The sequence below is a fragment of the Sciurus vulgaris genome (genome assembly GCF_902686455.1).
Source record: "Sciurus vulgaris genome assembly, chromosome: 8".
Classification (NCBI taxonomy): domain Eukaryota; kingdom Metazoa; phylum Chordata; class Mammalia; order Rodentia; family Sciuridae; genus Sciurus; species Sciurus vulgaris.
Genome location: NC_136468.1, coordinates 117,650,930 through 117,794,450, shown reverse-complemented (window position 1 = coordinate 117,794,450; position 143,521 = coordinate 117,650,930). Strand labels below are relative to the sequence as shown.

Sequence of the window (143,521 nt, the reverse complement as noted above, 5' to 3'; positions counted from 1 at the left end):
AAGTTGAACAAGAGGCTTTGGCTTCAGAGCCCACTTCTTCACCATGGTGATAGACCATCCCAGGTCAGTTATTTTATAATTTGCCTCCTCCCAAACTGTCTTTCTCAGCTGTGAGTAAGCTCCTTGCTAAACTGAAGGAGCCCAGAGTTAATATGTATGAAGAGCCCTGATGCAACATAGGAGCACCATGGTTTTCAGGGCAGTGACTTGGCTCTAAGGTGATCAACCCAGTGCTGATATCTTGGGCTGGCCTGGGTTGAGTACTGAGGCGCTTCAAAGAAAGGAAAAGGAATTCCTTAATATAATCTTTTGCCTTGCTTTTTCTTTTTCTTTTCTTTTTTTTTTTTTTTTTTTTAATAACCAGGGATTGAACCCAGCAGAGCTAACTACCAAGCCACATCTCTAGCCTTTTTTTTATTTTGAAACACGATTCTCACTAGGTTGTTTCTAATCTCACTGAGTTGCTGAGGCTGGCTTTGAACTTGCAATTTTCCTGCCTCAGCCTCCCAAGCCACTGATATTACAGGTACAGGCATGTGCCACACGCCCAGCCTTAATATAATCTTCAGTGAGTGAGACTTGTCTTCTTTGTAAGATGAAGGACAGTGCTTGCCATATCTGTAAGTGTTGCTTTTAGCTCTGAAGATCAACTTTTGCACATCAGAGCTCAGTCTCTAATGGGCACTTATTCAGTAAGTTTTAATACTAATTTTTTTTTTTTTAAATAAATGGATAAGCAAAGTACAGACTCTTTTCTGACTCTTACCCTGAAAGTGGAAAATACAGCTGCAGCAAAATGTTGTTTGTCCTGAAGTTGGCAGACAAGTTCTGGTGGATAAAATGTGCCAAGGAGAAGCACTGGTACAGTGGGAAAAGCACACACTGATTAGGCTATGAGTTTATTTTTTAGTAGGGCTTGGTTGGTTGCTTCTTCCTTACTTTCTTTCCTTTTTTTTTTTTTTTTTGTCTTCCATTACTAGGAATTCAACAGTCCAGGGCCTATGCATGCTAGGCAAACACTCTACCAATGAGTTGTAGTCCTCAGCCTCTTTTATTTTTAGACAGGTTCTTGCTATGTTGCCAGGCTGTTGAGATCCTCTAGCCTCAGACTCCGAAGTAGCTGGAATTATTGATGTGAATCACCATGCCCAGCTTAAGGCTCAGTTTCTTTGTAAAATGGGGATGATTCTTCCACTAAAGCACTATTTAACTGTCAGTCTTTAAAGACCCACTGGAGAAATTGCCCATTGCTTTGTATGTGGTTTTTAAAGGTGTCTAACTCATTACCTTGGGACCCTTGAAGGCCTAGGATTCTTAGACAGTAGGCATCCCCTTGAAGGAGCCATGTAGCCTAACACACAGCGTTACATGGAAGAGTTTGGGTTGCTATGCTAGGCTTGCTAGTATTAAGCAATGAACATTATCTTTTGTGCTATTGTATTCCCCTGCTTTGCCATCTAGCTTCTTAGAGCATTATTGGAATTAAAGTAGATGTTAGCATTTAGTTTCTATTAAGCTAGAATATTCAGGCTGATTAATAACAAGACTACAGTATTTGTTGAGGAATTTTGAGATGAGATAGGTCCAAGCTCTGTTCTGTCTTTTTGTTGTTGTTGTTGTGTTTTTTCCCCTCACTCTTGGGAGGATCCATGTCTGCCATGATCTTGAAACTATAGACAGCTTTTTTTTAGCTGTTTTTGCAGGATGGGATTTTGGGAATTTTGTTCTTAAAAATGTTTAATGCCTGGTATCTCTCATTGTACTTGTTCAGAGTTTGGTGGTGTTTTTTAAAGCACTTCCAAATGACAGCTTTTTTTTTTGTTGTTTTGCTTTTTGCCTGTACTTTGGCAAAAATTAAGAAGTTAGATGAATCTGATATTAGCACCTAGTAGCTTCCCTTACCCATGTATTCCCACCCTAAAAAAATAAAAGATTACTCTGTAGTAATGGCACCGTAGAGTAAGACAGAACTGATTAGAGCAGGTTACCTGTCCTCAGGGATTTCAGTTTCATCAGAGTTGCTATAATACAGTGTGGTAAACTGGGCACGGTGGCACATGCCCATAATCCCAGCAGCTCAGGAGACTGAGGCAGGAGAATAGTGAGGCCCTGTCTCTAAATAAAATACAAAAAAGGGCTGGGGATGTGACTCAATGGTTAAGTGCCCCTGAGTTCAATCCCTGATTACCTCCCCCCCCCCAAAAAAAAAAACCCACACATACAGTGTGTGTAAGTGCTCTGAGAGAGAATGCAAGGATTATAGAGAAGGCAACATTTAATTTACTGCATAGAACCAAAAAAAAGAGAAGTAGGTAGAGCAGGCTTCCCAGAGGAGGTAACATTTAAACTTTGCCTTGAAGGATGGCTACCGCCAACCTGTAGACAAAAGAATTACCATAGCTGGGTACAGTGGCACACATCTGTAATCTCAAACTCGGGAGGCTGAGGCAGAAAGATCACAAGTTTGTGGCCAGCCTCAGCGACTTAGTGAGTCCCTAGGCAATTTAGCAAGACACTGTCTCAAAACAAAACGAAAAGGGCTGGGGATGTAGCTTGTGGTAAAACACCCCTGAGTTTAATTCACAGTACCAAAAAAAAAATTGCCCTTGTACATGTTTTACATAAATACCTTAGGTTGTTCAATCCTGACTTTAGTGATAGTATAGATGCATGAGTAAAGGCGGAGCAAAAACAATTTGGTTCCACTTACCAATCAATAAAAGACTTGCAAAGAATATCTTTTAAAAAAAAAAAAAAAAAAGGCCTATTAGAAGAAGAACCCACAACAGTATCAGAAACTTGAAGTACTTAATAGGGAGACCATAATCTTTCCCCTATCGTGTTGGAGTTCTGGCATTTTTCCTCTTCTGTCTCCCAGAGGAGTGGTAGTTTTTATTGTTGAAAGTGCAGTACTTGCACAAGAAATCTGCTTTTAAACTTACTTGTAGCTTAACAGGCATGATGGCAAACACCTGTAATTCCAGTGAGTCAGGAAGCTGAGACAGGAGGATCACAAATTTGAGGACAGCCTCAGCAGTTTATCAAGGCCCTAAGTAAGACCTTGGTGAGACACTGTCTCAAAATAAAAAAATAAAAAGAGCTGGGGACATGCCTCAGTGGTAAAGTACTCTGGGTTCTGTCCCTAGCACCAAAAAAAAAAAAAGTTACATGTGGCTCTTCTATATGTGTGATAATGACCAAGACCACAAAGAAAGAATGGAGTGGTTCAGACTGTTTTTGTCTGGTTTTACTTTCAGGCATAGTTGAGTGCAATGGAGGAGTAACCGAGGAGGATGAGGTGGAAGTCATCCTCACCCAGGAGCCTACTGCTGATCAGGAAGTGCCAAGAGATGCCGTCTTGCCTGAGCAGTCCCCAGGAGAATTTGACTTTAATGAATTCTTTAACCTTGATAAGGTGCCATGCTTGGCTTCGGTGAGTGTAGCAGTGCACTTGTAAATATGAATGAAGCAACAAATGGTATTTAAGATATTTATTTATTTGTTTGTTTATTTTTGAGACTAGGTCTCAATGCACTGCCCAAGCAGGCTCAAACTCCTGGACTCAGGTGATTCTCCTGCTAAAATGTTTTGCTAGGTGCCATTGAGGTTTTTAGCTTTTATTCTCAAATATTTGAATTTTTATTAGGTTTTTTATTTTGTTTTGTTTTTGAGAGGCTTAATGGAAATGATTAGATGATGGTTGTATATCAGTTAACTTTTTCTAGGCTGTTAGCATTGTAGTAAAAACCCTTCACATGTTTAAGAATATTGTATCTAACTTTTTTGGGGTTTTGTTTTTGTTTTTTGGGCCAGGGTCTCACTATGTTGACCCTGAACTCCAGAGTTCAAGTGATCCTCCTGCCTTAGCCTCTCAAGCAACTGGGAATACAGGCACATGCCACCATGTCTGATTATCTTCTTTTTTTTTTTTTTTTGTATCATGGTTTGAACCCAGGGTTACTTTTACCACTGAGCCACATCCCCAGCCCTTCTTTATATTTTATCTAGAGACTGGGTCTCAATGAGTTGCTTAGGGCCTCACTAAATTATTGAGGCTGACTTTGAATTCCTGTGATCCTCCTGCCTCAGCCTCCTGAGCTGCTGGATTACAGGCATGTGCCACTACACCTGGCTTTTTCTGTGATTCTTAAGAGTGCATAGACGCATGATAAAGTAAAATTTTAAAAACAAAAAAATCTATGTTCTTGATGTCCTGTTTACAACACTAAATACATAAGTTGACCACTCCTTTAGAATTAGTCATTCATGGAATTTAGCTTAAAATGACTCTACTCCTTAACCATTGCTCCTCATTTGATTACTACATGCACAGAAAAATTTGGGCACAACAGAGCAGACAAAATTGACCTGCCTCCTTTGTCACTTGCTTGCTTCCCTACACTGAAAAGATGGCTACCCAAAATAAGCAAACTGGCAGTTAGATACAGGGCCACAAGTAAGTTCTAGGACAGTACTTCTTAAATTCTCTGTGGTAAAGAGCCAGGTTTTATTTCTGGAATTAGTTAGTATAAAGTACGTGTCACAGCAAACAAATTCCTGTAAGAGTTTCTAAACATTTACTTTCACTTTCTGAACATAAGTTAATGTAGACCAGTATGAGTCAAGAATACATTTGTCAAAAAAAAAAAAAAAAAAAAAAATACATTTGTCTGTGGCACTGTTCAGGAATATGTGGAATGTGCCTCCAAATCAACTGTGGCAACTGTTTACTCAGTTTTGTTCCTGAAGTTCTAACAGCAATTTTAATTGTACATTTCCTACCCAGATACCTCATATAAAGTCTCCTAAACAATTCTTCTTTAGTTCACTCCAAACACAAGGGTCATATCCAGAGTGAACTTAATTATTTGATGTAAAACTGAGTGGTCTTCTTAAATTCTTAACTTCTAAGGGTACGGTGTTGTTTTATTTTTACCTCAACTGTTTAGTGACTTTTTTTTTTTTTTTGCATTCTCATAGAAGACAGTTGGAAATCTTGTTGTCGAATGTTTTCATAGCAGAAGGTCAAATTTTAGACACCTGTACTTGACTCCAAATGTGAGCACCTGCAAAACTCGTGTGCATAGGCAGAGGAAGGATTTGCTCTTTGATTTAAACAAAGTGCTAAACCTAAGTTTTAATAACAACAGGTAACATGCATGCAGTGCTGATTGCTTAAGGCTTTACACATACTAAGTCATTTAATCTTCACAAATCCCTTGTAAATTAGTTAATTGTTTCCATTTTACAGATGAAGAAAACAAAGTTTAGATAACTTACCCAGGGTCACCCAGCTAATGAAATGCTGGAAACTGAACCCCAATTTAAACAGTTTCATTTAAGAATTTCTACTCTTAACTCTCCACAGTTGTACTGTCTCTGAAGCATAAAAGGGAGGAATAGGAATTTGGCATCATCTTATCCTATTGCACTCACCCCCAGACAAAACCTGGCTAATGGTGAGAAAGTTGGTACTAGGCCAGATGTCTCCATATTTTTCATGGAGTCAGGGCTCATTAACCCACTTTGTCCCATTATCCCAGATATGGAACACACATAAAACCTTAAATATGGTATAATATGTAGCATAAGTAATGATAATACAGTTGTGTAATGTTAATATACATATGATGTAGATTATGATTTCCAGCCTATTTTAATGAACCTGTGTCAATTTTTTTTTTTTTAAATATTTGCAGAATTGAAAACTTGGGACTTAATGGTTTTGGGTATATATTTTATAAAGATTTACTTTAAAGCAAAACTGGGATTAATAAAAAATATTCTCTGTGCTACATAACCAGCTGAACCCTAATTATATACAATACTCAGAAAATGACTAATTTGGGAAAGTACGAAAGAAAGGGTATAAAGGATTCAAATGTCAATTGGCAAATGTGGAAAGTGCTTAAAACAGTGACACACAGTAAGCTCCTCAAATATTGGATATTAATAGAAACAGTGGGCTGGGATTGTGACTCAGTGGTAGAGCACTTGCCTAGCATGTATGAGACACTGGGTTCGATTCTCAGCACTGCACATTAATAATAAAGGTCCATCAGCAACTAAATATATATATACAATTTTTTTTAAATAGAAATAGAACTCAGTGACAAAACTGAGAATACAGTTCTTTATAACTTGCCTACATATTAAGCCACAAGAAAAATCTTAATGCATTAATTCAGAAATATTTATCAAGCAACTCTAGAATCAGTACTGTTCAAGAAACTAAGATTATAGTAGGAAACAAAATAAAGATTCTTTCCTCATAGAACTTTCTAGAAGAGAAAACAGGTGAGAAATCAAAATAATATACACACACATATACATGTGTATATATTTATATGCTGTGTTCACTGGCATTGCATTGCCTTAGAAATTGACTAGTTGGCAGCTACAGAAATGTACACAAACTGAAAATGTGGATCACGTGCAAATAATTTGTTAAATAAGTAATTAAAAAGTTTAAAATACAGCACTTGCCTGGCATGGTGGTGCACACCTGCAATCCCAGCGACTCAGGAAGCTAAGATGAGAGGATCACAAGTCCAAGGCCAGCCTCACAATTTGGTAAGGCCCTAAGCAACTTAAGACTCTGTCTCAAAAAATATAAAGGGCTGGGAATGTGGCTAAGTGGTTAAATGCCCGTGGATTTGATTGTAGTACCAAAAACTAAAGTAGATGCAACTCTTAACTAATAATATCTAATACCTAACAGGACTTAAATATGTTCAGTGAAGTAAAAGAGGCATAGAAACACCTCCGTGATGTAATCAAAAATAGCGCAGAAGAAAATGTAGCTTTAAATACATTCATTTGAAATCCAAGTAAATCAATAGAGTAAAACACAAAAATGTAGTAATTTCCTTAAAGTGGAAAGCAGAAAAAGAAACCAAACATCAATCAGTAAAACCAAGTAATTATCAAAGAACAAAAATATTTCATGATATGTTTGCTTATCAAAATGATATTATGAATCCAGGGATATGACTTGTCTAAATGACTTTGTTTGAAGGACCAGATTAATAGTCACAACAGTCATATTAAAAATGCTATTGAAGCTGGGCACAGTGGTGCAAGTCTATAATCCCAGCAGCTCAGGACGCTGAGGCAGGAGGATCAAAAGTTCAAAGTCAGCCTCAGCAATTTAGCAAGGCTCTAAGCAGCTCAATGAGACCCTGTCCCTAAACAAAATACAAAAAAGGACTGGGGATGTGGCTCAGTATTGAGTGCCCATGGTTTCAATCCCCAGTACCCCCACCAAAAAAAAAACTATTGAGAATTTACTAACAGCTGAAACAACTAGAATACAGAGTTCTCAGACTCCTTGATCCACTGGTGGCTGATAAGGACATAGCAGAGGATGCCCTGACGTAGGTGTTGGAGCTGTGTGTCCATGACTCCATTCCCTGTGCCAACATGTAGGAGGGAGGTTCTTCCATCAGTGTCCCAGCTTGCTCTATAATGAAAATGACTACATAAACTCTTTAGTTTAAAATGCTTTAGTTTCTTAGTATTTCCACAAAATGTTTCTAAAAGTTAAGTTTCTACTCTTTAAAGTTTGCTTATCCACTGAAGCAAATTTGGCAACTGATCAAAATATAGAAATGACTTTCTTAATACTTCAGTATCTTTAGAAAGTGTCTAGATACTTCTTGTCTTTTGCTTTTTTGTATTCTTTTGGTTTATCTTCTTTTTTCTTGTGTGATGTGATTGGAAGAAATAAAGAAGTTAAAATGCAAAGCTACCATTTTTATTATTTGTAAAATTTCAGAATTTCTTCAACACTGAAACCATTTTGGATAATCCTAGCTTTTAATTACTTCTTTTACAGTTCCTGTTATTTTAGTTACAATCCTTAATTTTTCCACTATGAGGCATCATTTATAATACCTATCTTTTATACTTTAATGCAAATTAGTGCACTCAAAAGTCCTATTTAAGGTATGAGAGTCTACAAGTGGAATGTGATTGAATCTGTTAATTTCTCTGAAAATATAAGTTCCAGAAACAGTCAAATTAGGGTCTTCAATTAAAATCCCTACAAAAGAAATATTTTGTGACTTAGTTTGGATATAGATTATGAAAACATTCTTCCAGATAAGAACAAAAAGTTAAATCTAACCATACCCTGCTGAATATTGGCTGGAAAACAATGAGTTTCAGACTTCAGGTAAAATAAAATCAACTAATTCCGTCAATGCATAAAGACCAGTTTGGATGTTTAACTGAATTTATAATAGGGTAGACTTGAAAATCAAAAATTTAAAAAAAAAAAACTTACATCTAGCTTTTAAAAGATTAGTAATAGAAATGACTTATGAAATTATTTCTGATCATAGTTATCACTTAATTGCCCATATTAAACCAAATCTATGGAGATTGGATTTGAAAGAAAACAAATAACTGTTAATTTCCCATTCAGCTTAAACTAAAACTAGCTATCAGTTAAAGCACCATCTTTCACGTTGTGACATCTAGTAAAGTTTGACTTGGAATAATGATCTTTGATCTCTGCTTTTTCCTACAATCCTGAATTTTTCAGGATTGAATTTCATGATGTTCCTTGAAACTTAAAAGACCACCAAGTTTGAACCTAAGCTTTTCACTTCTCCATGGAGTCTTAATGTTTAGTTGAAGGCTACTTACCATCCTGGCAGTGGAATGCTTCATTCTGGTGCTGACGTTTATTTATAAATTAAGTCCTCTGAGAACATTTGGTAGTACATAGGTTTTCTAATAAGGTAAAGACTAGAAAACCAAAACACTACGTGTGGCATAGAGACTTCATTATGTATGCTTAGTAAGTATACAGTTGGTTGTGCCCAAATTTGCTTTACTCAGAAATAACCAGAAAGGGGAAGAAAAATTAAAGATTCAAAAATCCTAAGTTTAAGGGGTCAACAGCATCAAAGGAAGTTTCAAAGTAAGTGACCCTTTCTTAAAATCTGAACTTTCCTGTCTTTTATTTTCCTACAAACTGTTACCTTAGCATCTTTTGTCTTTTTCTTTAGATGATAGAAGATGTTTTAGGAGAAGGGTCAGTCTCTGCCAGTCGCTTCAGTAGGTGGTTCTCTAACCCAAGCCGATCAGGAAGTCGATCCAGCAGCCTTGGGTCAACACCACATGAAGAGTTGGAGAGACTTGCTGGTAAAATGACTTTATATTCTGACTTTGTGTATGAACTTTAGCTTTCTCTGACTTGGTTCATTCTGTCTTCATTAGTTAGGGGTTCCTTAGGGTTAGAGGGTCTCTGTATGAAAAGCCTTTAATTTGTGTCCTTTGAATACTATTCATGATATTTCCATCCTATTGGGACCAATTATGAATATGTTAATTTGCAATATCAGGTCTGGAGCAAGCCATCCTCTCTCCTGGACAGAACTCGGGGAATTATTTTGCTCCTATACCATTGGAGGACCATGCTGAAAATAAAGTGGATATTTTAGAAATGCTACAGAAAGCCAAAGTGGATTTAAAACCTCTTCTTTCCAGCCTTTCTGCAAATAAGGAAAAACTTAAAGAAAGCTGTAAGTGTTTGAGAAGCTGCTTTAGATATCTGAAAAAGTTTGGTTAGTCTTAAGGCAATTGGTTTTAACATACTGCTATTTCATCAAGTCAAATATATGGTGGGTTTGTTTTTTGGGTTTTTTTTAATGTTCTTGAAAAGGATTTATTTTATCAAACAATATCTCACTTTTGAAAATAGAAGTCAGTGGTTCTTGGCCCCATAAAATTTTAATACCTCAGTGAATGTATTAATCCTCCCAAGGCAGTTCCTCACAACTTGACTGAGTTTGCCTTGTTCATACTTAGGCTAAAAGCCCTTGACATCACAATTTGGTGCTGTAATAACCACAATGCAGGTAGCGATCTTGCTGATGTTAGGTTATCTGAATTCCTATCCCTCCAAAAGACTAATATTCCTCTGCAGGACACATACAAGTGTTGTGTCAGGTTTTAAAGCCTAGTACCTCGTGGTTATAGTCCCCCAATTTCTATTATCTAAACATTTTAGGTTAGTTTATATGCCATCTTTTATGAAGTACACAGTTTTAACTTTATTCCCTCCCACTAAGCAACTATGAGTTTAAGTGTTTTCAGTTTGTCTATTTTCAGTGTAAACCTTTTCTGACAACTTCACTTCAGTTATGAAATAAATTATCTTCATCTTAACCATTATGATAGCCAAAGAGAATTCCTCCCAAATATCCCTTTTCTTGGTTTAACGTGGACTTTCTTAACTTTCAGCACATTCAGGGGTTGTGCTTTCAGTGGAAGAGGTAGAAGCAGGGCTCAAAGGCTTAAAGGTGGACCAACAAGTAAAGAATTCAACTCCCTTCATGGCAGAACACTTAGAGGAAACCCTGAATGCTGTAACCAGCAATCGACAACTCAAGAAAGATGGAGATATGACTGCATTCAACAAACTAGTGAGCACTATGAAGGCAAGTGGGACTTTGCCTTCGCAGCCCAAAGTCAGTGTAAGTATTTGGCACAAACCTCACCAAGCCTTTTTTCCTTTTCCATCTTTGTTTTATTTCCCACAACAATAAATGGAATTTAAGAAGGTATTCCAAGTAAACTGGAAATTCTTTAGTAGTCTTTTGGTCCTTGATGCTTTTGTGCATTAATTAATTATCAATATGTTATTTGTTACTACAAAAGCAGACTTGTGGCTAATACTTACGTATTGTGAGTGATAGTAGAAAGAGTGAAAGATTGACTCTTATGTAGTACCTGCATAACTTATATTAAAAAAAGGTATAAAACTATTTTTGGATGAACTCCAGAGGTTTTCTGATTATTCGGCTACTTAAATTCACATAACATCATATTTTTGTAATAAAAATTTTTTACACTAATTACTTGCAGATACCTGGAATTACCTACTTTCTTGATTAGGAGTTGGCAGTCATACAAATTATTAAAGCAATAAGATGGATTTTTCAAGGCAGTTTTGCATTCTGTTAATTTACTAGTATGGGAACTCCAGATTTTTTTTTTTTTTTTTTTTTTTTTTTTTTTTTTTTTTTTTCACTTTTAGATATTAGGGTAGGTTACAAGGTGGGTGCATTTTGGTAAAAGTGTGCATACATTGGTCTTTGTTGTAAAAATGTTTACAGAGTGGTTCTCAGCCATGGCCTATATGTTAATATCACTATCCCTTCATGTGATACAAAGGGGAAGCTGAGTAGAACCAAATAATAAAAAGACTTGTTCTAGTTGCTAGTTTATAGCAAATTTTTTCAAAATTTGAGTTTTGTCTCTTTTTCTCCTGACCCTATCTGGGAACTACAAGTAGCCAAGGTATGAACAGCAATAGCTATTTGATTCACTATGCCTTGTACCAAGGGAGGACAACTGGTCTTTAGATTTCCATATCTAACCAGCAGTTAATGGTAGAGGCTTTAACCTGCTCAAACAGAGGCACCATTATTCTTGGCCTTAGTAGACTTATTTGTATCAGACTACTGTACAATTACAGGGGAATGATCTTGCAGATTGCTTCAGTTGTGTGGTATGGGTTTTTTTTGTTTTTGTTTTTGTTTTGTTTTTGTTTTTTTGGTTTTTTTTTTTTTTTTTGCAGTACTGGGGATTGAACCCAGGGCCTTGTGCTTGCGAGGCAAACACTCTACCAACTGAGCTATATCCCCAACCACTTCAGTTGTTTTCATACAAAGAAGTCATAGATGGAAATGCTTTTATGTAAGGACCTGATTGAAAAACTGAAAACTATTCTCCACCTTTGTGTCTTAGTGATTGGGTGCTGACTACAGTTCTGTTGGTCAAATGTTATAATTGGATTTTTTTCTTTTAGTGTGACTAAAGAAATGGAGGCAGGGAAAGTCAGCAGGTTGTTTTAATCCTGTGATTCTAGGTTACTGACACAACTAACCCAGAGTTGTGAGAGTACTTGATTTAATGTTGAAATTTCAGTGCCCTGAAGTGTGTCTCGAATCAACTGGAGGAATGAACTTGAAATACTTGCTGAAGGGATAGGTGATGTAATTCAGGTGGTTAGGCAAAAACAAATTCAAATTCAGCCTAACCTAAGAAAAAAAGCAAGGAAAGTAATGAAATAAGCATACCAGGTGTTATCCTTTTTTAAAAATATTTTTAGTCATCATTGGACCTTTATTTATATGCAGTGGTGAGAATCAAACCCAGTGACTCACACATGCTAAGCAAGTGCTCTACCACTGCGCTACAACTCCAGCCCCCAGGTGTTACCTTTATTGCTTGATTCACACATGTTGTAAGGTCCTGGTCTACTTCTAAAATCAATGTCTTTAAAACTGCTATTTGTTATGTATACTATTTCTTATCTGCCTTTATCCACTTAGGTTCAGTAATATTGTTCATCCCCATAGTAAGGCATATTGATTCAATCTAAACTCTATTTTAAATAGAATTGTAGACTCTATTCTCTAAATGTAGTAAGACATACAGTCTAAGGTTGCCTCTTCGATTTAGTTAGATGTAATTAAATAACTCTTGAGGATATTGCTTATTATAATCATGTGCATTTAGTCCCAATTCCAAAACCAACAGTAAAACACTTGAATAGCTAGGCTATTTGTTGTACCCTAGGACACTACTGTGGGTTTTGACAGATACATCTAGTGGCAAGAAAACTATTCAGAGAAAGCATTTTAGGTTGAATGAATATTGTGATGTACTGAAGTGCAGGATGGAAAGCAAGTTGAATGTGTAAAAAAAACTGCTGCTCCATTAAAGAGCAAAGAATGGAGGATTTGAACTTGGCCCTGTGCATGTGACTCCTTTTGAACAGTTTATTTAGAAGTAATAAAGTTTAGAGCTGGGGACATGGCTCAGTAGTAGAGTGCTTGCCTAGCATGCATGAGGCCTTGGGTTCCATCCCCACAAAAATACTAATGTTGAAACTTCCTGAAACACGAAATTGTGAAATATAAGTTGCAACAAAATTTTCATGTTACTTACTATGATTTAAATACCATCTGTGGTCAGTAAATCTTGTTAAAGCTAATGGGTAGCAAGGATTGCCTCAAATTTAAATCTATAAACTATCAAAATTTCCTGTGGCTCCTTACTAAGAGATGAATAATGGCAATCCTCAATGCCTTCATTTTCTTTTCCCCTTTTGATTAGAAATGGTGAAATAGCACCAAAAGGATCTCAGAGTGGATTGTGTATGTGTATGTAAAGAGTTTTTCCATTCCCAGATCTTTGAGAGTTTTGAGATGAGAAGAATAAGTTGTCTTAAGTTTTCTGTGGCTTAAACATCTTTCTGCTATTGAGTGTCAACTCCCTTGGGATTGTCTAATATTTTCTTATGATCTTCAATCTCTAAGTGTGTTAAGACACTTAAAACCAACACCCCTGTAATCATAGCTACTCAGAAGAGAAGACTGAGGCAGGAAGATCACAAGTTCAAGCCAGCCTGGGCAACTTAGCAAGACCCTGTCTCAAAAAATAAAGGGGGGCGGGGGGCAGGGGTGAGCGGGGATGGGAATGTAGCTCAGTAAAGCACTTACCTAGCATGCATGAAGTTTGGTCCTCCGTACCTTAAAAAAAAAAAAAAAAAAAAAAATTAACACCAGTTTTCCTTTGACATTTTTAGCGAAACCTTGAAAGCCATTTGATATCCCCTGCTGAGATTCCAGGCCAGCCTGTCCCTAAGAACATCCTGCAGGTATGTTACAATCTTATACTGAGGACTCAGAGTCCTGAACAGTAGTTCTCTGAACTGGTTTTGTGTAGTGATCATCTATCTTTGGGCTTTAGAGAATGATATATGTTGCCTGACAATCAAGGATGTGATGTTGCTGCCTTTGGTAGTTCTGTTACTGCTGATCTCGAGAGGGGTTGGGGAGATGAGAGTAGCTTTAAAAGATAACAAAGTAAGCCCTTGTTTTCTGGCTTGCGAGTTTGTAATTTCTGTAGAAAAGAGTACCTAACCTGTAGTTGTAACTTAAATATTGCTAGCTGAACATTCAGAGTTATGTATTGCATGTATATGTGCCAAGTCCTTCCATGGAAGATTGAGGAGATTCATCATCTGGCTTCCAAAAATTAATTCATAATCCACAGCTTTTCACTAGAAGGAAGAACTAGGTTTATTCGCATGGATTTGTTTTTGGTTTTTCTTTGTTTTCCTATAGGAACTTCTGGGTCAACCAGTTCAGAGACCTGCTTCTTCCAATCTTCTGAGTGGCCTTATGGGGAGCTTAGAGCCTTCTGCATCTTTACTGGGCCAAAGAGCACCCTCTCCTCCCATATCACAAGTGTTCCAAACTCGAGCAGCCTCAGCAGACTACCTTCGCCCAAGAATACCATCACCAATTGGTAAGTGGTTTTTTGTTTTTGTTTTTGTGGTACTGGGGATTAAACCTTATACATGCTAGGCAAGTGTGCTACCACTGAGCTGCATCTCTAGTAACTACTATTAAACATAGACATCTCTCTCCCACTTACAAAAATGCAGATTATGCTTGTCCCTCGAGCTGGCAATTTTTCTTTCTTCCTTTTTCCCCCCCCCCCCCCCCAGTACTGGGGCTTGAACCCAGGGGTGCTTTACCACCCCTATCACTAGCTATAGCCCTTCTTAAATTTCTTATTTTGAAATAGAGTCTCACTAAATTGTCCAGGCTGACCTCAAATTTACAAACCTCCTTCCTAACCCTCCTGAGTCACTGGGAGTATAAGCATGTTCCACTGTGCCCAGTGTGGTAGTCTTTTTCATGTGTATTCTTTCTTTTTTTTTTTTTTTTTTTTTTTTTTTGTTGTAGATGGACACAATACCTTTATTTATTTTTATATGGTGCTGAGGATCAAACCCAGTACCTCACACATGTGAGGCAAGCGACAAGCACTCTATCACCAAGCTACAACCACAGCCATTCATGGGCATTCTTAGAGTTTTTCAAAAATTATGTAAATGTATTACATTTTTTGGAGGGAGGTGTAAGGATAAAGGTGGAAGACAGTTTGTTATCCAGCTGCCTTTCTAGATGACTATATTCATGTTGCTGGTTTTGTTTTTTTCTCAAAATTTAATTGTCCTTGATAAAGAAGTCAGTAGTGACTCCCTACCAAGTTATTGAAGTTAATAGGTATAATTCAACTGTGAAGTCTAGTGCCTAATTCAGAATGTGACTGAAAGAAGCTCTTCCAGAAAGCAGTCCTAGAAAAACATCCTAGGTTCCTGTAGTTCTGGAACCAGTGTAGGCTGCTGGCTAATCAAACCTTACGAGGCAAGTTTTGAAAACATCTATCTAATCTATCTATAGTCAGGGAGATAAAATTCTATGGAAAGAGTGTGACCCAAAGAGCAGTGGACTCTACTTTAGGTACCAGTTGACTTTGTGAGCATTGCCAAATTGCTGGTCGTGCTGGCTAAGTTTTTTGCCTTTGAGATATTGGCTCTGAAAGGAACAGTGGTAACTTATCAATGGGAAAGATGAATATACCAGCAGTTTGAGCGATGAAGAGCTCTGATTGAGGTTCCCATAGCCTACTCTTGTAGGATAGAGGAAGAAAGATAACTGTCAGGCTAGGGAAGTCAGTACTTCCCAAAAGAGATGGTACTCAGTAAGGCGCAGCTTGCTTTAGTGATTATACAGCCCTGATGTGTGAACACTTGCTTGACACTCATTGATTCTATAACTTTTCTCAACAGGTTTCACACCAGGACCACAGCAGCTACTTGGAGATCCATTCCAAGGCATGCGCAAGCCCATGAGCCCTGTCACAGCCCAGGTCAGACTGAGCTATTTCTCAAACCCAATCTGTTGCTTTCTTTTTCAACCCTATTGATTGTGGGGCGGAAAATTGAATTGCTTCTCTGAAGTGGTTTGGCAGCAATGAACTTTATTGTGAGTTTCATAGTGGTGCTATGTATTTTCAAATTCCATGAAGGCTAGAAAATTACTGAGTAATTAAACTAATACTTAAATTTGGAAGCATAATTTAGTCAAGTTTGCAATATCTACTTTTTCTCAATTGTTACTTAAATGTACCTTTCTAAGAGGAAAGAGAGAGACCCCTGTAGAATGTGCATTGATATATATATATATTTTTTTTTTATTTTGCTGATCCTTCACTGCCATTTCTGTTCAGCAGATGAGCCAGCTTGAATTGCAACAAGCAGCTTTGGAGGGGCTGGCCCTACCACATGACCTTGCAGTGCAGGCAGCAAACTTCTACCAGCCTGGTTTTAGCAAGCAACAGGTGGACAGAACCAGAGATGGATTCAGAAACAGGTAAATTACTAATCCAACCTGTAAGGATTTGGGTAATAATTTGTGATATAGTTTTCCTGTGATTAGTAAATTAGTTATCCATAGTACAGTTCTGTTGCACATGCTGATATGTTATACAACAAATAATAGGAATTCCATTCCACTCAAATGTTATCAGTATAAGAAATATGATTGAATTCTATCAAAGGGACATCTTGTTTTTATCCTGTATTGTTTTATTTATATTCTTGTTTTAGAAATTACCTTTTATGATTTCATTTTGCTAATAAGTTATATGGAAGAGATACCGAGACTGGGGATGTAGCTCAGTTGGCATAGTGCTTGCCTCACAAGCACAAAGTCCTGGTTCAATCCCCAGCACCACAAAAAAAAAGGGGGGGAGGTGGAGATACTGCCTGCCTGATTTACCTTACAATTTTGTTGAGTAAATACATTTAAAATCTTAAGGATGTTTCTGCCAGTTAAAGGATTTATTTTTATAGATGTAAGTAGCATAGGTCCTTATTTGAAGTCATACTTTTGAGATGGTAAAAAGCAAAAGTCTGCCTAACTTCCTTTCCCCACAGATCCCATGTTGTGTTATCACACTCTATCAATACAGGATCATTATATCAAGAGTTTTATTGGATAGAGCTGATGGGTTTGTTGATGAGAGCTGTTCATAAGTAATCACTGACTTCACTGTCCTTTTTGCTAGTTGCAACAAGTGGTAAAATGAAATGAACCATAAGTTTGGAAGAAATGGGAATAGAATAGCAATATTCTTTTTTATTGCAAAATACAAGAGATACAGAAAATTGCATAAAACAAATGTGCAGCTTATGATAAGTTAAACCCCCTGTTAATCACCGAGAAACCTTCCATGTGCCTATGCTTATTATACCTCTTTTCTCCCTCAGAAGTGACAGCTGTTTAGCCTTTAAAAGTAATCACTACTTTGCCAGGTGTGGTGACACCTTCCTGTAATCCCTGTGACTTGATAGGCTGAAGGATGATTGCAAATTCAAAGCCAGCCTGTTAGCAAGGTCCTTTCTCAATAAGGGTTGGGATGTAGGGTAAAATACCTCTGGGTTCAGAGTGGTGGGGGTTGGGGAGGAGTAACCACTACCTTAATATTTTGAATTTTGTCACCAAAATTTGCATCCTTGAACATCACAGTTTAGTCCTGTCCATACGATTATTGATTATTTAAAAGTATTTTTTGCCAGACATGGTGACACACTCCTGTAATCCCAGCGGCTCAGGAGGCTGAGGCAGGAGGACCGCAAGTTCAAAGCCAACCTCAGCAACTTAGTGAGGCCCTAAGCAATTGAGTCCAATCCCTGGAACAACAACAAAAAAAAGTATTTGTTCTGATATGATCTTGTTTATTTATTTATTGGTATTAGGGATTGAACCAGGGGCACTTAACCACTGAGCAACACATCCCCACCCTTTTTTTATATTTTATTTAGAGACGGTCTCACTGAGTTGCTTAGGGCTTCACTAAGTTGCTGAGACTGGCTTTGAACTCAAAATCCTCCTGCCTCAACCTCCCAAGCCACTTGAATTACAGGCAAGCACCACCTTGCCTGGCTTTCATGTGATTCTTAGTTACCTTATCAGTGCTTCAGTGTCTTACTTCAGCTGGTTTTTTCTGTCTTTATCAGAAGACATTACAACCCAGGAAAGTACCCTGGCATAAGTGTACTGAATCTACAGTGCTTGTCAGCCTAAACACAGAGCCCAGGATCTGTGTGCTAAACATGCATTCACCTGCTTTCTGTCTTTAGCATAATGTGGTTCCTTAGCATTCACTGACATGATTTGTGATTTTCAAAGTGCTTTTAACAAAGTTTTATTTGATCTTTGAATCACCCCTGAGATTTAGATGAGGGTGAATAACTGCATTTTATAGATACTGAAACTTAGTTGAAACAGTTGTAGGAAGTCATTTTGTTTTTGTCTATCTCCCTGCTCTTTCTACTTCGCAGTACAAGGTGACCTCCATGAGACTAGACTTTTTGTCTGTTTTGTTTACTACTGTATTACCAGCACTTTTAACAGGGTCTAGTGCTCAAATCTGTTTACCAGAATAAATAACTGATGATTGTGTAGAACCCCCAGATTTAGATTCCCCTGTAGTCACTTGGAATACCACTGCTGTGTGCCCAAATTGTCAGACAGCCTCAGTGTGGCAGCAGTGGGGCTTACCTGGTACTAATTGGAAAGAAGCCACAAGTTTAGGATTCCATCTGCTTATGAGTCCAAACTTCCAAAATGATTGATTATACTTGGGCTTTTAACTTCATGGCACAAGGTTTGACATGGCTAAAATGCAGTGAAGCAGCCAATGAGTTCACATAATTTTCTCTTCTCAACCTGCTTCTGTCTGTATCAACACCATTTCCAATTTTCTTCAAAGAAACAACGAATGGAATAACTGGGATAAGAGGCAAATCTGTTCTTTTTTCTTTATTTGGAAGGCCTGAGACTAATCTTAAGAGACAATGAATAGAATAACTGGGATAAGAGGCAAATCTGTTCTTTTTTCTTTATTTGGAAGGCCTGAGACTAATCTTAGTGTAAAACAGGAATAGTGGGGCATGCAGTATGTAACTGGGTCCTAAAATACTTGGAACTCTTATTTGATTTGAATCAGTGTCACAGCATCAGTTGTATGCCAGCTACTGTGCTAATGTTGCTCCCTGCCCTCTAGAGCACACCCAACACATAGAGTGAAAGCCTCCCTAGCCACACACTGGTAGCAAACTCTGCCCTGGCTTGGATAACCCTACCATGCCCAAGGACTTCCCAAATCCCTGTACCTGTTCTAACTACCTGAACTACTATACTGTTCTCTCTCTCTAGATTCTCATGGTTTATACCTAGTTTAAGATGAAGTTTTTGTTGTTGTTCTTATTGTTTTGTGGTTTTGGGGGTTTTTGTTTTGTTTGTACTAGGGATTGAACCTATTGGGTTTGGGGTTTTGTTGTTGTTGTTGTTGTGTTTTTGTTCTTGTTTTGCGGTGCTGGGGATTGAACCCAGGACCTTGTGCTTGTAAGGCAAGCACTCTACCAACTGAGCTATATCCCCAGCCCGAGCTTTTTATTTTTTGAGACAGGGTCTCTTAAGTTGCTTAGGGTCTTATTAAGTTGCTGAGGCTGGCTTCAAACTTGCAATCCTCCTTTCCCAGGTCACTTGGATTACAGGTGTGTGCCACCATACCTGGCTTAATATGCCAGTTTTTTCCCCCAAGAAGCAGAGTCCTCAGAGTTTTCTGTCATTTTGTTTTCCAGCTATACTTCGTTGGCATCTAATAATTTGTCCTAGGTTATTGACTCTTGCACTAGACGGTTCTTGCGAGGACCAGGCCATGTTTCGTTAAGTTTTTGTCTTTCCTTAGAACTTGGCATGTGCTTTTGCATACGTTAGGTACAAATTGAATGCTTAGGAAATTCACTTGAATTAAGGAAAGTGATGTTAAATTCCTGGGCTGGTCTTGAGTGTTAAATGGTTTTAGAACTTAAGAGTTTGAGCAGCTAAGAGCTTACACTGAAAATTGGTTTGTTCACAGGCAACAGCGAGTGACCAAGTCACCAGCACCCATGCACCGAGGGAATTCCTCTTCCCCAGCCCCTGCTGCTTCCATCACAAGCATGGTCAGTAACTACTGACTGTGAATGACTTTTTAGACTTCTCTGGTTGTGCCTATGTTGTAAATGTATGCCCCAAAGTGTCCTTGAATGCTTTTCCACAAGAATACTGATCTAATAGTCTTTCATACCTGTCTCTCTGTGTGTAGAACAGTAGGATTTATTCAAGTGATAGGAGACAGAGTTCCCGCAGGGTGAGAAAGGACCCAATGGGGGTTTCCCTCATACTTGCCTTTTTATTAGATCTTCCCCTAGTCAGGCACAGTCTAACTCAGGTTTCTAGTGAAGCCCCTATATTGGGGAAAGTATATTCCAGCAGATAGATGAGCATGAGCCAAAGGACACAGATGACATAGTATGTTCAAACGAATATCTCATATGGGGAGGCAAGAGGAAAAGGTGAGGTGAGGTGGGCAGAGGTAACAAGTCAGATCATGGTGAATACATTGTATGTGCTGGGAGTTTGCAAACCATTCAGGCCTCAATGATAGGAACTAAGGCTGGGACAGAATGGTTTGTTTATTTGTAGTGGCAAATATAGTTTTACAACTGACTGGCATTTCATTCCCCATAAACTTTTATCACCTAGTCAAAGTTGATAGATAAGGGTTAAGAAGAACTATCACTGTGTCCTTTAGGATTTCACATGGGTCTTTTTTTTTTTTTTTTTTTTTCTTTTTTTAATATTTTTTATACCTTTATTTATTTAGTAGGGTTTTGTTTTGTTTTGTTTATGTAGTGCTGGGGCTCTGACCCAGTGTCTCACACTTGCTAGGCAAGCGCTCTACCACTGAACCACAACCCCAGCCCTCCACACGGGTCTTTGCACCAAACACCTTGAAGGCAAGGTCTAGAAGAAGTTTTTCTATTTATAAGTTATGCACTGTCTCCTCACATCAATGATTTGGGGTTGTTTAATAAGAAAAGACATATGCATAATAAAATAGCGAAGAGATTGGAAAAAATGACCCCAAGTAATGAATCCTAGTGACTGAAGACACTATTTAAATAATTGTGAATTCTCTGGTAGCCAAGTGAAGAAGAGAAACATTAGGAGCATGGATTATTTGGATTTTAACATTGTCATTGAAATGTCCTTTCCCAAATGGAAGAGTAAGCTACTGCTTTTTTTTAACTTCTGCCCATGCTTTTCCCATCTTCCCAGGCCTAATCCTGGGCTGGGGAAATGTGTGAAGCAGAGGCAGGTGCCCATCATCACGGAATTGTGAGCAAGTGTGATGAAGATCTTAGGACACCACCTATTTGCCTCTTTTGTTTTTTTTCCTCCAGTAGCTACAGATGAATATTGGAGTTGGTCTCTGCCACCATGTGGGCAATATAGGGTCTCTTTCTTGTTGATTAAGTTGGCCAATTAAGCCTGCCTTTATTAGAGAGGGGAACTTAAAGCATGCTGATGCCAACTGCTTTTCTCTGCAGCTTTCTCCTTCCTTCACCCCTACCTCAGTAATCCGGAAGATGTACGAGAGCAAAGAGAAAAGCAAGGAGGAGCTAGCATCTGGAAAAGCTGTTCCCGTTGACAGTAAAGAGGATACTCAGAAGGCTACTGAAGGTACTATAGAGTTGTTGGGTTTACTACTCAAGAAAGAATGTGTCAGAAAGAACATGGGCCTGAGTGCTGAACAACCTGACCTGTGCCTCTGTAAAGCCCTGGGCTCAACCCCTTGCTACTCTGGACTATAGTTTTATGTCTGTGAGAAGGGTTGGACCGATTCACAGTTGCTTGCTTACTCATAATTCCAGCCAACATAAGAGTGGTGTATGGGTTTGTTTTTGTTTTTGTTTTTGTTTTTTTTGCGGTGCTAGGGATTGAACCCGGGCCTTGGGCTTGCGAGGCAAGCACTCTACCAACTGAGGTTACATCCCCAGCCCAAGAGTGTGTGAACGCTGATTTAAACAATGACTAATGCTAGGAATATAGCTCAGTTGGTAGAATGCGTGCCTCCCATGCACAAGGCCCTGGGTTTCAATCCCAAAAAGAATGACTAAAACTGCGCGCTCCATGGTGTGTTCCTATAATCCCAGTGACTTGGGAGGATGAGGGAGGAGGATTGTAGGTTCGAGGCCAGCCTCAGCAACTTAGTGAGGCCCTAAGCAACTTAGCAAGGACCCTGTCTCAAAGTAGAAAATAAAAGGGGTTAGGGATGTGGCTCAGTAGTTGAGTACCCCTGGGTTCAATCCCTGGTACCAAAAAAAATTAGTCTTCAAATTTGAATGAATAATTCATTTGGCATATTACTCTAGTTCTAGTTCTGCTTCTGAAAGTTTTTCTCCAGTGTGTGGATACCAAAGTATCTAATAAAATCTGTGAGATGGGTGCAGCATATAGACAAGAGAGCCTTTCAGAAGCATATAGAAAATGTGCAAGAGGCTGGGATCATGGAGGACATGGTGGTAGATATGACAGATTCAAATGATAAGAGTTTACAAAGGTATTAAGTATTGGTCTGAGAACTTTTTGCTTATTTGAGAAGGCTTCTTGTGGGGGAGGTGGGAATATAATGGAAGTCCTATTGGTCCTATTAGGATAATTTAGATTCTTCGAGCAGACTGTAATTGTTTAACTTTCTGCTATGGATTTGGATAATATTATACTTGATTTTATCCTCAGGCTATAAAAAGCATGTTAATCACAAGCATCTGACAATGATGAGACTAGCCTCCATAAAGGTCCAAGCCACAGCCATGAGGGTAGAAGAGGATGGGATGCCCAATTAAGTTGAACCACCAGGCCTAATATACCAGTCATTTGCCAATAGCTGTCTTGGATTGGGAGGAGTATAAGAATACAGCTATGGGCTCCCTGTCCCCACTACTGGGAATTAAACCAAGGTGTTACTCTAACCACTAAGCTATATCCCCTTTTTTTTTTTTTTTTTTTTTAAGTATTTTTTTTCTATTGTTGATAGACCTTCATTTATTTATATGTGGTGCTGAGAATTGTAACCCAGTGCCTCACATGTACTTGGCAAGTGCTCTCCCACTGAGCCACAACCCTAGCCCCCCCCACTCATTTTTTAAGACACTGGTCTTGCCAAGTTGCTAATGCTGACCTTGGATTTGCAATCCTGCTTCAGCCTTCCAAGTATCTGGAACTGTAGGCATGTACCACCATGCCAGGCAAGACACAGACTTAAGAGACATTTATAACTTCAGAGATTTTGGTTTGGGGAGTTTATCAAAACTTTGTAGGCTGACAGATATAGCTCAGTGGTACAGAGCTTTCCTAAAATACACAATACCCTGGATTTGAATCCCAACACCAACAAAACAAAAGCACAGTAACAATGACAAAGCTTTGTTCCAGCAAGAAGTTGAAAAACTTGGGGTCTAGTCCTGGCTCTTTCCGTAACTACTCCTATGGCATTGACTCACGGTTCCTCTTCTGGGCCTATTTATAAGGCAAATGATAGCCCCTACCATGCAGTCTTCTACATTTGTCAAGGAATCAAATAAGAATTGAGATTTACTGGACTTTTGGGAGGCCAAAATATTTGGAAAAGGTTTGCCAGTACCAAAATATTCTCTTTTGAATCCTTACAGAGAACTTGCTGTCATCTAACTCCATTCCCAGTGCTGATCGAGACTCTTCTATGACAAATCCTAAATTGTCAACGTTACAGCCATCTTCATGTTCCACCCCACTATCCCAGACAAACCGATACACCAAAGAACAAGATTACCGACCTAAAGCAACTGGAAGAAAAACACCCACCTTGGCATCCCCAGTTCCAGGAACACCTTTTCTCCGCCCTGTCCACCAAGTTCCCCTTGTTCCCCATGTCCCTATTGTTCGGCCTGCTCATCAGCTTCACCCAGGATTGGTCCAGAGGATGCTGGCCCAGGGAGTACATCCACAGCATCTTCCAAGTTTGTTGCAAGCTGGTGAGTTTCTAATTTGGTTTGGGTATTTGCTGACCTGGCATGACATTTGCTAATACTGAATGAACTATGGGAGATTTTCATCCCTAGAAAGATGTTACTAAAGTCTTCAATGTAACTGGTGGGCAGTGGGAGCAATCCAATCCATCTCTGTCCTTTAAACAACCAAGCATCGTCCTTTTTTTAGGTATCAAGGAATTGAATCCAAGAGCATTTGGCCACATCCCCAGCACTCACTCCCCACTCTCCCTCCGCCCCTCCCCCCCCCTTTATTTTTTTGAGACAGTCTCACTAAGTTACTTAAGAGCCTTGCTGAGTTGTTGAGTCTGGCTTTGAGCCTGTGGTTTTCCTCCCTCAGCCTCCCAAGTTCACCAGGATTAGGGTGCACCACCACCACCATGCCCAGCCTTTTAAAAAAAATTTTTTTCTTAAGTTATAGATGGACAGAATACTTTTATTTTTTAAGTGGTGCTGAACATCAAACCCAGTGCCTCACATGTGCTAGACGTACTAGGCAAGCACTCTAGCACTAAGCCACAACCACAGCCCCTAAAAATTATCTTTTATAGACAGTGAATGACAAAGAATGCTGATAGCTTAAGCATTCTTCATTCTTTGTTTTTAAAAAAACTTACAAATCAGCCGAACTATACAAACTTGAAATTTCTAGGTACATTAAGACTGCTTTTCTAAAGTTTCTTCTTTCTGCCCAACAGGTGTGCTTCCTCCTGGGATAGATCTGTCTCATTTACAGGGAATATCTGGCCCAATCCTGGGTCAGCCTTTTTACCCTTTACCAGCTGCTAGTCACCCTCTCCTAAACCCTCGTCCTGGGACACCTTTGCATCTGGCAATGATGCAGCAGCAGCTACAGCGCTCAGGTAGGTTCAGTAGTGGGGCCACTTGATGAGCTGATCGGGATTGAAGCTTTTAAAACCAGTTTCCAGTGAAGGAGATGAATTAACATGACACCATTCCTTAACTTGACCTAGCAAGATTGCATCAGTAAGGTATAACTAGCGAAGGTGAAGTAAACCAAACCAATCTCTGTGGGCTTTGGGATTACTGCTCCTGCCCAGGACAGTGGGAGAACAAAGTGTGCCCAGGTTTTCTTTGTCCACTACCTCTTAGAAGGATAAGACTCTTTTCAATAATTGTTCCGCATATGACCTGCCCAAGGTACTCTCACCAGGTAATGTTAGTCCTTATGTGATGCAGCTGCTTGCCTTGGAAGTAGTCTTACCATCCAGGGTGGTTTTTCAATATTTATGGCTTCAGTATAACTTAGCTCTCCAAGGTACCATCTTCTAATACTGTTGCCATCTTGAATAGTTTTCTGAAGAAACTCTAGAATTCTCTGGTATACTTTTATTTGAAGTTTTATGGATAGGGTTTGAGCAAAACAGCCTAACAAAGAACTACTTTCCCCACTTCTTATCTTCATAGTTCTGCATCCTCCAGGCTCTGGTTCCCAGGCAGCAGCAGTCAGCGTTCAGACGACCCCTCAGAACATGCCCAGCAGGTCAGGCCTGCCCCAAATGCACTCTCAGCTGGAGCATCGCCCCAGCCAAAGGAGCAGCTCTCCTGTGGGTCTTGCCAAATGGTTTGGCTCAGATGTGCTACAGCAGCCCCTGCCCTCCATGCCTGCCAAAGTCATCAGTGTAGATGAACTGGAATACCGACAATGAGCAGGACAGGCAGGCTTACCTATGCCTGGACTTTTGGTGGCACCCTGCTCAGGACTTTTGCTTCCTCATCTCGGTTGGTTTATTGGCTTTTACTTTGGAGCACTCTGGGTGAAGCTGTTTAGGGGACCCACGCACCTGGTGTGGTATGCATTATGAGAGAAGGATCTTAACCAATCGAGTGGAGTCTACGTAGTCTGAATACAGGATGCACAGTGTCGTCAATCCTGGAAACAGTCTTTTTTTGTAAGATATGTGAATGAAGTGTTGGTGTCTTCACCAAGAGGTGGCACCTAAGGGTTCTGAGGAAATAAATGTATAGGCCCTTATGTACAGACCTGTGTATAAACAACTTTTGTACATACATATAGAATAGCTTTTTTGAACTTATACAGCTGTACATAAAAGTAGCTGGTATTAGTTAAACCTGTGTCAACATTTGGATTTTTTTTTTTTTCACTTGTACATTTGGGACTTTTTTTTTTTTTTTGGTTGATTAAAGTTGCATATACTATGTGTGTGAATGAAGTGAATGACATTGTTGTATTTATTTCCTCCCTGAATTCTTTGTTTCTAACAGCTGAGCCAAGAGGCTCAGGTTCTTTGAAGGACCTAGTTTTTTCTTTTAAACTCATGGAATGAAACTCTTATCTCAATTTAGGAGGAAAGAAGCTTAAATCTTCTTGAGTCTTGACCCTGTAATAGCAGTAGCCTTATGGCTAATATCAGGATATTAATATTGGGTGATTTTCAAAATTAAGTTCACCTAAAATAATTTGTTTATTGGGGAATCATGTATATATGGTAGTTTATCCCAGACATTTGCTGGGCCATCCTGTTTATTCAACTCAGCTCTGATTTAATCCATTGAAGTCTAATTTCTCCATACTGAACTTTCCTCAAGGCCTGGGGATGTAACCCAGTGGTAAAGTGCTTGCCTAGCAGGTGTGAGGCCCTGGGTTCCATCCCTAGTACCACCAAAAAGAAAAAAAGTTTCCTTCCATTTCATCTGGTTAAGTTAGGCAGCTGAACTATTCTAACTAAGGGCACTTAATTATACTAAGGTAGGTCAAGGAAAAACATGAATATATAATAGACTAGGAAATTCAAACATTGCTATGAAAGGCAAACCACCAGTATTGCAGATCATGAGAAAATCTTTGGCTGCAGGAATTTATGTTCCTTCTCAGCCAAGTATCCCTAATACAAACCTCAATCCCACTTCTAGAGCTGCCAAATAGAAGCCCAAAGAAGACAGAAGGGAAAAGTAGGCTAATGCTCTCTCCTCGAGGACCTTGGGGCCACAAATCAAAGGAAGGGAAAGGTGCTTAACAATGTCAAAGCCTAGTCAAAGCACATCCTTCTCAACTTGAACTGGATTTTGGTAACCCCTCCCCAGTATCCTGGGTGTGCTAAATGCTTGAAGTGACTTTTGGCACAAGGATTCCCCAAAAGCCAATATGCTATGGCAGGAGAGCAAACCTTGTGGAAATCCCACAGTTCAGAAAGCCAGTGTTTCCCTGCTGCACTGGGGTAGGCTCTGGATCACAACCTCTATCATGAATACACCAGTGACACGAAGGTCTACATTCTGAAAAGTGACTAGCAGCTGAGGCCAAAAGAGATTTATGTCCTAGGTTCAGGGACTGAGTCCAAGCTCTAGAAAGACCATCATTAGAGCTGGGCATGGTGGCGCATGCCTGTAATCCCAGTGTCTCAGGAAGCTGAAGTGGGAAAATCATAAGTTCAAAGCAGCCTCGGCAACTTATCCAGGCCCTTGGCAATTTAGAGAGACCCTATCTCTAAAATACAAAAAGGCTGGGGATGTGGCTCAGCGGTTAAGTGCCCTGAGTTCAATCCATGGTACCAAAAGACCATAGGCAACAGGAGGAACAAAAGGCTGACTGTACAGGTAATCCCACATCCTCATCCCTTACAACCTCCTACAAGTCTCTAGCACATATACAAAATCAAATGCCTTCCTTACATGTTCTGCTTTCTGATTTTCTTAGGAACTATATTCTTATCCCTGTGGTCCATGCTGAAATAATTTTGACTTCTTCCAAAGAGCAAGTCAGTTACCAAGTTGAGATTTCTCCTGTGGACCTATGTGCCCATACCTATCCCACCTATGTTCTCACTAACCCACCACACCAAGACTATGGCCAACTGCCTTCATATAACCAGAGCAATCCATTTAAATTTCCTTATTCCCAGCCCTAAACTTCTGATTATGCCTTTAGTACCCTCTCAAGTAATCCTGATGCCGACCAACCCTTCTAATGTAATCTCCACCTGCACACATGAAGTGTATATACAAAACTTAGATCACATTGTTTGCCCACTTGCACTGTTCATCCTGCCTTCATGCCTTCACCCAGGTTATGAGATTGAGGCCAGGACTGCCACAGAAGGCTGGGCTTTGGAAAAGGAGGCATCTAGTGACTCAGCTGGCAGCACAGTTCAGCTCAACATTGATGATGTACAGGTGTGCTCTGACTAGGACAGACAGGGAGGCCAGAAAAGGAAAGCGTCCAGTGATAACAGGAGTCAACATTCACTGAGTACTTCTATGCCAGTTATGATGCTAAGCAATTTCACAAGTACTATTTTCCTTAACCACCACCACCACCTTAGAAAGTGCCATTAATATCCCCGTTACATGAGAAAACAGGTTTACAAAGGCTGAGCAATTTTTCCAGGGTTCCACAACTAATTAGAGGTAGATCTGCATGTCAAACCCAAATGTGCCTGATCAACTGCATCTCCCAAAATGGGCCAGCCTAGCAGAAAATTATCAGTTAACTTAGTCCTTTCCTTCTCCAGTATCATTTGGAAAAGACTTTAAAAGGACTGAAGCCTGTATCTAGTCAGAAGGATCTTCCATCATTAACCATCAAATGTTAAGTGTCACATTTTTATCATTTCACATTCAAGACCAAGCCATCAAGTATTTCTGCAGCTACCTTATTGTGCACACCTTGCTCATTCAGCCTATTCCAAAACAAATCTGACAACACACAAACTGCACAAAGCCAACAGGGCTATGAGATCTTTTATGCAGTTCAACATAGAGGTCAATACCAAAGTAAAGTAACTGAAGTTACAGTTTGGGTGCCTCCATCTCCCACCCTCGTGTTCTGATCCAGTGGCTGCAAAAGACAAAAGGGGTGAATAGGGTGCTTGGTCATGGAGAAAGTTGCTGTGGTTTCCCCCCACAGATGGGAAAAGAAAAAGGTTTCATTTCTTCACAATCTGAATGACATCCTCGTCCTCCAATGTATGGTCTTTACCCACTTTCTGTGGATTGTGTTTCACAGAGAGACCCCAGACCAGAGCACTGTTTGGAAGGGAAAAAAACAATGGTCAGTATAAATAATAACTTAGTTTCTGCCCATTCATCTGCTTGCTAACCTTCTCAGATTTAGCATCCTAACTCTTAAAAGTCACAGATCTAACTCGCAGATCATACTCAAAACTAGAGGTGGTTTTATAATCTCGAACAGTGTGGTATACTGAAGATTTCACATACAAGGTGGCAAAAGACTTTTGGAAATTTTGTGGTTCTCCTATCCAGAGCCAGTTTGAATGTCAGAGACAAGAGCTGGGGATGTGGCATATTTTTCTAGAATGTTTAAGTCATGGGAGCAGGGGGAATCACAAATGAAAAGACTAGCTCCAAGTTAAAAGATTTTTAAAATCCAAAGCATGCACTGCTGTAGAAAAATAATAAATTCAGACTAGAAACTGCTTGCCATAGACACAATGTTATAGATTATTAGAGCACTTACTGGATCTAATGAATATCAGTGGGTACTAAAAGAAATTACAAGTCTCACTCCTCAGCCTAAGAAAATATTTCCTATCAAGAAATTGTTATGTCCTCCTGCTTTCCTAGAATATATATACAAGTATTTGGTATCCATGAGTCTCCAATATTAAGAAGAGCTTGCTAGGGGCTGGGGAGATGGCTCAGTTGGTAGAGTGCTTGCGTGCAAGCACAAGGTCCTGCCTGGGTTTGATCCCCAGGACTGCAAAAATAAAAATAAAAAAACAGAATAGCTTGCTGGGCACAGTGGTACACAACTGTAATCCCTGTGACTTGGGAGGCTAAAGCAGGAGAATTTCAGGTTCAAAGATAGCTTCATCAACTTAGCAAGGCCCTAAGGAACTTAGCGAGACGGTCTCTAAATAAAATATAAAAACGGACTGGGGCTGCGGCTCAGTGGTTGAGCAACCCAGTACCCGCCCCCCCAAAAAATACCTTATACCTTATGCTAGTGATGGAAATTAAAAAACTGCAACCTATCTCACAGGAACTACAACAGATAAAAATATAAAAAGAAACATTGGTATTATTTTCTCATTGTACCAAAACCTTTTAAAAATCTATATTCCAAAAAGAAACCAAATATTTAGATACTACTTTAAAAACAGATAAACAATATAGCCAAGGGAATGAGAAGTTATGCTCCATTTGTGTTCAATGTGTCAAAATGCATTCTACTGTCATATATAACCAATTAGAACAAATTTTTAAAAATTAATTAAAACAAAAACAAAAACACATAAACTAGCTGGGCATGGTGGTGTATGCCTGTAATCCCAGCAACTCAAGAGGCTGAGACAGGAGGATTACAAATTCAAGGCCAGCCTCAGCAACTTGGACCCTAAGCAATTTAGTGAGACCCTGTCTCAAAAAGGGCTGGGGATGTGGCTCAGCACTCCTGGGTTCAATCTCCAGTACCAAAAAAGAAATACATGAGAAGTCATAGCTAAAACTCTCAGAATGCCAATAAATAAATGTAACATTAAAATCATATCGGGGAAACACCACACTAATAAATGTTGCAGACAAACTACAGATAAATGCTATATTCAGCAGGACAAAAGGGGAAGAAAAAAGAATTTGCATAGTCTCAAAAAATCTACCACAGGAGCTGGAGTTGTGACTCAGTGATAGAGCGCTTGCCTAGCATTCATGAGGCACTGGGTTTGATTCTCAGCACCACATATAAATAAATTAAAAATAAAAGTCCAGTGACAACTAAAATATATATATAAATATATATGAATATATATATTTTTAAAAGTATCTACTTCAAAATACTTACCAAATATACAAATAAAAATACCTTCTCTTCAGTGGAGATAAACCAGCCTATACCAACTTAAACAAGTGACCAAGACAATATCATCTTTGGTAAAATATATCAACATCATGAATCCCATGGCATGTACTCAGGAGAACATAAAATCATTTTTGTGGTATTCATACCAAAAATGCATAATCTCATTTCAATCATGAGAAAAAAATCAGACAACCCAAAGTGATGGACATTTGACAAAATAACCAGCAAACATTCTTCAAAAGTGTCAAGGTCAAAGACAATAAATTAAGTCTGAGAAAATATTACTGGAAGACTAGAACACTTGAGAACTAAGGAAAAATAACAAGTAGATGCCATGCAGGTTCCTGGAACATAAAAAGGACAATTTGCATAAAAAAAGTAAAATTCAAATTAAGGTCTTTTTAATTAAGGTAGGTTTGTTAATAACATTTTACCAATGTTAATTACCTCTTCTTTTCTTGGGGAGAGAGTGGGGACAGTACCAGGGATAGAACTCAGGGGCACTCAACCACTTAGCCACATCCCCAGCCCTATTTTTTATTTTATTTAGAGACAGGATCTCAATGAGTTCCTAAGCACCTCGCTGTTGCTGAGGCTGGCTTTGAACTGGATATTCTCCTGTCTCAGCCTCCAGAGCCGCTGGAGGTACCCATATAGTTCTTGATCATTGTACTATGTTAATGTAACTGTTAGCATTAGGAAAAGTGAAAGACAAAAGGAAACTTTGTACTATTTTTGTAACTTTTCTGACAAGTCTAAAATGAGACAGGATGATTTTGAGTTCAAAGCCAGCCTCAGCAACTTAGTGAGACCCTAAGCAACTCAGCCAGATCTTGTCTCTAAATAAAATATAAGAAGGGAGGAAGGGGGGAAGGTAAGAATGGACTGTGTAGAGGGAAATGAGGGGTGAGGAGGAGGGGGCAGGTAGGAAGGAAAGATAATAGAATGAGAAAAACATCATTACCCTATGTACATGTATGATCACACAAACAGTGTGACTCTATGTACAACCAGAGAAATGAAAGTTGTACCCCATTTGTGTACAATGAATCAAAAAATAGTAAGAAAATTTTTAAAAAATATATATAAGAAGGGCTGGGGATATGGCTCAGTGGTTAAATGCCCCTGGTTCAATCCCCAATTCAAAAAGAAAAAATTTTAAATAAGTTCAGACATTATAAAACATTATAGTAGGCACAATGACACATACCTGTAATCCAGTAACTGGGGAGGAAGAGGAAAGAGGATCACAAACTCAGGGCAAGCCTGGGCAACTTAGATTCTTTCTCAAAAAAGGGCTTGAGATATAGCTCAGTGGTAGAGCACCCCTGAGTGCAATTCTCCAATACCACAAAAACATAATAGTCTATACCAACAGGAAAAAGTGTAAGAAAGAGATCAGGGGGCTTTTACTTATGCCTAAAGTTTAGAGAGGGCTTCAGTAACTAGTGCTGACCAGTATGATCCTGATAGGAAAAATTAATATTTGTGTTTGCCAAAAGGAAGATAAATTAATGAAGGCAAGTCAGGGCCCTTTGTACTATCAAGTCCTCCTAAAGAGGCTTCTGGAACTCTTCTAGGTCTAACTAGGTCTGATTTTAAGAAAACACTATTAGAGTTCTATCTAACCAAGCACATTGGAGCCTCCCTGCTACCTGACTGCTTTAATGCTCTCCTGAGAGTTACTATTAGTGAAATCAGCTGCTCGCAAGGAAAAGGCACCACAACCATGATACTTACTATTTAAATTCTTTTATAAGATTTTTGTGAATCTTCATGCAGAAATCCTCCACAGTGGTCCTGGAGTAAGGCAACACCACTGGAGACGTGTAATCTGGTAACTGGCCTTTGGGTTTGGTGTAACTAGAATAAAGAAGGCACAAAGGTGTGTCACCTTCTTAAATGATTCATGTGTTGAATGCAAACCAACCTTCCATCATCCCTAACGGTAATCACCAACCTGAGGAAGAGTATACCCTCAACGGGAATCAATTTAGTTCTACCACCAGAAAAAAGCATTTTGTTACCAAGCCTGAGGATATCACTTCAGGACAGCCTGGTTTCATTCCTACAGCAATATTACCCCATCCACAACAACTTACATTCTCACTAGTTTCAAATAGTCCCAGATCTTTTCTAACAGGTCATCGAAATTCCAGCGGTGATGGGCAGAGATGGGTACACAGTGAGGCACTTTATAGATGATATCCAATTCCTCAATGGAGATCTGATCAATCTTATTTAATACATAAATACAGGGGATATAAACCCTGTAGAAGGAGAAGACAAACAAGTTATTAGTCTGGAGCTGTGGACCCAATTGTCAACCTGAACGCCACAAGCCAAATCAGAGACTCTTAAAAGATCCTAAGTAGCTACCAAAAAAAAAAAAAGTCCCTCTAAAAAAAGTAAAAACCCAAAGACTCAATTATAAGTTGAGAAGTAACAAAACTCAAGCCCAGGCACGAAGCTAGTTGGTGTATTATGAATGTAAGTATAATTCCTTTTTTTTTTTGGAGGGGGTACTGAGAATTGAACCCGAGTTTAAGCTTTAAGTTTTATGTTCATTTTGAAACAGGTTCTTGCTAAGTTGCTTAGAGTCTCATTAACCTGCTGAGACTGGACTCAAACTTATGATCCACCTGCCTCAGCCTCCCAAGTTGCTGGAATTTCAGGTATGTGCCACCATGCCTGGCTCAAGAACGTAAGTATAAAAAGAATATAATTTCTTTTTTTCTTGGTACTAGGGACTGAACCCAGAGGCACTTAGCCACAGAGCCACATTCCCAGCTGTGTGTGTGTGTGTGTGTGTGTGTGTGTGTGTGAGAGAGAGAGAGAGAGAGAGAGAGAGAGAGAGAGAAGGAAAGGGGGGGAAAGGACAAGGTCTAAGTTGCTTAGGGCCTTGCTAAATTGCTGAGGTCGGCATCAAACTTGTGATACTCATGCCTTACTTCCAAAGTCACCAGGATTAAAGGTGTGCACCACTATGACTAGCAAGAATATAATTTCTGAAAATATATTTCATGAGAATTTTTAAAGACTTAAAAAAATTTAAGCACAATGATGTCTAGCAATGTTATATTCTTAGTGTACAATTAATGTGGCAGCTAAGATTACTAATAGTTAGGCAAGCCATTATTTCTCAGGCTTCTGCAACCTCATAAAATGCCTAAATAGTTTTTGTTTTCAAATGAGAACCAAATAAATTCATCAAACAGAAATGCAACTTAAAAACATTACATTTAGGGGCTGGGGATATAGCTCAGTTGGTAGAGTGCCTGCCTCACAAGCACAAGGCCCTGGGTTCAATCCCCAGCACAGCAAAAAAAAAATTACATTTAAATACTAGGAATAACTTTTAACAGTAAACTTTAGATAGGTGGGATCTCAAAGAAAGAAAGAAAGAACTACGAGCATGACCAGTCATGACTCTCTCTTCAGTTAGATGAATAAAAGCTACAGCTTGTAAGTGTATAACAAATCAACTTGGAAATAATAATAATAATAATAAATTTAAATGTCACCAGATTCAAAGAGTTATACAATGTGCCCACAAATAATTTATGGCTAGACTTCTTGACCAAAGAGAAACAGTTCGACTATCAAATACAAAAGGATTGTCATGGGACTTGATTTTCAAGAAGTTTGCACACTTCTTCCAAGGAAAATCAGATAATAAAATCAGAGAGCTCGATCCTGGCATGTCATTCATGTTTTCTTCTCTGAGGCAAGGGTTATCTTACACTCTGACTTTGGGTGTGCATACCTTTGCTGTGCTTAAATAAATCTTTCTTTATGACTTTCTTCCAACAGGTTCTGGAATTCTTTTCAGCAGAGAAAGTTAAGAATCAACCCAGGGACAAGTGGAGGCCCCAGTTTCCTCTGTGGAAGGACCTCCTCAGAACCCTGTCCAGTGACAGTTTAAATTACTAAAGTGTTAATGGGGTAAAGTGTTAATGGGGTTGTGGCTCAGTGGTAGAGCACTTGCCTAGCATGCATGGGGCACTGGGTTGGATTCTCATCACCACACAAATAAAATGAAGGTCTACTGACAACTAAAAAATATTAAAAATAATATTTCAAGGAACAAAATTTTAGGTATACACTCTTGGTTGGAGAGAGAAGGCTGGCCTTCTCAACTTCTATAGGACAACCCATATAATTTCTCACATGGATTAATTCTGGGAGAGCAGAATGACCTACTGTCTTTAACCACCACTTGACAGAGTTTACAGCACAGCCTAATCCATTGCAAAAAAACAAAATGGGCTGTGTGAGGCACTGGGTTCAATCCTTAACACCACATTAAAAATAAACAGTACAATAAAGGCATGTTGTCCATCTACAACTACTAAAAAATAAAATAAAATAAAAAATAAATAAATAAATGGGGAATTTTTTTTTTCTTTTTCTTTTCTTTTTTTTTTTTTTTTTTTGGTACCAGGGTACTTACCTACTGAGCCACATCCCTAGCCCTAAAATTGGGAATTTGACCATCATATGCAAACTGTAGAGCAAGGAAGAATGTTACAAATTAAAACCCATCCCTCATTTTACAGCTAAAGAAATAAAACCCACCATCATTTAACATAGTAGCACAACTAGGGGATATAGTGGTTGAGTGCTTGCCAAACATGCACAAGGTCCTGGGTTCAAACAAAAGGAAAGAGAAAGCCAGGCACAGTGGCTCATGCCTGTAATCCCAGCAACTCAGGAGGCTGAGGTACAAGGATCACAAGTTCAAAGCCAGCTTCAGCAACATAGTGAGGCCCTGTCTCAAAATAAAAATTTTTAAAAAGGTTGGGGATGTGGCTCAGTTGTTAAATGCCCCTAGGTTCAATCCCCATTATCAAAAAAATAAAATAAAATAAAATAGAGAGAGAAATAATTAAGGTTAAAAGATAGTAGCACACTTGGCATAGTTCTATAGACTGAAGCAGGGGATCACAAATTCAAAATCAATCCCAACTGCACACTCATTCAGTACCTGTTTCCTTCCACCACATCAATGAGGTCATCAGCTGTGGCATCACTACGCAAAGTCACGTCGGCATTATGAATTTTGTATTCAGCCAGAATGCTCTTCACAGTTTCAGCATCCAGCTCACTCTGAGGGCACTGAATTAACATAGCAAACAATGACTATTGTGGGTAGAGGACCAATAACACCTATTCACGTGCCTAAATTATTCCAACTAAGGAAAAGACTCATTACTGAAGACATTACCCTAGATGAGAGTAACTAACCTTGGTTAGGAAATAATTAAAAACTAAAAATCTGCCGGGTGTGGTGGATCACACCTGTAATCCCAGTAGCTCAGGAGGTTGAGGCAGGAGGATAACGAGTTCAAAGCCAGCCTCAGCAACAGTGAAGCACTAGGCAACTCAGTAAGACCCTGTCTCTAAATAAATACAAAATAAGGGTGGGGATGTGGCTAAGTGCCCCCAAGTTCAATCCCTAGTACCAAAAAAAAAAAAAGACTAAAAACCTAAAAAAATCTTCCCAAACGCAAGGAAGGTGCTAATGGGTCAAACTATTTATTCCACACTTGTCCCCTACTAGTTATACGTAGCGGTTCTATCCTCAGTATCTCAGAATGTGACCATTTAGAGAGAGGGACTTTTTTATGACAGCCACAGCAAACAAATACAGAAAGAAATGAGAATGCTCAAATTCAAACATTATTTTAGGATAGGGGGAATATATTTGGGGCATGACAGCTGAAACCTATTGTCAATCACCTGAATGCTAGAACTTCAAATTTAATACAAAGGCTGTGAAAAGCAGAATTTAACAGATCACTCCTCCTAACTGAAGTACATTCTTTACTTGGCTTTAAAGATTCTAAACTTCCAGATTTTGTTTTTCCTCATGGTCTGAGAAATCTTATTTCTTGTTGGACCTCCCCACCTCACCACCACCACCCCACCAGTACTGGTGATTGAACCCAGGGTCATGAGCTTGCTAGGCAAGCACTCTATCACTGAACCTCTTTCCTTTCCCTTTTTTTTTTTTCCTTTTTTTTTTTTTAATATTTTTAATTGTAGATGGACACAATATATTTATTTTTATGTGGTGCTGAAAATCGAACCCACTGCCTCACACATGTGAGGGAAATGCTTCACCAGTGAGACCCAGCCGCAGCCGCTGAACCTCTTTTCTATCTACATTCACTTCCTTAATCATCTCAGCTAGGCTCCTGGCTTTATATGATAACCACCAAATTTATATCTCCTGCCAAAATTATTCATATGCCTTCTTGAAAGAAGCACTTAGATGTCTAATTGGCATCTCAAACCCAAATCCTGATTTCCAAACCTATTCTACCCAAAATCCTACCTTTTTACTTTTATTTTTATATATTTATATATTTATTTATTTTAGTTGTCAATGGACCTTTATTTTAGTTATTTACAGGCAGCACTGAGAATTGAACCCAGTGTCTCACACACGCAAGGCAAGTGCTCTACCACTGCGCTACAACCCCAGCCCAAGTCCTACCAGTTAGTAATGAGTTCATTTGTCTAGCTCAGAACAAAACACTCTTTAGTCATCTCTCTCACAACTTGTAATCAAACCCAGCTATAACTTCTACTGTCTACTTTTCAAAATCTTTCCATTATCAACCACTTCTCATCTCCTCTACTATTACAACATTGGTCTGAGAAGTCATAATTTCTTGTACTAAATTATTGCAATGACTTCTTACATGATTCCTCTGCTTTGGTTTTAACTCAATTCAGTGTATTCTCATAACAACTGCCATTATAATTCCATTAAACCTACGTCAAATCACAGGTAATTCACCTCCTGCAAAGTAAAAGTATATATAGCCCTATGCTACGACTGACTTCATCTCTAACTACTTCCCTACTTGCTCACTCTGCTGTTGTTCAGTCATAACAAAGACATACTCTATCTCAGGGCCTCACATTTAGCTGTTTCTACTACATGAAACCCTCTTCCCCAAGACACACTTGGGTTCACACTGTCATGTTATCACAGTAAAGATAGTAAACTTAAAAATCCAACCCTCACACCAACATCATCACCTTTCCCTACTTTACTTTTATTCCTAGATTTATCATTGTCTACTCTATTTTACTTACTAATTGTGTTTGCTACTTTACCAAAGAGAAGGAGTTTTTGTCTACTTTGTTCTCACTTCTGCTTCCATAGTCACTACCCAGAGCTGAAAATGATGCTTGGTCCCTGGTAACTGCTCTGTAAGTTCATATTAAATGAATGAAAACACAGGATATTGGTAGCCACCTACTTCATGCAAACATAAGATTGGTCCACACTCCTATACTACCCCAAACAGAAAACCCAAAAGAGGAAATGAAGTTGCACAGGTAAGTCTGATAATGACTCATCTCCTAACCTGGAAGTCTTTCTTGTCAGTCATTATTATAAAATATTGTGTTATTTCAATTAGTACAGGAAAAAGAAAATTTCAAAATGTCAACATCTGTGCACCTCAATCCAATCCCCACTCCACTCTCTTCCTCACTTACTGTAGCTGTGAGATTAATGCCTCCTTTATCTTTCTTCTTAAAGCCAATGTTGGGAGGTTTACTATTCAAGCGAATACCAAAGCCTTCCAATTCATTTTCAATTATCTTCTTATGTCCTAAGGGCTTCAGGACATCCAGAACAATCAGGATCAAATTGCATGTTCGGGCCACTGAAGATTTTAAAAAAAGAAAAAAATTATACCCAAATAAAGTTCAATAAAACCTTAACTAACTCAAATACTCAAATACAGTTGTGTTTTTTGGGTCTACACGTAAAAGGAGATGAAGGATTTTTTTTTTTTTTTTTTTTTTTTTGGTACATACATAAACACACATTAAGTTCTTAAAGTTACCAAAGGTATGTACCAGATGTCAATTTGCAGTGTATACCTTGAAGTCATTACTTATTTACCCAAAAGTTGACAAATGTTCTACATATACTTAGTAGAACAACAGTAAAAATGAAGACACAAACAAAAACCTAGCTGGGCCGGGTGGCCCATGCCTGTAATCCCAGGGGTTTGGGAGGCTGAGGTAGGACAATCCCAAGTTCAAAGCCAGCCACAGTAACAGCAAGGCACTAAACAACTCAATGAGGCCCTGTCTAAATAAAAATACAAAATAGGGCTAGGGATGTGGCTCAGTGGTCCAGTGCCCAAGTTCAATCCCCAGTACCAAAACAAACCAACCAACCAACAAACAATAACCTAAACTCGAAAAGAGCTCAGAAAGATTGAAAACACATAAAACTCGAAAAGAACAAGATTATCTGAGCAGGATATATTGGCACATTCCTGTAATCCCAGCTACTTGGGAAGCTGTGGCAGGAGAATCCCAAGTTCAAACCAGCCTCAGCAACTTAGCAAGACCCTATCTTGGGTGGGAGGGGCCAGGGGAAGGCTGGGGATGTATCTCAGTAGTAGAGTACTCAGGTTCAATCCTCGGTACTACAAGAAAAAAAAATCTGATTAGCATACTTTCAGTCAACTTTATTGAAGTACAACTTGCAGAAGATAAACTGTACCCATGTTAAGAATAAGGTTTGATGATGAATGTATATAGCTATGTAATCACTGTGGAAATCAAGATATCACCTCCAAAAGTTCCTCTATGCCCCTTTTTAATCAATCTTCCCCCTCAATTACTTCCCAACTACTGATCTTCTGTTACCACAGATAGTTGGTATTTTCAGAATTTAATACAAATGGAATCATATAAAATGGTACTCTTCTGTGCTGGCATCTTTTACTCTAGCATGGTTTTTATATTCAACTGTATTGTACATGCATCAATAATACATTTCTGCTTAAAAACTGAGCAGTACTCCATTTTATAGATACACTATATAATGTGTTTATCTACCCATTATTCACCTGTTTAGGAACATCTAGGTTGTTTCCAGTTTGGATTTTTAGGGTTTGTTTTGTTTTGTTTTGGGGGGGAGCAGTACCAGGGATTGAACTTGGGCACTCAACCACTAAGTCACACCCCCAGCCCTATTTGGTAATTTTTTTTATTTAGAGACAGGGTCTCACTGAGTAGCTTAGTGCCTCGCTTTTGCTGATGCTGGCTTTGAACTTGGGATTCTCCTGCCTCAGCCTCCCAAGCCACTGGGATTACAGGCATGTGCCACCATGCCCAGCTCTTTTGCCCACTTTTAAAATTAAGCTGTCTTGTTATTGAACAAGTTTTTTAACATTTTGGAAATGAGTGCTTTGTCAGATATACTGCTGCTAATATCTTCTCTGTGTCCGTGGTTTGCTTCTTCATGTTAACTGTGGCTTTTAAAGAACAAGGGCTTTTTTTGTTTTGTTTTGGCAGTTTTGGGGATTGAACCCAGGGCCTGGTGCTTGCGAGGCAAGCACCCTACCAACTGAGCTATATCTCCAGTCCTCAACAAGTTTTTAATTCTGATAATATATATAATTTATCAGTTGTTTCATTCATGGCCTATGGTTACAATTATAAAGACCCATCTATGAAATTTTTGCACACCTCAAGGTAGCAAAGATTTGCTATCTGGTTGGCATTTAATCATATGCTATATAAAAACAGTTCATAAAAGACTCTGGTAAGTTTTTTGTTTTTTCTCTTTCCTTTTTTTCTTTTTTTTTTCTTTCTGCTATTAGGGATTGAACCTAGGGGTACTTTAACACTGAGCTGTATCCCCAGTCCTCATTATTTTTTATTTTGAGACAGGGCAATACTAAGTTGCTAAAGGTCTCACTAAAATCCCAAAGATGGACTAGAACTTGTGATCCTTCTGTCTCAGCCTCCTGAGTCACTGAAATTATAGGTATGTGCCACAGCACCCAACTATGATAGTTTTTATAGGTTTTAACATTGATGTTTTTTCCTGATAAAAAGTACCATAACCATTCAAATATAAAAGAAAAATCATAATAATTAAGAATGCCTAAATTGTCATCCAAAAACTAATTCTGAGAATGAGAAAAGGGCACTACCTTAGAAAACAGGCATAAATTAGAATTTTTAGCCAGGTATAGCTGGAGGCTGAGGCAGGAAGATCCCAAGATCGAGATAGCCTTGGCAACTTAGCAAGGCACTGTCTCAAAATAAAAATGATAAACAGCCAGGGATCAGTGGTTAAGCACCCCTGAGTTCAATCCCTGGCACACACACACACAAAAAAAAGGCCAACAGTGGGCATGCAGACAATGGTACAGCACTTGTCTGGCATGAGCAAGGTGCTAGGTTCAATCCCAAGTACCAACAAAAAAAGAAAGAATATTAAAAATTTCTACTAAAGAAAAATCACCTTGAACAAAAACAACTAATGAACAAACTATCTGCTATGTCCAAAAGCTGACAAGGAATTAATACCTAGAGCTTCTGTGATGATAAAATCAATTCTGTATCTGTGCTATCCAATATAGTCGTAACCATTTACATGTGGCTACTGAGAACATTAAACATGGCTTATCTAACTGAGGACAGGAATTTCAATTTTTTCTGTAATTACTGGGGGTTGAACCCAGGAGTATTCTACCACTGAGCTATATCCCCAGTCCTTTTTATTTTCTACTTTGTGATAGGATATCACTAAGTTCAAGAGGCTGGCCTCCAACTTTGTGAGCCTCCTGCCCAAGTCCCGTTCTAGTTGCAATTGTAGGTATGTACCACCATGCCTGGCAAATTTAATTTTTTTTTTTTTTTGGTGGGGGCGGGTACCAGGGATTGAACCCAGGGGCACTTAGCCACTGAGTCACATCCCCAGCCCCTTTTTATATTGTATTTAGAGATAGGATCTCACTGAGTTGCTTCAGGGCCTCACTAAGTTGCTGAAGCTGGCTGGATTAACCCATGGTCCTCCTGCCTTAGCCCTTCAAGGCACTGGCCTGCCTTAGCACCCCCAGGCCTGGCTTTATTTAATTTTAATTAATTTGAATTTTAGTCAATGGCTACTGCTACCAAATTATGCAACATACAGAATTTTAAAGAAATTCCTAAAAAATAATAAAGGACAACAATCCTAATAGAAATATGGACAAAGGATATGGAAATTTCTAGAAAACTACAATCTAATAAATACATAATGGATGCAATAAATTCATTAGTGATGAGAAACATGAAATATGTATACTACACCTATTGTAGTAGCTAAATTTATAAAGATGGCCTCAAACTTTATGAGCTGATAAAGATAAGGATTCATAAAGAAGAACAGGAATCTTCACATGTACTGCTGATTGTGGTGCAGACAGAAAAGGCCATCCTGGAGTACATTCCAACACCATTACATGAACTTAACATCTGATGTATCCTAGCAAATATGCTCATGGGTTAATTACGTCAAAGAAATCTTCACAAAGTTCTTCCTCAAGGAAACAAATATAAAGCTGATATAAAGCATTAGCAGTGGAAGTCCTCACCAACTAGATGACCAAATTGACAAAAATGGACAGGTAAAATGTGATGGATGCACACCACAGAGTATTAGAAAGACAGAAGCAACAAATTATAAATTAGTAGGGGAGAAAAAAGCAGTTGAGATACAATATATTTTGTTAGAATAGCTACATAAAATAAACCTTAAACACATTAGCATGTTTTTCTGTGGGGGAGAGAAAATGGATTGTAAATGTAAAATAAGCAAAACAAGTGCACTTTATACAGTGCACTTAAAAAATTTGTCATGAGCTGAGTATAATTAACACAATATTTTGCACTTAAGAAGAAAAAAAGAGGGCTGAGGTTGTAGCTCAGTGGTACAGTGTTGCCTTGCACATGTGAGGCACTGGGTTTGATCCTTAGTACCACATAAAATTTAATGTATTGTGTGCATCTACAACTAAAAAAAATTTAAAAAGAAAAGTGGCTTAATTCCGGTTTTATTTGACTAAAAGGAAATACATAAGCGGAACCAAAGTAATCCTTGATCTAAAAGGTTAAATGTGTCTTTTACTAGGAGGGAAAAGACTAGAGGAAGAGCAAGTTGGGGATGAGGGATAAAGAATTCAATTTCACACATTAAGTTGGAGACAATTAATGAAAATTTAAGTGGAAATAGAATGCAGTTGGTCTAAGGTCAATAAAATGATAAAATGCAGCTATACATTTCACAATCATTAGAAAAATCCATTTAAGGTATAGGAACTAGAAGAGATTGCCCTGAGTGAACACAGAGAAGAAAATAAACAATCCACATTTTAAAATCTCAAAGATGGGGCAAATGAAGCAAAGGAGACCAGAAAGGAACAGGTATTCTACTGACCAAATGACACAAATGTTTTCAAAGGGAGTAATGAACTGCCAAGTTTTCAAGGAAGATGTGGGCAATAAATTGGCCATTAGGTTTAACCTGAGGGAAGTAATAGGTGTCCTTTATAAAAGCAGGTAAGAGTTTAAGAGAATCTACAAGAAGCCTCAGGTAGAAAGATCCTAAGTTCAAGGATAGCCTGGACACACTTAGCAAGACCCTGTTGCAAAATGGGCTAAGGCAGGAAACCTGAATTCTACTTCTTAATCTGTGACACTGAACCAGAGTATTTCTTCTGTCCTTAGTTTTTCACACACAAGAGACAGACAGAGAGAGAGAAAAAGACAGAGAGAGAGAGAGAGAAAATACAAGAGGTCCCAAGGTCTCTTCAAGTTTTTTGGTTGGTTGTTATTTTCTTTTTACATGGAGAGGGCAGGTGCCAGCAACTGAACCCAGAGGCACTTAACAACTGAGCAACATCCCCAGCCCTTTTTTTTATTTTTGATTTTGAGACAGGGTCTCTCTAAGTTGCTTAGGGTCACATAAATTGCTGAGGTTGGCTTTCAACTTGCAATCCTCCTGCCCTAGCCTCCTGAGTTGCTGGGATTATAGGCATGTGTCACCACACCCAGCCTAAATAATTTATTTCTTTGCAGGGCTGGGGATTGAACCCAGGGCCTTGCATATGCTAGGCAATGTGTTCTATCACTGAGCTACATACATTCCACTCCATTGAGAAATTAGGTGAAACCATGCCCTTCACCCTGGTATAATATGTAATACTTAGATATTCCAATAATTCCAAGCTAAAAGAACAGGACCAGATAAGGGATATTTTAGGATGGTAGCCCTGAACCACTCACCTGCAATAACCTGACGGCCTCTACCTTTCCCGTCCTTGGCACCTTCAATGATACCCGGGAGATCCAGAAGCTGCAACAATAATCACAGGAGGAAGGAGAGGAAAGAAATGCTTGGTTACAAAATTGAAAAGATCAGTGGGAGGGGGCAACTGCAAAAGGTATTATGTGAGTGCACGGATAGTTGAGATACTTTCAGACATCATTTTTCTATGTCTTGTGCATTTGTTTTGCTGTGTTCATAGTGTATATAATGGACAAATAAATCCTAATCTTGCAACATCTCATTTCTAAATGTTAAACAAGTTGCCAGTGTATGACAAAATAGTAAAAACAGCAACCTGTAAACACTATATTGAAACTCATAGGAAATCATGTCCTCTTTAAATGGCTTCTGGATATCAATTTGTTCAATCATCTTTAAGCATTACATAGGCCTATACCACATACCTACTGAACTGAACATAGAAAGAAGGAAGTGAAAGCGAGGTGCAAGGCCAAAATGGTCATATTAGAATGTGTCCTGGGCTGGGGAGATAGCTCAGTTGGTAGAGTACTTGCCACGCAAGCACAAGGCCCTGGGTTCAATCTCTAGTACCGCCAAAAAAAAAAAAAAAAAAAATGTGTCCTTATTTAGCAGAATCAGACTAGGTTGAGCCATGGGACACAGAGGCCTGGCTTCTAGGAACTGCAAGGAAGTATGTGGAGCTGCATGAGAGTGGTTCCCTGTCTCCTTCTGGAATTCTCCCCTTAACAGAATGGCTTCCCTAACTTCACCATATCCTGTCCATCACAGAAGAAGCTCCTCCCGGTCCTTCCCCGTTTACATGTATGTTATAAATAAAGGAGAGCTGGGCGACTCCATGTTGTTATAAGAGGCCAGAGATGGTATGGCCAGACCCATCACACCCCCTCTCATATAAAAAGAGTATTGCCTCTTGTGTGTTCATTGAGTAGATGTTTTATGGGTAATAGAAAAACCGCCAACATCCTCTTCCAGCAGTTAACCCTTTTAGGAGAAAAGGACATGGGACGTGGCAGAGAGGACCCCCCACGTTAGAAGATATACCCATTGTTACATATATATAACTTTATTTATCAGTGCTATGTGCACAGTGGATAACTTCTCATATGAAATGTCTCATCCTTTTATATATTTAGAAGAGCTTCATAGATTAAAAAGTAAAATAAAGGGCTGGGGTTGTAGCTCAGTGGTAGAGCACCTGCCCAGTACGTGTGAGGCACTGGGTTTGATCCTCAGCATCATGTTAAAATAAATAAATAAAAAGTAGACTAAAAAGAACTTTTGGTAAACAGCTTTTAAAAAAAAACTGAAGAAGATATACAGGCAATTAATATATGAAAAAGTGTTCAACATCTCTAGTAATTACAGAAATGCAAATTAAAACAACTCTAAGATTTCATCTTACTCCAATTAGAATGGCTATTATCAAGAACACAATAATAGATGCTGGCACAGATATGGGGAAAAAGACACACTTTTACATTGCTGGTGGAGTTGCAAATTGGTGCAGCCACTCTGGAAAGCAGTGTGGAGATTCCTCAGAAAACTTGGAATAAATCCACCTTCTGACCCAGTTATCCCACTCCTCGGTTTATGCCCAAAGGATTTAAAATTAGTATGCCACATCATAGCTTAATTCACAATAGCTAGATTATGGAACCAACCTAGATGCCCTTCAACAAATGAATGGATAAATAAACAACTGTGGTATATATATGTGTGTGTGTGTGTGTGTGTGTGTGTGTGTGTGTGTGTGTGTGTGTGTGTGTATGTACACATATATAAATAGTATATATATAAAAATTATATATATATACACACACAATGGAATATTATTCAGTCATAAAGAAAAATAATATTATGGCATTTGCAGATAAATGGATGGAATTGGAGAATATCATGCTAAGTGAAATAAGCCAATCCCAAAAAACCAAAGGCTGAACGTTTTCCCTGATAAGTGGATGATGATATATAATGGGAGTGGGGGGTGGGAGTGAGAGAAGAATGGAGGAACTTTAGATTACGTAGAGGTAAATGAGAGGGAGCAAAGGGCGGGGTATGAAAAATGATGGAATGACACAGACATCATTACCCTATGTACATGTATGATTACACGAATGGTATGAATCTACATGGTGCACAACCATAGAAACGAAAAGATGTACCCCATTTGTATAAAATGAATCAAAATGCAGTCTGTAAAAAATTTTAAAAATTAAAAAAAAAAAAAAAAAGATTGAGCACTGGCTCATGTGCTGCTAGCCAGAAGAGTCTGTCACCTGAGCAGTCTCGTCGGACTGCTTGAGAAAGGATCACCATGCCTTTGGCTAGAGATTTGCTACATCCTTCCTTGGAAGAGGAAAAGAAAAAACATAAAAAGAAACAGCTAGTTCAAAGTCCAAATTCTTATTTTATGGATGTAAAATGTCCAGGTTGCTACAAGATTACCACGGTTTTCAGCCATGCCCAGACAGTGGTTCTTTGTATATGCTGTTCAACAGTATTGTGCCAGCCTACAGGAGGAAAGGCCAGACTCACAGAAGGTTGTTCATTTAGAAGAAAGCAACACTAATGATCTATACAACTTCCAGAATTTGTGTTTTCTCACAAAAGCCTTGTAAGTTCAGTAATTCTAGTTACTCTACCAAGATAATGTAATTACATTTGATTTTGTAAGGTATACAACAATGATCTCCTATTTTGGTGTTTTTCAACGAAGTTTTAATTTTGGACAACCCTCCTTTTTTCTAAAAAAAAAAGGTGATGAGGTGATGAGAAACACCGTTTGGAATCAAACCACCTCTGAACAATAAACTATATGTACTTGTTCAGTGTGTTGAAAGAAGTGGGAGGGAAAGAGTTGCAAAAGGTGTTGCTTTTTGTCAGTGTGCTAGAAATTTTCAGCTTACCCATTACCTTGTATGTTACATGCATTTCATTTAATTTTGCTGTCCTGTGCATATGGTGATACTCAATAAAAAAGGTCTGACTTTATGTTTCTAAATATTAAAGGGGTTGCCAACATAAAGACAAAACTAAGAGTTAGTAGCTAACGCATTTTGTACACTTTGTTAAATTTCACTGAGTTGTTGGGACTACAGGCATGTACCACCGCATCCAGTCAATCTAAAAAAAAAAAAAGTGTCTTTTTTTTTTTTTTTTTTTTTTTAATACTAGGGATTGAACCCAGAGGTACTTAATCACTGAGTCACATCCCCAGTCACTAAGTTGCTTAGGGATTCACTAAGTTGCTGAAGATGGCTTTGAACTTGGGATCCTCCTGCCTCAGCCTGCTGGGATTACAAGCATACATTACCATGCCCAGACTGTCTTAAAATTTTAATGATAAAGTACCCCTGGATTTAATCCCAAGTATCAGGTAAAAAATTTTTAAATAAAACTTTTAATTTTTTAAAGGGTTGGGTATAACTCAGTGGTAGAGTGTCCCTGGGTTTAATTTCCAGTACCAGAAAAAAATAAAAATTAAAAACAAATAGTTCTAGGGCTGGGATGTAGCTCAGTTGTAGAGTGCTTGCCTAGAACAGACAGACCCTTGGTTCAATCCCCAACACTGCAAAAAAAGTAATAATAATTAAATAAATAAATAAATAAATAAATGGTTCTAATTCTCTATACTTCCTCCACCAACTACTAGTAACAACTCCCAGGCCAAAAAAAAAGTGTTTAAAAAAAAAAAAAGAAAAGAAAAGAAAAAACATTTCAGGGCAGAAATCTTTTTTTTTTTTTTTTCCTTTTTTTTTTTTTTGTGGTGCTGAGGACTGAACCCATGGCCTTCTGCATGCAAGGCAAGTACTCTACCAACTGAGCTATATTTCTAGCCTCATCAGGGCAGACATCTTGAGCCAGTTAAGCACACCTATTAGTATGCTTATACCACTTGGTTTCTGGAGTCAGAAAGTGAGGAAAAACAAAGGCAAGGAAAACAAAGGTGAGGAGACTGGCAAAAAAGCAAGCACCACGCAAATCAGGAAAATAATGTCTCTTAAAATGTCTGAAAAAGGAAAAGACTGAAGTGGATGAAGGTTTTATGGAAAAACTAATTCAGAAAGAGAAGTCAAGCCAAGTAAGATGGTACATACCTATAATCCCAGGGACTTGGGGGCTGAGGCAGAAGGATTGCAAATTCAAGGCCAATCTCAGCAAATTAGAGAGGCCCTAAGCAACTCAGTGAGAACCTGTCTCAATTTTAAAATATTTTAAATGGAAATAAAATAAATAAATAAAAATAAAAAGGGGCCAAGATGGTGGTAAGACACCCCAGATTCAATCCCCATTAAATCAGTGGTAAAGAACCCTAGGTTTGGAGCTGGAGCTGTATTCAGTGGTAGAGTGCTCGCCTCAAACATGTGAGGCACTGGGTTCAATCTTCAGCACCACACAAAAATAAATACAGGTATTTAAAAAAAAAAAAAAAAAAAAAGAACCCCAGGTTCAATCCCAATCCTCCCTGCCAAAAAAGAGAGGAGTTAGGCAAGTTTCAATGTAATTCTGAGAATCCCTGAGATGTTTCAATGGAATCGCATGAAAGTAAGAAGTTATTCTTTGAGCTGTCAAATTTGTGACATCTACGTAACTCTGAAACCAACCAGCTAGAATCAAATCATGGTCCAGATATGCCTATGTTTATTAATTCTTGCTATATAGAGACACGGAATCCCAAAGGGATATGTCCCAATACAGTCTCTGTATGGACACCTAACCAGCAATAAAAAAGTCACTGAAAATACCACCAGAACACAGGTCTCTTCCTACTTTCTATTTAAGATTCTGTAACAAAAGCAGGAATGCACCTCACAATTCACTGTGTAGTTCAACAAAGAGAAAAATAAATGCCACACTAATGGTTCCCAAACTATGTGCCTGGTGAGTCTGGAGTGCCACAGTGAGCTAATAGGTACCACTAGATATTTTAAATTTCTAAGAGAAATACAGCAATTCTTAATTTGCATCAGGCACCAAGTGAACTACTAGATACAGCAGCTCACAATTTCAACTTTAGCTCCTATATTACATTGTTTTCAATTACATCTGATTCAAATCTTCAAAAAGTTGGAATTTTAGATTTGCTATGATAAAAAAAATAAGGACCAGGGCTGGAATGTGGTTCAGTAATACAGCACTCACCTAACATGCATAAGACAGACCCTGGATTTTATCCCCAGCACTGCAAAAAAAAAAAAAAAAAAAAAAAAGTACCATACAAAAATCAACGTGGAAGCTAGGAGTGGCAGTACACACCTATAATCCCAGAGACTTGGGAGGCTGAGGCAGAAGAATCACAAGTTCGAAGCCAGCCTCAAGAACTAAGCAAAGATGGCTAGTGATATAGCTCAGTAGGTTAAACTGCTTGCCTTCCAAGCACAAGGCCCTGGGTTCAATCCCCAGTACCTCAAAAAAGAAAGAAAAGAAAAGGAAAAGCAAGACCCTGTCTTAAAATAAAAAATAAATGCTGGCGGTGTGGCTCACTGCTAAAGGGCCTCTGGGTGCAATCCGCAGGACCAAAAAAAAAAAAAAGAATAAGACACAAAACGGTATTATGAAATAACTGCTAACTGCTGACAGCCATGACAGCCATATATAATGGTACACAAAAGTAATCCAAGCAACTCAGAAGCCTGAAGCAGGCAGATTTCAAGTCTGAGCCCTGACAACTCTGCAAGACCCCATTCTCAAAAAAAATAAAAAGGACCAGCACCATGGCACATGCCTATAATCTCAGTGGCTCATGAGGCTAAGGTAGGAGGATCCTAAGTTCGAAGCCCATCTCAGCAACTCAGAAAGGCCCTAGGTAACTTAGCAAGACCCTGTTTCAAACTAAAAAATAAAAAGGACTGAGAATGTGACTCAGTGATTCAACACCCCAGGCTCAGTCCCTGATACCAAAAAATGAGGTCTAAATCAGTGGTAAAGTACCCCCAGATTTAATTCCTAGTAGAGAAAAATAAGACAAAAAGATGGAGAGAGAGAGAGAGAGCAACAGACAGGCAGATGGGACAGCCAAGTGGACAGGCAGGCAGGCAAGCTGACACACTTGGGGTACAATGGACCAAGAGTTTGGGAATTCTTTAACACAGATTCAAATGTCATACAATTTAGAATGCAACTTTTCTTTTCATACTAGAAATCAAAGTCCCATTGTTTTTTATTTTAAGAGAGGGTCTCACTAAGTTGCTAATGTTAGTCTCAAAATTGTGACTGCCTCAACCTCCCAAGTAGCTGGGATACAATCATATGCCACCATGCCTAGTCAGAAGGCAAACATTCTTCAGTATGTGGTCAATAAGAATGTTTCACTATATTTTATATACACCTTCTTTCATATCTAAGGGAATACCTTATTTAAGAGCACTAAAACCATCATCTAAGAAAAATATCTTACCTACCATGCATGAGGTACACCACACACACACACACACACACACACAAAAATGAACTCACAGATCTACCTCATTAGGCCTCATAAGAATAATTCCTTCTAAAAGGGGTCTGATCACATTACTTATTAAAATTTTCTGACTGTTCTTAGCTACATATGGTTTTATAATTCAATTTCCTTCAAGACCTTTCATAATTCACTCCCAACCTACCTTTGCAGATTTATCCTCCACCACTCCTGCTCTAAATTGAGTCTCGTGTCACAGTAAGAGGTTCACCAATACTGCCTGGCACTTTTCCTTCTGTTTGGTGAAATTCTTTTTTGTTTTATTTTGTTTTGATACTGGGGATTGAACCCAGAGGTGCTTTACCATTGGGTTACATCCCTATCCCTTTATATTTTTTTTATTTTGAGTTAGGGTCTCACTAAATTCCTGAGGTTGGCCTCAAACTTGCAATCCTCCTGCTTCAGTCTCCCAAGTCACTGATAACAGAAGCATTATTACTGAGATCTGCAGTGAAATTCTATTTTAACTTCAATTCACACCTCCAATGTCACTTTCAACATGAAGACTTTGTTTCACCAGATCATTTTTTCCCATTCTCAGGTGAAAATCTAGTACCTTCTTGCTATGTGTTTTCACAGGCATTATTCATTGTTATTACCATATTTATATACTGTTCTATCCTCCCTGCAACACAGTAAGGGCCCAGTAGATCAAAGATCAGACCTGGCATATGTTGAGCTCCGAATAAAGCACTTCTCAAATTCACCACCAGGAGTGGTGGTGCATGCCTATAATCCCAGCTGAAGCAGGAGGATCACACAAGTTCAAAACCAACATCAGCAACTTAGTGAGGAACTAAGCAACTTTGTAAGACCCTGTCTCAAAATAAAAACTAAAAAGGGTTGGGAACTTAGCTCAGTGGTACAGTGACCCTAGGTTCAATCCCTGGTACTGATTAAAAAAAAAAAAAAAAAAAAAGGATTTCTTTTCTTCCTTGGTCTGTAGGCCCAACTCACCTGTATTTTGGCACCTTTGTATCTGATGACACCAGGCACAGTAGTCAGAGTAGTGAACTCATAGGCTGCCACTTCAGAATATACCCCAGCCAGGTTACTCAGTAGTGTTGACTTCCCCACAGATGGAAAACCCACAAAGCCAATCCGAGCATCGCCAGTCTTGGCCACATCAAAACCTACAACAAAAATCAACAACAAAAAGAGTTATCTCTGAATATTAAGATTCAAATAGAGGCTGGGGATGTGGTTCAGTGGTAGAGCACTTGCCTAGTATGCACACATAACACTCTGGGTTACACCCCATCACAGGGACAGGGACACACACACACACACACACACACACACACACACACACACACACACACTCCTTTCGCATTTCTGCTGCCAATACCTCTAGTGCCTATTTCTTAGACTTTTTATAGTTTACCTCTAAAGTAGAACTCAAGCACAGAAAATTCCCTCATAGCAAGTCTTAACATTCAATGAAGTGTTTGATATAAAAACTACTTCTCTTATCACTTAAACTGTCATATGGCTGGGTGCAATGGTGTATGCTGTAATCCCAGTGACTTAGGAAGATGAGGTGATAGTAACTTCAAGGCCAGCCTCAGCAACTTAGCAAGGCCCTATGCCCTTGGGATCCTGTCTCAAAATTTAAAATAAAAAGGACTAGGGATGTAGCACAGTGTTAAAAGCAACCCTGAGGGTTGGAGTTGTAGCTCAGTAATAGAGCACTTGCCTTAAAAGTGAGAGGCACTAGGTTTGATCCTCAGCACAACATAAAAATAAAGGTATTGTGTCCATCTACAAATAAAAAATTAAAAAAAAAAAAAAAAAAAAAAAAAAAACAACCCTGGGTTTAATCTCCAATATAAATAAATAAGTATATATATATTTTGTGTGTGTGTGTGCGCGTGTGTGTATATATATATATATATATACACACACACACAATTTTTTTTTAATGTTTTAATGGTCTATATATTACACAATACCTGATATAAAAAATACGGGATTTCACACACCCTGCGTCTTACACACCCTGGGAATGGTGTAACTTGACTGGCTTTTTATTTATTTATTTTTTTTTTCCAAAGTATTTTTAGTTGTAGATGGACACAATACTTTTTTTTTTTTTTGGTACAGGGGATTGAACTCAAGGACACTCAACCACTGAGCCACATCCCAAACCCTGTTTTGTATTTTATTTAGAGACAGGGTCTCACTGAGTTGCTTAGCACCTCACTGTTGCTGAGGCTGGTTTTGCACTCGAGATCCTCCTGCTTCAGCCTCCTGAGCTACTGGAATTACACAAGCATGCACCAATGCATCCAACAATTTTTACTTATTTTTATGTGGTGCTCAAGATCAAATCCAGTGCCTCACACATGCTAGCCAAGCGCTCTACCACTGAGCTACAACCACAGTCCCTGTATTTTCTTTTATTACAATGGTTGCACACAAGTTCAGAGCCTAATCTGTGGCCCTTCTATTATGGGTGTGCAGATTTATGGCATTCCTTTGGGTCCTAATGTTACCTCTCCTGGCTTTAATCTCTTATTCCTATCTTCATTTTCCTTTTACATCAATTTCCTTACTTACATTAATTCTGTTGATGGCATAATTTACAGATTTATATAAATCAATGTAAATATTTTGGATCAGGGAAAGATATAATAAAATCATATGTCACTTAGACAATATTCATTTGCCTCTGAAACCAGCAGAGTAAAACAAAGTAAACACAATTCAAGAATTGAGGATTAGGGAACTGGAGATAGTTCAGTTGGCAGAGTGCTTGCCTTTCATGCACAAGGCCCTGGGTTCAATCCCCAGCACCACAAAATAAAAAAAAAAAAAGACTTCAGGATTAGGGACAGGAGGTGTAGCTCAATGGTAAAGTGCTTGCCCAGCACACACCAGGCCCTAAGTTTGATCCTCAACGCCCCAACCGCAGCAACAAATTTTAGGATTAGAAAAACAAATAGAAAATTTAAGTTGTGATAGAAAAATTCATTTTTTGTTTACAATAAAAAAAGAAATTTTCATTTTTTGATAGAAACATTTATTACATTCAAACCATGTGTATTGTTTTGATAAGAAACTATATTTAAAAAATTGAAGAAAAACACAAACCTTCTCCTGGCCCACCACCACCACCACCTTTTGGAGTAATGAGTTCCCTACGAAGCTTAGCAAGGCGCGCCTTGAGCAGCCCTAGGTGGTGTGCTGTTGCCTTGTTCTTTTGAGTCCGAGCCATCTATAAAGGAAAAATCACAGCCATAAATCAAAAGGAGCTCCCACAGTGGAAGATACCTAGAATGCTCCCCCAGCACTGAAACAATCTTTTGCTTTGTTTTCTACTTACTAATGTCAGTCTAGCCATTTTAATTACTTAAAAAGAGTAAAATCCTATTCTCTCCATCATCCAGCTCAATTCCCTTTCTACAGAATAAACAAAATGAGGTCCAAAGAGGAGACAAGATCAAGGTCACTCCAATTAGTATCCACAAACTAAAACCTATCTGATTCTTTTTCTACTGCTTGTACCTGGTATGTCCCACATGAAACAGCATGACCACTTTCCTCACTTTTTTAAAAAGCTCTGAGCGCCTCCATCAATAAAGGCACAAAATAACCAGGAAAAATAAACTACCACCAAACAGATGTCAATTTACTTTCAGATCCTACTGCCGGAAGCAATGTATTGAAATAGGGAATCATTGCGGGAGAGAATTGCAGAGCAAATAATGAGGGAAGATCCTGAAATATATGACTGGGTCAAGGCCGAAGTATGAGAGAGGACTCAGTTTTGCTCAGAGAAAACAAATTCAACTGAAAAAAAAAACAATGTCAGAGCAGGAGGTGAACACTGGGAAGAGATACGGACCAAGGGCTTAAGGTGCCAAACGTGGGCCCGGCAGACTGGAGTCGGGGAACCGTGGCCCGATCCTAACGCTGCTAAAGAGGAGAACAGCGAAGAGCAACATGGGAGAAAAGATGCTCGTAAAGAGAACGAAGACCCAGCTGCATCCATTACCTCGGCTTCGATTTCCGCGATCTTTGCCAAGGTGCTGCTCATGGTGGCGAGTCTCGGGGAGCGACGCAATCGCCTCCTCACAGTCACCTCTTACACGCCAACCGGCGAACGATCCACCACCACAAAAGCGCCACCGCAGTGCGCATACGCGGTACTTCGTAATTGTCGCGAGAGTTCCGGTACCGCCTCACAGGAAGACGTAGAGCGTAGAGCGGTCTTTTCCCCCTCAGCCGACCCCTCCCCGTCCCGCGAGCCAATGCGGTGTCATAGAGCCCGCGGGAGTGGGGGCCAGAGAGGCCACCCCCGTCCTGGCCTCCCTGTGCGCGCCGAGGGTCGCGCGCAGCTCTGCCCGGCCCCGCCCCGCCTGACCTGCGACCTGCGAATGGCTCTGCGCCGGGCTTGTAGTGAGTCTGACGGTCCAAAAGCCCCTAGAGGCTGGAAGGGGGTTAAAAGGCGCACCTTCCGTCCCCATCACTGTTCCTCACGCTCACGTACCTGTTCTGGGTCCCTCTTTTTAATCGCTAGGGAGACCCTTAGTTCTCTGAGTTGGCTTAGAGACCGATCTGCAGCCTATCTCACCATCTTAGAAAAAGAAAATGCCATCACTCAGAACTATTTTTGAATCATGTTTTGTTTACCTGGAACCCCGAGTAGAGTGTGTGTGTGGCCCATAGTGGTATACAATTAGTGCACAATTGAATGAATAATTCCCAGAGAACCGGTATTTGCAACAGCTTGTAATACTAAAAAGAAAGTATGTTAACACCGGTTAGTAAGGAAGTATAGTACCACTGTCTTGTGAAATAACGAGTAGAATCATTGAAACGTAAATCTCTGGTCTGACTGAAAGAATGCCCAAGACATGTTAAATGGACGACAGGAACAACTACAGAACTGCATCTATGTAATGATATTATGTTTTTTTTAGAAGTGTATTTACAGAGGCATAAGTGTACGAAAGTGCATCAGGTTTTTGTTTGTAGTGTTAGGGTCTGACATGCTGGGCAAGTTTCTACTCCTAAGCTACACAGCCAATCCTGAAAGTACATTGTTAAAAGGTCTAAATAAAGGGACATATTCCGAAGTTGGGCATGCACCTGTACTTCCAGCCACTTGGGAGGCTGAGATAGAAGGATAGTTTGAACCCAGAAGCCTTGGCAATACAGCAAGAAACTATCTCAAAAACAACAAAAAGATAGGTCCCAAGCTTTTAACAGTAGAATGAGCTAGAAGGAAAGGGAAGAAAACTTTCACTTTATTCTACGTTTTCTCTATTTGAATTTTTTACAAGATGAATGCATCCACACACTATTTGTGTAATAATAAAATTTAAAATTTAAAAAAATACCTCTTCTAGGGAGGGGAGCAAGAATGGAGGAAAGAAGGACTGTATAGAGGGAAAAGAGGGGTGGGAGGGGAGGGGGAAAGGGAAAAAAATAACAATGAATCAAACAACATTACCCTATGTAAATATATGATTACACAAATGGTATGCCTTTACTCCATGTACAAACAAACAACATGTATCCCATTTGTTTACAATTAAAAAAAAAAACACTCTTCCGCAAGTGACTTGTCAAGAGGCAGCCAGCACACCCAGGAGCTGTGTGCTGTGTTTGAAAGCTGCTTATTTCTGCATCATTGAGTTCTTGTTGATAGATTGATTAATCCATCGGGAGTGGACAGGCCAGGCTTAAATCATACAGCTAGTCTCCACCCAGCCCTAGGAGGAAAGTTTATTTATTTAAATTTGTAAATAAGAAGTATTCCAACTTGCCAAAGACAGAAAAGGGAGTTTTATTGGGCATAAGGGAAGGGAAAGGGAAAGGAAAGCTTTTACAGAAGGTCCCCAAAGGGCCCAGGAGTTTCCTTTTTTTCTTTAACCTCAGCCTTTTCATAAATAAATTAAGGGGTAATGAGGTAATTAGATCCTGCACCATTAGTAATGGAGGAGGGAAGAAGAGGAAAGTCCAGCTGGAATGGGGCACGATCAAAGATCAGTCTTAAAAGACAGATAAAATCAAATTAGCAGACCTTCCCTAACTTGGAGTGCTTAAGGAATTAATTGCCTGAAGATATCAAGGCATCACTGCTCTGGAGGTAGGTTCTCCTTAGCAAATCTGTCATAGGAGGCCTGCCAGCTAAGTTAACCATTTAATTGCTCAAAGATACCCCAGGACCCACCTGGGGGCCCCGAGTTGTCAATAGTGTGCCAAAGGATATAACTTACCTCCCTTAGGGGCCTGGCCAGCCATCCTATTCATTCAACAATTGTTTATTGAGCTCTTACTGCTGCCTGGCAGTGAGGCAAGGCTGGAAACAGAGTAAAAAGTAAATTAGATGTTGTCCATATGCTTAAGAAGCATCCATGTTGAGTGGCAAAGTTCTTCAGTAAGCTCTTAAGAGCCATACTGGGCCAAGTCTACTCAATACTGTTAGGTCGGAATTTGGGCGACCCTATGAGAGAGAGCAGAGCAACTGAGGCAAAGGGCAGCACACCACAGGGTGACCAATCAAACAGGCAGAAAAACTCCACTGACCCTTACATCCACCTGTCACTCAGCAGGATCCCCGCCCATTCGGGCCTATAAAGACCCTGGGCAGCCAGGACCATGTGCGATTTTCTCCAGCTCCCTACCCTGACCTGTACAGGGTGGCGAGGGTCGGAGGGCTGGGAATTTCGCCAAAGAGCCAAATTCCAATACAGCTTGCCGCTTTCTGTCCTATTTTATTTGGCTGCTAACTGTGCCCCGGAGCTTACAAATACCAGCTGCAAAAAAGAAGGGCCTCTTTAGCCATGTGGCTAAACAACTAGAATCTTACCACTGTATTCCTAAAAAAAAAAAAAGTAAAAAAAGACAAGCTTCAACTTTTTTTCATATATACCTTATTTTGTTTATATGTGGCATTAAGGATCGAACCCAGTGCCTCACACATGCTAAGCAAGCACTCTACCACTGAGCTACAACCCAGCCACAAGCTTTATCTCCAACCACTCCAACCATTCTGAAATAACTGCACTTCTTCAAATGTGCAGGCTTTCTCTAGTGTTTTGGTCTCCCCCCTCCTTCACCATCCTCTTTTCCCACAGTGACCTTCCATGACCCCAATAGGGCTAACTCTTCCTCCTCTTGGTAGGTAAGGCTAGGGAGGGGTCCTGCCTCTGTCTTTCCCCAATTGCAGGTTCTTGCCCCATTTGAACACAATCATTCTGTTTATTAATCTGACTTCCATTTAACCTTAAACCCATGAAGAAGGAACAGTATGTATCTCCAGTCTCAGGATATGGGCAGCTATAGCAAGTGCCCGAAAGATTTATTAAACAAATGGTGATTTTAAAAAGGAATGAGAAAAAAAAATTGGGGGGTACTGGGTATTGAACTCAGAGGCACTTTACCACTGAGCCATATCTCCAGTCTTTTTTTTTTTTTTTTTTTTTTTTTGAGATAGCGTCTCTCTAAACTGTTTAGGAGTGAGGCTGGCTTGAAACTTGTGATCCTCCTGCCTCAGCTTCCCTAGTCGCTGGATTTACAGGCCTGTATGACCTCACCTGGCCAAAAATAAAAGAAGGATGTGAAAAGCAGAAAAGTGGGCTGAAAACATAGCTTAGCACTTGCCACACACTCACAGTCCCTTGGTTCAATCCCTACTCACGCTAAAAAAATTTAAAAATAAAAATAAAAAGCAGGAAAGGGTTTTTTATTTTTTATTTTTGTAGTTGTATTGACAGAATGCCTTTATTTTATTCATTTATTTTTATGTGGTGCTAAGGATCGAACCCAGTGCCTCACGTGTGCTAGGCAGGCTCTCTGCCACTGAGCTACAACCCCAGCCAGCCCAGGAAAGGTTTTATTCCTTTTTTTGTTTGTTTGTTTGTTTGTTTTTTTGGTACTGAGAATACTGCCCCAGCCCTTCTTGGTTTTTTGTTTTGTTGTTTTTTCAGTTTGAGATGGGGTCTTGCAAAATTTCTACGGCTAGCCTCAAACTTCAGATTCTCCTTCCTCAGCCTCCTGAGTCGCTGTAATTACAGGTGTGCACCTGGTTGTTGTTTTGTTGCCTAAATAAGCATTTTATACCTTGTCACAGACACCTTAATAATTGAGAACTAAATACCTGAGTCTAGTTGATGGAATCAGAAGTAACAATATAATGATACATGAAAAAAATCTTTTTTGTGTGCATATGGACAAGTACTCTATCACTAAACTGTGTCCCCAGACCCTGTTATCATGATTTTTTAAGCAGAGGTTCCAAACAATAAAAATTCCCAGGATACTGTATCAAGAGAGGGGGAAGCCCTCAATAAAGGAGATGAAGGATAGTTTTTTGTTTTTTTGTTTTTTTTTTTGGGGTGCTGGGGATCGAACCCAGGGCCTTGTGCTTATAAGGCAAGCACTCTACCAACTGAGCTATCTCCCCAGCCCCAAGGATAGTTATTAATATGGTTTGCTAAATGATAAATGTTTCGCTTTTAGAAAGCATATTCTCAAGAATGTTCATATATGGGGCACAATCAAAATCCCTCCCTACAAACATTGTCTCTTAGAGGAAAAAATAAAAGTACATAAAAATCTTCACTAAATTAAAGCCCAGTATGGAAATAACTAAACCTCAGTAAAACAAGATCCAATGAGGAAATTGTCAAAAAATAAATAACAAGGTGCAGATTCAAAGGAAAATGTGCTCATATCTGGTTTAGGTCAGAAGAGGGTTCAGAAAGAGATAAGCCTGGGAAGATGGAAATGAAAACTGATAAAAGAAAACATTCCTATAGGGGCATGGTGGCACATGCCTGTAATTCCAGCAAACTGGAAGGCTGAGGCAGGAGGATCACAAGTTCCAGACCAGCCTCACCCCTAAGAAATTTAGTGAAACCTTGTGTCAAAATAGAAAATAAAAGGGGTTGGTGATGTGGTTCATTGTTAACTTCTGAATTCAATCCCTGGTAGGAGAAAGAGGAGGAGCACCAGGATGAAGAGGAGGAGGGGGAGAAAGAGGAGGAGAAGAAGGAAACATTCTAGCATTTCCAGCACACAGATGAGAAAAGACAAGGGAGATAGGGGTATAGCTCAGTGGTAGAGCACTTGTGTAGCATACAGTGAGGCCCTGGGTTTGATCCCCGGCACTGCAAAAAGAATAAAATATGTGTATGTATGTATATGTGTGCATACATATATACATACACACATATATATTTATACATACATATATAGAAGCAAAACCAGGGCAGGGGAAAGCATATACTTGCAAAGTTCCCACTACAGACTAGAGAGCGACACTAAAGAGAGAAAATATATTCTATAGGGTAAGGAAGTCCTAAAACAGAAAATTATTCCTGAACAACAACATCCTACACACTTGATATCATGAAAATGGTTGACACTGTGTAATGAGACAAGGAAATAATAGGAATTGCTATAGTTGTGTGTTATGTAGTAATAATAAGCTGTATTTGGTATTTGCCTGAACTTGTAAAACTAAAATAAAGGCGCCTGGTGACAAACTTGCTGTGTGGCAGGATGACATTCCTGAACAATGCCAATATGAACCTTAATCTATGATTTGAGCGGGAGCTCCTAGTATAGTCGTGTTCTGGTCTTTATCAATGAAGACCAGAGCATGACTGGGCTGAAAATCACTACTTAAACTCCTGGACTTTTGGAACAAACTGTCAGCAGCACCGTGACCAGAGGACTCCACATCGCTCTGTCTTTTGACTGCCAAGCTGCTGTCCACTCCATCACTGATTACTGATCAAGCATTGTCACCAAGGCCAGGTGACTGACCACCTCTCCTGCAGTGACAACTGCCACCCAGCCTCTGGCTTATCAGACACCCAAGCACAGCCAAAGATATCTGAGGAACTGAGAGAAGCTACCGCTGAGAAGAACCCCCTCAGTCTTGCTGACTAACTTCTTGGCTAGAGACGTTGCATTGAGTAAGTCCATGGGGATTGGACTCTAGGTGAACAAGCGAGTGAATCTTCAGTGTATTTGTGACTTGCTATTATTAGGAATGTTAAGTTGAGCATGCATTACATGAATAAAATCCACTTGTTGGAACCAAACTTGATTCCTTACTTACCTGTCCATAATAGGTAAAAAGTGAAAATAATTCAAATGTATGTCGATAGATAAATAAAATGTGGTATGTACAATGGAATATTATGCAAAATAAAAAGAAAGTGCTGATACATGTTCAAAAGTACAACAACATGCTCAAGCCTTGAAAATATGCTAAATGAAAAAAAAAGATCACAAAGACTACATATTGTACAATTTAATTTCTATAAAATGTACAGAATAGGAAACTATTATATAGAGATAAAAAGTAGATTAGTGGTTGTCTAGGATTAGTGGGAATGAGGATGTTGGATATGACTCCTAAAATGGTACAGAAATTTCTCCTTCTCTTTCTTTTTTTTTTTTTTTTTTTTTTGGACTAGGGATTGAACCCAGAGTTGCTTAACCACTTAACTACATCCTTTTTATTTTTTCTTTTTTGAAACAGGGTCTCACTAAATTGCCAAGGCTGGCCTTGAACTTGCAATTCTTTGGCCTCAGCCTTCCCAGTCCCTGGGATTACAATCAAGCACCACCATGCCTGGCTAGAAATTATTATTATTATTTTTTTGGACCCAGGGATTAAACCCAGGGACACTCAACCATTGAGCCATATCCCCAGCCCTATTTTGTATTTTATTAGAGATAGGGTCTCACTGAGTTGCTTAGCACCTCACTGTTGCAGAGGCTGGCTTTGAACTTCAGATCCTCCTGCCTCAGCCTCCCAAGGCGCTGGGATTACAGGTGTATACCACCTCACTGGGCTAGAAATCTTTTTAGGAGTTGAAAATATTAGAAAATTGTAATATAGCTATACAATCTTGTAATATACTAAAAGCTGTTGAGTTGTAGTTTTAAAAAGTGCACTATTTTTCTTTAATTTCCAAATGGTCCAAATAGTAGAGATTACAAAGACTGGATTCTCCGAACATAATCCAATAAAACTAAATATCATCAGCAAAGAACTGGGGGGCAAGAATGTAACCTCCTGGAAATTCAGAAACACTCTTTCAAATAGTAAAAACAAAAAGTACAATTTCAAATTATCTATAATCTTATGAATAAAACAGTATGTACCAAACCATAGGAATACTGCAAAAACTGTGATGAGAGAAAACTGTATAGTCATAAAAATTTTTATAATTTTTAAAAGGATTTATGAATTGAATGTTTGAATTAGTTAGAAAAGGAATTTTGTAAACCAAGAAAATACTAAAAAATTAAAATATAAAAGTAATAAAATACCAATTTGTCAAAAAATACTTGAAATGAATTTAAAGCACCAATAAAATAGAAAGGAAAGACAAACCTGAATAGGGAGAACAGAAAGAAAGAAAAATTAAGTAGCAATCATGAATAAGAAAGACCACTGGGCATGGTGGCACATGCCTACAATCCCAGCAACTCAGGAGGCTGAGGCAGGAGGATTGCAAATTCAAAGCCAGCCTCAGCAATTTAGCAAGGCCCTAGACAATTTAGTGAGACCTGTCTCAAAATAAAAATAAAAAGGGCTAGGAATGTAGCTTAGTCACAAAGTACTCCTGGGTTCAATCCCCAGTATGAAAGGAAGAAAGGAAGGAAAGAAAAGAAAGGACATAACCACTGAAAACAGCAATTTAAAGCGTTTTAAAAACAAGAAGAAACTGGCATGGTAGTGTTTACCTGTAATTCTAGCTACTCTGAGGCTGTGGTAGGAAAATCCAAAGTTTGGTGCCAGACTCAGCAATTTAGGGAGACCGTGGGGATGCAGCTCAGTGGTAAAGCACCCCTGAGTTCAATCTCGGTATCAATTAAAAAAAAAGAGAGAAAGAAAGAGAGAAGGAGAGAGAGAGTTACAAAAAGATGTTGTATATAACTTTCTGTCAAATAATTAGAAAACCTAGGGGATTTCTTTTTCCTAGCCAAAGGGGGGGGGGGGGGGGGAGAGACGCTGAGAAAGAAGGATCTCAAATTCAAAACCAGCCTCAGCAACAGCAAGGTGCTTAGCAACTCAGTGAGACCCTTTACCTAAATAAAAAACAAAATAGGGCTGGGGATGTGACTCAGTGGTCAAGTGTCCCTAAGTTCAATCCCCGGTACCCCCGTCCCCCAGAAAAAGAGAGAGAGAGATAAGGCATAAATAGGCCAATAAGTAAAAAAATAAATGGGAAGACAGGCAAGGTGGCATATGCCTGTACTCGCAGCTACTTGAAAGACTAAAGCAAGAGGACCTTAAAGTTTGAGGTCAACCTGGGCAACTCAGCAAGACCCTCTCAAAATAAGAAAGAAAACTGTCTGGTGGGACAACCCCTATAAAGTTCCTACTCATCCCTGTGGGAGTTCTCTTTTTTATTCTCACTCAAATAAATCAGACTTCTTAAAAAAAAAAAAAAAAAAAGTTGGGGGCTGGGGATGCAGCTCAGTGGTAGAGCACCCCTGGGTTCAATTCCCAGTATTGCCAAAAAGGGCAGGGGGCTGAAATAGAAAAAGTATCAATCCAGAATGTTCTCCAGGGAAAACACTTCAAAAGTAAGGAAATAAGGGTAAAGGGCACTGAGGATGTAGCTCAATTGGTAGAGTGCTTGCTTAGCATTAGTGAGGTCCTAGGTTCTATACCCAATACCATAAAAAAATAATAATAATAATTTTTAAAAAAGAGGTAAGGGCTGAAGATGTAGTTCAGTGGTACAGAGTTTGCCTAGCTTGTGCAAGGCCTTAGGTTCTGTCACCAGCACCACTAAATAAATAAATGATATTTTCAGATAGAATTGAGAGAATTCCTTGCCAACTACCTAGAAATATTAAGGGAAATTCTCCAGGTTGAAGGAAAATGATGCCAAATAAAATTTAGATCTGTAGTAAATTTATTTATATTCAGTGCTGAGAATTGAACGCATTGCCTCCCACATGCTAGGCAAGTGTTCTACCACTGAGCCACAACCCCAGCCTTCATACTTTCTCAAGTTCTTTAAAACAAATTATTTAGGGGCTGGGGAGATAGCTCAGTCTGTAGAGTGCTTGCCTTGCAAGCACAAGGCCCTGGGTTCGATCCCCAGCACCCAAAAAAAATTTAAAAAAAATAAACTTATTTAAAGCAAAAACAACAATATTGTATTATGAGGTTTGTGTATATGAAATATAAAATTATAATAGCACAAAGAACAATATTGGAAGTATAAATGGAATGGTACTGTTTTAACGGTCTTACATTTTATAAAAATGGTACAAAATTAAACCTTTTAAATTTTCTAATGTTCGACAGCATAGTAGGATAACAATGATTGACAACAATTAATTATTGTATATTTCCAAACAGCTGGTAGAGAGGATTTTCAATGTTCCCAACACAAATAAATGACAAATGTATAAGGTGATAGGTCAATTATATGACATTACACATTCTATAAAAGTATTGAAATACTACACTGTACTGGGTGGGGTGGAGCATACCCATAATCCCAAGAGACTCAGGAGGCCGAGGCAGGAGGACCACAAGTTCAAGGCCAGCCTTAGGAACTTAATGAGGCCCTAAGTAACTTAGTGAGACCCTGTCTCAAAATAAAAAATAAAAAATGTGGTTCAGTGGTAAAACACCTCTGGATTCAATCTTAGTACCAAAAAATAAAAAATAGATATTACACTGTACCCCACAAATATGTACAATTATTATATATCAATTTAAATATATATATATACACACACATATATGCCCAAATTAAGTATTACATATAAAAGATAGAGGCTTTTTTATGCTGTGAAAAAAAGATAATCCAATAGAGAAGTGAGCAAGGGAAATGAATGCTCAATTCTAAGAAGGGGAAATCCAAATAGTCAATAAACATGGAAAACTGCCTCAAGTGTCTACTACCTAGGAAATTCCAATTACAGAAACAACAAAGTAGCATTTTGTTCCCATCATATGAAGAAATGACAACTCCTGTTAATAAGAATCATCATAGAAAAATTATAATTGGTGTCATCATCAGTATTAAGAAAAATGTGAGGGGCTGGGGATATAGCTCAGTTGGTAGAGTGCCTGCCTCCCATGCACAAGGCCCTGGGTTCAATCCCCAGCACCACAAAAAAAAAAAAAAAAAAAAAAAAGAAAGAAAAATGTGGGAAAAGGAGCACTCTCATTCTTTGCCATTATGAGGTTAAATTATTAACAATCCTATTGGAAAAGAACGATAATATTAACTAAAACTTAAAACATTTGTGCCCTTAGACTCTGCATTCACATTTTGGGAAATCTATCTTGTAATTTCTGAATTAGTAAAACAATGGTTATGGCAGTATTGCTTGTACAAAAAAAAAATGCACAAACAAGCTGAAGTCCTTCAGTAGGGGAATGATAGAATATAGTAATGATAGTAATATACCAATATGGTATATTACATAATTTGTAAGCAGAATAAAGTCTTTATTTTGTTACCAGGAAGGATATACATGTTATTCTATTTTAGGTGAAAAAACAATTTATATGTACAGTTTTTATTAATATTTGTAAAAACACAAACACATATAAAATCCTGTATTCAAACTCCCAAGAGCTAAAACTGGAATATTTTAAGCAACAAGATAAATAAGTGTTGGGTTATAATCTAAAGTATATGTAATAAATATCCATGAGTCCACACTGATTAAAATAAGTAATTGAATAGCCAGGCATGGTGGCACACACCTGTAATCCCAGCTACTCAGTAGGCTGAGGCAGGAGAATGGAAAATTCAAGGCCAGCCTGGACAATTTAAGGAAATCCTGCCTCAAAATAAACTAAAAAGAGCAAAGGATGTGCTTCAGTGGTAGAGTGCTTGCCTACCATGCGTGAGACCCTGTGTTCAATCCCCGGCACTGCAAAAAAATAAATAATTGAATAAGTAAATGAGAGAAGAGACAAATCTCCCGTGTGGAAGAATTCCAAATGATTCATACAGATACTCTACCTTTCAAGAAATATGAGTCCCCAATATAAGGTTCTTCGTTGTGACTTTTTCGCAAGGGGCAGGGTACTGGGGTTTGAACTGGGAGTTTTACCACTGAGTTATAACCCCAGCCCTTATTTATTTATTCATTTATTTATTTTTATTTTGAAACAGGGTCACACTAAGTTGCTAAGGGTTTCACTAAATTTCTGAGGTGACCTCAAACTTGATCCTCCTGCCTCAGCATCTTGAGTCTGAGATTACAGGCATGCACCACCATGCCCAGCCCTATAAAGTGACTTCTAAAGTGTACAGTGTGAGACAGGAGCAATGGTACATGCCTGAAAACCCTGTGACTCAGGAAGCTGAAACAGGAGAATTGCAGGTTCTAGGTCCTTAGTAATTAAGTAAGACTCTGTCTCAAAATAAAAAGGACAGGGGATGTAGTGGTAAAATGTCCCTGAGTTCATCCCCAGTACCATAAAAGAGTGAGACAAAGGAGGGGGGGTAGAGAGAGAGAGAGAGGGAGAGAGGGAGAGAGAGAGAGAGAGAGAGAGAGAAAGAGAGAGAGAGAACACAGAGTGAATGGGGGTGAGTTACTTTACAAAGAAATTTGACAAACACTATCTAACATCAACAATGATAAATCATTGCTATCATTTCAACTTTGAATGTTCCCAAAAGTTCCACTAGGCTTGGTCCCAAGTCTGTGGCACTACTTGAAGTCGGGGTTAGTGGAAGGAAGTTAGGTCGTTGGGGTTATGCCCTTGAAGGAGATACTTGGACCCATGACCTTTCCTGGCTCTCTCTTTTTTTCCTGCCTGTATAAAGAGAAAAGGCCTCCTCCAACACACATTCTTGACATCATGTAGTATCATGCCATAGGCCCAAAGCAACAGGTCTAACTAATCATGTACTGAAACCTCCAAAACCATGAGACAAAATAAACTTTTCCATCTTTTAAGGTGATTATCTCAGGTATTTTATCACAGTGATAGAAAGCTAATATACACAATAATGTAGACAGTATGAACTCTTGATATGAAATAATTAAAATGGAACTTTACCTCTGTGATCTTCCTCTCAAAATCCATAATCAGGTGAGTTGTGGTGACACTTGCGTATGATCCCAGCTACTCCCAAGGCAGAAGCAAAAAGATTGAAAGTTCAAGGCTGATCTGGGTAACTTATTGAGACTCTGTCTCAAAAGATTTAAAAGGGGTGGGAATGCAGTTCAATGATAAAGTACTCCTGTGTTCAATTCCCAGCACCTCCCTCCGACTCCTCAAAAAAAACTCAAAGAAATAAAAATAAAGGGAAGGGAATGTAGGTCCTTCATAGAGCATCCGGGGTTCAATCCCACTACCAAAAACAACAACCCATAATCCCAGTCCAATCATGAGAAAATATCAGACAAAACCCAATAGAGGGGTATTCCACAAAATCTCTCTCAAGTACTCCCCACAATTATCAAGATTAAACCAGGCGCAGCGATGCACTTTTGTAATGAAGTCGCCTTGGGCAATTTAGGGAGACCATGTTTCAAAATAAAAAATAAAAAGGGCTGGGATACAACTCAGTGGTAGAGCATCCCTGGGTTCAATCCCCAGTACTCAAAAAACAAAAACAAAAACAAAAACAAAAAACAAGGTCGAAACACGTTTGAAAGAAATTCCCCAATGCCTTTACCACAAACCAAACCTACAGGAGCTTTATATTGAACTTCCTAGCCTCCAGAATTGCAAGAAATAAATTTGTTTTTTTATGAATTACCAAGTCTCAAGTATTTTCTTATGGTAGTGCCAATAGACTAGAACAATGGGTTACTCTAAAACTGAGAGGTAGGGGGCATTGGCAGCCCCAGAGGAGCTAAGTCTTCCATTTGAATCAGACCTTGGTTTGAACAAAGAAAGTAATGGCTTCTAAGAAACATAAGTGACCACCTGGCATGGTGGCACACACCTATAATTCCAGCTACTCAAAAGGCTGAGTCAGAAGGATCAGAAGTTTGAGCTGGATATGAGTCCCAGTCTCAAAAAAAAAAAAAAAAAAAAAGACCTGAGGCTGTAACTCAGTGGTAGAGTGCTTACCTAGTATGTGTGAGGCCCTAGGTTTGATCCCCATATAAGAAGAAAAAGAAAACAAAACAACACACACACACACACACACACACACACACACCACCAAGGAACCCTATCATCTTCCCTATACTAGCCACTTACACTGAACACAATGACAGAAGGAAAGGAAAAAATTACATGACCAGTAGTTTCTTTTCCTTTCAGTCCTTCCTTATTCATCAGGGAACTGGGTTAGGAATATAGCTCAAAGGCAGCATGTGTAAAGCCCTGGGTAGAATATTCACATATCAAGATATGAAATTAGGGACTGGGGGTGTGGCTCAGTGATGAAGGGTGTGCTTAGCATGTATGAGGTCCTGAGTTCAATCCCATCCCTAACACAATAAATACAAAAACAAATAAATAAATAAATAAATAAAATTTAAAAAGCGATTGTTTTGTGCAGCATTTCCATTGTTCTAGCAAAAACAAAATACAGATGCAAATTACCAAACACAAATTTGGTGATTCCACATACAAGTTAAATTCTCTAATATTGACACTGAAAACCAAGGATATACAATGGTATAAATATGAATAGAGCCAGGTGTGGTAGAACACACCTATCATTCCAGTGACTCAGAGACTGAGGCAGGAAGATCAGAAGTTCAAAGCCAGCCTCAGCAACTTAGGGAGGCCCTAAGCAACTTAGTGAGACCCCCAACTCAAAATAAAAAATAAAAGGGGTTGGGATGTGACTCAGTGGTTAAGTTCCCCCATTTTCAGTCTCCAGTACCAATTAAAATTTTAAATAAAGGAAATATTTATGCTAATAATTTTACTTTTCTTTAATCAGAATGAAATTAAATAGCAAATTAAAAATGCCATGAGAAGTCCAGGGAGAGACGACAGAAGAAAGTAAAAATGTTTATATGTTATTATTTTGTCAGCACTTTCTGCCGCCACCCCCCTGCTTTTCATAAAAAGGGGCCTTGAATTTTCATTTTGCACTGGGTTCTGTTAATGATATAGCCATTTACAGGTGCAGCCAAAAGAAAAATCCTAGGATTTCTGCTGCTGAGTGTGAAAAAAACCTAGCTGAGACAGCAGTAACATTTGCTTAGTTTTAGTACAAGATAATATTAAATGACAACATCTTAAAAGCTGATGACTGAATTTCTTAATTTTGCCTTTGTCCATTCTAGTTTGGGTTTTAAAAACTTGTTTTAAAAATCATAACATAAGGACTGGGGTGTAGCTTAGTGTTAGATATAATATGTGCTTAGCATGCACATGGCCCTGGGTTCAAACACTAGCATCAAACACATAAAAACCCATAAGACAAACATACTCTCTGTAGTTAATTCAAACAATACCTAACGAGGTAGTAAGTGAAATTTTCCTTTTCTTGCTCAGTGAAATCTTCTACTTTCCAAAGAAGTAAATAGCAGTTAGTCTGTAGTTATGTGCCCTTTTCTAGGGAGGCAATAACTGAGTTCAGAGAAGGAAAGTGGGTGCCCCACAGTGGCTCAGTTAGTGTAAGGAAGGATAGGGACTTGTACCCAAATAGGATAAATCTGCCCCACAGATGAAGTTAGCTTGTTTCTCTCATGCTTTCAGCAAAACCATAATAACAAAATAAACATCACAAGTGTTTCTGACCCAGATTCCACTCAATAATGCCTGGTCTTGAAGACTGTGGGAAATCCCTACTGGATATTAATTTCCCCATGGTCAATGGCCTTTATAATACTATTGTTATAAAAATGATGATTGCAAGCAAAGAGATGATCAATATTGGAATAGCAAAACTCAGTTTCTCTCACTGTACTCTCATAACAAGATTCTGACACCAGATGAGGGGGGTGTCCCCTACACATCAAACGATCAATTATATCAATTATCTTCTATGGAACAGACACCAGCCTGCTGGTGTCCTCTAATTCAATTCAATTCTTTTTTTTTTTTTTTTTTTTTTGGGGGGGGGGACAGTAGGGATTGAACCCAGGTGCTACTGAGTTACATCTACATACTTTTATTTTTATTCTGATAGAGTGTCCCTAAATTGCTCACTAAATTGCTGAGGCTTCCCTCCAACTTTCCACCCTCCTTCCTCAACCTCTAGAGTCGCTGGGATTACAAGGGCACACCACCAGGCTCAGCTTCTAATTCAATTCTGATGTTATGTACCTGGAGATATTGTCAGAGTCAAATGGTTGAGGATTCAGTCACACAAACTGTCCCCCATTGTTAGATGCCAGTCACATATTTAGATTGGTGTAACTTGCTGAAGTGGGTCACAGAATTCAAGAAAATACTTCACTTACATTTGCTGGTTTATTATGAAGGATATCACAGAAGACATTGTTGAAGAGGTACATAAGGCAAGGCAAGTGGGAAGGATCCAGGAGCTTCCATGCCCTCTGGGTGCACCACCCTCCAGGAACCTCCTTCCCAAAACCTGTTCCCAAATTCTGTCCTTTTAGGGATTGCATAATTGATCAAATCACCAGCCATTGTGATCAATTTACCTTCAGTTTGTTTCCCTTTCCCAGAGATCAGAGGTCTGGCTAAATGTCCTAACCCTCTAATCCTGCCTTGATCTTTCCAGTGACCAGCCCCCATTCAGAAGCAAACCAGGAACTACCAGTCAACAATTAACTCATTAGCATACAAAAAGACCACTTATCACTTTGAAGATTCCAAGTATTTAGAAATTGGAGGAAAGGAAACAGGACAAAAGCCAAATGTGGTTATCACTAGGTATCCTCAGAGGATTATTTCCTGGACTCATCTCTACCCCCAACTCAGGATACCAAAATCTGTGGATGCTAAAGTCCCTTATATAAAATGTCCTAAGGCTGGGGAGATAGCTCAGTTGGCAGAGTGCTTGCCTGTGAAGCAAGAGGCCCTGGGTTTGATCCCCAGCATCACAAAAAAATAAAATGTCCTGGTATTTGCATGTAACGTACACACATCATCCCATATGCTTTATTCTTATTTTTTTGGTACCAGAAATTGAACCTAGTGGTGTTTAACCACTTAGCCACATCCCCAGCACAGGATCTCACTAAATTGTTTAGAGCCTTGGTGAATTGCTGGGGCTAGCTTTGAACTCGTGATCTTCCTGCCTCAGCCTCCCAAATCTTAGGTGTGTACCCCTATTCCCAGCTCATCCCATATACTTTAAGTCATTTCCAGATTACTTATACCTAATACAATCACATGCTATGTTAATAGTTATTGCATTGTTTATGGAATAATGACAAAAAAAGGTTTTTAAAATGTTCAGTATAGAGGCAAATTTCTTTGCAAATACTTTTTACTCAAAATTGGTTGAATTCAAGGATATGAAATAGATGAATACAGAGGACTGACTTTATATTTCACAATATCACAGAGATCAAGTACATTATTAATTCCTGTGATCTCAATTCTCAGCTGAATTCATGCAATTTAATGCTTCCTAATGCAGTCAGATGGAAATTCCAATTCAAGCTGTGTCAGAGATAACAGATTTCTAAATTAACTTGACTGATATAATATTGAGGAAGGGGACAGAAACTACTGGGCAGAGACTATATTGAATATTGGATCATCTTTGGACCTTCCAGATCTAGCACAATGTCTCAAGCAAGGTGACTGTTCACTATGTTAGCCAGATTAAATTACTCAGTGTGTACAAAGATTTCTAATTCTGATGTTCTTAAAAAGATAAGACATCACAGTATTTCCAGGCCTTTAGTGATAGCATAAAGCCCTTTATTTATGAAGAAGCTTTCAAGCTTAGCAGCCATGCAGGTTGCGGTGGCTCATAAAACATTGAAAAAGGGCTGGGATGTGGCTCAGCACTCATGGGATCAATCCCCAGTACTAAAAAAAAAAAAAAAAAAAAAAAAAATGTTAGCAATCATGGCATGATGTAATTGCACCAGGAAGAACCCTTATCTTATAATGTATGCAGAGTCCATAAAAATCCACATTTTCTTTTCTTTTCCTCCTTCCCCCCACCCCCCAATACCAGGGATTTAAACCAGGGGAGCTTTACCACTGAGCCGCAGCCCAAGCCCTTTTTATTTTTATTTTTTTTATTTTTGAGACATGGTCTCACTAAATTGCTTGGGACCATGCTAAATTGCTGAGACTGGCCTCAAACTTGTGATTCTCCTGCCTTAGCCCTCTCAAGTCTCTGAGATTACAGGTCTGTGCCACCTCACCTTTTTTTTTTCAATGTATTGGGGACTGAACCCCGGGGTGCTTTATCATTAAGCTATATTCCCAGTCCTTTTATAATTTTTTTATTTTGAGATAGGGTTTTGTTATATTGCCCAGGCTAGTCTGGAATTTACAATCCTTCTGTCTCAACCAACCAAGTCTCAGGGACTACAGAAATGTGCCACTAAACCTAGTGATAATCCACATTTTCTGACAACTCTTCCATTTCCATGGATAAACCAGAGCAGTCATTTGACAGGACAGGACTCCTTCTTTTCTGCTGCCCACAGCGGATAGCACCAGGGTCAGCAGGGACCTGAGTTAGGCTCACCCAATTTTCTCTCCCGGGAATTTGATACTGGGGTTCTAGAGTTCCAATCAGTTTCTTTTGTGGCTGAGACTAGGAACATGACAAAATCTGGGGAGAGATAAAAAAAAGCCAATCTAAACCGGGTATGGTGGCATATGCCTGTAATCCCAGCAACTCAGGAGGCTGAGGCAATAGAATTGCAAGTTCAAAGCCAACCTCAGCAATTTAGTGAGGTCCTAAGCAATTTAGCAAGACCGTGTCTCAAAATGAAATATTAAAAAAGGGTTGGGGATGTGGCTCAGTGATTAAGTGGCCCTGGGTTCAATCCCTGGTATCAAAAGAGAAAAAAGAAAGAAAGAAAGAGAGAGAGAGAAAGACCAATCTATAGAGGTCAGTAAGGGTGCTCAGAGGAAAGGAGGGCTAGTTCCTGGAATCTGTTTGCATCATGTGATTTTATACCGTTGACCACAGCTGCCTGGATTTAGTGTGGTAGTGGACCCAAGTCCAACCATTTAGTTCTCCTTTCAGGAATTTGGCAACAGCTTTGGTCTTTCTCTGCAGCTGGAAATACACAAAGGAAACTGGGGAATTGGAGAACTGGCATGTTCTGACTAGAGAAGCAGAGGGGATAGTCTGCAGCCAGAGAAAAACATGTCAAAGACAAATGTTGAAGAGAAAGGCTTTCCTTCCTTGGTTCCCCTGTCTCTCTCAAATAAGGTCCTTTTTTACTTAGGAAACTTGGCTTGACTTCTATACTTGTCAGGATTCTCCAAAGAGGCAGAATCAATAGAGGATAGAGGGCTGTGGATGTGGCTCAGTGGTAGAGTACTTACCTCACATTCCCAAGGTCCCGGGTTTGATCCCCAGCGCTAGGGGGGGAAGAAACTAATAATAGATAGATGGGGGAAAAATTATTATTACTGGAATCTTAGGACAGAGGCCTGACTCCAGGGGATCCCAACAAATGAGGTTTTACCATTCCCACCCTCACCAAAAAAAAAAAAAAAAAAAAAAAAAAAGAAAAGAAAAAGAAGGAAGGAAGGAAAGGAGCAATAATGAAAAGCAGAAAAGGAACTTTAATCAATATGGCCATATCAGAAAGGCAAAGTGAGATCAAGCACCTCAGCAATGCTTTTGGGGTACTGACATGGGCTTTAGGTTTAAATAGAGGGAGAATTGGGGCAGGAGTCGAAAGGTTTGCTTAATTAAACAGTCTTGGTCCTACTGTGGTCTGGTTTATCATTACCTCAATTCTGTAAGGTGATTCTTATCACTTGAGGGGGTAATCTCTATTGCTGCTCAGGATGTTTACCAGACCCCTGATCCTTGGAAGGAGGCAATTCAGATCCCATGAGATGAATACCCCTGCTTAGTGCTTAGGGAGGCAGTCTCATCCTGGGGACCTGCTTACAAGGCTCTACTATTCCTGGAAAGTGTAGGACAATGACTAGAGACTTCAAGACATCACTCCAGTGTTCTGGAAGAAGCCAGAGTAAAAGTTGGCAGGTGAATGTTCCTTAATTACTCTTATCTTGGTGTCCTCAGCCTTAAAGACAGACAAAATAAGTTAGATAAATTTAGAACTAATCAACCTTATATTATCAGTTTTTAGATGAACACTCCTTAAATGATTAATATGTCTTCATGCAGAGTTGAGTAGAAATCTGAAGACAGATACAAAATGAAGGCAGAGATGTCAAGCTTTATCCTGCTTTCAGTTCCCTTTTGGGCATCGGTAGGCCCAAATGAAGTCAGTGCTTTTAGCAAAAGCAGCTTCTACTTCTCTGTTATGTCATTAGGGGAGTTGACTCACATGATCGGAGAGGCTAAAAAGTCCCATGACAGGCTCTCTGAAAGCTTAAGACCATGGAATGCCAGTATCATGGCTCATTTCAAGTCCAAAGGCCTCAAAACCAGGGGAAAAGGGGCTGGGGAGATAGCTCAGTCGGTAGAGTGCTTGCCTTGCAAGCACAAGGCCCAGGGTTCCATCCCCAGCACCCAAAAAAAAAAAAAAAAAAAAAAAAAAAAAAAACCAGGGGAAAAGATGGCATAACTCTCAATCTGAGGCCAATGTCCAGAAAACTCAGAGGTAGGAGGCATCACTGATGTAAGTCATGAAGTAGTTCTGATGTCCAAGGGCAGGAAAGGAACAGTATGCCCAACTGCAGGAGAGGGGACATCATCTTTTCTCTGCCTTTTTTGTTCTATCCAGGTCCCAAGCCAGTAGGATGGTAACCACACATAATGAGGGCAGGTTTTTCCCACTCAGACTCACATGCCAATCTGCTCCAGAAACACCCTCATAGACAAAAATAATGCTTTACCATCACTCTAGATATCCCGAATGCAATAAGGTTGACACCTAAAATTAAGCCATCATGCTGGGTGTGGTGGCACACCTCTATAGTCCCAGCTACTTGGGAGGCTGAGACAGGAGGAATGCAAGTTTGAGGCCATCCTCAGGAATTTAGTAACAGCCTGTCTCAAAGTAAGAAATAAAAAGGGCTGGCGGGTGTAGCTCAGTGATAGAGAGCCCCGGGTTCTATCCCTAGTACAGCAAATAACTAACTAAATAAATAATCGCAACTTTGTTATGTGCCACCAAAAAAAGCTTTAACTGATTCCTCAGTGTTTTAGTACATTTTCTGCTGCTTTAACAGAATACCACAGACTAGGTAGATATAACAATAGAAGTTTACATGGCTCACAGTTCTGGAGAGTGGGAAGTAGAAAAATCAAGGAACCATATCTGATAAGAACCTCTATGCTTTCCCATAATATAACAGAAGGGAAACCAAGCGTGGGTGAGACAGGACAGGAATGAGCAAGAAACACACACTCAAGAGTGCTCACTATTATTTTTATCTTTTTATTTAATTTTTAATTTATTTATTTTTTTTTTTTTAGTTGTAGATGGACACTATAACTTTATTATTTATTTATTTATTTGTATATGGCACTGAGGATTGAGCCCAGTGCCTTACATGTGTTAGGCAAGCGCTCCACCACAGAGCCACAATCCAAGGCCCTTATTTTATTTCTTCTATTGCCATACTGGGGATTGAACCCTGGGGTGTTCTACCAGTGAGTTAAATCCCCAATCCTTTTTATTTTCTTTTAAATTTTGAGTAGGTTCTTGCTAAATTTCCCAGGCTTGCCCAGAGCTTGGGTTTCTCCCACCCCAGCCTTCAGAATTGAGTCACTGGGATTATAGGTATGTGCCACCACACCTGGCCAGACTTTTATTTTATTTTCAGAAAAGTATGAAGAAAGGGAAATTCCTAATAGAGGAACAGCATAAGCAAATGTATAAAGAATTATGGGACAGATTTATTTATCTAAGTAAAGGACTCCAGTCAGGAGGTGCCAAGTGACAAAGCCAGGGTTTGAATCTAGGCCTCTCTACCTTCGCATGCTTACTAGTAACCATTGAGCTTTGTGTAGGAATCTGAGTCCTCCTGGATTGGGGACAGATGACTTCTTAATTTGTGTCTGTAAAATGGAGGAACTAAACTTGATGATACATAAGGCTTGGTCTAGGTTTCCTTCCTGTGAATCCAACTTCTGATTCACTGCAATTTATTCTTTGGCCACCCTGGGTCTGATAGATTGAATAAGCCTGCCAACAGTCCTCACTGTTTGGGGTTTTCTAAGAATTCTAAAAAAGTTCTGAGTCCTTGGAGGCTAACCAGAGGACTTTACAGGCTCAGGCCCTATCTCAGAACATTACTGTGAAGGGATATGACTTGCAGGCTCAAAGCATCTGATCCTGCTACCCAAGGTCAGACAGTTTATCTGAGCAGCAGAGAAAGATCCACCTGGGGAATCTGGGGAGCAATTTTCAGGTACTTAAAATGGCAAATGGATGTGTCTGAGAATAACCATTTCAGGTGATAAGCTCCAGTTCACTGGTCTATTTCCTTTGACCTCCACAGTGTTTCTTGAAAATTGTGGACTAGTTGCCAAACATTTAAAAATGGAAGATTCCCAGATTTCTATATTCTCAAAAGACATGAAATCACTGGGTGCACCATTTCCATGACTGGCTGGACGCTGACAGCACCTTTACTATGCTGTCTTCTACAGTTCCGGAGTCCCTGTCAACCCTCATACCCCTGGACCATGAGGCACAGGAGTTTGAGAGGCCTGATGTTAGGTCAACTCCCTTGTTTTACAGATGAAGTAGCAGAATCAAGAGTGAGAAAAGGGCTTAACTAGAATCACAAAGATTGGAGAGACCCCAGGTTGGTCCCAAGTCTGAGCTCCCAGTCCTGTCTTTCTTTCAGAGCACAAACCATGAACCAGAAAACCAGAAATCCTTGTGCTTGATGTAAAGCTCAAGAGCCTATTTGAAGGCCAGGTGTCTTGCATAGAATAAAATAGCAGTTTCTATTGGACTGGTACCGCTGAATCTCATGTAATTACTACCTTCTCTTTCTTACCCGACCCTTACCCCAGAAGTTTAAGAATCACCAGACATTGAGATAGACTACATTCTTGCCCATGAAGTTCCAGCTACCAGGAAAGAAATATGCTGGGGTCTTTGTACTTTACCACTCAGAATTTGACTGTGGTTTCCCATAGAAAGCCTGCGCTGAACCCAGTGTGGTAGAGTACACTGGTGATCCCAGCAATTTGTGAGGCTGAGGCAGGAGGATCTCAAGTTTAAGGCCAATCTCAGCAACTTAGTGAGGCCCTAAAAAACTTGTCAAGACCCTGTGTTAAAATAATAAATAAAGGGGCTGAGGATTTAGTTCAATTGGTAGAGTGCTTGCCTTGCAAGCATAAGGCCCTGGATTCAATCCCTAGCACCACACACACACACAATAATAAATAAATAAATACACACATAAATAAATAAATAAATAAATAAATAAATAAATAAATAAAGGGCTAGGGATGTGACTCAGTGGTTAAGTGCCCCTGGACTAAATCCCCTATACAAAAACAAAAAACAAACAAAAAAACCTCCAAAATCTACTAAAGCCATCATGGGGGTTCAACTCTCATCACCTCATTAATTTTAATACTTTCCAAATCCTCCAACCTCCAAATAATACTAATACAAATTTGAGGATTAAGAGTGACATACAGCTGGGTATAATGGTGCACATCTGTGCTTGTGATCCCAGTGACTCTGGGACCTGAGGTGGGAGAATCACAAGTTAGAGGCCAGCCTCACTCACTTAGCAAGGTCCTAAGCAACTTAGTGAAACCCTGTTTCAAAATAAAAAATAAAAAGGCATGGGGATGTAGGTCAGTGGTAAATCCCCTGTACCAAAAAAAAAAAAAAAGGGGGGGGCCGGGATTAAAGAGTGCTCAGCAGTAGAGCGCTTGCCTGGCACACTTGAGGGACTGGGTTCCATCCTCAGCACCACATATAAATAATAAAATAAAAGTCCATCAACAACTAAAAATTTTTTAAAAAAATAAAACATTTGAACTATAACAAAATATTTAAGGTGAAAAGAACATGTCCCACAAACACATCTACCTGCAGTTCCAGTGTTAACACTGCAATATATTCATGACACATTAGTTCATTTAAGTAGGATTGAAGTAAGATAAACTGGGCTGGGGATGTAGCTTAGTCTTAGAGCATTTCCCACTTCCCTTGCATACATGGGCCCCCTGAGTTTGATCCTCCCCATGGGGAGGGAGAGGAAGCAAGATAAAGTTGTATATATTCATTAGCATTATGAATTTTAAAATTATGCATCAATATGGGAAAAAATGTTTGTATGAAAATGCATGAACATTTTATCTTTGTTTCAGTGGTTGGGCTATGGATTTTTTTTTTTTTTTTTTTTTTTCCTTCTGCTTTTCTTCATTTTCTCAAATTATCCTTTAAAAAAAAATAACAACAAAAATGGTAAAAATAAGATCTCTTTCTTCCTTTTATTTTTCCCAAGGATCTGTGCTAGTTGTTTTTTTTTTTTTTTGTGGGGGTAAGTTTCATTCATTCTAGGCAAGTGATCTACCACTGAGCTACATCCACAATCCTCAGGACTAGTTTAGTGGCCTCCAAGCCAGGCTCTCATGGATCACCTTGGTAGCAAGTCATAATAATAGGAACTACTTTTCTTTTTTTGGCACTGGGGATTGAATCCAGGGGGCTTTACCACTGAGCTACATCCCCAACCCTTTCTATTTTCTGTTTTGAGACAGGATCTAAGTTTCCCAGGCTGACCTGGAACTTGCAATCTTCCTGCTTTAGCCTCCTGAATCTCTGAGATTGTGGGTGTACACTACTGTACTGGCCTAAAAATTAAAAAAAAAAAAAAAATTCATGTATTCATTCAAGTTAGTAAGTTAGTAAGACCTGTCTCAAAAACAAAATAAAAAAGCCTGGGGACATAGGTACAGTGCTTGCAGAGCATGTGAGAGGTCCTGGGTTCAATCCCTAATACTGTAAAAAAACAAAAAAAGTCCCCAACATTTGAACCTTTGCCTAGTGGGAAAGACAAATTAAGAATTACTGAGGGCTGAGGTTATAGCTCAGTGGTAGAGCACTTGCGTTGCATGTGTGAGGCACTGGGTTCCATCCTCAGCACCACATAAAATAAAAGTATTGTTGTGTCCACCCACAACTAAAACAAAACACTTAAAAAATATGATTCAGTGGCATTTAATGTATTCACAGGGTTGTGCAATGGGGCATTCTTTTTCACAAAATTTTATTATTTATTTATAGTACTGGGGAATGGAACCAAATGAGTTCCCATCCCCAGTACCCCCACCCCCCACAATAAAAAAAAAAAAAATCTTATAGTCATAGAGAATGCCTTTATTTTATTTGCTTATTTTTAATGTGGTGCTAAGGATCAAACCCAGCACCTCAACGCATGCTAGGCAAGCACTCCACCACTGAGCTACAGCCTACAGCCCCAGCTCTTTTCCTTCTTTTTTTTTTGAGAGAGCCTTGCTAAATTGATGAGTTTGACCTAGCTCAGTCATCTGAGTTGCTGGGATTACAAGCATGCGCCACCTTGCCTGGCCTACCTAATTCTAAATATATATATATATTCTATACGTATATATTTTATATATATATTATATTTATATATTATATACATTATATTTATATAATATATTATAATGTATTATACTTACATAATATGTTATATTATATATTATATTTATATATAAAATATATATTTATATATAAAATATACATATATATTATATATATATATATTTTTTTTTTTGTGGTGCTGGGGATTGAACCCAGAGTCTTGTGCTTGTGAGGCAAGCACTCTACCAACTGAGCTATATCCCTAGCCTTTAATTCTATATTTTTAATTGTCTTTTTAAAAAAAAAAAAATTTTAGTTGTAGTTGGACACAATACCTTTATTTTATTTATTTTTATGTGGTGCTGAGGATCCAACCCAGTGCTTCACACATACTAGGCAAGTGCTCTACCACTGAGCTACAACCTCAGCCCCCTAATTATTATTATTATTATTATTAATTGGTATTGGGATTAAACCCAGGGGAGCTTGACCATTGAGTCACATCCCTAGCCCTTTTTATTTATTTATTTCTTATTTTGAGGCAGGGTCTCACTAAGATTCTTAGGGTCTCACTAAGTTGGTGAAGCTTGGCTTTGAACTGGGGACTACAGGTGTGGGCCACTGCTCCCGACTCTCTTTTCACTTTAAAGCTATTAATTCTTTCTCTGTAATATGTAGCTGATTTTCTTTATTTGGCAATCTGCCTTTCCTAGTGTGTGTGTGACAGAGACAGAGAGAGGCAGTCCATGGTTTATGATTTACCATGTTTCCTGCCCCCATATCACCAGAAGCACCTTGACTCTTGCCTTCAGTTAATTAGGAACAAAAAAGAAAATCCTGGGGCTGGGGGTGTGGATCAGTGGTACAGTATATACTTAGCACGTGAAAGGTCCTGGGTTTAATCTCCGCATGGGGGCGGATGGTGGGGGTGGAGTGAAAAAAAAGAAGAGAAAGAAAAAAAAAAAAATAAAACTCTCATAAAATATAGAAAATATAAAATTGTTGTGCCAGTTGTGGTGGCTGGCACCTGTAATCCCAGCAACTCAAGAGACTGAGGCAGAGCTGGGCACCACTGGTGAATGTCTGTAATCCCAGAAGTTTGGGAGGCTGAGACAGGAGGATTACAAGTTCAAGGCCAGCCTCAGCAACAGCAAGGTGCTAAACAACTCAGTGAGACCCTGTTTCTAAATAAAATACCAAAAAGGAATGAAGATGTGGCTCCCTGGTCCAGTGCCCCTGGCTTCAATCCCCAGTACCCAAAAAGAAAAAGAAAAAAGAGGCTGAGGTAGGATCATCTGAAGTTCCAGATCAGTCTGAAGAATTTAGCAGAAACCTTGCTTTAAAATGAAAAACGAAAAGGGCTGGGGAGGGTTGGGGATGTAGCTCAGTGGTAAAGTGCTCCTGGGTTCAATACTTAGTACCTGCTCCCCCCAAAAATTAATAAAGTAGTTGTGCATGTATTTTTTGTTGTTGTTGTTCCTGATTGATTGAGAGTGATAACAAGGCAGGAAACATGGTTGATGATAAACCACAGCCCACAGGGGCCCTATCAAGCCCTGAAGACCACAGCACAGATGGGTGGAGGCAGGGTTGGAGATAGGAGCTCCTAAGTTTCTGCCTCCTGTGGGATCCTTGATGGAGCCCAAAGAGCAGGGCTTCTAGGGCCCACTCTTCCTAGTTACAATTGTCAGGGTGGGTTGGGCCTGTGAAAGAGAGGCTCAGGAAAGAGCCTGACTGTTACAGTCAGGGAGGCCTGAGCTTTATTTAGATTTCACCCTCCATTGGTACAAGCTTGGATGAACCACCTGACTTAGTAGTTACTTCACTTATAAAAAAGTGGTGCTGGGTGTGGTGGCATGTGCCTGTCATCCCAGCACTCCAGAGTCTGAGGTAGAAGAGTAGCTTGAGTCAGGAGTGGAAGGTCAATTTAGGCAACATTGTGAGACCCCATCTTAAAAAGGGAGGGGGGAGGCGGGGGGGGGAAGAAAAATTGTAAAAAAGGAGCAAAGATCATGCTCTCAGAGGAAGGCTGTGGGGACTAAATGAACTCCTGTATCTTTCATTCAGAACTACACTGTCAAAAAGTGGCAAAGTTGGAACTTGAACTTCAAAAAGTGGCAAAGTTGGAACTTGAACTTCTGTCTCTCTGGTTGCAAACCCTCAGCTGTGTCTCTGCTTGAGGTGTTAAGTTTGCTCAAAGACCAGTCTTATTGCTATTGTTATTAGGGAGCCAACTGTGCAGCATTGAAGAGAGTGAAGGAAGTGGGCTGGTCTCATATGCCTTCTAAGCAAGCCTGATAAAGGTAAGTAGGGTGGTTTCTTATTGCCTGGCAGAAACTAGGAGGACTCATTCATAGGCTTTCCTCCCTCACCTCCTCCCATCTGGTCCTCAATAAAGCATGGACACCTGGGTGTTTGGGGAAAGCCTCAGGTGAAGGCAGAGGTCCCAAAACAGCCTGACCTTGCTGCATGCTTTGGGTTTCCCTTTCTCCTCTGGCCATTCTTCATCTGTAAAATGGGAATCATCAGAGTGGGTACCTTACATGGTACAGAGGTTACCATGTGTACATGGTACAGGAGCACTCTTAGCATTTTGCCTGGTCCAGTTAGTGCTCAGCAATGTTTGCTATTACTAACAATGCCTTGTTCTGGCCCTAGGGGGACTTCAAAATGTTTTGAGAGGAAACACATTTTTATTAGACAATATTATAAAGCAGCATATAAAATAGGACCCAATAATGTTCCAAAAAAGAAGAGAAGCAGCAACAGCAGCAACTGGGTGTGATGGCAAATGACTGTAACTCCAGGTACTTGAGAAACTGAGGCAAGAGGATTGCAAGTTATAGGTAAGTTTGGGCAATATAGAGAGATTCCATCTCTTATGAAAGAAAGAGAAAAATATTATATGTATAAAGAGAAAAGGAACAAAAAGAAATGTTGGTAGCACTTAACTCTTGGTGAAATTACAGATATTTTCTTTTCTTTCTCTCTCTCTCTCTCTCTTTTTTTTTTGTCATTCTGGGGATTTGGAACCCTTGGGTGCTCTGCCACTGAGCTATATGCCCAACCCTGTTTATTTTTTATTTTGAGACAGGGTCTCCTTAGTTTGCCCAGGCTAACTTTGAACTTGCAATCCTCCTGCCTGAGCCTCCTGAGTATCTAGGATTACAGGTGTGCATCAGCGTACCTCATAAATTATAGATCTTTATTTTTCTTCTTGGTGCTTTCATATATTTTCTATAATCCACATATCACTTTGGGAGTCAGGGAAAGAAAGAAAGAAAGGAGGAAAGGAAGAAAGATAGAATTGAGAGCTGAGCGGTGTCACTTTGATCTGGGCTCTTAGAGATGATGGTCCATGGGAGAATTTGAACTGGGGAGGGGAACCAGGAAAATTCTTTTTTCTTTTCTTCCTTCTTTTTCTTGTTTTTATCTGTCTCCTCCTCTAGAATTTGGAATCCTTGAAGGTAGCCACTGTGGTCTAACTTGTTCACTGTTTTATGCCTAGTATCTTTAAAAAAAAAAAAAAAAGCCTGGTGTTTAGTAGGTGCTCAATCAATATCAATGTAGTGAATGAATGACCTTGACAGCTCCCCTTTGCCGAGAGACAAGGATGCTTAGTCTGCTATCCAGCTGGTGTGCAGCCAAAACTGAGGTACGTGGTTTCCATGGCAACAGAAAAAGGTCCGACAGGCCAGCAGCAGGAGGCAGATTCAGGGATTGTGAGCTCTGCATGTTTTCAAGGTGTGGCCTAGAAATTGGGAACATGGCAGTGGGCTCTTTCAACAGATGCTGAGAAGAAAAGAGCTTCATAAATATGATTAACTGAAGAGGTTTGTCAAATCAATCAATGAATACTCATTTAGGTTGTACAAGTCTTTTAAAGGAGTTGGGGGATGGGGAGTTTTAGTACTGAAATTCCAGAAACTCTGGAAAATTTGACTTTATTCTAGAACCTGCTGAGTGACTTTGGACAAATTACTTAACATCTCTGGGTCTCAGCATGCTCATTCATAAAAGGGGAGATTTGAGCACTTTAAAACTACTTATACAAAGACCTGCAAGATAGAAGCATAAATAGTGTGGCTACCATTGCAAAAATTTGGTTGTTCCACAAAATGTTAAACAGAATTATCATATGACCTAGCAATCCACTACTATTATATATACCCCAGAGAAATTGACATTGTCACTTAAACAAATACCTGTGCATAACTGTTCTTAGAAGCACTATTCATAATAGCTAAACTACCATCAGTATGTGAACAGATAAAAATATGCACAATGAGATACCATTCAGCTATAAAAAGGAATGAAGTACTGATACATGTTATAAGATAGATGAGTCTCAAAAACTTTATATTAACAGAAAGAAACCAGATTTTTCCAAGCACAGTGGCTCACACCTTTAATCACAGTGACTCAGAAGGCTGAGGCAGGTGGATCTCAAATTCAAGACCAAACTCAGCAATTTAGCGGGGCCCTCACCAACTGTGAGACCTTGTCTCAAGATTAAGAGGACTAGGGATGTAATTTAGTAACTCAGGGGTAAAATGCCCCTGGTTCAACCCCAAGTACCAAAAAAGAAAGAAGCCAGACCCAAAGGTCACACATGTTGCATAACTCCATTTATATAAAATATTCAGATTAGGTAAATCCATAGAGACAGAACCCTGATTGGTGGTTGTCAGGAGATTGGAGAAGAGGGGAATAAAGAATGACTTTTTAATGGGTAGTTTTCTTTTTTCGGTACTAGGGATTGAACCCAGGGGTGCTTAACTACTGAGCCACATCCCCAGTCCTTCTTACATTTTATTTAGAGATAGGACCTTGCTAAATTGCTGAGGGGGTTTTGAATTCATGATCTTCCTGCCTCAGGCTCTGGAGCTGCTGGAGTTACACAGGACTGCACCACCATGCCCAGATAGTGAATTATATTCTCTGTGTGTGTCTGTGTGTGAGAGAGGAGACACACACACACACACACACATACACACTGTAGATTTAATCTAGGGGTGCTCTACCACTGAGTTAACCTTCAGTCCTTTTTTCTTTTTTTTTTTCCAGTGCTGGGGATTTGAACCCAGGGCCTTGTGCTTGCAAGGCAAGCACTCTACCAACTGAGCTATATCCCCAGTCCCCTTCAGTCCTTTTTAAACTGATTTTGAGACAGGGTCTTGCTAAATTGCCTAGCCAGGTCTCAAATTGCAATCCTGCCACAGTTTCCCAAGTTGCTGGGATTGCAGGTATGCACCATTTTGTCTAGCTGAATTATATACTTCAGGTTAATTTTGTGTTATGTGAATTTCACCTAAAAAAAAAAAAAAAGATGTGTATCCTGCATGCATGACTTGAAGCCTGAAGTCACATAACTGATTCCTTGGGAGCCCAAAGGATGGACAGGATGGAGAGGAGTTATGAATGAAGTTGACAGGTCACCGTAGGCCGATTCTCCAGTCATTGAACAATTACAATTGCTAAGTGACATGCAGAATAAAGCTCTGGGCTGGGGTCTGGATCTGTTTTGATCATTAAAGATTCTAGACCACTTAGGCAGCCTTAGGTTTCCTAATAGCAAAATAGGGCTGATGAGTGTTCCCCGTTCTCCTCAGAGCACTGTGAGTTCATCTTCACAAGGTGAACCCTTTGGAATACAGCAAGTTATGACATCCTGTTTTTTAAGCATGAAAGACTGAGACCCAGTTCCCAGTCCATAGCAGCCACTAATGGGGTTCACTGATGAGCAGTGACAGCCAGATTAATCGGCTGGGATCCTGGTACCACCACCAACTGTATGGTCTTGGGCAAGTCACTGTCTACTTCCAATTTCTCCAGTGGTAAATGGGAATATCCACACCTACCTTAAAAGTAGTATGTGTTACACTGTGGACGCTCATAGTTATATCTCTGTCCCGCTTCTTCGTGGCTGCTCCAGCAGCACTTTGGAATACAAGAATTGCTAGCTCCCAGAATTTGCCCCCAAAAAGCTTTGGCTGAAAGGTAAAGGTACTAGCCTGAACAGTTTAAACCGAAGAGTATAGATTTCCTACCTCAAGTCTCGTTCATTCTCTTCAACAGGAGTTTGGCCTATACTAATGCCTTAGGGAGGGTGGAATGTGCACAGACTGAACCCAGAATTAGCCTCTGCGCAGTCATGATTCTCATCACCTTGGAGACAGGTGCTGCTGCCTCAGATGTAGGTGTACAGGTTAGGAAACTGACTGGACTGTGGCTCAAGTGACCGGCACCACGACACACAACCTGAGGGCTCAGGTATAGGATTCGAATTTAGGTTTTCCAGTCGCGCCACGCCCGGAACCTCCAGGGCGCGCGTGGCTGGGCGCGAGCTGGGTGCGCAGCGGTGGGAATCCCGAGCGAAGTTGGAAGCCGGGCCTGTTCATTTGCATGCTAATACCCAGAATGCTTTTCCCCACACACCGCTTCTCTTAATGGAAGCGCTCAGTTTGGAACCGTGGAAAGTTTGGAACACATACTTCGCTCCGTCTTTGCAACTCTGGGAACTTCCCGTCCGCATACCTGATACCTGCAGCCCCAGGATCTGAGCTTAGCGGCTCGGCGGCGGCCGCCTGCGCTTTCCCGGCAGACCAACCTTGGTGTTCAACCCTCGCGCGGTAGCATCCCGGGGCGGTCAGGGGACAAAGCGTCCAGGCCTGCCGGCAGGGCCCGTGGCCAGGGAGCCTGGCGTCTCCAGGGGCTGCGTGTGCTGGGAATGCTCTGGGCTTGGGAAGGCCCGAAGGCGCTCCCCGAACCCTTGAGGCAGCTCCACATCCCTAGAGACTCCTGGGAAGCGCGGGGGACCCTGCTCTAGTCCATCACTCTATTGGTGCCATTTCCCTGAGCCGGTGACTTCCCGCTCCCCGGGGCACAAAGCTCGACATAAGGCGGTTTGGGGAGAGGCTGGCCGCTGGTCTCATCTCTCCAGCTCTCCCGGGCGCCTAGCCCATTCACTTTGGTCAGTGAGCTGGGTGCAGAAGCGGCTCTCGCAGTTTCGCCTGCCCCGGGCCAGTACCCCGGCCCTCTCCGGGGCTGGAGGCAGGGAGGCGGTCACAGGAGAGTTCTGGGGATTTCGAGCACCAAAGCGGGGTTACGAGGGTGCCGACGTCCGTCCGAACTGCGGGTGCTCACCGCAGGCTGGGGGGCCCGGATCTGCACCCTCTGCCTTCCACCCCCCGCCCGCTCGCCGCCACTCTCTGCGGGCAGGGGAGGGGCAGTAGGAGCTGGTTTGCTGGCTCGGCGCTACGTTTGCATTGGTCCGGGGGGGCTGAGACTGCAGCCCCCGGCCCCGCGGGCGGGGTGGGTAGGCGGGGGCCGACGGGGGCTCAAGCTGCTCTTGCATTGGCGGAGCTGGGGAGTGGGGAGGGGGGGCAGGAAGCGGGGGGAGCGGAGCTGCGGGGGGGGGCGTATAAATAGGGAAGGGGGGACGTGCATCCTTGGTTCGGTGAGGGGGGGTCGCTCGGCACAAAGAAAGTGGAAAGTTTGCAGAGCGGGGCGGCCCAGGCTAGGGATCCGGGCGCGCACGTGCAGGGCCGGGGGCACCAGGGGCCCCCCACGCCGAGCTCGCGGTTTCTTTTTTTTCTGCAAGCGAGAGGGGGGGTGTTGTTGGTATCGCCCCCTCCTTCTCCTCCCCCCAGGGGTGAAAGTGCAAGAGGAAGTGCAGCCGCTGCCATCTTTCCTCCGCTCCGAACACACGGAGCCCGGGGCCGCAGCGCCGCCGCTCCGCCGCCGCTTGCGTCTGGCCCGGGGAAGGGCCCACCCTGCTGCCGCTGCCTGTCCGCTCGCTTCAGCTGCCGCCGCCGCCAGACTCCAGGACTCGGCCTGCGCCACCGCCCCCGTGCGCGCCCCGCCGCCGCCGCCTTCGCCTTTTGTTTCCTCTGCTCCGGCGCCCCCGCCCCGGCTCGCGCTTTGCAGGGGACGCAGCGCGCGCCCCCAGCGGGCCCGGGAAAAGCCGCGCGCGCGCCTGCGCGGCGGACCCCTTCTCCTCCTCCTCCCCGCGTGCGCGCGCCCCTCCTGGCTGCGCGCCGGCGCCGCCTGGCGGGCGGGAGGGGAGGTGGCAGGCGCGGTTGCAGGAGGGGCGCACCTCTTTGCTCGCTTACCCCCCGGAAGGTAGACTGAGAAGGGGAGGCGGGCAGGCAGAGAGAAGAGAGCCGCGCGCCATCCAACTGGGCTGGGGGCGGCTATGTTGGGAGTGGTGTGCCCCGTAGTCTAGACAGTACAATTCGGGTAGGGGGCGTGTGCGCTGGGCTCACCTGAGAGACTACAGAGCCCCAGGCGGGCACGTGTGGGGAGTGTGGACACATCCGCTGCGCCCCGCTTTTCGCTGCCTAGGGGAAGGGAGGGGGGCGGGCGGGTGCCGCGGCCCGGTTAGTGGGGAGGGGGCGGCGGCCATGGAGCGGGTAAACGACGCTTCCTGCGGCCCCTCGGGCTGCTACACCTACCAGGTGAGCAGACACAGTACCGAGATGCTGCACAACCTGAACCAGCAGCGCAAAAACGGCGGGCGCTTCTGCGACGTGCTTTTGCGGGTGGGCGATGAGAGCTTCCCAGCGCACCGCGCCGTGCTGGCCGCCTGCAGCGAGTACTTTGAGTCGGTGTTCAGTGCCCAGTTGGGCGACGGCGGAGCTGCGGACGGGGGTCCCGCTGATGTGGGGGGCGCGGCGGCAGCTCCTGGCGGCGGGGCCGGGGGCAGCCGGGAGCTGGAGATGCACACCATCAGTTCCAAGGTGTTCGGGGACATCCTGGACTTCGCTTACACTTCCCGCATCGTGGTACGCCTGGAGAGCTTCCCAGAGCTCATGACGGCCGCCAAGTTCCTGCTGATGAGATCGGTCATCGAGATCTGCCAGGAAGTCATCAAACAGTCCAATGTACAGATCCTGGTGCCCCCTGCCCGGGCCGACATCATGCTCTTTCGGCCCCCTGGGACTTCTGACTTGGGCTTCCCTTTGGACATGACTAACGGGGCAGCCTTGGCAGCCAACAGCAATGGTATCGCGGGCAGCATGCAGCCTGAGGAGGAAGCAGCCCGGGCCGCAGGTGCAGCCATAGCGAGCCAAGCCTCTTTGCCTGTGTTACCTGGGGTGGACCGCTTGCCCATGGTGGCTGGACCCCTGTCCCCCCAACTGCTGACTTCCCCATTTCCCAATGTGACATCAAGTGCCCCTCCACTGACTGGCAAGCGAGGCCGGGGCCGTCCAAGGAAGGCTAACCTGCTGGACTCAATGTTTGGGTCCCCAGGGGGCCTAAGGGAGGCAGGCATCCTTCCGTGTGGCCTATGTGGGAAGGTGTTCACTGATGCTAACCGGCTCCGGCAGCATGAGGCCCAGCATGGTGTCACCAGCCTCCAACTGGGCTACATCGACCTTCCTCCTCCCAGGCTGGGTGAGAATGGGCTCCCCATCTCTGAGGACCCCGATGGTCCCCGAAAGAGGAGCCGGACCAGGAAGCAGGTGGCTTGTGAGATCTGCGGCAAGATCTTCCGAGACGTCTACCATCTAAACCGGCACAAGCTGTCCCATTCTGGGGAGAAGCCCTACTCCTGTCCTGTGTGTGGACTGCGGTTCAAGAGAAAAGACCGCATGTCCTACCATGTGCGGTCCCATGATGGGTCGGTGGGCAAGCCCTACATCTGCCAGAGCTGTGGGAAAGGCTTCTCCAGGTGAGAAAGGCACCCTCCCCCACCCTGCCATGACCTTAGCCCTGGCTCATGTAACAGTTTCTTGTAAAGATCTGGGGATGTGGGATTTGTGGCAGGTCACTAGACCTTAATAGGACCATCCTGGGTTACAGAAGATTGTTTTAAGGATGTTCATTTTGAAATGGTGTGGCCAAGAGCTGCTTTCTGTCCCTTCAGGCAAGTTCTCTGGCACTAGGCATGCCCTACTGTCTCCCAAGGGGCCAGTGGGAAGGGGCCAGATTCTTCAGGCCAGAGCCATGGCCTGGCCATTCTTCTCCCTGGGCTCCCTTTGTGTTTCCGGCACCAGGCGTGGGGCCCACTCTGGGGGCGGGAGGCTGGGCTCCTCTGGAGACTTTCTGTGCTTGAATGGCTGTGGAGGGAAGGAGTGGAACAAGTGCATCTGGGACTCCTTACACTACTAAGGCACCAGATCCCTCAACACAGCCATCCTGGATCAGTACAGACTCCAGCTTTGTTCCTTACAGGATCCTGGGATTTTGAGACACAGAGCTGGGTCCCCAGGGCTGCTTTGTAACCTTGATCTGCTGTAACCTGGTGGCCCCAGAAACTAATCAAACCCATAGATCCCCTGTATGTTCTCATTAGTTTTCAGGACAGAATGGAAGGAGGGCAGGACCTCTTTTTAGATTTACTTATAGTGAGCCTGGCAGGGAACTGAGGACTTGTCTAGGAGCAGAGGACTTTAAAAATTTTTTTTTGCTTTTCTCTTAGAGAATATTCAGAATAAAAGACTGGTTTTAACTTGAATCCTGAGGACCTTGTGTGTGAACTTAGGGATGGAGAACTCCCTCAGAGGGGCCCCAACTAGGAACCAGTCTTACCGGTCAGGCAGCCCCTGCCCACCTGCTCAGGCGGGCATCTGGCTTACCAGCCTAGCTGGGGACTTAAGACTCCATTGCTGGTCTCTGGGGACTGAATTCCATCCGGGTGGCATTCATTGGCTACTGTGGCGGGAGAGGCTGGGGGATGGGAACACTGAGTTTCTAAGGGGCTTTAGTCTGGACAATGAATCACACACCCCCTCCCGGAAAGGCTGTAACAAGGCAGCCCTGCCTCATTCTAAAGCCTCCACCTCCGGTCCTAGAAATCATTTGAGTTTCTACTGGGGGAAATTGTGGGGGGTGGGTAGGAAGGATCAGAAACAAATGTTCACATCCCTTCCCCCTCTAGAGAAAACTGGGGCAGAGAGCCTGGGCCTATGGAGCCAGACCCGGGTGGTGACTTGTCTTTGTCATGCTGGGGTAGGGGAGAGGATTCCTCTCCAGTAGTTTGTGTGTGTGTGTGTGTGTGTGTGTGCGCGCACGCGTGCATACGCAGGGGCTTGGGGGTGAAGTATGGTCTGGTCAAGTTTGTACCCCATATTTCAAGTCTTGTTTTTAAGTCCCTCTTGGTTGTCTTTTTTCCAGGCCTGATCATCTAAATGGACATATCAAGCAGGTGCACACTTCTGAGCGACCTCACAAGTGTCAGGTAGGGGCCGGGCCAGGGCAAAGATGGGCAGAAGGAGAATGTTGCTGTTCTCACAGCCTCGGCCATGAGCAAGCTGCTGTGTGTGCTGGGGCCGGCTGACTGACCACCGCTTTGCACACCTCCCCACTTTGTCCTTCCACCTTCCCTCTGCCCTCCTTTGTTCTTCACCCTGCTCTCCTTTCCCCATGGCTGATGTTCCTTCCTTCCTGGTTGCTTGGTCTTGGTTCCCACCCTGTCTCTGTCTTCATTCTGTTGCTTCGCTTTCCTCTCCTGGTGTTTGCCAGCTCCTTGGATGATGGGCCACATTTTACAAGTGTTGTCCAGGGGGACCTGGTACCTTGCTGGTTCTTAGTAGTTTGCAAGGGACTGCAGAGATTTTAAGTGACTCTGGGAGGTCCAGCCAATAACTTTCCCCCTTGCCTGACTTGAGTTGGAGGTCCTTCTGGGTCTTCTCAGCCTAGGGCACAGGCAGTGAGGGGGGCAGATGGTAGGGAGTGGGTCATTCTGTCTCTGAACACCAGCACCTGCTTAACCTATCCTGAGCCACAGGTTCAAGCAGCCAGGCTGTTTGGGGGACTGGAGAGCAAGCATTTCCTTTTCCCTTGGGCTCTCTGCCTAGTAGCAGCACTTAGGGAAGGCCAGCTGAGATTCTTATCCTTGTCTGCTTGAACAACATCTCAGGGCTCTGCTGGTGTCCAGAAAATTGAGTTTCGTCTCCTGGCCACTGAACATTCCTTTGTGAATGGAAAACATGCTTCTGTCTTCTCCTTGGTTGTCTCCCCTCTCTTGGGCCAAGTTCCTGCCAGATGAGGGCAAGACAGGGTTGTGGACACTCCTATAACCTCTAGCAGGGACATACTGTTTCTCCTTAACCTGTTAGTGGTGTGGGAAGAGGGTTCAGGGAGATCTGTAGGGAGGAATAGATGTGCTATAGTAGGACAAAAAAAAAACCCCAGGGGCCAGGCATGGACAGTGTTCATAGACTGTAGCTAGGTGGCCTCCCCCAAGGAAGATGACCCAGGGTGGGCTTGCTGGGATCTGTCTTTGCCTGCTGCCTTCTCTCTATCTCTGATTTTCTCATCACAGAGCACATTCTGACTCTCCCAGGTAGTGTACTGAGCAGCCCCGGCAGAATAGGAGGAGCCCAGAGGGCAGTGGGGGCATGCCCGGTGGCCTGGGGGGGTAACCTGCACTCTCTGCCCTTTTTCCAGGTGTGGGTTGGGAGCAGCAGCGGCCTGCCGCCCCTGGAACCTCTTCCTAGCGACCTGCCATCATGGGACTTTGCCCAGCCTGCTTTGTGGAGGTCGTCCCATTCGGTTCCTGACACCGCCTTTTCCCTTTCTCTAAAAAAATCATTCCCAGCCCTTGAAAACCTGGGCCCAACACACTCCAGCAACGCTCTCTTCTGCCCAGCCCCACCAGGATATCTGAGGCAGGGCTGGACCACCCCAGAGGGTAGCCGGGCCTTTACCCAGTGGCCTGTAGGCTAGCCTGGGCTTCCTTGGTGATGGTATATGATGGAGGGGAATGGGAGTAGTGACTGGCCTGAGACCCCAGTTTTGGGAGAGGCCAGTAAAGTGGTAGGTGGTTCCTACCCATTATGCCCAATTCCTCCAGGGATGACTTGTCAATTTTTCCCAGCTCAGGGTCCCTAGATAGGGATAGCAGGGAGCACCCTTCTGGATCCCCCTTAGCCTCCAAGTTTCTTTCTGGGCTGTCTTGCCTGCTTCCCCCCCACCCCTGCAACAGGTGGTACCCCTGGGCCTGCTGAAGGTTGGTGCTTTCCCAGGAACTAAGCCACTAGTTTATTTGCTTTTCCCTGACATCACTTCCCATAGGCATAAGAAGTGGGATCTGGCCACTTTCCTCCCACTCTGGGAGTGACACAGCCTCCAGAGAAGCCCCTGGTGCAACTCCAAATGAAATCAAATGTGCTTCCCTCTCCCCTTCCCATTGAGATAGGTCCTGCTTTCATTTCTGGCTAGTGAATTAGACTTTTGCGCTTTTGAGAATTTTTTTAGCTGGTCTGCTCAGGAACTAAACTAACCAGTAGCTTTATATTGGCCCATTCCAATATATGGCTTTAGAGGTTGATAAAGCAGATTAGATCCTTCGATCCCACTGGTATGTCCCTCAGCCCCTGCATGCTCTGCAGGGAGGAGTGATGATAAAAAGTTTTCATTCTAACATTTGAGGCTTTGTGTGTTTTGTCCTTGGTCTGTGTCATAACACTGACATCATTGTCCCTGGGTGTATAAGCCCCACTCCTGCCCTGCTCTTCCAGCACACACAGACCTGCTCGCCCACTTCTGGCCCTGTGGCCCTGTTGCCAGAACTCTCATAATGGGGACCCAGCAGGTGAAGATGTGCTGGCTCTCATGCTCTGGGCTTGGTTAAATAGCAGAGGCCCCGGTTTGGCATGATGTGGTATGCTGAAAGCATCAGAGGTGAAGAGATGGCTTTCTGGGGTTGGTTCCTTGGGCCCTTGGCAGGCTGGGCACAGGCCATAACCTCTCAGCCCTTCCTGATGCCACAGATGAAAGGGCCAGTTACAGTCTGGTGCCATGGCTTGATTGGAAAGTCCATCTGAAGGTAGGGCAGGAAACCTCAAGCTTGGCAGGGTTACACAAGTCTCCTTGAGGCTTGGCCCAGTTCTTAACTGGTTCATAGACCCCGGGTACTGCTAGATTTATATGGGTGGGACATTTCACCCAGGTGGAGTGTAGCCAAAAACTGAATGTGGGGAGCAGCTCAAGACTTCTCCCATTGCTTCCAGTGGCCTCACTTGTTGGACTGGTTAGAAAAGGAATGAACTGGGGCACCCTCAAGAAGAAGGGGGCTAACAAGGCCCATGGAGCTGAACCTCCATGTCTTGTCAGACTTTTCCTTCACAGTGGAGGAAAGGCTGCTCAAGATGTCCCTTGAGGCTGCCAGACTTCAAAGACCACCAGGGGTACAAAGGGGTGTGCACTAGTATCCTTGGTACCATTGAGCTCCATTCCAAGCTGGTCAACTCTCAGAAAGAAAAACTTTAGGAAGTGTGGGAGGTGAGCAAGACTGGGGCTCAGTGTTGAGTAGTAGTGACCACAGATGATGACCCAAGCTCAGGAAGGCTGGATCAGGACCTGGCAGGTATACCTTCTAATATTAGGCTGCCTAAAGCACTGACTGCTGGCAGGACAGGAATTTCAAGCACAAGTGATCAGCATTCTGCTGCTAGCTGGCTTTCTTCCCATCGGAGTCCTCTGTCTTTTTGTCTCCAGAACAGGGAGTGCTCTTCTCCTGAGTGACCCTAGCTTGGAGGTTCTTGGCGTCCCCTTCTTTGAAATCTGTCTCTCACTCAACCAATTCTCTTTACTCCTGGGTGGTGTGACCAGGCTCTTTCATGTTTTGTGTTGTCTGAACTTCTGGCAGGCCTAGACTTGGACTTGTATACTTTTACAATTTCCCCAGAAAACCTCAGGGACTCCAGCCATAGAGGGTTAATCCTGGCACACAGAAGCCAACAATCACTTCAGCTTGGCTTTGTAACACAGTGAAAGTTTTTGTTGTGTGTGTGTGTTTTCTTTCCCCAGCAGCAGATTTACATTCCTAATTATGTTTGTTCAGACTAAAGTTAGCTTTCATTCCTTGAGAGATAATCAATGGAGGATGGGGTGGGGGAAGCCAGCCTGCTCTGGGATTTTAATTTTGCTTAGCTAATCCCCAAATGGACAATCCACTTGTGGATAATTGAGGGTTGGCTGTCCATCATCTTTAGGTAGAAAGGCATGACAGGCAAAGCCTTTAGAGGGCAGATCCAAAAAAAGGCTGGCAAGAGAAACAAGGCATCTCTTTCATACCCCTCTAGTGGCTCCCTCTCCTGGGAGCTATGGGAGAGAGACTGCTGAATGTGTGCTTTCAGCTCCCATTTTCTTATACCTGGTTGCCTCCTTCTAGTTCTGAGACTTAGAACATACTCCCTCTCACTGTTGGAAGGGTGGCTCAGGTCACTGCCTAGCGAAGCCAGCTCTTATCCCTGAGATAAATGGACAGGTACACCCTCTTTCTCAGTGGTGTTTATGGCAGCCCCTGCTCTGGTTTATAGGCTGGTGGGCTGGGTGGAAGTTTCTGAGTTTCTCCTCCCACTGTGCCACATCATCAGGTCACAAGGTGCCAGACCCAGATGGGCCCACCTGGGATCGTAAGACCAAGTATCCAGGATGCTTGCTTGCTTGCTTGCTTTCTTCCTTTCTTCCTTTCTTCCTTCCTTCCTTCCTTCCTTCCTTTCTTTTCTTTTTTTTTTTTTTTTTTTTGTACTGGGGATTGAACCCAGGGCACTCTACCATTGAGCTCCATCCCCAGACCTTTTTATTTATTTTGAGACAGGGTCTTTTAAGTGGCTGAGGTTGGTCTTGGAACTTGTGATCTTTCTGTCTCAGCCTCTGGAGTCACTAGGATTACAGGCATACACCACTGCACCAGGCTTGTAGGATGCTTTCTTTCTAAGTCGCCTAAGTGCTGGAATTTCCGTATACAAATCCGTTCACTTTTCCCTACCAGGGGAGTCATGGTTATCAAGTACACTGTGTTAATAAGCACCAGCACCTTTCACTCACAAAATGCTACTTCTACTGAATCTAATAATGAAAAGAGCACAGACTCAGGGCTGGTTCACACCCCAGCTGTCCTGTGTCCTCTCAGGGCCTCCATTTTCCTAGCTGTAAACTGGGAAAGATAAGAAGATCCGAGTAGTTATGAGGATTGCTCCAATACCTGGCAGTGGTGAGGGTGTTTAGATTGCTTTTTTAGATTGCTACTTTCTTCAGTAGCTGAGGTTTGGGCTTTGGGCAAGTTCATTTTCTAACTTCTTCATTAATCAAACAAATAAACTGAACATTAAAATAATAACAAACAGATAAAAGCAGTATTGCATTAGTATAACTTGTTTTGTTCAAATTTATAACTTTTAAAGACAAAGATCAGGAACAGCAAGGTTTGTACTTGAGCAGAGATATTTAGACACAGATTAGTAAATGGTGACATCTTCTACCTCTACAACATTGTATGTTTTGGCTTCTTGCTTTGATTGTATAGTATGGAGGCAGATAAACATTTGTAAATGGTGACAGTGTTCAGACACCTTGAGATCTCAGGTCCTGAAGATCTACTTATAAACAGACTACTGGAATATCTCCATTCTAGTTAGTAAATGGGTAGTGGTTCTTCAGTGGATTAATAGTCAATCTGTAGACTGGAGATGTGGCTCAGTGGTAGAGTGCTTGCCATGCGTGCATGAAGCCCTGGGTTCAATCCTCAGCACCACCAAAAAACAAACAAACAAACAAACAAACAAAAACAAAACAATTGATCTGTAATGTGTAATGCCCTTAAAGGGAAATGCTGCTTTCTCTCATAGTTCTAAAACAGTAAGCACACACATACGTAGAGAAAGGAAATGAGTGAAATACCTCCATGGAACCAAAATAGCTTGAACACCACTAGATTCACCTCTTCCCAGACTTTCTGACATTCTGCGTCCTCCAAGGCTGGGGTTACCTTTCCATGTCTCAGTAGAGGAAGGGATGTTGGGGAGAGGTAGTACCTGATACTAAGTTCTTCAGGTACTGAGAAATGCCTGGAGACTTGGGACCTGGGATCCAGGATGCAAGTGCCATCCTTCAGCCCTTGGGTCATCTATCCCGGGACCTGGCTGTAGTTGGTGTTCATGCTGTGGCTTTCCTTGGCTATGCACTACTAAAGGTGACCACACAACCTGCCTCAGAGGGCTGCTGTAAGGATGAACTACATGAAACAGATGCCTCTAACAGGTTAAGGGGCAGGACCTGCTCAATGCTTTACTATTACCGGCTCTTCCTCACTTTAACATTTCACAGATGCTTACAAAGCCTTGACCCCTTGGCCCTTGTTCTGAGGATTCTCACATTGATAGAATTTTATGGGCTGCTGCTTCTCTTTTTCTTTCCTTTCTCTCCCCTGCCCACTGACTCTTTGTCTTTATTTTACTGGGGATTAAATCCAGGGGCACTTTACCACTAAGCTACATCCCCAGCCTTTTTTTTTTTTGGGGGGGGGGGTACCAGGGATTAATTTAGGGACACTTGATCCTTGAGCCACATCCCCAGCCCTATTTTGTATTTTATTTAGGGACAGGGTCTCACTGAGTTGCTTAGCGCCTCACTTGAGGCTGACTTTGAATTCTGACTTTGATCCTCCTGTTTCAACCTCCTGAGCCACTGGGCCCACCCTTTTTTGTTATTTTAATTTTTGCTAAGTTATAGAGGCTGGCCTCGAACTTGCGATCCTCTTGCCTCATCATCCCAAGCTGTTGGATTACAGTCATGCACCATTGTGCTCAACTGATGGGCTGCTTTTTCAATTCAGAGTCATCAAATTATTATGAAGAGTCATCTCTGTGCTTTGTCTTGCCTTTCCTTTCCACTTCCCTGCAACCAAGATTAATGTCCCTTTTTTTTTTTTTTTTTTTTTGGGGGGTGCTGGGGATCGAACCCAGGGCCTTGTGCTTACAAGGCAAGCACTCTACCGACTGAGCTATCTCCCCAGCCCCTTAATGTCCCTTTTGAATAAAATGAATAAGTTGAATTCTTTGTATAAAACAAGAGGAAAGCTTGGGATGGACAACAGAAAGTCTGGTTTAGATGCTAGTAATTCATCTATCGTTCACTTATAGCCAGTACACCTGAAGTCAATGCTTAGTGATTAGAAATGTTGGGCTGGGGTTGTAGCTCAGTAGTAGAGTGCTTGCCTAGCATGTATGAGGCAGTGGGTTTGATCCTCAGCACCACATAAATAAATACAGGTTTTATGTCCATCTGCAACTAAAAAAAAAAAAAAAAAAAAAAAAAAGAATGAATATCTAACACCTAACTTTGTAGAGCAGTGTAGAACTTAGCTTGCCATGTTCTGGGCATGTTTATGGTAAAGAATCAGTAATTCCAACTCAAGTGTTCTATAAGGAGGCATCATGGAAAATAAGAGCAGCTACTTGGCATTCTGGGTAGAGAGTCTGAGCCAGACTCTAAAGTTCTTTTTAAAGAGAGTCCATGCTCTGGCCAGAATGGTTTTTGCTTCATGTTTTGCTTGGTCAGGTGAGGAATTCGGGGTTTCATCTCATCTGATTTTCCTTTCTGCTCTCAGACCTGCAATGCTTCTTTTGCCACCCGAGATCGTCTGCGCTCCCACCTGGCCTGTCATGAAGACAAGGTGCCCTGCCAGGTGTGTGGGAAGTACTTGCGGGCAGCATACATGGCAGACCACCTAAAGAAGCACAGTGAGGGGCCCAGCAACTTCTGCAGTATCTGTAATCGAGGTAATCTCCCCACTGTTTCTTCACTTCCAGAGGATGGGCCTGAGCTTGTATGGGAGGCCCAGGGGTGTCTTGACCACCCTGCCTCAGACTCTACTCTTTGCACAGCCCTCCCTTCCCACTGAATAATAAATTCCTTCATCACCCAGCTAGCTGTTTGCAAGCCCTTCCTTCCTAAGAAGCTCGGGGGGCTTGGAATGGAAGGTCCTGGGAGACCTATAGATGGAAACAGGAGAGAGGTGATTCCCAAACTTGGACCCATAATACATCTGCTGCTCAGGTGGCAGGATGGATACATTTTGCAAACACTACTTAACTCTCGAAATTGGAAGGGGACTCATTGGTTCTGAGTGGGGCATAAAGGGGTCCTGCTTCAAAGCTTTTGATGGCTGATTGACTGGCATATGAGAATCAGCCCCCAGCGTAGGAGGTCGAGTCTGGAGATGAACAAGAAGCACAAACTTTCTAGTAGAGTTGGTCAGAAGAGAGCCCAAACTCAGATTGTGGCCTTGATGAGAGGAAAGTAAAGGTGTTCTGAGCAGGGCAGTGTGCTTGAGGATGAGGTTGGCCTAGGTAGTGTCTAACTGTGGCAGCCATTGAGGTTGATGAAGTCAGACCTGTCCTTGAGGCTCTGCTGGGTCTAGTTGACTGTTGGAAGTGTTGGAAATTTGTGTTTGCAAGCACAGCGTCTGTGGAGGAGGCTTGCTCCCTGTCTGAGCTGAAGGAGGTTGGGCCAGCTGTCTCTGTGGGTGTGAGGATGCTTCTGTACTACATTCTGGCTTTGGCCACGTGAGGACGTTGCTGGGATTCTGTATCTTCTGGAGCACTCTTATTCCTATATTTTTGGAAGTCTGGGATATGGCTTAGAGGGTTGAACCAGGAGTCAGGGGCTCAGGGTTGAGTCCTAGCCTCTCGCTATGTCGTCTTGAGCTCTCTCCCCCTTATCCTCTCTAAGCCTCAGTTTCTTCTCTTAAATGGGGTCAAGAACAACCCCCTCTCCCATCTCCACAGGGTTGTCGTGAGCATCCAAGAAACAAGGTAAGTGAGCATTTTCTGAACCCACAAGGAACTACACATTTGGGAGACCCCGTTCATGCATTTTGTAACAATGGTAGGAAAAATACCACTTGAAGACATTCTGGTTTGGAACAAGCACAACACTTCTGCAGGTCTTGGCTGAACTCCTTGGGTGCCTGTGCTGTCTCCATGTGTGCTGAGGTTCCTGGTGGAGGGAGAATGTTGAGTAGCATGGTGTTCTTGGTATCCTGGAACAGGGTGCCTCCTTGAGACTGCACACCTGGGGTTTGCCATGGAGGCAACTGGATGTTGATGTTTGTTCCACTAGGAAACCTGCTGTGAAAGTGGGTGAAGTGGTAATTAAAGCTACTTGGGCTGTCTGTCCTGTTTTCTGACATGTCACAGCCCATTTCTGGTAGGAGCTTCCCCTAGAGAGCAAGCAACAGGGTTGTGCATACAGGGAAAATTATCAGGACAGTTTTGACCAGGACTGCCTAAGCCCTAGAAAAAGCTGGTTGTTTATCTTGCTTCATGCTAACCTGGCTCCGTGACAGTAACCCAAATAACTCTAAACCTGCTGTAATGCACTGTCAGCAGGCCTTTTATCAAGTTGTCAGTGTTGAAGTTCCCAGTCCCAGAACTAGGGTCAGAGACCAGAATGGAAAAGGATACCAATGATAAAACCTAGAAAGCCCAGCCCAGACTGCAGAGAAAGGCACGAACTAGATAGGAGACCCAGTATCCTTGGGAGTCCTACTCAGGGGAAGAGCTGAGAGCAGCAAGGAGCAGCAGGAAAGGTGCCCAGTTAGGAGATAGCCAATGTGGCCAAGCCAAAAACTATTGTGTATGTCAGGATTTTTTTACCCCAAGAGCTAGCAAAGAGGACTTGGGCAATAGCCACAAGCTATGTGATTGGAGTGGGGAATCCACAGGAGTAAACTAGAGTCCACCTTTTCTCAGAAAAGCCAAGACTATATCTGGATCGCAGGCTAAACATCTTTGGGTCCCATAGTCAAAGGAGGAAGTCCCATTCCTCTGAGAAGACAAAAGAAAGCTCTGGTACAACCCATGCTGGGTACTGAGAAGGAAGAGAAAACAACTGTAGTCTTTATCAGAAGAGAAGGAGCAGAAGGCTACCTCTGGACTCAATTCAAGGGCAAAAAAAAAAAAAAAAAAGAAAAAAAGAAAAGAAACAAAGAAAGGAAGAGGAAGAGACCAAAAAAGAGAAGAGGAAAGAAGGGTGTTTTTCTAGGAAGAGGAAAAGGTTCTTTCTGGACACTAAAGACACTGAGAGATTGGAATCAGAATGCAGAGAGCTCTTTGTCATCCCTTGCTCTGTAGCCACCAAGACTATGAATACAAAGGAGTTGTCTGAAGAAATGAATGTTCTTAGGGGATAGAGTGCTTGCCTCACATATGCAAGGCTCTGGGCTTGATCCTCAGCACCGCAATAACATTACAAAATTTTTAAAAATAAAGTTTTTATTTCTGCAAGAGTTCAAGCAAAGGATAAATATTAGCTAGCTGGTCAGAGCACTTAAGATTTAATTAGTGGCTGGGAGCAGTGGTGCACACCTGTAATCCCAGTGACTTAGAAGGTTGAGGCAGAAGGATTGCAAGTTTGAATCAGGTGTGCTCTGAGATCCTTCAATCTCAACAATTCTTGAACAATCAATTTAACTCCCTATAGACCTGCCTTTTTTCAGACTTTGCTACAAAAAATACTGGCTGTGAAGAATGGGGAAGACAGGAAGATAGTCTGTGGGCTCTACTCCCACACTTGAGTCAGATGCAAATTTAGGTGACAGATGATGCTGTCTTTATCCTAGATACATATCAGGACATGCACTTTATCATTTGTAGAAGAATGGATAGCATATTATGACTAGAAAAGGTTGTTCCCATACTCTCAGGTTGAGGAAATCAGTTGAGTTGAATAGTGGGAAGGAAAAAAGGTCCTTGCCTTGTGGTTTTCTTCTTTCTTTTTACATTTCTTTTTCTCTTTCTTTCTTTCAATCTGGTGATTTTCTTCTTTCTTTTACAAATTCTTTTTCTTTCTTTTTTCTTTTTCTTTTTGGGCATTGAACCCACGGACACTTTTCCACTAAGTTATATCCCCCCCACCCTTTTTAAAAAATATTTTTTAGATGTTGATAGACCTTTATTTATTTATGTATTTTTATGTGGTTGAACCCAGTGCCTCACACATGCTAGGCAAGCACTCTACCACTAAGCTACAACCCCAGCCCTCCCCCAACATTTTTGATTTTTATTTTTGTTTTCATTTTGAGACAGGGTCTCCCTAAGTTGCTGGGGATGGTGTTGAGGTTGTGATCCTCCTGCCTCAGCCTCCCAAATTGCTGGGATTACAGGCATGCACCACTGTGCCTGGCTTTTTTAAAAAAATTCTGTAGCAGTATCTTTGTATAGATACATATGTGCTGGGATGGGGACAAGGGATAGGCTTATTGGGAATCTGCCTTTGACAGAGACATTTGGATTCAAACATCATTGCTTAAAAGTAGAGGAAGGCTTTTCCCCAGTCAGGTGGGGATGGACACAGACAACTTGTCATTCCCTTGAATTGACAATCCTACTGCACAATTGAGTACAGCTCCTCCAGGGTTTGGATAGAGATAAAGCAGTCTCCATTCCCTGCATGGATGTGTAATCTGCCAGAGGAGAATTTACTTCTGGACTGTGAATTGCATGGACACCAGGCAAGAGAATACAACTGAGGAGCAGTGGTCTTTTGCTAATAAACTCTTCATCTCTGGAGAGAGAAGGTGGTTTTTTTTTTGGTTGTAGCATTAGTCACATATGTGTTCAGCATTTCCATCACATGGATCATGGATCAAGCTCACTCTGGCTATTAGTTAATCAGTGGTGAATGGGCTGGTGAGTTTAGAATTATGGCTAAATATGTCTGACTTGAAAGCTGTGTTTTGCTCAGAAGCTCAGTTTATTTCATCCCAACACTTGGCTGCCAAGTTGATCTGTGTTTAAATTTTGGGCTTTAAGTGGCAGCTGTGGATCCATTCCTGCTGCCCCGCCAAGTGGTTTTGCTATAGATAGTACAATCTGCAGCTGGGGTAAAGTCAAAGGACCCAGCCACATGTTTCTCAGACTGTCTTTCAGGAAAAGACAGAAAGTTTTTATTGAGCATCTGCTATATTCTGGTATAGCTCTCCCTACAGGGAGTGAATATAATAATTCCTGATGTTTTCCCCTCCTTGCCCATCTGATCTGATTGTAGTGGACCAGCTCTGGCATGTCATGTGTGGTACAGGGGTGGGGGGCATTCATGTTATTTTAGAGGACCACAAGGGATTAAAAAACCAAAGAAAAAAATTTCTTCTAAAGTGGTACATTATCTTAAGGTTCTGATATCTTGAACTTTTTGCCAGGGGCCAATGTTTTCCTGTTTCGGCTTGGTTTTGGAGGTTCCCACAGCACCAACTCAAGGGGCAGGGCTAAGAGCCATTTCCCCATAACTTTGTCTTGTTTTTGCCTTGAGCCTCCCTTTTTGAAATGTTTACATGGGTGCAGCCAGTCTGTCCTCTGGTGACTGGCCCCAGGCCAACCACTTTAAGTTGCCACCCAAGACAGCTCACTCTCCCAGGCGGGACAGGACACCAGCACTTGTTCATGCAGATCTTTGAAGTAGCTGTGCTGGGAAAGGAAAGAAATTTCTCTTGATCTCACATTTCCTTCCAGAACCACTAACTGCTGCTGTTGGGAGTATGTAAGCTTTCCACAGGCCAATCCTCTCTCTATCACTTTGCTTCCATCCTAACCCCCCAGTATGGCAGAATATTGGTGATAGTGAAACCTACTGACAAAAGTCCAAAGGATGTTTCTAGCACCCAGGGCTAAATACAGGACTCATTAAAGGGTCTTGCCAAATTCTGGTGGCACGTGGTCATGGGGTTAGAGTGAGTCCAGGCCTCTTGTTTCATAAGAATTTCCAATACATAGGGTGTAAGGAGAACTCTGTGGAATAGTACATGCAATATGATAGCCTTGGTATACCACCACCATTTAGTATGGTTCTAGTAGCATTCAAAATGCTATGGCATTCAGACTTTTTAAAAACAAATTTTGGGCAGACATTATATAGTACACTCTATCCTCTGACCCTTTAGCAGTGAATCTCACTGTGATCTTGTGATTGTGTAATTTTAAAAGGGAATGAAAGCACCTGAGCATGTGTTGACCAGATCTGGATGAATTAAAGGGACACCGTCAGAGCACTTGCACCCCAAGCAGGCCTTATACTAAAAAAGCTTTGGTTCCTGCTTAAGGCACTTTTTTTTTTTAAATTTTTTGGTGGTGCTGGGGATTGAACCCAGGGCCTTAGTGCATGCTAGACAAGCACGTACCAACTGAGCTATATCCCCAGCTTGCTAAAGGCACTTTCTGATCCTTGACCACAGTGGAGTTCATGGCATACCTCCTTCCTGTAAAACTAAAGTTGAAATCCTTTTACCTGACCTAACTAATTCTGTATCCTTGGACTTGTGGCTGCTGTGGAAGTTGGTCCAATAGCTGCTCTTCCCAGCCTGAGATATCTCATGGCTCAAATTGACCAAAGCACCTGGGAGTAACCTGGAACAGCTCCAAGATGACTGGATTGCCCCTCCCTCAAAACAAAGACAAATAGAGATCATCCTTTTTTCTTTTTCTCCTAAGTGAATCTGGTGGATAGACCAAAAGACAACCACAGATAAGGGATGACAATGCCTATTAAATATAACTTCCTATTTTGTTGTTGTTCTTCAGAAGGTCTAAGCAGTTACTAAACCCAGTTATTCTGAAGGCAGGAAAGTTAGCAAAAGAGAACATATCCAACAGGTAGAAGGAGGGGAATTATTGGAATCATTCCTTGAGGATTTCATTTTATTGCTACCTGGTTTGATATTCAGTTTCCCTGTAACAAATGTTAAGTATGCATTCTGCTAGCTGGAATCCTGGGGCTTTCCTAGAGTCCCACATATTTGTCTGACCATATTTCTAGCCATGGTCCCTGCAGTTGACCTGGAGTATGGGATATCCACTCAAAATGTTACTGAGGCATCATACAAACCCAAAGGCAGTTGGGAGCAGGATCTGAGGCCATCCCACCAGGTGGCTGGCTGCGCCCTTCAGTGAGCCTTTCAGAACGGGCTTTTCAGAGAAGCTGATTCATGGACAGTGCCATCGTCAGTCCTGAGCCACGTGGCTCATATGGCTACACCTGTTTTTGAGCCAAGGAGGGGGTCCCTTCTAGGTGCAGCTGATCTGGGAAGGCTAGCCAGAGCCGCCAAAGGAGAGGCGCTGGGGAGCAGAGAGGTCTGTCTTGCTGGCCGCGGGATCTCATCTCCTTTTGTCTTGTTTAGGTTTCTCCTCTGCCTCCTACTTAAAGGTCCATGTTAAAACCCACCACGGTGTTCCCCTTCCCCAGGTCTCCAGGCACCAGGAGCCCATCCCGAATGGGGGAGCAGCGTTCCACTGCGCCAGGACCTATGGCAACAAAGGCAAGCGACCCCTTGCTCTGCACTTTGCTTCTCTGCGCAGACTGTGTTGTGGGGGCGCTGGGCCGGGTGTGGGGAGGCGGGAAGGCTGCCAGCTTTCTGGCTGCCTTGAGGAGGCTCAGTGACTGAAGTGGCAGTGGCATCCAGGATAAAAGTCACCGTGGGTATCTCACTCCAGGGTACTGAGTGAAGCTTTAGGGCACTGCCAAAGTCCAGCCCCCGCCTCCTCTTCCCCAGCCCTCCTTCCTCCCACCTGGCCCCCTACCGTCTGGAGCCCTACAGGGATGTCCCAGGATCAGGGCAGGAAGAGAAGCCCTGCATGATGAGTCCACTGGGCCTGTCGGTTGCCTGTTGCCCTGTAGGATGGTGTGAAGCTGCAACTGAATGCTTTTTCCTTTGTTGACCCTGTGAGCTGGAAGGAGCCAGTGGCTGGCTTCTCCCACAATAGAGGTTGTTGGTTGCTCTGAGTGGCCCTTTCTGGAGAGGCTTGGGCTGTGTTCGTGAGATGCATGGCAATAAATGAGCTGCCTGATCACCTCTGACTTGGAGTTGGTTTGTGGAGAGCTCCCAGGCCCACCTTTACTGATTGACTCAGGTTGTTGTGTTCTGTGTCATTGTTGTTACTCTCTTGGAATGAGGCCAAGGGCTTGGCATATGTAGAGATGGCATGCTCCATGCTCCCATCACAGATCTCCCATCCTGTAATGGCTCTCTGGACCCAGGCAGGAAACTGATAGTTAGTAAAAGATTCCGGTGTGGGCCTTGCAAGGCAGAACAGTGAGGGTTATCTCTTGGTCTGTCTTGTCCTAAGCCCTGGGTAGGGACACCCAGGAGACTGAATTGTTCAGAGTGCTTTGGCTACATGGTCCTGGAAGGGTTTGGGCAGGAGGAAGGAGATGAGGTCAGGGCTTGTGTTTGGATTGGTTTTTGTCTGAGCCATTGATGGAGTTTAGCTATCTAGGTAGAGGACCTCACAGTTCTGGTTCTGCCTGCCTTGCAAGCGTTGCAGCTAGTCTTGTGCAGGAGATGAGGCCACTGTTTCACCTGCTCAGCAACATCAGCATAGTTGTACCCCAGGAAGCATCCAAGAGAGCACTTAGGAGTTGGGGGTCTTTGAGTCATTCTGGGCAGAAGCAGTAAAGGTCCCGTCTTCGTATCCCTTCCTTGAAGCAGGCTGAAATGATGGTGAGTCATACATGTGCACTTGCATGAGGAGTCCACGGTGAGGGAGGCTGGCAGCCCCAGGGCCCTGCTGTGTCACCCGCATAGGCACTCCAGGATCCCAGACTGACCAGCCAAACCTCCATGGGTTCTGTTAGGGCAGTGGCTGGCCATCAGCTACCTTCCAAAGGCCTGTGAGCAGGCCTCTCATGACCCCTCCAGAGGGGGCAGCTCCAAAGATTGGCCTCATCTCTCCCCTGTGTTCTGTTTTTTCATAGAAGGCCAGAAATGCTCACATCAGGATCCGATTGAGAGCTCTGACTCCTATGGTGACCTCTCAGATGCCAGTGACCTGAAGACGCCGGAGAAGCAGAGCACCAACGGCTCTTTCTCCTGTGACATGACAGTCCCTAAAAACAAAATGGAGTCTGACGGGGAGAAGAAGTACCCATGCCCTGAATGTGGGAGCTTCTTCCGCTCTAAGTCCTACTTGAACAAACACATCCAGAAGGTGCATGTCCGGGCCCTTGGAGGCCCCTTGGGTGACCTGGGCCCTGCCCTTGGCTCACCATTCTCTCCCCAGCAGAACATGTCTCTTCTTGAGTCCTTTGGGTTTCAGATTGTTCAGTCGGCATTTGCATCATCTTTAGTAGATCCTGAGGTGGACCAGCAGCCCATGGGGCCTGAGGGAAAGTGAGGCAGATACTGTGTCCCCACAGAAACAGTCATCTGGGGACTGCTGAAAAATGCTGTGAATGCGGAGGGAAGTGATGTCTTTGGGTTCTGTAGCTGAGAGATTTTTATTCGTTTTTAACTCCCCCCATCCCTACTCCCTCTCTACTACCCATTCCCCCAATGGTCTTTAGAAATAGGTTCTCATCTGATACTCTGCAGAAATATCTGCAAGTCCCTATATGGGACAAGGGCAGAAACACTACATAGGCCTTTAAGGCAACACCAGTTCTGATTTCTCTAATGGGCAGAAACCAGAATCCTGGTGCTCAGTTCTTAGTGATTCCAATTCCAAACCCAAACCCAAACCCTATGGCATTTTGGGACCTCAGAAAGTTTGGTTCCATCCCACTTCTCTTAATTCCTCATTTCCTTTTCCCATATCCCTCAAAGTAAATCATAGTAGGGTCTCTACCCACTCATACAACCTTGATACCCAACTGTTTTTAAGGAAGCCAGAAGCCTATAGCATCCCATGGACCATGGGGTGAGTGTTCTCCAAGAGCCCCACTGAGCTTAGCTCTTGGCCTGGAGGACATCAGATTTTCCTGAGCCTTGCTGGAGGCTAGAGTGTCACTGCTAGAACAAGCTCAGCTATTGAGGACACCCCTACCCCAAATTCCAGTTCTTACATGATTTTAACCATTCAACTTGCTGTTGGGTTTTAATTCTCTAATTATTATTATTATTATTATTATTTTTTAGGACCAGTTGTAGTGAATTGCTACTGAAAGCTATCCCAGGTGATACAGAGCTCTTTGTAAACCGCAGTCACACGTTAGGGTTAGTATTAAACTTCGTTTAGATGTACTATAATTAACTTGGTTAGTTGATTGTTTGAAGTCTATGGAAGAAATAGTTTTATGCAAAATTTTAAAAATGCCAGTCTGGTCAGGAAGGTCAGGAGTTTCAGTGCTGTCGAGTCAGGAAGACAGGAGAGCCAACAGGTAGGGACATCATGTACCTTGGTTGTGTCATACATGAGCAAACCCAGGTTGACCTTGTGATGTGAATTGATCTGATCAGACTGTATTAAAAATGTTAGTACCTTATTCTGCCTGCTCCCTCGAGTCCAGTTTTTCGGCTGGGGGCGGGGGCGGTCTGTGGAACCTGGAGGTAAGCAGTCTACACCCCTATACCTGGGGTGAGGACAGGATCCCAAGATAATTCTCTTCACTGTACCAGTTCCACTGGGACTGTTAAGTAGATGTTCCTACTGAAGACTTAGGTGCCAGAATTCATCCTTTTTTTTTTTTTTTTTTTTAATTTATCTTTACTGCTTATGTGCCAGGCCCTAGGCTGAACAATATACATCTGTGGAATTTAATAGGAAAGACAGTTGACAAGCAGATTTAAATATGAGTCAGGATGATGAGAAGTACAAGGGGAAAAAGTGGGCAAGGTAAGGGGATAATAATAGGAGGAAGGTAAGTAGGGTAGTCCAGGAGGGTATGAGGCAGATATTGGGACTTTGGGAGAGAAGAGCTGGACTTAGAGGGGACCCATCATAGCAGTCAACTAGGAACTAAGGAGGAACATGGGCAGGAAAAAAATCCTCATGGTCAAGGGACTCTAGACTTCGAAACTTGATGTTACTCAAAAGGTTGTGGTATCATTAATGATGAATGTATGCAGAAAAGTGGGAGAGAGAAACAGCAAACAAAGCAATAAATAAGCATGATAGAAAATTAATGGAAGCAAACAAGAATCAGGAGTAAAGGAGAAGCAGACTTAAGGCACCCTAGACATCTTAGAAAGTCTCAAGGAAAAGGGAAACCCTTGAATGAAAACAGCATTTAATTTCTGAGCAAGAAGAAAACAGTGAGTTTTGGCTCCTCAGCTCCATCTGTTTGCTGTCAACCCTAGGCAAATCTCTTGAGTCTGTTTTCTCATCAGTAAAACAGGCTGGGAAGAATAAAAGAGACCATGTTCATGAGCTAACAGTCTTTGTACCTAACTCTGAGCACAACCTATGAGGTTAGTTCCATTACTAACGCTCTCCAGATGATAAATAGACTCTTAAGAGATGGAAACATTTCCTTTGGGTCACACAGTAAGTGGATTCAAACTCAGGTCTGTCTTGACTCTAGAGACTGTATTCCCAAGATGCAAATGATAGTTCCTTAATGCACACGTAAGTCCTTAGTGCTATGCTCAAAACAAAAGAAGCTCTTATTCAGCTAGGTCCCAAGGAAGAGGGCCTGAATTATGCAGCAGAAAAAGCCACTGAGGGTCAGAGGAAGAGGCCCCAAAACCCTGTGTAAGCGTGCTTCTCATATACTGACCCTCTAGGGTGACTTGGACTCCTAGGTCACAATGAAATGAAGGCAGACTCTCCCCAGGCAGCACTACCACATCACAACCAGCACTGCTCAAGTGCCTGGGCCAAGAATAGGCCAAGACTGGGGCACTGCACTTTCCTTCCATGGTAGTGACTACCATCTCTGTCCCTATAGAGGTAAGGGAGACCCAGTGGTATAAAGGAAGCTGGTGAACATTATCTGCAGAGAAATTTGACCACTGATAGTCAAGAGTAGATGGGATCTGGGGGCTTAGCGGGGGTGGGGTGGGGTGTGTGTGTGGCCAATCTCAGGATAAACTTTTTGAGGTACTTTTCACAATTCTTGCAATATTCCAAAGCCTGGGCTTCTTTATCTGAAGTGGGGATAACAGAAATGAGTGAAGCTTAATAATATGTATCAGGAACTGGGTATAAAGCCAGGCCTCCCAAGGGTGAGTAAACTAAGACCTTACTCTGGGCCTCTTTGTTCTTTCTCTCAGTAGCCTTGGGGAACCCCAAAACCACTACACACAAGCTTGCTTCCTCGAGATTTTCCAGGTGTTGACCCCATGCTTCCCACTTATTCTCAAGCACAAGTCTCCACTTGTATTTTTATTTTTTATGTATCAGGCCTTTATGATAACCTCATAACAATAATGTGTTCCTAATAACAATAACCATAATAATGACACATGTAGTCAAGTGAAGGGTGTCAGGTCCCTTCTAAATACTTTACATGTGTTCACATTTGCCCACCAACGTAGGCACTATTTTTATAACTAAGCAGTTTTCCCCAAACACAGATATAGGCAGCACAGTGTGGATCTGAACCCAGCAGTCCAGGTATAGGACTTCCCTGCCACCCTGCACAGGGGACTACCATGGCTTATCCCTAACTGTCCTATCTAACTGCAGTTCCTAAGCACAACTCCTCATCCTCAGAAAATATCTTTAGATTCCCAACCCTAACCACTGCCCAATGGCTAAGTCTTACTTTTCACAGTCCTCCTTAAATTAACTACTGACCTTCTTCAGTACTCTGTGTCCACTTCTTTAGGTCATCATCACTGTACCCTGGCTCATGGTGGCCTCAGGAGACAGCCAGCCTGGTGCAGGCCCTGGCACCACCACTTTCTAACTCCACCATTTTGGCAGGTGCCTTTGTTTCCTCACACAGAAAATGAAGATTAACAGTTCTTCCTCACTCACTGTGAGGATAAATGAACTGATACTTGTTAAAGCACCTTAGGAAATACTTATAAAATCCATTTTGTTTTATCTACACTTTCTTTTTAAGCTAACCATATCATTTTTATGGAAAGAGTGAACAAGAGCAAGAGTCAGCAAACTTTTTCATTGTTTTTTCTTTGTAGTGCTTTGGATCAAACCCAAGGCCTCATGCATGCCAGGCAAGTGTTCTACCACTGAGCTACATCCCCAACCCAGCAAACTTGCTGTAAGAGCTAGAAGGTAAACATTTTTGTCTCTGACACAGGTACTGAACTCTGCAGTTGTGGTGCAAGAGCAGCCAGGCACAGACAATACATAAATGAATGGGCATGGCTATGTTCTGGTAAAATTTCATTGGTGGACACCAGAAACTGAATTTTATAGAATTTTTATATAGTACAAAATATTATTTTAATTTTTTTCAACCCTTACATTAAAACTGTAAAAAATCATTCTTAGCTCAGAATGTACAAGTGTAGGAGTGTTGGATCTGGCCCACAGGCCACTGTTTGCAAACCATCCACAAACGTGGTTTCTCTTCTGCTTCTTTAGGCCCTCCCCTGGTTTTGGATCTCGGGCTTCAATCAGATTCAGGTTCCAGCCTCCCACAGGCTCACAGTTCATGTGAGTTAAACTGATCTGACACCTAGAGCTTGTGATTTCTTGGTCTGCCCATAGATCCATTGATGCACGCAGAGTGCAATGCCATGTTCCCCAGCCAAGGGCATTCTAAGGAACTCCAAAGCCCACACAAAAAAGGGTCGTGTGCTCAGAACTAAACTGCCTGCCCAATTCACTTTATACTCTGTTTTCTGGTTTGGGTTTTTTTCTCTAGTATTAGGGATTGAACTTGGTAAACTACATCCTTGGCCTTATTTGTTTTGTTGTTTATTTATTTATTTTTGACACTGAGGATTGAATCCAGAGGTGCTTTTCCACTGAGTCACATCCCCACCCATTTTTAAAAAATTTCTTTTAGATGTTGATAGACCTTTATTTTATTCATTTATTTATATGTGGTACTGAGAATCAAACCTAGGGCCTCATACATGCTAGGCAAGCACTCTATCACTGAGCCACAACCCTAGCACCCCCCAGCCATTTTTATTTTTTATTTTGATACAGGGTCTCACTAAGTTGCTCAGGGCCTCACGAAATTTCTGAGACTAGCCTCGAACTTGTGACACCCCTGTCTCAGCCTCCCGAGTTGCTGGGATTACAGGTGTGCAACACCATGCCTATTTATTTTAAAAATATTTTTAGGGGCTGGGGAGATAGCTCAGGCGGTAGAGTGCTTGTCCTATAAGTACGAGGCCCTGGGTTCAATCCCCAGCTCCCCGCCAAAAAAAAATTCTTAAACAGCGTCTCACTAAGTGGCCCAGACTGGCCTCCAACTTGTGATTCACCTGCCACAGCCTCCTGAGTAGCCAGAATTACAGGCATGCACCACCACACTGGCTCATTTTGTTTTCATTGATGTCAGATAAATAAGAATGAAGGACAGAAGGAAGAGGGTAAGCAGGGAGCTGGAAGAATGAAGGATGGGAGGAGAACTCAGTAAATGAGCTACTGACTGAATGCCTTTACTACCAGTTCTGGTTCTTTCTGGGTGCTTACCTACCCTCTGCTTTCTGGCTTTCCTCAAAAAGGTTGTTCTCTAAGGCACCAGAGAAAAATGGGGGCTACCCCATTTTTAGGAAGTTAAGTTCAGAATTTCATAGCTCCTTCCTTCTGCAGGAGGAAATTCCACAGCTACACCCTCTCCTACTTTGAATGACAATGGTTAGCTTGCACCCTGTAGGTACCTAAAACTCCTAAAACTATCACCTGAGTCTTGCAAATCCCTCCAGGCCCTTGAAGGAAGGAGGCTGGTGAGATTCCCTTCAGTTTACATAATCATGCCTGGCTGTTGTTAGCACTTGGCAGCAAGGCCTCCAAATTCTAGTCCTCACACGTTACTCTCCCCTGCATTTCCCCAGGAGTAGAGGGTGCCTGTTAAATGGTGTGACAGGGGAGGGGGAGGGCAGAATGATTAATGTCTGCATCTGCATCTGTTACAAAACTACTGTGAAAGAAATGGTCAAATATTTATCTAAGAGACTAATCCACCTTAACAAAACAAGTTTTCTTTGAGGACAGGGTTGTGCTGAGGTAGAACCCTCTGAAAAGCTTCTTTGTATCACTATGAATGGTCACACCAGGAAAATAAGTTTATCCTTGAGGGAAGAGACTGCTGCCCTCCTAAAACTGGTACCCTAGCCCATACTCAGTCTATACCAGGCAGAGCTCAAAGCCTATGGCAGTCTTGAGTCTTGAGACTGCATGATTATTGACATCTCCCTCCCTCCTTTAAGGTCATTCTCTCCCTCTCTCTCTCGCTCTCTCTCTCTCTCTCTTTTCTTTTACTTGTAGATGGATAAAATACTACTTACTTTTAATGTGGTGCTGAGGATCAAACCCAGTGCCTCACATATGCTAGGCAAGCAATCTACCACTGAGCTAACCACAGCCCAAGGTCATTCTTTTCTGATATTCTCTCCTTTTGAATCAAAATCTGTGCTTTGAGCCTGATGAATAGTTTGGTGCTTATGTCCAGGAGCACAAACTCCATGAGCAGTAGAGCCTGTATTTAGTGTTTTTTTTTTTCCTAATATATTTTTTTGTTGTTGATGAACTTTTATTTTATTTATTTATTTATATGCAGTGCTGAGAATCGAACCCAGTACCTCACACATGCAAGGCAAGCACTGAGCTAAAACCCCAACTGTTTTTATTTATTTATTTTTAAAGCTTTTCTTTGGATGATGATAAACTATTTGCTTACTCATGCAGTGTCCTCCCATTAAAGTCCTTACATCTACTTGAGCAACTCTCATTCAGAAGCTTAGATCAGATTGCCTCTTGTTTATTCAGAGCTTTCCCTGTCTACCCCGCAAGGCAGCTGACATTTATTACATTATATATTATTATATACATCAATAATCCTATGAAGTAGGTACTATTTATTCTGAGAACCAGAGAAGGCAAGTAACTGCCAGCATCACACAGCTATGAAGGACACAGCCAGGACTCAAATCCAGAATTGACTCCTGTGTGCCACCTTGCTGTTCTGCATATATTTCTACTTTTGCAACATCCATTTATTTGTTTGTGTATGTATGTATGTGTGTACGTATGTGGTGTTGGGGATTGAACCCAGGGCTTTGTGCATGCAAGTCAAGTGCTCTATCACGAAGCTACACCCCCAGCCCCAGCATCATCTTTTTATGGATCTGTCTCCTCACAGGATACCACGTTTCTTTGCAAATGGGGTTCATGCAAACGTAATTCGTCTCTCTATTCTCATTACCTAGAATAGTGACTGGCACTTAGCAGTCACTAATTCATTCAACAGATTTTTTGTTTTTCCTCCAGTACTGGGGATTGAACACAGGAACACCTTATCATTGAGCTACCTCCCAACCCTTTTTAAATTTCTTTCTTTTGAGGAAGGGTCACACTAGGTTGCTGAGGCTGGTTTTGAATTTGTGATCCCCTTGCCTTAGCCTTCAGGAGTCACTGGGATTATAGGTATGTGCCACTGTGCTGGTTCAGATATTCTTTCCTGGGAGGCTACTATGTGCTGAGACTTAATGCCCAATTTCAAGGAGCTTTGGCATACAAAACAGTATAGGACATGAGACATATTAAAAAAATAAATGTCTATAATCCAAGAAAGGATGTGATATGAGATGAGGGAAAATTAATGTTCTGGTGATTTGGAAAAAAGTAAGATGCCAGCCAGGACTGAGAGGTTGGTGGCATTAGAGTAGGACCCTGGAGCATACTTAGGACTTGGATATGTAGGCATGGGTGTGGGAGGTGAAGGGGAACTCCCAGAAGGAAGACAGACTTGCCCTTGAAGTTCAAATGCCAGCTGACATTCAAAGTGACAAACCAGGGCTGGGGAGATAGCTCAGTGGGTAGAGTGCTTGCATTACAAGCACAAGACCTTGAGTTCAATCCCCAGCACCACAAGAAAAAAAAAAAAAAAAAAAAAAACCAAAGTGACAAACCATACCATCAAGGGAGAAAGGGCCATGTCAAACTGTAGGAGGTTCTGGAAAAAATTAGCTAGTCATAAGACTGTGAAGGGCTGGGCAGGATAGACCATGCTGCAAGTTGTGGGCCACTTTGAGTTAGCACCTACTGGATAAAAGAATGAATATAGATACACAGATAAAATGATGTTACCTGTCTTATTCAAGGTTGTATTTCATAAGAACACAGTCCTGCCCCTCAGAACTTCTGTGTAAAGCTAGGGTCAGAGTCCTGGAGGAAAGACAAGCCTAGGTCACTGGGGAGAGGTGGAACCCAGGATGAGAAGACATTCACTGCTTGGGGTCCCTTCTCAGGTCTCACCTCACCCCAGGTCCTGAACACTTTTGCAGGGGTAGGGGGAGGTACCAGGGAACCCAGGAGCATTTAACCACTAAGCCACATCCCCAGCCATTTTTATTTTTTGAGACAGGGCCTTGCTAAGTTGCTTAGGGCCTTGCTAAATTGCTGAGGCTAGCCTTGAACTTGCAATCTTCCTGTCTCACCCTCTTGAGCTGCTGGGATTAGAGGTGTGCACCACCATACCCAGCCTGAAAATATTTTTAAATGCTTTTAACTGAGTAAATAAATAAGAGGCATCTGGGAACCCAAATTAGGCCTCATTCATGGAAATCACAATCCTTGTGGCTTTCACTTTTCCTCAAACCATTGTTTAATATCAGTAGCCTGAGCATCTGTCCTCCTGACCTCCCCTTTATGGGACTATCCTCAATGCTGAAATTAGAATGGTTTTGGCTTATTCCATAAAGGGTGGGAGGCATCTCCAATATCTCCAAGGAGCTTCAGGGATTCCTTTTTTCTAATTTCTCACTTTAGTGGAATTCCCTCTCTCACTTATAGATGGTCACTTTTTTTTACTGGCACCAGCTGAGACATGGAACACAGAGACTTTTTCTTTATTTTCTCTGAAATAAATGTGTATGCAGATGTTTACCCAAATTTGATGAGGTTAAATGGAGAGGTTTAAGTCATAGCCCGTACAGACACACCAACACGCTTTCATCATTCCTGTCATAGGGAATATCTCCCTGGCTAGACTGTTCCTCAGTGTCCCTTTGGGTAGCTGGTCATTCTCACTTACTCTTTCTCCTTCCTTACTTTATTGGCCCCCTTATTTCCTCCATCCTTGGGCTTACCCCACCTCATTCCCAAGAATCAAAATTCCTCTCACATTATTTTGCAGAGTACTTATCTCTAACTCTGAACTATCAGGATTAGAGAAAAGGAGGAACAGGAGTCCACTTTTATTTTCATATCAGAACATACTATTAAGGCATTTTCTGAGCAAAGACAATTTCCCAAGAGGAATCCTGCAGTCAGCTTTTCAGATAACCATCTTTGTCTTATCTCATTTTAATAACAACTACTTTTTTTTTTAAGCACACAACTCTGATTCTCATGACCATGATAGGTATAGTCATCTCCATTTCACAGATAAGAAAATGGAGGTTCACAGATTTAGCACAGAATGAAAATCCCAAGATTTACAGTCTGAATATCTTGCTTCTAAGGCTCAGTCTTATGCTGATAGTAGAACTTTTTGGAAAATAATTTGTTAGGATTTATCAAGTTCTTAAAAATATCCACAACCTTTGAAGTAGTAATTCTACTGGCAGGAAGCTATTCAACAAAGTGATGCTAAACAGCTTAATACACAATAATGTTTGTAAAATGTGGAAGTAGCCTAAACAACTTGTTAATATGTAGTGATTTAAAAATGAAACGGGGCTGGAAATGTAACTCAGTGCTACAGCACTTGCCTAGTATGCACAAGGCTCTGGTTTGAACCCTAGCATCACTAAAAACAAAGCAAAACAAAGTCTCATAAGAATTATCTCCATTTGGTATTTAAGATTTATTTTAAATGTTTACATATATTAAAAATATTTTTTTTTCTTTTGTGATGCTGGGGATCAAACCAAAGGCCCTGTACATGCTAGGCAAGCATCATTGAGTTACATCCCCAGTTCTAATACTTTTTATTTTAGTAATAGTGATTGAACCCAGGGGCACTTAACCACTGAACCACATCCCCAGCCCTTTTTAGATTTTATTTTGAGCAAGGATTTCTCTTAGTTGCTTAGGGCCTCTGTAAGTGGCAGAGGCTGGCTGAACTTGTGATCCTCCTGCCTCTTGAGTCACTGGGATTACAGGTGTGTGCCACCATGACTGGCTCCCTAATACTTTTTCTTTTTTTTTAAATTTTTAAAGTTGTCAGTGGACTTTTATTTTATTTATTTATATGTGGTGCTGAGAATTGAACCCAGTTCCTCACACATGCTAGGCAAGCACTCCTCCAACTGAGCTATATCCCCAGCGCAATATTTATTTTAAAATATCCATCTCAAACCTCCTTTAGAGTTCTTAGAGTATACCTCCTCCTGGAGAAGCAAGACCTGGCCATGCCCCTGGTAAGCTTGAGTAGAGGGGGGTGTGTTATAGTTTGAATTTGGATATCCCCCCAAAGGCCCATGTGTTAAAAGAATTGGTCCTAGGGCTGGGGCATAGCTCAGTAGTAAAGCATATATCTAGCATGTGAAAGGTCCTGCGTTTGATCCCCAGCACCATCAAAAAGAAAGAAAAAAGACTTGATCCTCGGATTATCACTGTTGGGAGGTTGGTGGAACCTTTAAGAGGTGGGTTCCACCAGGGGGTCTATAGATCACTGGGAGCATGCCATTGAAGGGGATAGTGGGGGCCTGGCTCTTCTTTCCCTCTTTCACTTCCTGTCATGAGGTGAGCAGATATGTTCTGCCATGTGTTCTTGCCATGATATGCTGCCCCAGGCCTAAGCAATGGGACTAATAACAGACCGAAACTACAACTATGAGTCTAAATAAGCTTTTTTTATTTATAAGTTGATAATTTCATGTATTCATTGTAGTAACAGAAAGCAGACAGTAGGGAATATGATCCGTCTACTACTTCTCCACCTATTCCTCTCTGCAGTCAGGGTGATCTTCCTATCTGACAGACTTGAGGAAATGGTGTTTTCTGTTGATTGCTACTACTCTTCAAGATTAATTTGCTGTTGTCTTTCTGTATGTGGTAGCATCCAGAAACTTGTTCTTTAGTGCGGAACATTTCTCAGTCTCAGTTTCCCTCCCTGTAAAATGGAAAGAATACAAATTACCTTAGGTGGGTGATGTTGAAACTGGAAAATGTGTATGGGAACATTAATAACTGCAAAGCATAAATAAATGTTTATTATCATTTCTTAGAAGAGTCTATTATTTGACATGTCTACAGTTATTTCAAATGGATACTTCCATTTAAGAGAGGATATAGGGCTGGGAGTGGTGGCACATACCTGTAATCCCAGTGGCTTTGGAGGCTGAGGTAGGAGGATCACTCACAAGTTCAAAGATAGCCTCAGCAACTTAGTGAGGACCTAAGCAATTTAGTGAGGCCGTGTCTCTAAATAAAATACAAAAAGGGCTGGGGGTGCTAGAATTGTGACTCAGTGCTAGAGTGCTGGCCTGGCATGTGTGAGGCCCTGGGTTTTATACTCAGCACCCCATATATATAAATAAAATAAGAGTCATTGACAACTAAAAAAATATTTAAAAAAAAGGGGGGTTGGGGATGTGGCCCAGTGGTTAAGCACATCTGGGTTTAATTCTCTGGTACCAAAAAAAAAAAAAAAAAGAAGAAGAAGAAAGAAAGAAAAAGAAAAAAGAAAGAAAGGGAAAAAAACAACAAAAAAAAAAGGGAGATGGAATAGGGCTGAATGTGGAGGCACATGCCTGTAATCTCAGTGATTTAGGAGACTGAAACAGAAGGATCACAAGTTCGAGGTTAGACTCAGCAATGTAGGGAGACTTTCAGCAACTTAATGAGAACCTGTCTCAAAATAGAAAATAAAAAGGGTTGGGGAGTGTAGTTCAGTGGTGAAGCACCCCTGCAGTAACTAGAGAGAGAGAGAGACAGAGAGACAGAGACAGAGAGAGAGAGAGAGAGGAAAGAGGTCTTTGTTTTGTGTGTGTGTATTTTAATGGGGATTGAACCCAGGAGTACTTTACCACTGAGCTACATCCCCAGCTCTTTATTTTTTGAGACAGTCTTATTAAGTTGGCAGGCTGGCCTTGAACTTGTGATTCTCCCTGTCTCAGCCTGTGTAGCTGTGATTACAGATGTGCCACCATGCCCAGCTTCAAATAGGTATTTCTTCACTCGAAAGGTCTAAAACAACTGGTGATTGTCCCCTCAGACCTGCTTTTCTCCTATTCCTCATTTCAGTAAAGGGCCATGCCATTCTTCCAGTGATGCAGGCCAAAAACTCTGGAAATAGTTCTGGCCCTTTCCAGTCACACTTTCAGCAGATTCTCCTGTCTATACCTTTAGACTGTATCCCCAAGTAACTGTCTTCTCATTTTCACTATTACACCATACAAGCCACATCACCTCTCTCTTGCAAATATCCTTTACCTGATTTCCCTTCTCCACACTTACCTCCCCCGACTGGCCTCTACAGTGCAGCCAGAGTAGTATTTTCAGGCCTAAATTGGCTCACATTACTTTTGGTTCCAAATTCTCCGTGGTTTTCCTTCTCACTCAAGGAGAAATCCAAATTCTTTGCTAAGGCTCCATATGATCTGACTCTTGATTCCTTCTCTTATCTTTGTCCTACCATTCTCCTTTTCACTTACCCAGCTTCAGTCACATTGGTCTCCTTGCTGTTCCTCCCACAAACCAAGCATGCTCCTGCCTCAGGGCCTTTGTACTCTCTAGTTCCTCTGCCTGTTATACTCCTTCCAGATAACCACAGGGCTTACGCCCTCACTTCAACAGAAAAGATTTCTCTGGCCACCAAATTTAAAATATCACATTCCTGCCCTGTCCCTTTTCCCTGGTTTATTTTTCTTGTTAGCACTTAGTGCCTCAGACATATTATATCTATTTATAGTCTGCCTTGCCTATTAGAATGCAGGATTGTCCCCAGGTCCCAGCATAGAAATGAATTCCTTGCAAACATTTTTAAAAGCCTTTAAAAAAAAAAAAAAAAAAAAAGCAGTTTTAGATTTATGAAAAAACTGAGAGGAAGGCCCAGGTGTGGTGGCACACAACTGTAATTCCAGATACTCAGGAGGCTAAGGCAGGAGGATGACAAGTTTGAAGCTCACCTGGTCAAATTAGTGAGACCCTGTCTCAAAATAAAAAGGGCTCAGCAGTAAAGCATCCCTAGGTTCAATCCCAGTACTGAAAGAGGGCTGGGGAGATAGCTCAGTCGGTAGAGTGCTTGCCTCGCAAGCACAAGGCCCTGAGTTCAATCCCCAGCACAAAAAAAAAAAAAAATGACTATCTCCCAGTACTGAAAGAAAAAAAAAAGAAGGAAAAAAAAAAAAAGAGGAAATGACAGAGATTTCCCATATTGCCCCTGTCCTTGCACATATCCAGTTTCCCCTGTTATCAACATCTCCCACTGGAGTGATACATTTGTTACAACTGATGAACCTACACTGATACATCATTATCATCCAAAGTCTATAGTTTATTACATAGTGTCCTCTCTTGGCAGTGTATATTCTGTGGGCATTATTATAATAAAATATAGAATATTTTCACTGTTCTAAAAATTATGTTCTGCCTATTCATCCCCCACTGCTAGCAGTCACTGTAGCCTCCCTCCCTGCCCCTATGCTGGATATTGAATCCAGCGCCTTGTGCACGCTAGGCAAGTACTCTACTATTGAGCTATATCCCCAGCCCTGCAGCCTTTTCAAATTGGCTTCTCTCACTTAGTAATATGCACTTAAGTTTCTTCCATGTGTTTTCATTTCTTTTAGCAGTGAATAATATTCTATTGTTTTGATGTACCACAGTATATTTAGTCATTCACCTTACAAAGGCCATCTTGCTTGCTTCTAAGTTTTGGCAATTATGAACAAAACTGCTATAAACATCCATGTGTAGGTTGTTGGGTGGACATATGTTTTTCAACTCCTTTGCATAAATAACAAGGAGCATGATTTCTAGATCATATGTCTGGGTTTTTATGAAACCACCAAACTGTCTTCTAAAAGTGACTGTATCAGCAATTGTGTATTCATACCATCAATGAATGAAAGTTCTTTGTGTTCCACACTCTTACCAGCTTTTGGTGGTATTAGTGTTATCAGTTTCCTAGATTTTGGCTATTACTAATAAGTTTGTAGTAATATTGTTATAATTTTCATTTTCCTGATGAATATGATGTGGAACATTTGGGGGTAGGCATTAGGGATAAAACCTGGGGCACTTAATCACTGAGCCACATACCCAGCTCCTTTTTTTTTTTTTTTTTTTTTTTAATTTTGAGACAGGACCTTGCTAAATTGCTGAGGCTGGCTTTGGACTTGAAATCCTCCTGCCTCAGCCTCCTGAGTTGCTGGGATTACAGACACCACCACATCCTGCTAGAGCAGCTTTTTATGTGCTTATTTGCCACCGGTATATTTTCCTTGGGGAGGTGTCTGTTAAGGTCTTGGGCTAATGTTGTTTTGGTACTGGGAATTTGAACTCAGGGGTGCTTTACCACTGAGTTAGCTCCTCAGTCTTTTTCTGTTTATTTTGAGACAGGGTCTCACCAAATTGCTGAGGCTAGACTTGAACCTGGATTCCTCTTGTCTCAGCTGCCCAAGTAGCTGGGATTACAGGCATGCACCACTGCACCCAGAATCTTTGGCCAATTTTTTAAGAGGGTTGTTTGCTTATTGTTGAGTTTTAAGAGTTATATTTTGGGTGACAGTCCTTTATCAGAAGTGTCTTTTGCAAATATTCCAGTCTGGTTCATCTTGTTCTTTTGACATTGTCTTTTACAGAATGAGCAAATTTTAATTTTCATGAAATCCTCATTCTTTCCTTCCTCCCTCTCTTCCTCTTTCCCTTCCTTCTTTTTACAATACTGGGGATTTAAACCAGTGGTAATTTATCCCTGAACTACACTTCCAGCCCTTTTATTTTATTTTGAGACAGTGTCTCACTAAGTTTCCAGTGCTAGCCTGGAACTTGTGATTATCCTGTCTCACCCTCCCAAATTGCTGGGATTGTAGGCTTGTGCCACCATACTTGGCTAGATTAATTTTTTTTTTTTAAAGTGGATGTCCAGTTATTCCATCACAGCTTGTTGAAAAGATAATTATTCTATTATTTCTGTCCTTTTGTCAAAGATCTGTTTACCAACCAGTGTGGTGGTATATGCCTATAGTCCCAGCCACTCAGGAGGCTGAGGCAGGAGGATTCCAAGTGTGAAGTCAGCCAGGGCAACATAGTGAGACCCTGTCTCAAAAAGCAAACCAAACCAAACAAAAATCTTCAAAACCTTAAACAAAGACAAAAACAAAAACAAAGATGACACAAAGAGATTGCTTTGAATTCATAGATCAAGTTGGGAAGAACTGACATTAATAATACTGAGTCTTCCTATCCATGAACATGTAATACCTTATATCTTTATTTATTTATTTGTTTGATTTTTTTAATCAGAGTTTTATAGTCTTCCTTAATACGTATCTTAAATGTAGATATTCTGTTAGATTTATACCTTAATATTTCATTTTTGGGGGAGCTAATGTAAGTGGTGTTTTTAATTTTAAATTCCACTAGTTCACTGCTGGTATATAAGACAGCAGTTGAATTTTAAATATTAAACTTGTAAAAATACAAGTTTAATTAAGTTTAACCTTGCTATATAATTGCTTATTAGTTCAAGAAGTTTTCTTGTCGGTTCTTTTTGATTTTTTACAGTGATAATTATACCATCTGTGAACAAAGACAGTTTGATTTCTACCTTTCTAATCCATATATCTTTATTTCCCTTTCTTGTCTTATTGCATTAACTAGGACTTCCAGTACAATGAAAAGGAGTAGTGAGAAGGCACATCCTTGCCTTGTTCCTAGTCTCAGTGAAAGCTTATATAATGTTAACTGAAGGTATTTATAGGTATTTTTAAAATCAAGTTAACGGGGCTGGGGTTGTGGCTCAAGGTGTTGTGGTAGAGTGCTTTCTAGCATGTGTGAGGCCCTGGGTTGGATTCTCAGCACCCCATATAAATAAATAAATTAAATAAAGGTTCATCAACAACTAATGAAAATACATATTAAAAATCAAGTTAAAGAAGTTACTTTCTATTCTAGAGAGAATTTTTTAAATTATAAGTGGTTATTAAGCAAATATTTCTTTTTTAAAAATATTTTTTAGATGTTGATGGACCTTTATTTATTACATAATAAATGTAGTACTTATTACTACATTTATTACAACCTCAGTCCCTGAACAAATTTTTTTTTTTTTTTTTTTTGGTGGTGCTGGGGATTGAACCCAGGGCCTTGTGCTTGTGAGACAAGCATTCTACCAACTGAGCTATATCCCCAGCCCCAAATATTTCTTAATAATGATCATTTCATTGCTCAAGTCCAATAGTAATACTCTTGCACTAGGGTTCTTCTGGATTCAGTTCCCTTCCTGTATCATAGGGAAAAATCACATGCTCACCCCTGTGCCCTGAAGGAAACAAAAGTCCATTTTCCATGTGCACATTAAGTGGAATCACACTGGAACTTGGGGTTTGGGATTGAGGAGAAGAGACAGGGCTTTGTCTTTAGCATTCAGTTGTTGATGCCTACAACTGGCTTGAATACAGACAGATTAATTCTGCCACAGCCCGCTTTCTGGGAAACTGTGTTTTGGAAAAGACAAATATATAAACAACCAAGAAATGTGATCTAGAGTGTGAGTAGGTGTGGAAATTTATTATTTTTACAGTGGATTGAAGAAGGTGGCCCCAGGAGAACCTCCACTCAGAGCATCACAGAGTTGTTAATGGCATAAGAGTTGGGAGCTGGGATCACATATCTAATACAAGACCATGAACTCTGGAGATATTCTCATTTACATTCACCATCACTTGCCTCAATTTTCATAGGAGCCCCAAACAAAATTCTGTTACTTCTCTGCCTGCGCAGTGACTATGTCTGATTCGAGGCCGTTTTGTCTTAAAGGGAACAGAGGAACCCATCTCCATTCTCAATATAGGGTTTGGTCCCCACATAATGATAGCTTATTTATGGGTTCATGTGGTCAGAATTATTCTGGTCTTATAGTGCTACAGAACAGGGCTACACTACCCCTCTCTGTCCTCCTGACTTTAGCTGACAATGGGCCCACCTTCCCTGCCCCTTATACAGGAAGCTACATTTCCTAGAACTGTTTTCAACAAGCTGTTCTCTTCCTCCTCAAACTTGCCTGGACTGACTAGGGTTCTGTTTTCCCTTCCAAGAAATTGGTTTTGGCTCCAAACTCTGCCACAAGGATACCTGTATGCATCTGGCCAGTAGAGGGAGCTAGAAAAATTAAGATTCTTCAGCTAGACAAAGGGCTATTTCTCAAGAGATCCAGGTAATTTTCTCCTCACTTAAGATATACAGAACCAAATGCATTGCTAAAATGTCTGATTGTGAGGTTCAGATGAATGGCAAGCCACATGGAGTTCATCCATTCAATTAATTAATTAATTATCTACATAGCAGTACCAATGATTCAGCTTTAGTCATCAACAATTTATTGAGCACCAACTACATGCCAGGCTAGGTATTATGTACAGAGTAATTAGGAAGCCTGCCAAAGTCCCTAAACTCACATGTTATAATGATAAACTAGGAGAATTGGTGAGTGGAGATCTAGGTACTTGGGTCAAAGTGAGTATATATGTCAGTATATATGTCATGTGACTCTAAGTGGGACACACAAAAGAATAGAGTTTGAGGCCAGAAAACACTCATTCCATCCATTTAAAAAAGATAAAAAATGTTGGGCACAATAAAACTGCTAACACCATTCAAAATGAAAGCACATCAAGTATCTAAGGAAAAGAACATCAAGAACAAGTAGAGTCAGGCATGGTGGCACACATCTATAATCCCAGCAACTCTATGAGGCTAAGGGAGGAGGATCACAAATTCGAGGGCAGCCTCCCAAACTTAGCAAGACTCTAAGCAACTTACTTAGACCCTGTTTCAAAATAAATAGGTTTGGGGATGTTGTTGCTCAGTGTTTAAGCACCCCTGGATTCAATCTCCAGTACCACAAAGAACAAAACACAAGAAGACAAAAAACAAGCATTCTAATTTTTAAAAAAGATCTGTACACAAAATATAGTGTGCATTATGATTGATTGTGCTTGTTTAGAAACAGATTCACTGCAGCACTACATACCCAATTAAGATTGCCATTATTTGCATTGTCATTGTTCTGGTTTTGGTACTGGGGATTGAAACTGGGTGTACTCATATCATTGAGCTACATCCCCAGCCCTTTATATTTTTTTATTTTGAGAAAGGGTTGAACTAAATTGCCCAAACTTGATATTTCTACCTCAGCCTCCCAAGTAGCTGGGACTACAGGGGTGTGTCATCACACTTGGCTGAAGTGTTACTACTGAAAGAAAGAGGAAGAGAGGGAGAGAATAAGGAACAAAGGAAATAATAAATAATAATGAGTATTTGGGAGGATGTGGAGAAATTGGAATCCTTGAAGCAATCTGGGTGCCCACTGATGGATGAATAAACAAAATGTGAGATATATATATATAGATATAGATATAGATATAGATATAGATATCTCTCTCTATATATTGTTGTTGTTTTAAGAAGGAAGGAAATTCTGACATTTGCTACAATATGGATAACCTTGAGGACTTTATGCCAAATGAAATAAACCAGTCACAAAATGCAAATACTGTATGACTCCACTTAAATGAGGTACTTATGTAGTTGCCAGGGTCTTGAATAGGAGGAATAGGAGTAGTTGCTTAATGAATATTGAGTTTCAGTTTTGTGAGATGAAAGGAGTTCTGGAGATTGGTTCCATAGCAATGTGACTGTACTTAACAATACTAAATATACACTTAAAATTGGTTATGATGATACATTTTATATATATATCATCACGTAAAAAAATATTTACTGAAGTACCAAGGCACTTCCTAGCTTCAAATATCTAGAGCCACCTGACTCTCCCCTTTCCATGGAGTGTACACACTAATTTTCCTTAGCTGCATGTGCCTTGGGAGTAATAAGAAGCTATGAAAATTGAGAACTTAAATGTAAATTAATGAAATCAATCAGAAATCTTATACTTGCAAACCTCATTCTATGGAATTTAATTTCACCTTGTGCAAATGTAATTTCATTTACTCCATAATATATTTTTTTGGGGGGGTACTGAGGATCGAATTCAGGGCCTTGTGCTTGCAAGGCAAGCACTCTACCAGCTGAGCTATCTCCCCAGCCCTATTCCATAATATTTTTAATAGTTATAAAGATTAAAGAGTTTTGTTACCAAAAAAAAAAAAAAAAAAAAAAAAAGTCTACCAAGGATATTATGAAAAGGACACAGAACCTTAAGTGGAAATCAACTTGATTTCTCAAAAGGAAGAAGAAACTCAAAACATCCCCTGGGAAAATACTGAGCCTTACATTCTCCTTTCTGTTGCTCAATAAAGAAAGAATGTTTGGGGCTGCAGTTGTAGTTCAGTGATAGAGTGATCGCCTAGCACTGGGTTCGATCCTCAACACCATATAAAAATAAATAAATAAAATAAAGATCTTATGTCCATCTGCAACTAAAATTTTTTTTAAAAATGAAGGAATGTTTGGTAACAATGACAGGAAAGAAATCAATGGAAATGGGGAATAAATTCTATTCCTAGGAGCACTGTGAGGTAACTGGGTACCCTTGATCTAGGCCCATAATTTCTAGGACCTTCTCCTTTTTAAGGATAAGCAACTACCACATAGAAACAGCATTTATAAATTCTTGTGTAGCATGAAAGAAGTTCAAAAGACAGGTTCTTTCTCATGTGTCTCTTCATCAGTATGACATCTCAGAGATAGTAATTTATAATAAAACATACAGCAGATTATAAAGCTGATGCCACTCCTGACCTCTGGAGAGCTCTGGTTTAAGGAAGAATTTTTCTTAGCAGGCTTTCTGCCCCAGAAGATCAATTCATATTTGGGGCTGGGATTGTGACTCAGTGGTAGAGCACTTACCTAGCATGTGTGAGGCCCTGGGTTCAATTCTCAGAACTGCATATAAATAAATGAATAAAATAAAGGTCCATCAATAACTAAAAATATTAATTAAAGTAATTTAAAAAAAAGAGATCAATTCACATTTGGCAGGGAGTATTGGTTCTGAACTGAGGTAGATGGGAATAGTCCAAGTTTCCGTGACAAACTAAAACCAATAGCCTGTATTCCTTGACATCTGGGGGGCTGGACTTGATAACTAATAAATCTGGGTACAGAAGAAATGATGCAGTTGGTCATATGCTTGTAATTCCAGTGGCTCTGGAGGCTGTTGTGAGTTCAAAGCCAGCCTAAGCAACTTAGTGAGCCTCTGACCCTGTGTCTAAATAAAATATAAAAAGTTCTGGGGATGTGGCTCAGAAGTTAAGTGCCCCTGAGGTCAATTCTGGTACCATTAAAAGAAAGAAAGAAAAAAAGAAAAGGCTTTCTGGAAACCAACTCAGGTGAAATAAGAGGCTGCCAAAACCAACTGCAGTAATTATTTTAAATGACAAGTATGCTGCTTCTGCAAATGATCCATATGGAGGTACATGATCAAAAAAAAAAAAAGTGAAAAATGAGAATGCAAAATGTTGATCACTATTTACAAATGTACTAAATATCAGAAGCATATTTGGAGTAAAAAAAAGTAGAGCATTCACAAAGCTAAATAATAGAAACAGTGTGATACTGGAATAGGATATGTGTTTGTGTATTTGTGTGTGTATGTATTTATATCTCAAAATGATAGAGAATCTAGGGCTGAGGTTGTGGCTCAATGGTAGAGCACTTGCCTTGCATGTGTGAGGCACTGGGTTCCATTCTCAGCACTGCATATAAATAAAAGATCCATCAACAACTAAAAAAAAGGGTTGGGGATATGGCTCAGTTGGTAGAGTGCCTGCCTCGCAAGCACAAGGCCCTGGGTTCAATTCCCAGCACCGCAAAAAAAAAAAAAAAAAAAAAAAAAAAACTAAAAAAGAAAGAAAAAATAGAGAATCCAGAAATAAATTCACAATTCTATAGCTAAGAACACTCAATGGGGAAAGGACAGTCTTTCAACAAATGGTGCTAGGAAAACTGGATATCTACATGCACAAAATGTGATACCAAAAGCACAAGCAATCAAAGAAAAAAACAGACAAAATGGAGTTCAAGTTTTAAAATTTCTGTGTATTGAAGCATGATCAAGATTGCAAAAGAGAACACATAGCTGGGGAGAAAATATTTACAGATCTTATATCTGATAAGGGTCTAGTTTACTGAATATATAAAGAACCCTTACAATTCAACAACAGAAAGACATGCAACTCAATTAAAAAATGGGCAAAGGACAACAATAAGTATTTCTTCAAAGAAGATAAACAACAAGCACATGAAAATATGTGAAGTTCTGGGTTTGATGGTGCACACCTGTAATCCCACTGACTTCGGAGGCTGAGCCAGAAGTTTCGAAAGTTTGAGACCAGTCTCAGCAATTTAGTGAGACCTTCAGCAACTTAGCAAGACCCTGTCTCAAAATGAAATATTTGAAAAAAAAAATGACTGGGGATATAGCTCAGTGGTAGAGCACCCTTGGGTTCAAGTCTCAGACCTTAAAAACAAAAGAAGAAAAGATGTGCAGCATATTTTCATTATTTATTATGAAAAAAGAAATCAAAATTACAATTCAAGTCAGGTAGGGTAGTGCATACCTATAATCCCAGCTACTCAGGAGGCTGAGGCAGGAAGTAAGAGGTCAGTCTGTGCAACACAGCCAGATCCTGTCTCAAAACAAAAACAAAACTATGGCAAGAGAGCAGGAGGTTGTAAGCTCAGTGGTAAAGAATTTGCCTAGCATATGCAAGGCCCTGGGTTGGATCCCCTGAACAGCAAAACAAAACAAAAACAAATTTACAGTTAAGACTTCACACTAAGATAATAATAAGAAAAGGGAAAATAACATCTATTGGCAAGGATATGGGAAATTAGACCCCTCATATATAGCTGATGGGAATATAAAATAGTGCAACCACTATTAAAAAGTTATGATTTGGATCTTGAATGTTTCTCAAAGACTATAAATATACACACATGCATGTATTTTTGGAACTGGTGATTGAACCCAGGGGTGCTTAACCATTGAGCCACATCCCCAGCCCTTTCTATTTTTTATTTTGAGACAGAGTCTCATGAAGTTGCTTAGGCCTTTCTAAGTTACTGAGGCTGGTCTTGAACTTGCAGTTCTCCTGCCTTTGACTCCCAAGTTGCTGGGATTACAGGCATGCACCATCACACCTGGAAGGCCATATTTTGAGGGCCTGCCACTAGTTTATGATGCTATTAGGAAGTGATGGAAACTTTAGGAGGTAGGGTCTAGTAGAAGGAATTCAGGTCATTGGGGGGTTTGTCCTTGAAAGGGATATGTGTACCTGACCTCTTTTATTTCCCTACGGCCATGAGGTGAGCAGCTTTGCTCTAGATGCTTCAGCCATGATGTCCTGTCTTGCCACAGGCCCTAAAGCAAGAGCCAGCTGATAGTGGACTGAAACTGTTACCCTGCCCTAATCTTATACTGCCTAGGTGATCTAGCTGAATTTCTAGCTCACTTTCTGCCTGAAAGGCCAGAAGTTCCTTTTGTGATAGACTAGCCAAAAATAGTTCCTTCTAAGATGGTTGCCAGAGTGAACATCAGACAACTGATTTCATTATAATTTCATTTAATGCTAAATAACACACACTCCTAGCACCATGGCAGCTGATGACTGTCATGAGGACAACTGGAAAAAAACATAAAAGAGATGGCAGGGCTAGGGTTGTCACTTAGCAGTAGAGTGCTTCCCTAGCATGTGTGAGGCACTGGGCTTAGCCTCAGCACCACATACAAATAAATGAAATAAAGATATCCTGTCCATCTACAACTAAAAAAAAAAAAAAAAAAAAAAAGAAAAGAAAAAGAAAAAAAAGAAAAAAAGAAAGAAAGAAAAAGAAAAAAAGAGTTGGCCTCTAAATTCCTAGAAAATCTCCATCCATTCCTAGAAAACATGAATATTTAACCTATCCCTTTATTTAGCCTGTCCCTCTCCTCTTATTTCTTTTACCCTCTATTTATAATTTCCTAACCCTCAATGAATTGAGAAGTTGATCTGTGAGTCTTTGTCCCTGATTCTGTATTCGCCCAAGAATAAACCTTCCTTAGCCAGGCATGGGGGCTCACACAGGTAATCTCTCAGAAAAGGAGGATGAAGCAGAACAGTAAGTTTGGGGCTAGCCTGGGCAATTTAGCAAGACTTTGTCTCCAAATAAAAACTGAAAAGGGGGATTTATCTTAGTGGCAGATTATCCCTGGGTTCAATCCCCATTATGGGAAAAACTAAAAATATTGTTCTGTTGGCATTTAGTTATCTCATGGGTTTCACAATTCCAAGAGGGAAAAAAGACTCAGTTTGGGGTCAAAATTCATAATAAAACCTCTGAAACCATGACCTAAAATAAATTTAACATAATATATAATACCCTGCAATCCTATTTCTAGGCATATTCCTAAAAGAACTGAAAACAAGTATCAAACAAAAGCACATATATTCCCTGTGTGAAAGTATTTGAAAAAAATTATGTCAAAGTTTTTTTTTTTTTTTTTTTTTTTTTTTTGCAGGGCAGTGGGTACCAGTGATTGAACTCAGGGACACTCAACCACTAAGCCACATCTTCAGCCCTATTTTGTATTTTATTTAGAGACAGGCTCTCACTGAATTGCTTAGTGCCTCGCTTTTGCTGAGGCTGGCTTTGAACTCATGATCCTCCTGTCAGCCTCCTGAGCTGCTGGGATTACAGGTGTGAGCCACATCACCCAACAAATTTTTCTAAAAAGGCTGTTTGTGATTGTTCATAGAAACATTTTTCATAGTAGCCAAAAGGTGTAACAACCCAAATGTCTATTAACTAATAACTAGATAAACAAAACATGGTACATTCATACATAGGGATATTATTCCATGAAAAAGAATGAAAAGTCTGCTATGATTTAGGTGAATTCTGAAAACATCATGCCTAGTAAATGAATGCAGACACAAAAGTTTACATTTAGTATAATTTCATTTATATCAAAAGTCCAGAATAGGCAAATCTATAGAGATAAAAGATAGATCAGTGGTTGCCACAGGATTGGAGAGAGGGGAGAGTGGTGAGTGGCTGCTAGGTTTCTTTTTGTGGTTATGAAAATGTTTTGAAATTAAATAATGGTGATGGTTGCATGACCTTGCGCATACATGAAAAACTGCTGAATGGTACACTTTATAAGATGGTGAATTTTATGGTATGTGAATTATATCTCAATAAAATAAGTTTTTTTCTTGTTAAATTTGCTTAAATTTATTAAAATTTTTTTTGTTTTTAAACGTGTCTGTGTCTTTATGTCTTAATGGTACGAGAATATACTGTCATCTAAGGCTTGTGTGCCCTCTCCTTGCAGAGTGATTTGTCATTGCGCACCTATACATATGCTGTTCCTTCTGCCCAGAAACTTTTGCAACCTCTGTCCACCTCATTCAATCCTGTATGGTCTTTATATATCTAATGCAAAAATTACTGGCATTTTGTAAGTTTTCCTCTGCCTCATCTCAGAAGATATTATTTTCTCAGCCCAGCACAGTGACACACAACTGTAATTCCAGGAACTCTGGAGACTGAGGCAGGACGATGGCAAGTTCTAGATCAGCCTCAGCAACTTAGAAAGATCCTCAGCAACATACCAACATCCTGTCTCAAAATAAACATAGAAAGGGCTGGGGATGTAGCTCAGTGGTAAAGCTTCCCTGGGTTTAATTCACAGTGCCAAACAAAAACAAAGACAAAAACAAACTTGATAATAACAGTATTTACAGAGTTTTTATGAAGAATAGATAATAAATATAAAGCACTTAGAACAATATCTATCACATATTTAGAGCTCAATATTTTATTACTATTCCATGTTGAACTAGTATTTGGTAATCACTGGGTGGCTGTGTAAAATATACATCATTCTATGCAGATTGTTGGATTATCTATCCCAATGTCATTAGGAATAGAGTCTTTTAAGGAAGTCAGAGAAGGGATGTTAAGGTCCTAACAAGTAAAAACACTAAAGTGAAATTATTTTGTTCTTTTGAAAACTAGCTGACAATGGTTACAAAATAGAGTGGAAATCAAGTATTTCTTCTTCTTCTTCTTTTTTTTTTTTCAGTGTTGAAGTGCTGGGGATCAAACCCAGGCAAGTTCTCTATTTCTGAGCTATATCCCCAGCTTGGAAACCAGGCATTTTAAACCCTATTTCAAGAAAAATTTGGGCTGGGGTTGTGGCTCAGTGGTACAGTGCATATGATAAGCTACCCAGCATAACAGGGCCCATTAAAGATTCAACTAAGCTCTAGCTTCTGATTCTGGGTGTGGCAGTAATAATGATAGTATTAATAATAATAGCAGAAGCTCTTAATAAGTGTGAAACATTCTTTATATACATGCCTTATGTATATTAACAATTTAATGTTCATTGGAGCATATTCTCCTGTTGTATCCAACAAAGCAGAAACAGAGCAAAAAGTAGATTGCCGGCCCTGGGATGTAGCTCAGTGGATACAGCACTTGCCTAATATGTGCAAGGCCCTGGGTTCAATTCCTAGCACCACACACACACACACATGCACACACACAGTAGATTGCTGGTGGTTGGTAGCATCATTCTAGGAATGGGGAGTTGCTCTCATAAATATGATGACTTATAAGGTAACAAACTAGGCTACTCAGTGTCAGAGAGGATAAGATCCTAGAAAGTAGAAATGCTGAACTGTTGGCTTGGTGGCAACATCCTGGCTGCAACTGGGCAGAATTTCTATTTCTAATGTCAGGCTAATAGGGAAGCTGCTGCCAATGTTGCATAAAACTCAAGAACACTTAGCAGTGATGGCTGACTTCCAACTGAGCCATTAAGGTAAGTATAGAAGAAAGCTCCAGGTAGAAATATCCTTGGGAACTCAGAGTAACACACTGAGTGTTTGAAGTTGGTACTTAACCTCCTATTATTGAACTCAGGGTTTTCCATTATGGAGCCAATGTGATTTCACTTATGACATCTTCCTATAATACTGCTCATTTCTGTTAACCAGGAGTCACAGAGGGTGAGAAGGGCAGCAATCATCATATCCTATGGTTGGATCTCAGAGTAATAAGGTGTGGATTTCTCTTGCCCTTGTATTTTCTTCCAGTCACATTTTATGACTTTGTTTGGAATTCTTTTTTCTATCTCCATTCCACTGCCATAAAGGAATAATAGCAGATATTCTTAATATGTGTGAGGCATATGTATGAAGAATACAATATTTATTAATATTTCTTGACATACAAATTCTTTAAAGAACATATCTTTAAAAGAGATGAGATGGAGCCAATTGGGGGAAGAAATGGGTAAAAAAATAGTTCCAAGGAGAACAGTTAACATGATAGACCAGAATGGCAGAGATGGCCAGAAAGAAACGAAATGGTAAAAAGAAAAGCAGTTCCTGACACAGAAGGTATTCAGACTGACTGAAAGAATAAATGGTAATAACAGAATGAAATGTCAAGATTATGCACAAAGATATGTTCCCAGCTACCTTGTTCTCCCACCTAGCACCTATTTAATAGATGAACATCTACTTTAAATATTATTTTCATAAATACAAAATGCTAACTACAACCATGTATGATAAATTCAAAGTTATTCATGCTAAACACCTTAATCAGGACTTGATGCACTTGTAATACACAATGACCATCATTACATTCTGAAGACAGTTAAAGATTAGGGCAAAAGCGTTGCATTCCTAAAATTAATTCACAGAGCCTAAGATGACATGTGACTACCTAGCATCTGGTCAAAGTCAATTCCTTTGGCTCTAAACTCAGAACTTACCTTTTCTATTCCTTTCCTCTGATAGCTTAGAACTCCTGGCCTCCATAACTGAACTCCCTGATTAATGTAGATGTCCTTTATAAGCTATGAAGTCTGAATTTGAGGCCTAGTTTCTTACCTCTATTTTCAGATCTATTTCCCACCCCATGTTTACACATTCTCATTAAGTTTATAAATTCTAAAGACAGAAACAAATGTCCTTTCTGTCTTCCTGCAGGCCTGCCTTTATTTTAGTACCTCCCAGTCCATTCTTCCCACCCATCTGAGTCTTACTCTGATTTTTCTGTCCAGTTATTCTACTAATAACCCATATCCAACTGCTTGCTGAGCATTTCTACATGCATATTTTATGTTAAATTCAAAATCAGAAAGGCCAAATCCATTATTTGTTGTCAAATCAGTTTTTTTTTTTTGTACTGGGGATTGAACCCAGGGAAGCTTTACCACTGAGCTATATCCCTGGTCCTTTTTATTTTTTATTTTGAGACAGGGTCTTTTAAAATCACTAAGGACCTCAAACATGCAAACTTCCTGCCTCAGCTTCCAGTCACTGGGGTTACAGGCATGCACCACTATACTTGAGCTCAGTTCCCCTTCTTTTTTTTTTTTTTTTTTTTTTTAATATTTTTTAGTTGTAGATGGTTCTTTATTTATTCTTTATGTGTGCTGAGGATAGAACCCAGTGCCTCACACATGCTAGACAAGCACTCTACCACTGAGCTACAGCCCCAGTCATAGTTTCCCCCTCTTCTTAAACTCCTTGGTGTGGCTACTGACCAATCAGAATGGATGTGCACCCACTCAGAATGCTGTAGGCAGCAGGCCAAATTAGTGTATTGGGTTCAGTATCAGCCCTGTCCACAATCCTTCCAGCCAGCTGAACTTGTCTGTTCTCATCATCTCCTTTCATGTCCTTTTCCTTGCTTAATCCACACATTTTAGTCCCCTCTTCTCCCTATCAAAATTCATCAATGGCTTTTTTCTTGTTGCTAAAACCAATGGATTCTTTTTAACTCTTAACTTACTGGGCTTTTCTGGTAGCATTTAACAATGCTGACCACACCCTCCTTCCTGAAACCCTCTTTCCTTAGCTTCTCTGACACCATATTCTCCTCTGGCTACACCTTCCCAGCTTTCCCAAACTTGTTTTCTTCCTGTTTCTTATCTCAGTGAATGCCACCACTATGTCCTAGACTCCCAAACTAGAAGCCAAATTCCTTAGTTTCTCCTACCCACTCCTAACCTCCCCTCAGTTATGAAGTCCAGTTATTCTTCTTCCTTGTTTTGTCCCTCCAGCTTCACTGCCTCTGTTTTTGGAGCACTTTGTGTATTAGCTAGCGGAGTTCTATGTGATATGATCCTCACAATAAACCTCTAAGGTAGATTTTATTATCAACTCCAATTTTCAGATCAGGAAACAGGCATAATTAAGTAACTTGCATAAGGTCACCTATTAGGTACTGAGTGGTAGAGCAGAATTCAAACCAGGTGGCCTGACTTAATTCTGAGTTCAGGTCACTATTCACTTAGATCTCACTTAGATCACTGCAAAAGCCTCTTTGTTACTCTTCTGGCATTTTGTGATGGCTTCCTCTAATCTTATGCGGCCAGAGGGACTTTGTTACAACGTCTGACTCCTGTCCTTTTTTTTTTTTTGTACTAGGGATTGAACCCATGGGTCCCAACACTGAGCATTCCCAGACCTTTTTTTTTTTTTTTTTAATTTTGAGACAGGATCTCACTGAGTTGCTTAGGGCCTCACTACATTGCTAACGCTGGCTTCAAACTTGCCATCCTCTTGCCTCTGTGTTGTTAGTCACTGGGGTCAAGGCATGCACCACCTATCCCAGCTCTTGTCACTCTCTTGCATAAAACTATTGGCTCCTATTGCCTTCAGGATAAACTCTACACTAAACAACACAATCAGAATTTTTTTTTTTTTTTTTTCAGTACTGGATATCAAACACAGGGTCTTACACATCCTTGGTATGTGTTTGGGAACTTCTATAACATGGTCAGTGAGCATTTACCTCTGGCTTCATGTTTTTGATCTCTGGTCTCATTTTTACCATGACCCTGAATGCCCCACTATCAAAATAATAGTTTACATTTTCAGGCTTCTGCACATTGTTTGATGTGCTATGAACACTAACTCCTTCCCCGCTTCATGTTTTACATAAATAAGCCTTTCCTCACCTTTTGCACTAGGCCATATGTACTTCCTGTAAACTCCCAAAGCCCCCAGTACAAATCCTTACTGTGGCTGTGTTTATTGTCTGAATCATACTCTAAATCATACTCTTTAACTCTGATATAATGTTCTATGCAATTTTTATTTTCATGTGTGTTAGCCTTTATACTTAATAACCAGATTGCTAAATTTATTTTCTTCTTCTTTCTCCTTCTTCCCTTTTTTTTTTTTTTTTTTTTTTTTTTTTTAGTACTGGGGGTTGAACACAGGGCTTTGCACATGCTAAGCAGTACTCTACTATTGAACTAGGTTTTTTTTTTTTTTTTTTTTCTTTTGGTAATGGGAATTGAACTCAGGGGCACTTTACCACTAAGCTACATCCCCAGTTCTTTTTTATTTTGAGACGGGTCTTGCTAAATTGCTTAAGGTCTTGCTAAATTGCTGAAGCAGCCTTGAACTTGCAACCTTCATGCCTCAGGCTCCAGAGTCTTTAGGATTTACAGGCCTGTGCCACCAGACCCATCCTTGAATTTAGAGTCTCACTAAACTGCCCAGGTTGTCCTCTGATTTTTGATACTCTTGCTTCAGCCTCCTCTCTTAAGTGGAATTATAGGTGTGTGCCACCATGCCCAACAAGGCTGTGAATTTCTCTCTCTCTTTTTTTTTTTTTTCCTTTGGTACCACGGATTGAACCCAGGGGCACTTAACAATTAAGCCACATCCCTGGCTTTTTTTTTTTTTTTTTTAAGACAGGGTCTCACTAAGATGCTGAGGCTGGCTTTGAATTTGTGATCCTCCTGCTTCAGCCTCCTAAGTCACTGGGATAACAAGTGTCCAGTAAGACTGATTTTCTTGAAGGCAGCAAACATACCAAGTATGCTTAAGTTAGAGGTACACAGGGTTGGGGAGATAGCTCAGTTGGTAAAGTGCTTGCCTTACAGGCACAGGGCTCTGGGTTTGATCCCCAGCACTGCAAAAAAAAAGAAAAAAAAAAAAAAAAAGAAAGAAAGAAAAAAGTTAGAGGTACACAAATTCTTTGTAGTAACAGGTAACATTTATTCAAGGCTCAATGAATGTCAATAATCCAATGATGTTGGTAATTTTTTTTTTTCCTCTCTCCCTCCATTAGTAGCTTGCTTAAAATGACACATCTAGTAAGTTACAGAGAAAAATTTTGAATTCTGACCCTGGTGCCTGGTCTCCCCCTCTACCCACTAACTATCCAGTGGTGCTGGAGATGGAATCCAGGGCCTCCTTGCACATGCTATCTGTACCTATACTCTTAACCACTATAAGAACAGACTAAGAAACAATTACATATGGTAAGTAACTTAAGATCACAGTGCTGTATTGAAACTAGAACTTAGGTCTTCCCAAAGTTCCCTCCCTCTCCCCTCTACCTCACTTCTCTATCCTGGGGATTCAAAGAAGGGGCAGGGGTGCTCTACCACTAAGCTATATCTCCAACTCTTTTTATTTTTATTTTGAGATAGGGTCTCTCTACGTTGCCCAAGCTGGTCACAAACTTGCAATCCTCCTGCCTCAGCCTCCTGAGTTGCTCAGATTACAGATGTGCACCTGTGTTAAGAGAAAGCTGTTTTCTATGGCTGGTCTCCAAGTCAAAATCCACTCTCATTCAACAATTTCCTCTTCCCTTTATTCTTCAAAATCACTGACCTGATGTTCCAAAGTTTTTTGCTTGTTTGGGTTCTCAGTTCACACTGTGAAATATCTTGTTTCTGAAAGTAATCTGTAATCAACGAGCCTTCTTGGCAGTTTTATTGATTACCCTTAAAAAATTCTGTTCTCTGTAGGCTCATTAGACTCTTTTTTCTTATATAGTACTCTGCTTCTCTCTTCATGTAAAACATTTATTAAAAACAACTATGAGGGGCTGGGGTTGTGGCTCAGTGGTAGAGCATTTGCCTGGCATGTGTGAGGTATTGGTTTTGATTCTCAGCACCATATAAAAATAAATAAAGGTATTGTGTACATCTAAAACTAAAGAAAAATATTTTTTTTTAAAAACTATGAGCTTGGAGATTGTAGCTCAGTGGTTAGAGCATTTGCCTAGCATGTATGAGTTTGGGGTCTGATCGACAGCACTGCAAAAAAACCCAAAGCTTATGTTGCAAGCATACACCAAATGGAAATAACCTAACTCACTAAGGACATATTTTCAAATAAATGGCCTTGAGGTTAAGATATTTTGGCTAGAATATTATTTTCATAAGAAGCTTTGTAAGACCACCCTGTTCAGTTTATAATTAATTATAACACCAAAATATCTTTCAGCACAATCTCACTGGCTACTGGTATAGCATATCATATGAAGAGAACAGCTGGAGTGAACTCATTAGGTCTTACTCCAAAGGTTTTTTTTGTTGTTGTTTTTTTTTTTTTTATCACCACCTTGGCCCTCTTCTTAGCTGACAAGAAGGATTCCTAAGGCTTTTAACAGCTTTATGACTTCCTTCTTCTAGCTGCCCACCTAACATAGCCTGTTATCAAAATGAACTGCCCATCGTTTTGGGAAACACTCTGGAGTGTTTCCTGATTTAATAGCACAGCTTTGTCTCTCTGGATTAGTACTCATTTAATATGAAACCAAGAGTCATACATCTCTGAAATATTTAGTAAAATATGGACTTCATATTTCACAATGTTGTCTTTAGGGGTATAAACAATCTAAAATAAGTACTTGAGTAGTGCTGTATCATATTAATATTTTCAAAAGAGATCTAATGTTTGGAGTAATAGGCCATAAAATATGGCTGTACTGCAGCAACACATGAAGCAAAGTCCAAGTGTGGATCTGAAAAAAATATAAAAGCATCATCAGTGATGATGATAGACTTTTACTGAACTAAATCTTATTTCCCTGAGGAAAGGTACTGAATGTATTAGAATATACCTTTGAAGGGATGAGAAACAAAATAAAATTTCTGAAAAAAAAAATCAAATCATTCTGATAAATTGGTTATAGAGGAAAAAAACAGAAATGAATAAACTGAAAGAGAAATCTCCTTCTGGTTTGTCTTATATATTTTCTAGGCAATGTTCTTCCTGATAGGACACATAGCATAAAATATAATTTTGCTGAATATGATACTGCATAAATTATGGAAGATAGTTGTAGATGGACGCAATAGCTTTATTTTGCTTATTTAGTTTTTTATATGGTGCTGGGGCTCAAACCCAGTGCCTTGAGTGTTCTAGGTAAGCACTGTACCACTGAGCCACTGCCCCAGCCCTGGAAGATAGTTTTTGTTTGTTTGTTTTGTTGTGTTTTTTAAGCTGGGATCTTACTATGTTGCCTAGGTTGATCCTGAACTCTTGCAATTGTCATCCTCCTACCTCAGCCTCCCAAGTAACTGGACTTATAGGTGTGTGTCACTGGGCCCAGCTAACAGCAGTCTTTTAATTTTTATTTATTTATTTACTGGGTACTAGGGATTGAACCCAGGGTGCTTTGCCACTGAGCAACATCCCCAGATCTTTTTATGTTTTTATTTTGAGACAGGGTCTAGCTAAATTGCTGAGGCTGGCTTTGAATTTTTGATCCTCCTGCCCAGCCTCTTGAGTCACTGGGATTACATGTGTGCACCACTGCATCTCACTAAAACAGCTGTTTTTTAAATTAAAAAAATGAGACAATAGCTACAGGTAAGAAAGTTTTGGGCTTCTGAGGTACAAATACTGGCATCTTTTTTTTTTTTTTTTTGCCATGCTGGGGATTGAACCCAGGGCCTTGTGCTTGCAAGGCAAGCAATCTACCAACTGAGCTATCTCCCCAGTCCCAAATACTGGAATCTTTACATGGGCATAGTACATAATAAAAAACGGTACAAATGATGGTCTATAATAGCCTATATCTACCATAAGCAGAAGGGAAAACATAATCCAGCAGAAGTAGCTATTCAGAGTCTAAGGAGGAACATCTCATCAGACTTTAATTAAGCACTCAATGCATACAAAGACAATAAATTAGGTACTGAAGGATCATCCCCCAAAGAACCTCTGCTACTCTGCAAGCTATAATCTCATTTTTCTCAAGCCTACACACACACGTATTTTGGCACTGGGGATTGAACCCAGGACCTTGTGCATGCTCAGCATGTGCTCTACCCTTGAGCTATATCCCCAGTCTTCAAGACTATGTATTTTATGTAATTAAACAAAATCAATCAATCTATCTATCTATCTATCTATCTATCTATCTATCTATCTATCTATCTATCTATCTATCTATCTGGCAGTAGTGTAAGTATAAACAAAGGACTCACAAGGAAAATTGTGCAAAGAACATGTTCCCTTTAGGCTTTTCCTATTCAAAATAGGAATATTCAAAATGGCTCTCTGAAAATAGCATAAACATTGTTGGCTTTTTTTTTTTTTTGTACTGGAGAATCAAACCCAGGGCTTTGTGCATGCCAGGCAAAAGCTCTACAACTGAGTTACATCACTGCTCCTAATGTATACTTTCTTTAGCAAGTGAAATACCACCCTGTTACTCTCTCTCTTACCCTGTTTTACCTTTTTTTTTTGCACAACACTTCATACTACTTGATATTTTAAAAATTTATAATATTAGCTGTCTCTCCCAACTCCATGAGGACAGAGATTTCAGATGTTTTATTTTTAATTTTATTTTTAGTTGTAGATGGACACAATACCTTTATTTTATTTATTTTTATGTGGTGTTAAGGATCAAACCCAGTGCCATCACATGTGCTAGGCAAGCACTTCACCACTGAAACCAAACCCAGCCCTCAAATGTTTTCTTTATAGATTAGTCCCAGTAACTAGAACTCTATCTGGCATGCAGTGGGTTCTCAAAAATATTTGTAAAATTAATAAAAGTCTTGAAAAGACCCCTATATTAGAATTGTTAAATTCTAAAAATTTGGCATATCTGAATAAATTCACAGATTTTGTGGCATAAATCCCAGTGTGGACCAAGTCAGAAGACAGGATCAGAAGCTTGTGTGAGAAGATGGAATGATTGCAAAAACAAAGATGATGTTATCAGATGATTGAAGGAATCAACTAAATGCATCTATCCTTTCATGTCTGATATCTGATTAAAGTGACTTCAAATTCACTTGAGATTAGTGGGATTCACACTAGCTTTTTATCTTTTTTTTTTTTTTTTTTTTTTTGAGGTGCTGGAGATTGAACCCAGGGCCTTGTGCATGTGAGAGGCAAGCACTCTACTAACTGAGCTATGTCTCCAGCCTAGCTTTCTATCTTGATAAAACTTTTAAAAATTAGTAAAGTTATTTTATTTTTCTCCTCCATAAACTACTGCTTGCAAGATCAAGAGTCTTTCCTTTCTATTTTGGGATTTGCCTGAAGTCACAAGGTAGTCTTGGCAAATCACTCTGCTCTATCTCTCAGTTTACTGAGGTGGCTTGGGAATTTCAACTGTCAGCCAAACAGGAAGAGGACTCTTTTACCTAACTCCAAAAGGCCTAAGTCATATGGATGTGGTGAAGTTTAGTGGTAGATATAAATCACTGCAAATGGATTTCCCACAGGGTGCTGGCGTGGGGAAAAAAACATGTCACTCAACTTCCTCTTCATGAAAAGACAGAATATTACAATACAGCTGAGCAAATTTTTCGGTTTGCATAACATTTTCTATTGAAGATACCCCTTTTGTATTCTTACTACAGACACCCCAAACCTCAAGTGTAAGCAAAGGAATATTATTGATTTGACTCTTGCAAAGTTACACTGTTTAAATAAAAAAAGTGTTAGTGTTCATAAACATGTATAAACCACAAAGGTCTTTTCTTTTTCAAAGATGGGTAAAAAGAATCATTTCTACCCTGATATTCTCATTTGTGACCCCTATATGGTCCTGAATTCTGGTGTACAGCTAGTATTCCCTCCCTAAATTGTTGTATGCTTTAGTGCTTATAATCCGCACCCCCACCATAATGCCTCCTGACAGAATTATTCGTTCTGTACTCACACAAATGGAAATAGAAGAAATGAAAAGCCCTGGGGATGCAGCCATGCAGGTCTCAAACTGAGCCCATGCTAAACATAACCTGAACCTCTCTGCCTTTCTTCACTTGGCTGAGTTCCTCTCTTGGCTCAGGGTTAGTGATCTCGCATGGCATAGGAGACTTAGGACCCAGGGGGCGCCTTTCAGCTGAAAAACACCTCGCTGCAGCAAGCTAGCAGAGAAGCTCCCGGTTCTAAAGAGAGGCTGTTTACCAGAAGAGCATAACAAGGGCAGGTCTGACTAAAAGGCTGAGACTGGGAGGCGCAGCCGCTGCCAAGGGACCCCAGTTGGACACTGGTAGTTCAATCACCTGCAGAGCGGAGGAGGCGAGGATGCTGTTCGTCTGGATACAAACATTCCTTCTCAGCAACATGCTCCTAGCAGAAGCCCATGGAACTGGAGGTGAGATTACCATCTTTCCTTTCTGCAGCAACTTAATGAAATGGAATGGGTAAACTCCCCATTTCCCAATCATGATCAGAATGGCAGGAAACAAAGCTTTTAGCTGTTTTCTGTTGTCCAATGAAAGCTTTTTTTTTTCTTTTTTTTTCTTCCCCTTTCCTTTTCTTTCCAGGGACTTGCAGCTCCATCTTTACCATTAAGAACAAAGACAAGTGGCCACTTTCTCTTTCCCTTTCCTTACTCAGGAGTGGATGGAGTCTGGAAGTTTATATCCCCTACTCCTTCAGTCCTGTTCTTTTTAAGCCCTTTGCATGATGTGTCCAGCACACTGGCCCTTCTTCCCTAACTTCCTTCTGTGGCTCTCCAGCTGAGAGGAGTGGGAGTTTGGAGTCATGTCCAGGCAGCGATGAGGCAGATTCCCATCGTTTGAAGCGCTCCTGAATCTTTTGCCTGATTGAATCAAGGTTTTTGCAAAATTCTCTTGGGAGGGAGTGTTGCCTCTTTGAACTGGCAGAAGGTGGCCGTATCCGTGGAGGAAGGAACACCAGAGTTTATGTAACGTGGACACTTCAACACAGGGATGACTTTTAGGTCTGACAGACAACTGACCCAAAACTCCTGCCATCTCCTCAAAGACACACTAAGCCAGGCCTCCTCCCCCCACGACAAAGGGGCCACAAGTTCAAAAGTAACAACCCCTTGCTCTGCAGGGCTTTCCGCTTACCAAAATCAAAACAAACATACAAACAAATAAAAAACTGACAGAAGACAGGCACCGACTATGTGCTTTATATGAGTGCGCTCTCCCTTCATTTGGGGCCTCACTACAACCCTTCAAGGCCATTGGCGTTTTCCACGCCAGAAGAGGAAGATACAGCAGGGCTCACGAGGGCACCGCCGGGGTGGGCCTTGGCTCCCCTGCCCACCACGCCCAGGGCCTTCTTTCCGTGGGCCGCTCCTCTCAGAGTCTGGGGGCTTCCTCTTCCTCACAGGCTGTTTCTGGGACAGCGGCCACCTGTACCGGGAGGACCAGACCTCGCCTGCACCGGGCCTCCGCTGTCTCAATTGGCTGGACGCGCAGGGCCGCCTGAAGTCAGCCCCCGACTTGGGTGAGTGTCCGCCCTGGGTGTGTGTGGTGGGGCGGGTCTGGCGGGCGGTGGCCGCGATCCTGGCTCCAGTCCATGGCGCCTTCTCTACCCTTTCAGGATCCGGCAACCACAACTACTGCCGGAACCCGGACAGGGATCCGCGGGGACCCTGGTGCTACGTAAGCGGCGAGGCCGGCGCCCCTGAGAAGCGGCCTTGCGAGGATGTGCGGTGCCCAGGTACCCACGCTTAAACCCTAGACTCTGGAATCCCAGCGCACCCGGCTGAAGCAGAGCTGTGGTTACACCCGCTGCGCACGTGCGTCCGCACGACGTCGGCCTCTCCCGCTCCGCCCCCGCGCGGTCTTGATTGGTCAGGGCTGTCTCCAGGCCTCGGGGCTCAAAGCCCATTGGCCGTCGCCACCGCTCTGAGTGAGCTCATCCTCTGCGAGCGCTTGTAAACAACCGTGGGAGGCTAGCCCGCTCCTTCTGCGCGCTGCGATGGGTGGCTCTTGGTGTTCCCCTGCTAGCATTTGTTTACTGTGGAGAGTATGCTGTGTGCTGGCCATACTGCTCACATTCTCCCTGAGAAGAAGCTGTTTATTTGAGGGCTATGAGCCACAGAGAAGTTAGCGACGCAATGGCAGGGTTCAGATTTGAATTAGTTTCTTTACCTTCTTTCTTTTTTTCTTTTTTGGTACTGAGGATTGAACGCAGGGATGCTCTACTACTGAACTACATTTCCAGCCCATTTTATTTCCAGATAGGGTCTTGCCAAGGACCTTGCCAAGTTGCTGAGGCTGACCTTGAATTTGCCATCTTCTTGGCTCAACCTCCCGAGTTGCTGGGATTACAGGCGTGTTCTGCCACACCCGGCTTGAATCCCAGTTTCTTAGACTCCAGGAAAGTAGTCTTGTTACTACAGAGGCAGCAAGAGTTCTCTAGAATTAATGGGATAACCAAAGTAAAGCATGCTCATAAGTATGAACTGTTTGGAGGAGTAATGGATTACCTCTTGGAGTGGAAGATAGGGGAATCCTGGAGAGGATGGCAGCTGAGCTGGGTCTTGGAGATAGAAAAGATCTGAAGAGATGAAGTCAAGGGAGGCAGGAGGGAGGCCCTTCCCTGCAGCCTTCTCCTCACATTTGCCTTGCATCAGACATAACATCCTAGCCATGGTCAGACCCTCTCAGGCCTGATCTTGTCCCTGGGGCAGATAGGGTTTGATTTCAGCATGGGGGAGCATCCTAGGTCGGTAGCCAGTAGCCTTTCCCCAACACTTGTCCAGATTCACTGTGGAATTCACTCAGGGCAGTCTCTGATGAGAGCTATTTCCCACCTCACTTCCAGAGACCACTTCCCAGGCACCCCCAGATTCCACTACAGAACCAGAGACATCTGAAGCGCCAGGTGAAGATGAGATGCAGGTGTTCCCTCCTGCCAATGCCCTGCCTGCTCGGAGTGAGGCAGCAGCTGTGCAGCCAGTGATTGGGATCAGCCAGCGGGTGCGGATGAACTCGAAGGAGAAGAAGGACCTGGGAACTCTGGGTATGGTGTCCCCATCCAGCTGCCATTGTTTG

At 41.3% G+C, this 143,521-nt stretch overlaps 6 protein-coding genes and 1 long non-coding RNA gene across 12 annotated transcripts in view; 4 read left to right on the top strand and 3 right to left on the bottom strand.

Moving 5' to 3' along the window:
- Nucleotides 1–25,994, top strand: part of EIF4ENIF1 (eukaryotic translation initiation factor 4E nuclear import factor 1) — a 53,013-nt gene extending 27,019 nt beyond the window's left edge. Inside the window, 13 exon segments of the mRNA XM_079149764.1 lie at nt 3,258–3,433; nt 9,018–9,153; nt 9,354–9,533; nt 10,255–10,487; nt 13,610–13,681; nt 14,151–14,334; nt 15,668–15,747; nt 16,111–16,250; nt 19,807–19,891; nt 21,323–21,455; nt 23,447–23,788; nt 24,502–24,666; nt 25,232–25,994. Coding sequence (XP_079005890.1) covers nt 3,258–3,433; nt 9,018–9,153; nt 9,354–9,533; nt 10,255–10,487; nt 13,610–13,681; nt 14,151–14,334; nt 15,668–15,747; nt 16,111–16,250; nt 19,807–19,891; nt 21,323–21,455; nt 23,447–23,788; nt 24,502–24,666; nt 25,232–25,473 — 2,168 coding nt within the window. The 3' untranslated portion in view covers nt 25,474–25,994.
- Nucleotides 16,999–19,160, bottom strand: LOC306667287. The gene is made up of 2 exons (XR_013765491.1): nt 18,805–19,160; nt 16,999–18,723 (listed from the first exon to the last, which is right to left on the bottom strand). It is a non-coding gene; the product is annotated as an uncharacterized lncRNA (long non-coding RNA).
- A 2,502-nt stretch (nt 25,995–28,496) lies between the features above and the next one.
- DRG1 (developmentally regulated GTP binding protein 1) lies at nt 28,497–54,492 on the bottom strand. The gene is made up of 9 exons (XM_079149730.1): nt 54,186–54,492; nt 53,282–53,405; nt 51,146–51,321; nt 43,704–43,773; nt 38,121–38,290; nt 35,590–35,720; nt 32,705–32,872; nt 32,343–32,465; nt 28,497–28,810 (listed from the first exon to the last, which is right to left on the bottom strand). The coding sequence occupies exons 1-9, from the start codon at nt 54,225–54,227 to the stop codon at nt 28,711–28,713; spliced, it is 1,104 nt and encodes a 367-aa protein (XP_079005856.1). The 5' UTR covers nt 54,228–54,492; the 3' UTR covers nt 28,497–28,710.
- LOC306667279 (small ribosomal subunit protein eS27-like) lies at nt 46,034–46,489 on the top strand. The gene has a single exon (XM_079149763.1). It carries the CDS (start codon nt 46,043–46,045, stop codon nt 46,295–46,297), a length of 255 nt encoding a protein of 84 aa, XP_079005889.1. The 5' UTR covers nt 46,034–46,042; the 3' UTR covers nt 46,298–46,489.
- An 11,740-nt stretch (nt 54,493–66,232) lies between the features above and the next one.
- Nucleotides 66,233–87,066, bottom strand: LOC306668888 (uncharacterized protein; the record flags this gene model as incomplete). Its single annotated transcript, XM_079152634.1, has 5 exons — nt 66,233–66,346; nt 71,755–71,841; nt 82,331–82,499; nt 84,799–86,971; nt 87,016–87,066. 2 exons carry the CDS (start codon nt 87,064–87,066, stop codon nt 86,006–86,008), a joined length of 1,017 nt encoding a protein of 338 aa, XP_079008760.1. The 3' UTR covers nt 66,233–66,346; nt 71,755–71,841; nt 82,331–82,499; nt 84,799–86,005.
- Nucleotides 87,067–87,135: 69 nt separating this feature from the next.
- Nucleotides 87,136–106,735, top strand: PATZ1 (POZ/BTB and AT hook containing zinc finger 1). Of its 6 annotated transcripts, XR_013765486.1 has the most exons (6): nt 87,136–88,424; nt 89,870–89,933; nt 91,145–91,236; nt 97,092–97,263; nt 103,721–103,793; nt 105,230–105,247. XR_013765486.1 is itself a non-coding variant. In XM_079149706.1 (5 exons), exons 1-4 carry the CDS (start codon nt 87,154–87,156, stop codon nt 97,213–97,215), a joined length of 1,551 nt encoding a protein of 516 aa, XP_079005832.1. In that variant the 5' UTR covers nt 87,136–87,153; the 3' UTR covers nt 97,216–97,263; nt 105,230–105,369. The 6 variants fall into 6 exon arrangements, 5 of the variants coding, with proteins under 5 accessions (XP_079005832.1, XP_079005828.1, XP_079005830.1 ...); XM_079149706.1 differs by lacking the exon at nt 103,721–103,793 and having other exon boundaries at nt 105,230–105,369; XM_079149702.1 differs by lacking the exon at nt 91,145–91,236 and having other exon boundaries at nt 87,137–88,424; nt 103,656–103,793; nt 105,230–106,735.
- Nucleotides 106,736–140,618: 33,883 nt separating this feature from the next.
- Nucleotides 140,619–143,521, top strand: part of PIK3IP1 (phosphoinositide-3-kinase interacting protein 1) — a 10,312-nt gene continuing 7,409 nt past the window's right edge. Inside the window, exons 1-4 of the mRNA XM_079149746.1 lie at nt 140,619–140,856; nt 141,849–141,965; nt 142,062–142,181; nt 143,292–143,489. Of these exons, the coding sequence (XP_079005872.1) occupies nt 140,787–140,856; nt 141,849–141,965; nt 142,062–142,181; nt 143,292–143,489 (505 nt within the window). The 5' untranslated portion in view covers nt 140,619–140,786. The remainder of the gene's footprint in view (nt 140,857–141,848; nt 141,966–142,061; nt 142,182–143,291; nt 143,490–143,521) is intronic.

Excerpts from the sequence above, each read along its gene's own strand:
- LOC306667279 (XM_079149763.1), top strand. The coding sequence starts at position 46,043 with ATGCCTTTGGCTAGAGATTTGCTACATCCTTCCTTGGAAGAGGAAAAG.
- DRG1 (XM_079149730.1), bottom strand. The coding sequence starts at position 54,227 with ATGAGCAGCACCTTGGCAAAGATCGCGGAAATCGAAGCCGAG. Across the intron at positions 43,774-51,145 it reads ACAAAGGTGCCAAAATACAG|CTTCTGGATCTCCCGGGTAT; the intron begins GTGAGTTGGGCC and ends TTATTGTTGCAG. Across the intron at positions 35,721-38,120 it reads GCATTAATCTCACAGCTACA|TGCCCTCAGAGTGAGCTGGA; the intron begins GTAAGTGAGGAA and ends ATGTTAATTCAG.
- PATZ1 (XM_079149702.1), top strand. The coding sequence starts at position 87,154 with ATGGAGCGGGTAAACGACGCTTCCTGCGGCCCCTCGGGCTGCTACACC. Across the intron at positions 89,934-97,091 it reads AGCGACCTCACAAGTGTCAG|ACCTGCAATGCTTCTTTTGC; the intron begins GTAGGGGCCGGG and ends TTCTGCTCTCAG. Across the intron at positions 103,794-105,229 it reads CAGGACCTATGGCAACAAAG|AAGGCCAGAAATGCTCACAT; the intron begins GCAAGCGACCCC and ends GTTTTTTCATAG.